This window comes from Prosopis cineraria, unplaced genomic scaffold (assembly GCF_029017545.1).
Source record: "Prosopis cineraria cultivar Desert tree isolate PC_DT_omini unplaced genomic scaffold, ASM2901754v1 PC12, whole genome shotgun sequence".
In the NCBI taxonomy this organism is placed as follows: domain Eukaryota; kingdom Viridiplantae; phylum Streptophyta; class Magnoliopsida; order Fabales; family Fabaceae; genus Prosopis; species Prosopis cineraria.
In genome coordinates, this window is record NW_026555343.1 from 42,012,122 (window position 1) to 42,156,300 (window position 144,179).

The following is a 144,179-nucleotide window of genomic DNA, read 5'->3' on the forward strand; positions in this document are numbered from 1 at the left end:
AAAAGATTTGTATAATCAAATCTTGGATAGTTATGTTGCACAAGAATATTTGAGAAGATCATCCACTTCTGATTTTTCTTCTTTAACATTATATTCTACTTAATAATACATGATAGGATGTGATCTTCTGGTACGATTCATCACAAAACTATCAGATAATGATATCTAATAATGAATAAAACAAACGATGCCATATCAGTTTCGGAAAAAACAAAACAGTATGCTCGATCGCTCTTTATTAAACATTCAACAGACTTATATGATATACACATAAACTATGTGAATGTTGCCCCCTGTCCTTTTTAATTAATTTGGGCGCTTTCAGTTAATTTAAGATACATCAATTGGCCGATACATTTATCAATCATTGCTGCATGAATCCCTTAAGAAAGTTTCCGAGGAGCTAGTTCGGTGGGTTTTAACTAGAAGTAACTAGCAACGATAATTAGAGCCGGTGATTCGAGCGGGTCAGGCTTATTTGAATCGGACTCAATTCGGGCTGGGCTTATTCGGATCGGGCTTAAAGAATCCTACTCTTTCTAAAAAACCCATATAGCCAAGCCCGACCCTAACGTCTTCGGGTTTCAGGCTTATTCGGGCTGGCCCGAATACTCAAAACTTTTTTTAAAATATTTTTTTTATTTTTAATCAATTTTAATTTTTAAATAATTTTATTAAGCATAACATATTATTTTAACTTAAAAGGAATAAAAAAATAATAACTTATTAACTTTATAGTTAAGTATTTAAGTAGCTTTGTTACTGTTTTATTGTATTATGTGCAATTTATTCATGAATATTTCCTTTACTTGTAAATTAATGTCTTATTTATTTAAATATTGCCCTTATCATAGTTATATAAAAATATTTATACATTTTAATTGAATCATATTATTTTAATTATGATCAAGTTAATCTCAATTCAACTACGGTTAAACCATTAATTAAAAATTATTGTTCTGATTAGTTCAAAGTTTTTAATAACTATTGGATAAACTATATTTTTTTATTTTTAAGAATATAAAAAAAATAGTGGTCATTATATTATATAAAACAAAATTATTTAATTATGAGCAAAATACTATTTTTTTTGAATTTTTTTTCTTTAAATATTTTACATTGTTTAAGTCCTATATACAAAAAGTATTTACTTTAGTTCATTCTTAATTTTTAACTAAGTTTGGCGTGGATAATAATTAAATAATTATTTAAAAATATTATTTTATTTATTATGTTTGTTTAGTAGTAGAGCCAAAAATTCATACATGTCCAAATTTTATTTTTAAAATTATTTTTAATTTAAAATTAATTATCTTATTTTATAAAAAATATAAAATATAATTTTTTGGACAAGAAAATGTTTTATATGACTCAATTTTTTTCAAAAAAAAATTGAGTCTTAAAATATAAAAATTAATATTAAAATATATTTTAATTATTATTATGAGATATTTTATTTGATTAAAAATAATAAAAATAGAAAAATATAAATATTTTTATTTTTTTAAAATAACTATAGTAATACACTCAAATATATGGTATTTTAAAATAAAATGATATAAAACTTAAAAAAAATTAATATCTATTATATTATATATTTTTTAAAAAAATTATTTTTTTTCCTATTCGGGTATTCGGGCCAAGCCCAAACCCGATCAAGCTTGGCCTGAATTTTCTCGGGCCTATTCAGGCCGCTCGAATAGGCCCGAATAATAAAAAAATATTTTTTTGGGTTCGGGCCTAAATTTTTCGGGCGGGTTCGGGCTGGCTCATCGAGCTTGGCCTAAATTACCGACTCTAACGACAATTGCAGTGAATAATATTGGAAGAATGACATTAAAGTCCCAAACCATTGAATTTATTATAGTTAAGTTCTTAATAAATTTTTTTGAAAAATTAATGATAAATATTATTGATTTAGATAATCATAATTTTTGAAGTTTTAACTACAAATAAAATATTTAAATTTTAAATACAATTCTTAATTTATAGTTAAAATTCTAATTTGCAATTTTTTGAATTAATATTTATAATTCATTTTTAAAAAATTAATGGTTATAATTTCAAGTTTTGCAATTTTATTGTAACTCTCCCAATAATATATGATATATATGATATATATATAAAACAAAGCGTCCAATAACACCTGAATTGATTAATTGTCAATCAAGACCTTAACTTAAAGGTGTTGGTGTGGATATATGTATACACATACATATCACATACTTTGCGATTGGGATTAAGAAAAGAGCCGCGTTTAAACCATGCTAAAGCTTGAAATTAAATTTGTTGCTTCTATACTTGAAAACGCTTATAAAATCTTTAAAGGATACAAACTATTCTACAGTGTCGTTCAGGAAATTTTTTACGACAATACACTTCCAACCAAAATTCACCAAAAAAAAAATGAAATGTCTTTTTCCTTCTTATCCTAAACCCTTTTTTTTTTTTATGAAAATGGATAATAAGTGTTTGGGGTCATGTTTCTTATGTTCACATTAATTAATATCCGAGTAAATTTAAAAAGAAAAAAGAAAACAACTTAAATAAATTATTTCTTTATTCTTCCATATCGAGGCCATGTTGATGAGATGCGAAGTATGTACTAGTTAATTCATTAAATCAATGTGTCGGGGACAGGTCTAGGACATAAGGTATGGGAGCCAAAATGAAAAAAATTATGGAAATGGAGGCCAAAATTATTTTTTTTCATTTTTCCAAGGTAAAAATGAAGATAAATCATAAAAAATGGGGAAGCACCCCTGCTTGCCCCCCACATGAACAATTAATTAAAAAAACATATGAGAGAGAGAGAGAGAGAAATTGTTTATGGAAAAAAAAAAGAGGATAAAAAAAAATTAGTACACTTATTGACCATGATGCAGTCGGAGCCATGGACATGGTTTTTTCAAGCTTGTAGTATTTTCTCAGCCCTGAGGAAAAAATAAAAGAAAAATAAACAAATTAACCTTTAAATTATAAGTTTAAAAACCTACATATTCTAAACTTATATTTTACTATATATAATATTTCTCTTCAACTTTAAAAAGTATAATTTAATCTCTACTATTAATAAAATTTATGTTTAACTGTTAATGGACTGAAAAATTACAAAAAAATTGCAAGAAATGACAAAAAGAATAGTCCTTTTCGATAATTTTTTGGGATTTTTGTATGAAATTTGTTGATAAAATTTTTAAGGTCCTTGTATTTAATTTTCTCATTTGTCCAAAAATAAATTATGTGCAAAAAGATTTTAGGAAAAATGAAAATTAAGAACCTCATAAAATATTAATTACAATTATAGAAGTTAAATTATTGAAATCTCAATAATAAATTATAATTTTCACTTGCAATTAAAAAATATAAATAATAAATTAAAAAATTAATAAAATACACTTATGATTATTTATAATTTTATTTAAAAATTTATAAGAGTCGATTGTAAATCTTGATTTTTTTATGTTAACATATAGATAAACCACTTAAGAAATCAATAAAATACACTTAAAATTATTTGTAACATTAGTTGAAAATTTATGAAAATTAGTTGTGAATCACAAACAATTATATGTAATTTTTTATTATCAATATATAAATATATAAATTACTTGAAAAATATATAAAATACACTTGAGATTGTTTGTAACTTTAAAAATTTATGAGAATTAGTTATGAATTACAAGTCAATCACTTGCCATCTTTTACTGTCAATATATAGATAAATCATTAGAAAAATTAGCAAAAAATACTTAAAAATTCTTGCAGCGTTAATTGAGAATTTACAAAAGTGTGAATCTCAAGTTAATCAAAAAAAATAATTTATTCTAAGTAATGACCATGGTTTATTATTAAGATTTTAACAGTTCAAAAACTATAATTGTAATTAATGTTCTAATGGGTCTCAAATTGTCATTTTCCAAAGACTTTATTTAAATAATGTAATCTTTTTTAAAACTCAATTTTCTTGCCGGCCGAAATGTTTCTAATTCAATTTACGTGTGTTTTTTGCCTGACAATTTGCTTATATTTCAACTAATCAATTCTCCCAACAAACTTAGCGATTAGAGAATCTGAAAATTTTATTTTTTGTTGCATTGTTCCATCTTTTTTATTAGTCAAGAGGATGCAAAGCAAATGTCGGTCTTAATTTCTTTCTTTCTTTGTTTTTTTTGAAGTTTTCAAATAAACACAGAAACACTGCTTGCAAGTTGCAACCACCATACATACCAGACAATGTGAAATGCTAGATAGGGGTAAAATTTGAATTGTTTTGAATGATTCAATAATAGAATATAAATATATGTTGTGTATACTGCAAAGTCATACTTTTCTTATGTTGTGTATACTGCAAAGTCATACTTTTCTTATGTTGTGTATACTGCAAAGTAATCATTATCAATATACTAAGGGCAAAATTAATTATTTGATTCATATAATGTTGGCTCAGTCTCTAAATTTTAATTTGTCATTACTAAGTTCTTAAAAATTTAACTTAATTATAACTTAATTTTTAAACTTTAACTCAGTACAATTCAGTCCCTATAATTTTAATATTTAAAATACTACTCCTATATTTTAGACAATAAAACTAGACAGATTAAATCTTCATAATCTTTGTCAAATTAAAAATTTTAGTATTTTAAAATTAGTCCCCAAATGTTAACATAATTTTAATATTTAGAATTTTATATATTTTAAATATATAAGGACCAACATTTTAAATGGTTCAAACAGTGGAATTGAATTGCAATGAGTCAAGATATAAAAATTGAGTTACAACTAAGTGAAAACTACAAGACCAAGCTACAGTAAGTCAAAGTTTGATGATCAAGTTATGACTAAGTTAAAACTATAAGGATTAAATAATTAATTTTTTCATACTAAAATATAAAATTGAGCAAGAGCTACTACATTATTTTGAAGGAGTGCAGCTAAAGAAGTTAGGTCATACGAGTTGTAAGGTTGTCTTCACAAATCCACACTTAAAGTCCATAACCAAAATAATATGGTATTAACACCAAAAGGATTACCATAATAATATAACATCATCTCAATTTTCAAAAGTCAAAAACCATTAAAAATGGGTTTCAAGTTTTCACATTTTAAAAAGACTATTATGTAACTCTAATAAACCAAAATCAAAGTAAAATATATTTACAGAAACATGAAATATTGAATTGTAGTAAAGCATTTGCATTTTAGTTGAAAGATAACATTTTAGCACAAGAACACAAAGGTGTGTCACAACATGTCTCTCATGCACCATGGCATGATTCTCTTTGTACCATGCACCGTGGTGCATTATATAAAATTGATAGCTCTATTGTTGTCATTTGACAATAGTAAAGGTGAACTTTTAATGCGTCTCATGTCTTTATTTAATGTTCGATTGAGATGATATGGAGTTTATAAAAAGTTCTATCAGAGTTTTAACTAATGGTACTAGTTTCACACACAGATCATTTTTCAATTAAAAGTTAGACATTCAAATGCAAAGTCACTCCTTTATGGTTTTAAAATCATAACCAAGTGTCATAAGCTCACAACCATCCCTAAATTACACTCAATAAACTAAATATAATTGTGTAACACACCACGACATTCCAATAACATATATATATATATATATATATATCATATTTTCAATGTCCAATTTCTTAATTTCAGAATTAGAAGGTGCGATCTCAATCATGTAACTTCACAGGTAATTCATCATCATTCACAAGAGTACCCACTCCTTAGTTGTACTAGTATTTTGGCTCTATTTAGATTCTATATCTAAATCATACCTTAAGTTATTTAATATGATGGAAAAATTGATGGGGATTTTACATATAGGATACAAGTTGGGTGGTTTAATTAAAAAAAATTAAAGAAATTATTTACAATTGAAAGATATCTAATAAAATTAAAGGAAAGTTTTATCAAACTGGCATAAGATTAACTTTGTTACATGGTAGTAAATGTTGGGCTTTAATAGGACAGTAAAAGCATCAAGTTAGAGTAGTGTAGATGAAAATGTTGAAATGAATGTGTAGGCATACATAAAAAGATAAAATATAAAACATGCATATGTGAGAAAAAGTGTGCATAACATCTATTATGAGAAAAATGGTAGAAAGTTGTTTAAAATGATTTAGACAAGTATAAAAAAGACTGTGAGAGGTACCAATGAGAAGAGTGAAACAGATAATTTTGAACCCTGTTAAAATAGTAGAGGAAAGCCAAAGAGAACATTTATGAAAGTTGTTGAATGAGACCTCTATGTTAACAACATTTTTAAAAGTTTGGCAAATGATAAAGTATAATGACATCATGCAATCCATATAGTTGACTTCATTTAGTTGAATAAAACTAGTTATTGTTATTTGTTGTGGTTTATGTAAAATATAAAATCGAAATGAAATTTTACTCCTAATAAAATATAAAATGCCTCATCTAAGACTTCATATATTTTATTTTATTTTATTTTAAATATTGCGTCAACGAAATAGAAATGTTAATATCTAATACATCACCAAACATTTGGATCAACAAATTAGGAGCTTGATCTAACTCAATTAGAAATATTGAATTCAAGCTCTTGATATGTAATAACAATCAAAATTTGAATTAGAAGAATGCTTTTTAAAAAATATTTACAAATTATTGACCAAATTAATTGAGAAAATGATAATAAAATCCCCCTAATTTATATAAATGATAATATGATCTCTCAAAATGTCATAATTTTATTGAAATTTTTAGAGACTTTTGTGTTAATAAATTTTAAATTTAAAAAATTACTTTACCCTTATTGAAAATAACAAGCATCAATCATATGTTTTACTTGAAAAAAGCAACTATTGTTCTGTGAATTATAAGAGTTAAATAAGAAATTATAATTTATCAAGTGTAATTTTTATTATTAAAAAATAAGTTTCAATTACAAAATTTGTTTAAAAAATAATAAATTTTATTTTGTGAATCACAAGAGTCAGACAACAAATTTATTACAAAAAAATAACTTTTGACAGCAACAATTTAAAGTTGCTGCCAAAAATCTACTTTTGGCGATGACAATATGTTGCCCCCAAAAGTAATCACTAAAAATATATTTTTAGTAGTGACTTTTAAATGCAACCACCAAAAGTCTATTTTAATTGTTGCTGCCAAATATAACTATTTGTCATCGTTAAAAGTATTTTTATAAATAAATAATTTAAAAATTAAAAATAATTTGTATAACTATTTTAGGTAATAACATTTGTCTTCACTAAAAGTATTTTAAAAAATTAAAAATAAATTTAAATTATATGAAATAATCTATAAAATTATTATTTAAATTATTAAACAATTTCTTATGAATTATTTTAAAATTTAATAAAATCATTCAAAAGATATTTATAAAATCAAATTTCTAATTTTATATACAAAATTAAAAGTAAATGATATGTAGGATAGTGAGACAAAGAAAATAATGGTGAAGATGTGTTAAGTACAATTATAAAATCATTTTTTCAATTTTATATTATTCATAATATTTTTTAGACATATATAGCTTATATTTTTTTAATAATTATGTTATTAAGCTAGTATTTTAATTAATAAGTTATTATTTTTAATTATATTTAGGTTAAGTTATATATAAACTATTATTTACATACAAATATATAAATTGCATTAGAATGTCAAAGTTGTTTAGATGTTGCAAAATGCAAATGACATTATAGACTAATGGACATATTGCACACTTTATACTTAACTTAATATACACACGGTACCTATTTCTTCTGTTAATCTTTAATAATGGCTTTTGGATAAGGATTTTATGTGATTCTTCCTATCGTATTTAGATTTTCATTGTTATAAAAAAAGATGTTCCTAATAAGATTTTTATAACTAATTACTACTAAGACTAATATGAAAAATTATTCAAATTTACCTTGCTATCAGGTAGAAAATGATTAGATGTTAGCTAGATTAATCACATATGAGATTCTTGTGATTATCTTGTATTGTAAAAGTTCTTAGTATTTATTAAAAATTTAAAATTATTTAAAATGACTACTGAAAAAAATTTATGTGGTTAAAATTAATTCGTTATTAACATACTTTTTTAAGATATGAAAAGAGTATAGATAAAATATATTTTTAATAAAAGGGGAGGAAACATTTGACCACTTTGAGAGAAGATAAAAATTAAATAATTTAATTTATTAGTTTTTGAGAAAAATATGGAGAAGATAAAAGTAAAAAATATTTAACATAAACTAATGTAATACATATTTGTAAATAAATTATATACTTAATAATTTTCACTTAAAAAATAAATTTAAAAATTAGTTACAATGATTATAAGAAAATTATTTAATATTTAAAAATTTTTTTAAGTTCATTTTCTGAGAAAACATAATATTTACTAGTAAAAAATAATATTTTATTAAAAATATCATAAAAATATTTCATCCTATTAATAATTGAAAATAGAATATATATATATATATATATTTTAGTAATATATTATTTGATATACGTGTATGTAGTTAAATAATATAAATTTAATTTTACATATAATAATTGTATGTGTATTTCAATTCAATTGGTAAAGAAAGAAGATTTGATATTTGGAGATGGGAGGTCAAAGGGTTTAAATCTTATATTTGGCATATTTTGTAATAAATATGTGAAGTAGCCACATGGTTTGAGGAGTCGCACACGTGACAGGTAATATGGTATAAGATGGTGGGGTGGCATGGCATTATTTGTAGAACACATAGTGTGTGATGTGATGTGAGGTGGAATCATGTAATACACATATAATAGAGTGATGTGATATAAAATAACTCATTATTTTAAAAAAGTTTTAGTGTGGCAAAAACTAAACTTTAGGTAGCAACACTAAAAGTATACTTACATTGTCACTGCAAATAATTATTAGCAACGAAAGTTATGATAACAATCCTTCAGTAATGACTTTTGAACTTTTATTCGTAACTTATTATTGTTGTCAAAAGTCTTTTAGTAATTACAACTTATCAAGTATAATTTTTTGTTATTATAAAATAAATTCTCAATATAATAAATCATAATCATAAATTTTATTTAAAAAATAATAATTTTTATTAAAAAAATTATAAAAATTGAACAAGAAATCACAGTTTATTAATTAAAAATAAAATAGTTTTTTTACTTTAAAATTTATTAACACAAAAATTTTAAATTTTTTTAATAAAGTTATAATATTTTAATATATTAAATTATTATTTATATAATTTGAGAAAGTTTATTGTCATTTTCCCAAATTAACTTGGATGAAAGACTCAGCGTACCTGACGGGGAAGAAATTGTAGAATGGGAAGACAAACGAGATTAAATTGAATTGATTGCATGATGGGGGTACACCGCATATGTCAATCTAAAATGGTACGAGCGTCTCAAGGATCGTGCGGTCACGAGGGACATTTGAAGATTCGGATGCCTGGAGAGAAAGAGATCAACGGACAGGGAACGATGATAGTGGGGCCGGAGAATCGAAGGCCTTGAGCCAGGTACAAACAAGGGAGGAGTGGGTCCCGCATCATCGACACGTTGTGGTGCGACCGTAGCATGGTATTGGAGACCCATGTGTGGTGGTCCGGTTGTGAAAAGACAGGAAGTATAGCCCTCGGAGAAGGGTGAGGTAAGTAATTACGAGGCTGGCTTCGGGCAGTGGAGGGCGGGAGAGGGGTCGAGTTGTCAGAGTCAGGGGAGACACGTGGCGGGTGAAGGTAGAAGGATGCATGGTAGCAACGATAGGGATAGAAGGCATTGAATAAGGGAAATCGATCGAAAAGCAAGGAGGGTGAAGGAGAGCCATAAAGCGCATGGGCCAAGGCCTCTCCCTCTCACTGTGTGATTCAGACAATGTCGTGCCACACGCACCCCACGTGTCAGACAATCCAACCTGAAATTTACTGCTCCCACGTTAGTTTGTCTTCGTTGATGCCATATCCCATGAAATAAAGGACAAAACAAATGAGAGAAGGACAAAACAAATATGTCAAGAAATTTGTAAGTAAAGAATATGTCAAGAAATACTAAATCATTTTTACTGTTTCTGGTATTGAATTCTCACCCGCTTCTGCAGGAGGTAGGAGGAAAGTTCAGGCCTTTGTCTGAAATCACTGGCGTGTGCCCTCGCTGTAAAGAACAGATCGATTGGAAACGCCGTTATGGCAAGTACAAGCCCCTTGTCGAACCTGCCAAATGGTATTTCCTCCCTCCCTCCCTCCTTTTTCTTTTTAAATTTTCTTTCCATGTTCCTGTTTTGCTGTCGTTCCTCTATTATCTTTTAGCATTACAGTATTTGGTTAGTTGAGTGGCCTTCTCCAATGTCTAATGTTGCAGCCAGAGATGCTCTAAACGTGCCGTTCGTCAAGCTTACCATAACCTGTGTTCTGGTTAGTTTTGCTTTGTCCTTTTGCAGTGTTTTTGCTTCTAAGATTTGTTTTAGTTTGTATAAACAATTTTTTTTTCCCGTGGATTTTGTCTTTGCCTGATTGGTTTTGGTGATAATGTAGGTTGTGCCAAAGAGCACCGGGTTTGCGCTAAGTGTTGTTGCGCTGTGGATCGTATAGTTGGAAGGTCATCTTAACATTTTGATGGATAATTCTGTTTCTGTTTTATTTGTTTTGTCCTTTGTGAAATGTGACCATTAAGCAAATTTAATTTGAAAGATGGTTGGAGTAAGAGAAATATGTCAAGAAATGAGAGAGATGGCTGAAAAATAAAAATAACAAATGAGGTTTTTTTATTAAGGCAGGAGGCTAAGGGTGATTTTGTAAATAAAATAATTATATTACATCACTCCATTCTTAAGCCCTAAATTTTGGAGGACAAAAAAATTGATTTGTGGATGGCAAAGAAGGGCTCTACAAGCCTTCATTGCCATTCCATCATTCTTTAAAATAAAAACTCACAAACAATGGTTTAGACTTTTTAGTCATTTCACTTCATTTCATTTCTTCCTAAAACAAATCTCTCAAACATAGTGTTAATGTATCAATGGAGGTACTATTTTAAATTGTTACATTAGTTTAATTTAATCTCAACAATGATCTAGAAAATATTGAAATATATAATTAATTGTTATGAATATAAGAATCATGTGAATGTCCATCTCCATTGTCTCTTCATCTTTATCTTTTTTCATGAAACTCCCACCATCGTGAGTGTTGATTATGCTTTATATGCCATTATTAAATGTGTAACCTTTAATATAAGTCCATGCCTATAAATAAGACATGTCATTTATGTTGTAAACATGAAAGAGAATATAAGAGATATTATCCTCATTTTTATTGTCTCTATCCTCTCTCCTCCTTCTCATCTTCTTATTTTCTTTCCCTCTGTAATTTACTCATAACACGTTATCAACATGAATCTCTACCAGATGAGTCTAACGTATTGTTCTAGAAATTTCTTATCGATCGTTGGTCATTACATAGAGATAGTTTGATCCAAATGATGTGGAAGAGTTTTCCAATTTGTCTAGAGGAATTAATAACCTTGCAATTTCAAATAATGTATATGGATGGTTGGAGATTCATATTCATCATATTGAGATACGAGAATTTTATTTTCTATATTCTTGTTTCATAATTAATTTTATGATTCATTTTGTTGTGTGATATGACTATGATTGTTAGTTTGATATAAATTAATTTTTCTTGAAAAACAATATTGAATTATTGTTATTCTTAATACTATTGATCATATGATTAGATGATTAGAAGCCACGTTAGACTATTCTGTGGTTTCAATAGATGACATGATAAGAAAAATACGTGACATTTTGATTATCTGAGTACACTTAAAATATTACAGCCTTGAAGGTTAATTATTCAAGCATCAAAAGATGTCAAAGAGTTTGTGTAAATTTGAAAGACTCTTGCTATAGTCTTGAAGACTAATTTTCATGAAATCGATTATGTGTTGTTGAAAGCATGGACAAATATCTATGAAAGTGATAAAGATCATGATTCAAAAATATCATGAGTGATAATATCTATGGTCACAGAGCGTTATTGTGATTAAACAATTGAAAGCCAACAATATTTTGTCTTGGCTACTAATTTTATTAAAAGGAATAATTGTCTTCCCATAGCTGTTGAAAAATAAAGTTTTATGGGCATTGAAATAAAAATTATGAGGTAATGTTACAATATGGCTAGAAGCCATATAGACAAATACGTATGAGCAATTCATTAAAATTAAATATCCAAATTGATTATGAAGACAAAAGGGTAATGAAATATTGATGAATGTAGAAAGTAATTATAAAATGATCAAAGCCACATGTTGTAATCAAAGAAAATGCATGGAAAAGTTTTTGTAAGGAAAAAAAAAATAATGACAAGGTCTGAAGGTTACATGATGATACTGAAATTTAAAATTAAAGGATACGTTATGTTTAAGTCTAGAAGGCTATATTTGAAAGTCTACATAGTGTTCAATTGTTGTTAATATTTAAACTTATTGTCATTAATTTAGTGAATAATTATTATAATAAATATTTGATATTGATTTAATCTTGATATAATTTTAAAGGAATTATCAAAAATCATTGCAATATGTATAAAATTGTATTTATATTTCTAATTTATTATATTGAGTATATAATTTATAAATTAATCTACATTAAAATATGTCAATTAAAATTGATTAGCTATTTCAAAACTAAAATATATGTCTCTCATTATGTGGTTGGAAAAGGATAAGTGATGAAAGACAAGGCCATAGATATCAAAGATTGATTTGTCAAGGACTTGAATGCATTAGCTCAATCAAATTAAAACCCATAGTTTTGTTTGAGTTGAGAAGCATTTGGGTTTTTAAATGAAAAGTAGGTTATTGTTCTACTATGCATAGTTCATTGTCTACAAAATGCAATAATAGAAAAATTATGTTTATGTAATTCTCACTTGAGGGAGAGATTGTAGGGGCACAAGTATGAACTAATACGTGACTGAGTATCACTCATATACTTGTTCTAAAAGTTCAATAGGTCCCAGATGCATATTAATATCATAAATCAATTATATGTTATGCAAAATGAAAAGTTTACACTGAATTTTTGTTACAATCAACTTGTAGTTTACTAATCCACTACATATTATTGGTATAACTTGTTTGATCATTTCAATGTATATAATGCAAATGGTTATTGAAAATATGCATTAACATCATTGAAGAACTAGAAGATTTTTTATGGAAAAAAAAAACATGTTATATACTTTAAGATTTTATATGTGCTGCTTGTTCTCAAAGAAAAATATGAGATATTCACTAGTTATGATTGAGAATAGATCTATCCATTTCTAAAAATATAACAAATTCAAATATATGAGCACATTAGATAGTATGTGAATAGTGTAAATATTCAATAAATTTGATAGATGCACCTATCATATATTTTTGCAACATGAAAGTTGCAAGATTATATGCATAAATTATATATAAAAGCATACTATTTCTAGACTATGTGATCTAGACAAATTTAGTTAGAAATGCTAGTAAATTTATACTTTAGACTTTGAAAAAGCCTATTTAAAAGGTGGTCTAACAAAATCATTTGTTAAAGCCTCTTTTACAAATAGCTGATCAATGGTTAGAAAAAAAATATTTTTATTGTTGACTTAAAATACTTGATGTTATGAACTATAGAACAATATGCATTAAATCAATGAGGTATTGTAAATTTCCCTTTTTGAAAATTGGCTATTAGTTAGAAGCCAAGTATATGCCATCTTAGAATTTTTAAATGTGTAATGTTTATTATTATTGTTCCACCATGTTACACATAGATGATTATTCATGAAAAGTTGAAATAAATGTTGGATGAAAACTTTCTCCTTCTTGTTCGTCTCTGAATAAAACAAATAGATTTAGGAGACTTATACGGCATGATTAGCTAGTTGTCATCATTTGACAAAGTTTTCCCAACATGAGGGGGAGAAAATGAATAGTTAGAAAAGAAAATACATGTAATACATTATCACTATATCTTATTTGAATCTTCACATATAAAAGTATGAACTAGGAGTTCATCAAATGTTGTATTCTTAAAATATCACAAAAGAATCTTCCAGATACAATCATTGACTTATATGAGAATTACTAAATTTCTTGTTCTAGCTAAAAATGCTCCAATTAGAATATATGAAAATAAATCATGCTTGAAGCATTAAAGACTAATTGGTTCCTAATACAAAATCATATTGAAGAGGCAGACACTTTATAAGAGAGTCACGACATAACTAATTGTAAAATTCAAGAAGAGATTCAGGTACCTAAAAGTAATAAAGAGGGATCTTAATCGGTTATGTCACACTTGGAAAAATGGAATTAAAAATATAAAGTTATTGATAAGAATTTTAATGATAATATCACGTGATTAAATAAGGATTTTGTAAACAAATTTTTCATGAAAAGTAGACAAGAGATGGTTGGCCAAAGAGAAAAGGATTAAGGGTTACTTTTATCCCTAAAGTGTACACAAAAGGTCACAAATGCTCTTAAACTCAACTATGAGTTAATTCTATCTCTCAATTTTAAATATTCTCTCTATTATTACCTTGACATTAAAAAAAACACTTAACATCCATTAGTTATTAATGAGTCTCACTATTTTTAAAATATTTTTATTAGGTTAAGGGTTATTTTTGCCTCTCAACTTCTATTTGAAGGGTCATTTTTTCCCCTCAATTTAAATATTTTTCAATAAAAAAATATAATATGGGGCTCACTAACAATTAGAAAATGATAAGGTAATAAGAAAAACTCTGCCTATGTTTATAGCCGGTCCCAAGCCCGGGTAAAGGAGGAGGGTTGTGTTAGGCCATCAACAGCCAATGTAAAAATTTGTTGAATCTATCATGAACATGGACAATAGACGTTATAATGTTAATGCTAGGTCGTTGCCCGTAAGTAACGCGCTGCATGGCTCGAGTACAGTGATAAGTGAGTTAGAGCCGCTGCATCGGCGCCCGGATGTAGTGTTAAATGAGCAAGGACTACCGCGTCATTCTGGACGCACGCGGCTAAAGAAGTTAGTCCATAAAAGCAAAATTAGATTTGGTACTTGGAATGTTGGGACATTAAATTGTAAATCTGTAGAGGTTGTAGGGGTTATGATTCAAAGGAAAATCAATATCCTTTGCTTGCAAGAAACAAAATGGCGTGGAGAAGGAGCTAAGGATATTCAAGGTTTCAAACTTTGGTATACAGGAAAAGTAAGTGCACGCAATGGAGTAGGCATCATTATAGATAAGGAGTGGAAGAAGAACGTTGTAGAAGTTAGCAGAATTGGAGACAGAATTATTTCTTTAAAAATGATAATTGGACGTGAGACTGTTAATATTGTTAGCGCTTATGCGCCGCAAGTCGGGACAGAAGCCAGTCTTAAGGAATTATTTTGGGAGGATCTGGAGGGGTTGATTCGACACATACCACAGAGTGAAAAGATTTTTATTGGAGGAGACTTTAATGGGCATGTCGGGAGGGAAGCTGGTCAGTATGCGAGGGTGCATGGTGGTTTTGGTTTTGGAGAGCTAAACAATGAAGGGCAAACTCTTCTTGATTTCTCATTGGCGTATGATTTTAAGATTGCCAACACTTGTTTCAAGAAGAGAGATGAGCATCTCATCACTTACAAAAGTGGAGCCTCAAGGTCGCAGATTGATTTTCTTTTGGTTAGGAACACAGATAGAAAACTTTGTAAAAATTGTAAGGTGATCCCTGGAGATGCTGTAACGACACAACATAGGGTCCTAGTCCTTGATGTGTGTATTATGAGTAAAATCCAAAAACGTCGACAAGTAGTAACACCAAAGATTAGGTGGTGGCAATTAAAAGGTGAGAAGCAAGATATTTTCAAGCGAAATCTTTTGGATAAAGGAATTTGGAATTCTCAGGGAAGTGCTAACATCATATGGGAGGATATGGCTAAAAAGATACGGGAGGTTGCAAAAGTAGTTTTGGGAGAATCGAAAGGTTCTGGTCCGAGAGATAAGGAGTCTTGGTGGTGGAATAATAGTGTACAGGACAAAATCAAGTATAAGAAGAACTGTTTTAAAGCCATACATTTGTGTAACAATGAGGAAAATTGGGAGAGGTACCGTATGGCTAAGAAGGAAACTAAGAGAGCTGTGGGTGAAGCTCGTTCCAAAGCTTTTGAAGAATTTTATAAGAACCTTGAGACGAAGGAAGGAGAGCAAAATATTTATAAGATTGCCAAGAGTAGGGAAAGAAAATCAAGAGATCTAGAACAGGTAAGGTGTATTAAGGATGAAGAGGGAAGAATTTTAGTTACAGATGATGAAATTAAAAATAGATGGGAGACTTATTTTTCTACACTTTTCAATGATGGAGAGGATTCATCTAGTAACTTGGAGGATTTAGTAACTGGTGAAGGAGAACAAAATTTGTCATTCTATCGAAAAATACGTGATAAGGAGGTAAAGGAAGCTCTTAAGAAAATGGCAAATGGTAGAGCTAACGGACCTGATTGTATATCTATCGAAGCGTGGAAATGTTTAGGTGAAGAAGGGGTGAGATGGTTAACTAAATTATTTAATGTGATTTTACGGTCCAAGAAAATGCCTGATGAGTGGAGGAGAAGTACATTAATTCCTATTTATAAAAATAAAGGAGATATTCAGAATTGTACTAACTATAGAGGGATTAAACTCATGAGCCACACAATGAAATTGTGGGAGAAAGTAATTGAGCACAGGTTGAGATTGGAGACAAGTATTTCTGAGAATCAATTTGGTTTTATGCCAGGTAGATCAACTACAGAGGCAATTTATCTACTAAGGGGATTAATGGAAAAGTATCGTTGTAAAGATAAAGATCTACACATGGTTTTTATTGATTTGGAAAAAGCTTATGACCGTATACCAAGAGAAGTGCTTTGGAAAGCGTTGGAAAAAAAGGGAGTACGGATTGCTTATATTAAAGCCATACAAGATATGTATGAGGGGGTAAAAACTAGTATAAGAACGCCTTGTGGTCAAACAAAGGATTTTCCTATAAAGATTGGACTACATCAGGGATCATCTCTGAGTCCTTATTTGTTCAACTTGATTTTAAATGTTTTGACGGAACATATTCAAGAGGAAATCCCGAAATGTATGCTCTTCGCGGATGATATAGTTCTTATAGCAGAGACAAGAGAAGAGGTTAATTGCAAACTTGAGTTATGGAGGAGGACATTGGAGTCGAAAGGTTTTCGTCTGAGTAGAAGTAAGACGGAATATTTATATTGTAAATTTGGTAAAAGACTATTCGAAAATAATTTGGAAGTGAAATTGGGAGATCAAATCATACCTCAAGTGGAAAAGTTTAGATATTTGGGAGCCATTATTCAAAATGATGGCGAAATCAGTGGAGATATTTCACATAGAATTCAAGCTGGGTGGTTTAATTGGAGAAAAGCTAAAGGAGTTATTTGTGACCGTAAGGTGCCTAATAAACTTAAAGGAAAGTTTTATCGTACTGCTATCAGACCGGCAATGTTATATAGTAGTGAATGCTGGGCTCTAACGGGACAACAAGAGCATAAAGTTGGAGTAGCAGAGATGAGAATGTTACGATGGATGTGCGGACATACACGTAAAGATAAAATTCGAAATGAGCACATACGTGAAAAAGTGAGGGTGGCACCTATTGAGGAAAAAATGGTAGAAAATCGGTTGAGGTGGTTTGGGCATGTACAAAGAAGACCAAGGGAGGCACCAGTGAGAAGAGTGGAACATATAACTTTGAGTCCGATTAAGAGAGGTAGAGGAAGGCCTAAGAGAACACTCTTGGAAGTTGTTGAATGTGATCTCTTAATTAATAATATTTCTAAAAGCTTAATAAATGATAGAGCACAATGGCGTCTTGCAATCCATGTAGCCGACCCCACCTAGTGGGATAAAGGCTTGTTGTTGTTGTTGTTGTAAGGTAATAAGAAAGAAGATATTTAAAGTTAAGGGATAAAATTGACCTTTAGTTAAGTTTAAGGACATTTGTAACTTTTTGTGTATAGTTGAGGATAAAAATGACTATTAACCTAATGGAAAAAGGCAAAGGAAAAGACAAAATATGAGTAGAATTATATTAATTTTTAATATGTAAAAATCATGGACATGCATTACAAATACTTGAAATGTAAATGTTATTACAAGATAAATGAACATTTACATGAAAATAAAGATCACAAAGGTCTAATAATAGTCAAGTATATTATCTTGTAGTGAATTTTTGTATATATATTATTACTCTGATCGTATATTGAATTGACATATGATGCATCTATTGAATATTATTATAGCATTTTACATGACAATCTTTGAAGAAGTTAAAATGCTAGAAGCATGAAAAATTCTCAAGAATATTTAACATATATACATATGTAAGTTGTTAAGCTTGTGTGAATTGTTGTTATTCAAGTGTATGTTTATATATATATATATATATATTGTCTTTACAAATGTGTATTGAAAACAAGTTTTGATCAAAATAATGTGAGAATGAAATTTTGATATCTATTTTACATTCAACTTGTTGATTGAGTATTTAATACTCAATGATTATAAAATTATTATGTTATGTTTATTTTGTCAGTAAGACTATACTGAATTGATTAGTCTTGATTAGTCTTGAAGTATCACATATTTATTGATATTTATACATTTGGCTAATATTATATATGATACAACTTTGTTAGCAAATTTAAGTTTTTGGTGAACTAACAAATACTCCTCTAGTCCTATTTATAGGGTAGAGAGAGAAGAAGAAAAATTTGATCCTATTTATAGAACACGTGTCAATTCCCAATGCTCCTCTTCACATTTTTGCCTTTATTAGATGCTTTGAATAAAAATATTAATAATAAGATTTAAGAACATTTATTAGGAATAAGTGTGGAAACTTGTTAAATTTTAAAACAAAGTTAGAGATTTAAGGTTTTCCTTAGTTTTAATGAAACATGCGGGAAGTGATTTATAAATAGGATCAAAGGGAGTATTAAAAAAGAGATATGATAATATGAGAAAAGTATTATGTTCTAAAAATATATCTTCTAAATATGACAACACATCTAGCATGGTTTGACCAGGAGTAAGATCTACTTGAAAAAATATTGACAACAGTCACATTTGAGAAATTAGTATGTTATCTTGAAGTGCAATAATGTAAAAGTGTTGTTGTAATTAGGGGAAGTAAATACATGCTGTACTCTTTTTTCCTTAATCAAGGTTTTGTTCCATTGGATTCTCCTGGTAAGGTTTTTAATAAAGTAACATTGGATATCGTACAATTGAATGTTATACTCTTTTCTTCTGTTAGGTTTTTGTCCCATAAGATTTTTTCTAATCAAAATTTTTAACGAGGCACATTTTTATACAATAGACATTTAAGAAAAAGTGTTATAAATATTAAGAATCATGTGAATGTTCATCTCTCTTATCTCTTCATTTTTATCTTCTCCTATAAAACTCTTACTATCATGAGTATTGATTTTGCTTTATTTGCCATTATCATTTGTGCAACCTTTTGATATAAGTCCATGCTTATAAATATGACATGTCATTTGTATTGTAAACATGAAAAATAATATAAGAGATGTTATCCTCATTTCTATTGCCTCTATTCTTTGTCCTCCTCCTCCTCATCTTCTCATTTTCATTCTCTCTATATTTTATTCATAACATTAATATAATTTTTAACTATAATATTATTTTTTTGATTATTTATAGATATCTTTCTATTGAAGATAATTCTATTCCATACATAGTTGGGTATTAAATGTAGACATTTAACTGTAATTTTAATTTTTATTTAAACTTTGACTGGATACTTGAAATAAAATAGTCATGTAGCAATAACTAAACGATGATAGAATTTCTGGGGCTCATAACCAAACAACTTGAATTTTGAATTGAGGCAAGGTTTACAATTTTCTAAGAGTCGCAGTATAAGTTTTTTTGTTTTTTTGTTTTTAATACTGTCCCAGTATAATTTTTTAGAGTAATAAACAATACCATTCATATTACTCTATCCAGCATTTATTATTTAAGCATTGCTAGACACAATTGGGTCAAAGGATTTGAAGTAAAAGGGCATCATCATCAAGGACTTGAAGGCATGCATTGAGGGCATATGGACTTGAAAAAATTCAAAAGAAGGAAGGAAAAAAAAAAAAAGAAAAAGAAAGAGACACAAGTGGGTCAGCTTTTACAAATGTGTGTGTGTGTTTTTTAAATATTCATACAAGTTTAAACTCAATACCTTGTACTTAAGCTTGTCTATTAAGACTAATGCCTATTAATCCTATCTAGTTTTTGCAGGTGACGATAACATAGAGAGGGACATCAGCACTCTTATAAGAGAATGGTTTGTCTGTTCGGGAAAAAAAATCTATCTAGTTTTCATGGCAAGAATCCATTAACAACTTTATGTAAATGAAACATTAAAGAATTAAATTAAAACTCAAATAATATTTTTAAAAATTTAAAATTACTTTAAAAAAGTTCATTAATTAGACCATGATGACTAATTAGTTATGAAGTTATTTAGTTGGTTTCAAAAAATAAAAGAAAATAATACTCCAAAGCGAAATAATGTCAACTTTTAGTCGGATTAAACTGCTAATTTGAACTTCAAATTTTTTTCAGTCCATTGTTTGGCCTCAATTCAAGGGGTAACATATGTTAAAAGCGAAATAATGTCATCCCTCCAATAAAAGTCAATAAAATTACTATAAAGGCATACAAAATTATAAATAAGTATTCTTTAGAAAATAGTATAAATTAAATCACTTAAATTATAAAATAAATAACAATAAATTAATATTATTTTTTATCCACGCAGGATATCAAAATATCACTAACAAGACACTGTGATTGGCTTTGTTGGAAATAATATTGGTAAGTGCCTAAAAAATATTGTATTTATTTTAATAGTTTTTTAGTAAAATATTAATACTTTAATATTATTTTTATTTATAAATCTTCACTTGTCAACTTTTAAAATTTACAAATTCTCAATTTATTATTTAATTAGTCTATTTGTAATTTATAAGGAAATAAAGGGACAAGGACTTTACGTACTTATGGTAGGATGGTAAGAGTTAATAGCCGAGGAAACAATCAGATATATTAGCGTATAGCATAAAATTTATAATAATTTGTAGGATGCCTTGTAAAAGGTGTTCCTAGATGATTAAAGGAAAAATAATAATAATAATTTTTTAAAATATATAAATAATAATTTGATTCTTTAAAATGTCATAATTTTTTAAAGTTTTCAGGAATTTTTCTGTTATTAATAAATTTATTTAAATTAACAAATTTTCTTTGTTAAAAATAAATGAGTCACAAGTTTTGTTTAAATATTTATAGTTTTCTTCTTATATTTGCAATAAAGCAAAAGTAAATCACAACTTTACATGTTAAATTCCTTATTTGTTGTTGCATTATTGCGAATATAAAAAGAAAAATTGTGAATATTTAAATAAAATTTATAAATTATTTATTTGGTAATTTAAATAAATTCATTAATGATAGAAAAGCCCATAAGAACTTCAGAGAAATTATGATATTTTAAGAAATTAAATTATTATTTATATATTTTTAAAAAAATTATTGTTATTTTTTCATTTACAAACTAAAAAAGAAAAAAAGAAAAGTAAAGAAAAGGAAAGAAAAAATAGAAGATGTGGAGGCTGGACAAAGAGGGGAGGCAGACAGGTGGTGACCATTTGTCCCGACGGAGCAGCATCCTTCTTCGGAGACGTCGTCGTCCACCCCTGACGGCGAATCTCTTCAAAAAGACCTGTCGGGTTGAGTTCGGCATTGACCCTGATGATCGCCGCCGCCGCCTACCTCCGAGCACGGCCGACTCAGAACACTAAACGGTTTGGGATGTAATTGATCCGGTTCCCAAAGAAAAAATTGCAATAAATCTAATAGTATAGTGAATTTAATACTTCTTACTATTACTAAATCAAACAATTTCAATTTGAGATTGTCATAGTATAGTGAATAAAAATATATTTACAAAAAATTGAAATTAGTCTATACGTAAGACGATAAAAATAAAATGAGGATGGTTCAAGAAAAAGATATGTCCCCCAACCCCCCCCCCCAAAAAAAAAGTTTAAGAAAAGGATTAACATAAGAAAGTATGAGAAGCAAATTTCTTCCGCTGGTCCGTGGTAAAACTCTCCTGATTAAACTTGTTTATATGTCATATTAATATATCAATGATATTGATATTTGTCTATGGATGATGGCCAAACGGTACGGACCAACTGAGCTCGTGTTTAAACTTTAAACTCTCCTTGCTGTCCAAGCTTCCTATTTTACTCATAAAAGTTTTAAAGTCTTATTTTTATTACAATTATTTTATTATTGTTTCTCGCGTTGTCTTGAAACTTTTGAGTCTTTCTTTATTGATGTATAATTAATAAGAAAGAACAATATAAAAAAATAAAATTGGGCATAAAATCTCTCTGCTGTTTTATATTAATTATTTATTTAATAAAGGGCCGTTTTCACTACTATTAGTTATCCAAGAAAGAATAATAAAAATTAAAATGGAGTAAATCTGAATATGAGTATAAATATAAGCTCATTTATGCGCGGTTGCTCTCCATATTAATCTTAACAATAATCATGACCAAAATGCTTAGTTCCTATCTTAAAAAATATAAGTAATTTTTTGAAGAGTTAAATATTAAAAAATATAAAATATTTTTAGTCGTGGTAATGATTGTCTTTTTTTAAAATATTTTTATTGAATAAATTACTTTATATTTATTTTAAAATAAAATATTTATTAAAATAGAGATAAATATAATAAAATATAATTAATTTAAATATAAATAACATGGGTTGAGTTTCGCATAAAAATGCCAATATTTTTCTGCTGAGGAAGTATTCTTTAAGCTGCCTTCACTGCAGTCTCCTTTCTCCCTATATAAACCCAAGCAACCTTCATTCCACTCACCTCCCTCAATCCACCACCTCTCACTCTCGCTCTTGCTCACATACCTCCTCCTCCTCCGCCGACGGCATGACCACCCACATTGACACCCTCTGGCTCTTCCTCTTACCCTCCAAATGCACCCACGATAACCTCCCCTGCACCCTCCTCCTCCTCCTCCTCCTCTTCCTTGTCGTCTCCTTCTTCCACTGGTCTCACCCCGGCGGTCCTGCTTGGGGCAGGTACTACTCCTGGATTCGAAAGACAACCCCCGTGATTCCTGGTCCCAGAGGCCTCCCTCTCTTGGGCAGCATCCCTCTCATGTCCTCCTCCCTCGCCCACCGCCGCATCGCCGCCGCCGCCTCCGCATGCAACGCCAGCCGCCTCATGGCCTACAGCCTCGGCCACACGCGAGTCATCGTGTCTTGCCACCCCGACGTCTCCAGGGAGATCTTGAACAGCCCCGTCTTCGCTGATCGACCCATCAAGGAGTCCGCTTACAGCTTGATGTTCAATCGAGCAATTGGTTTTGCTCCTTATGGACTCTACTGGCGCACCCTGAGGAGAATCGCTGCCAATCATCTCTTCTCTCCCAAGCAGATAAAAGCGTCCGAGTCTTACAGGTCCGAAATCGCTGCTCAAATGGTGGGAGTGTTTGGAAGCGAGATTGACGATTATAAAGGCTTTCCGGTTCGGCATGTTCTCAAGAAGGCGTCTCTGAGCCACATGATGTGCTCCGTGTTCGGCAAGTGTTATAGGGTGGACGAGTCAAACTGGGAAATGGAGGAGCTGAGCCGGTTAGTAGAGGAAGGGTACGACTTGCTGGGTACCCTTAACTTGGGGGACCATCTCCCTTGGCTTTCGGATTTGGATGCTCAGAGAATCCGGCTCAGGTGCTCCAAACTGGTCCCCAAAGTGAACCGGTTCGTTGGTAAGATACTGGCCGACCATCGAGCCGAAAACGACCGAACGAACCGGGATTTTGTTGACGTCTTGCTCTCCCTCCATGAACCCGATAAACTATCCGACTCCGACATGGTCGCCGTACTTTGGGTAAATATAAACTGCTTCTTCGAATTTATTTATCTTGCTAGAATTATATTTTTCAACTGTACCTTTTTATTTTTTGTGCAGCGAAGAAGAATATTAAAAATGTGGAAGTGCAGCTAAATGGATATATTTTTGCAGGAAATGATATTCAGGGGCACTGACACGGTGGCGATTCTGATTGAGTGGATATTGGCGAGGATGGTGCTTCATCCTGACGTGCAGTCAAAGGTTCAAGCGGAGCTTGACCGAGTGGTAGGGAAGTCACGGGCCGTCACGGAGGCGGATGTGGTGGCGATGGTGTACTTGCCGGCGGTGGTGAAGGAGGTGTTGAGGCTGCACCCCCCGGGCCCACTGCTATCGTGGGCTCGCTTGGCCAACACCGATACCAGCATTGATGGGCATCACGTGCCGAAGGGGACCACGGCCATGGTGAACATGTGGGCCATAGCCCGGGACCCAATAGTGTGGAGGGACCCGCTGAAATTTATACCCGAGAGGTTCGTTTCCAGCGAAGGGGACGGGGAATTTTCAGTATTCGGTTCGGATCTCAGGCTGGCACCATTCGGGTCGGGCAGAAGAACGTGCCCGGGCAAGTCATTGGGCTTCGCCACAGTGACCTTTTGGGTGGCTTCACTTTTGCATGAGTTTCAGTGGCTACCGTCGGGTGAGAACGAGGTGGATCTATCGGAAGTGCTGAGGCTATCAAGCGAAATGGCCAATCCTCTCATGGTCAAAGCGTGCCCTAGGCGTGGTGGGTTAGGTTAAAATTAAGATATCATATAAAGGGCGAAAAAAAAATATGAGGTAGAGTGTGGAAGAAAAATATCTTTAAGAAAAGAAAATGATGGATTGAAATAGTTATGAATAAGCATATCATAAATATGTGTATACGGCGTGTCTTACATAATTTTATGTTTATTCGTAATTAGTTTAATCTAAGAATGTTTCTAGGCTGAATCTATGTAGACTTGGCACTTATCTAGCATGCATGTTTGAGGGGGTTGATGCGAGCTGGAGATAACAAACAGTACCATGAACATGTGGGGAAGACGATGTTTGGATCAGCATTTATGTAGTCATATGGGTCTTCAATTTTTTCTTTCAGTGTTCTGTTTTTTTTTATGTAATTTAACAGTAGAGTATCAAGTTGTTTTAATATTAGAAAAGGATTAATCTGTTGTCATTGTATATACTGCTAAGTTAATACAAGTGTCTACTTAGTTTATGTATTTGCATCACTCTCATGCATGCCCTTGGAAAAAAGAAACATATACAAAGCATATATATTCTTTTGTGGTTTTACGCTATATGCAGACGGCAAAAACATTAAGCAATACAAAAAAGGAAAAAGAAAAACACTAGTATCAACATGTTATCATCGGATTCACCGGATACCGATTTTAAGTAGGGAAAATTATTAAGAGCGTTTCTTAAATTTTGACAATCAGCTTTTCCACTTCCTTCAATTCTCCATTTATTTTCAAGCACACGCACTTGAGGTGTAAGGTATATGTCAACTCAGGCTGGTTAGAAAAGTGGTCGGGGGCTGACATCATGGTCCTTATGTATGTATAGTATGAGTATCAAATCATAATCCTTGTATATGTAATAATCTCGTTTGTCACTGGTGAAGAAAGGGGGTGAGATCTTAAGGAAATGAGAGTGAAAGTTAGTACAAAGTGTGGAAGGATGCATGCGTGAGGGAAGAGGAGTTGCCTGAAGAAAGGGTCAAGAATATGATGCTGAAGTGTCTTTGTTTGCAAGTTGACGTGGTTCTTTATCTAAAGGAGAGGTCAATTTAAAAATATATTTTGAAATTGAATGATCTTTGGGAATAACTTGGCTCTATGTATATGGGGATCGAGACACAGACAGCAACCTTGCCCTCATCTTCATCTCGCAAAATGTTCATTGTTTCGTTTAGCCATACACACGCACGCACGCACATATGCTACTCATCTCTCACTGCTCGACGTTAAATACATCTCCCTCACTGTTTCTATGTGGGCCACCACCACAAGATCCTTCTTCCTCACGTATGACCTCCTTCTAATTCATAAATTCAAAGAATTTAATTCATTGAAGATACGTCGCATTAAGTTATTCAAATATAAGTGAACTAAAAATAATGTGAAAAATTAATAAAATTAAACTTAATAATTAATATATAATAAAAAATAAGGATTTACAAAATTGAGTCTTGAGAATTTGAGTTAAAATGTGACATCTTTTCTTTACTCTTACCTATTTTATCTCTCCTCCAATCTAGGGTGATCCCTCCTCGTTCCAAACAAGCCACTCTTAACAAGTACTTGACGTTTCATTCAAGTTGATTTTTGACCGCCTGATTTAATTAGACACGAGTTATCTTTATTATATTTATTGTATTGAGTCGTGTGTCCATGGCTACTCCATGGTCTCTGATTTACGCGGCGTTTATTTGATTTCATTTTTTCCCTTAATTTTGTGTTCATGTCAAAATTTAAGGATATCCTTGGATAAACAAACTAACGAGTAACCGCTCTTTCATTATGAACATAAAACCTATAGTAATTTTTCACTTTTAATAAACTATATCTAGTGCAATTCATTTATTAAACTTCACGCAATTTATAGATGTCTTGCTTTTATTTAAAAACATAGTTATTTAAATATTTGTTCATGTAAATAAGAAATTGACTTAATTATAGAATTGTAGTAGTAGTGATCAGGAAAGCAGTACTAGACATTATATGGTGCCATATGGTGGCTTTCACTCCTGGGTCAAATATCTCTTGTGATTTGTACACGTGTTAAAATTTTCTTTAAAAAAAAAAAACAAAATATACCTCAACATTTTTCCTTATCTCTGTCGAATAAAGATTGGACCACTAACAACGTAATTTTGGAAGACTCAAAAGCGAGTGAAGCATATGGTAGTGATGAATTCAAGGACATCTTTTGTTTGCACACTCTTACTCAAAAATTGAGCATAAAGAAGGGAATGTTCTCTATTTATTACTAAACTTACTCTGAATCTTCCATTTCTGTTTTTGGGCAATTTGAAATAATTCCATCCAAACTAAGTTTGCTCTCATTTCTACGTCAATGGTTAGCATCATTATGAAAGGTAAGATAAGGTATAAATGATGACTCTGCATGCAAAGGACAGGCTAAGCAACAAGAAGCTTTTTTCCAGGCCAGACCAGAAATTAATATTCAACAATATATGTGTATATATATATAGTTTAGTTATTTCAAAATACTTGCCCTAATGATAAACACGCTTATGATCCTAAAAGACTACAATTAAAATAGGTGCAGCCATGCTCACCTGAAAACGTATTAAATATATCATGTTTCAACATTTCTGGAAAACAATATTAATATTGCAGTGGACAGCTTTATTATTCAGAATCATATGGAGGACAATGATACAGTTATAGGTGCTTCTGTCTGCTGTTTAGATTTGGTCCTTAATTAATTTCTCTGTCTCTCTCGTTCTATGTCTTTTGCTAGTGAGTTACTGTTTAGGTTTCAGAGGACGCACAGTTTATCATTTTAGTTGTTATAAGAAGAAAATATCAGACGAAAATTTTATTTCGCCTCTGAAAAAATTGCGTGCTATGATTTGATACATGAAAGAAATATTTTGCAGTATTTTGAAACACAATTTGTTTCAAAATAATTTACACTGTTTGATGATAAAAATTAAATGCTTAGTCAATCATTGCTGTCTACAATTGTAAATCAGAAATATAATATCCATCAAGGCATTTTGATGTTTGGTTAACAAATCCTCTGAAGAAGTGGCTCAAAGCTAGTTCGAGAAAGGACTATTTCAGTTTAAACACGTCACTGTTACACTGCCAAACAAGCAAGGATTCGCCGATAACATAAATATAAATTATTGTAGAAATTTTAAAAGATTACAATTCAAGATTTTAAGCTTTAAAAATGTTTTTTTTTTATGATTTATAACAATTTGAACTTTAATTTTTATCGTGGCAACATTATTCTACTTTGATTGTTACAAAAATATAACTTTGAATTTTTTTAGTACAAATATATTCAATTTGGGATATTAAATTGTAATATTGACAAACTGTCACTTCGATTTCTTGAACCTAGGTATAGTTTAAAAAGATTGCTAGCTAGATCACTAGATCAGCAGTAACACTGTCATGATATCAATCAAATAGCTGAAAACTATATACTTACGTATAGACACACACATATGTATCTATGCAGGAAGACTAACATAATTAATTGTACTCTTCATGAGTAATTACTGTTTCTGTGGAACACATGTCCACATTAGTTGTGTATGAATAAATTTTTTATTAAAGGAACATTTTTTCCCTTTACATATGCTGCTAGTTGCACAAAATAACAGAGAATCCCTCTTACTTTGCGCCCATAGTTTCCATCACGGACTCACTGATTTGAAACTTGTGGCCGGTTTGAAGGAAATAGGAACATCTAATTAAGCGACTAGTTAGTGGCGGATAATTGACAAGTTTAAACCCTGATCAGGCGGTATTAAAAAAGTGGATCACCATCCGATTGGTTTAATTAATGATTCCTATTGCGCTGGCTAACGTTGGCAGAGTTTAGGGTCTATTAAATTTGGTAAGCGCTGGCACAGAGCAGGTAGGCCTTACGTGTACAACGCCTACAAGTTGTTTTTGCCCCTTTGGCTCATGTTATTAAGGAGACGGTTGAAGGAACACATGGAACCCAAGACAATGATATAACAAACAATTCTGACTTTTCTGTTAATTAATTGCTTAATTTTGACAAAGACTTGCCAACAATTGATTAAGCTAATAAACTATGCCATTAAATATATACCATCAACGTTAAGCTTGGTTATCAAGGCTTGCCCTCTATCTCACTACGCGCAGACACTGACCCTTTGGCAATTATCCGAGCGGAAGCAACCAAGAAAGATGGCTTGAGTGGCTCCCCATGTTCAGATAAAGGGATAAAAAACCAAGAGTCCCTTCAAATATTCGGTCGATTTCTAAGTTCATTTCGATCTTAATTAATCGTGCATGTTACTCTTGCATTTGCATGTATTAGCCATGTTGATAACTATGTGTGTAGTAGCTGCTTTGTTTTGCTTTCGTGATAACGAGCTTGAAAAGTATGTACTACAAAAAAATTGATTTTTTATCGTCACTGAAAATTCAAAAGTTACCGTTAAAAGTTTTTAAATATTGCTGCAAAAGCTCTTGTCGTTAATTCTATTTGTAATGATAATAAAAGTTACCACTAAAAATATTTAATAAGTGGCAACAAGTATTGTCATAGAAAAGAAAAGTTATTGACAAATAAAGATAGTCACCGTTAAAAACTGAGGATTGACAACAACATACACATTACATTAATGGCGACCATTTAGTTGCTGTTGAATGTTGAGCATGTTGCCACAAAAATTACCAATTAGTGGCGACCTTTTTGTTGCCACTAAAAAGTGATACTAGTTCACTTAACATGTGGTACCATATCACCCTCATACTCCCACATGGCGCCTAGTCACCTATCACATGTTTCTACATCATCCTCCATGTGTCACCCCCACCTCACATTATGTGTCACCGTATCATCAATTTATATTTTCATTTCACAAATTGCTTTGTATAATAACTCCTTTACTAAACACTATTAACAATTCAATTCAGTGGTAATCAAGAGATTAACCTTTAAAGAGAAAACTAAGTTATAGTCTTCAAAATAAAAGAATCCCAAATTTTCATAAGTTGAAATGAGTTCAAACCATTCATTAACTCTCTAATCAAAGAAAAATAAGTTATAAAAGTATGAAATATCTCAGAGGAATAAAAGAAATTAAAAATAGTTAGAAAACATCAAATTTGCTGAAAAATATAGCAATGCATTATGGCTCATTGTTCTCTGTGCCACGCATCGCGGCTCAAGCGCCAATACGCCATGGCATGTTGCACGTTTGACAGCAGATTCCACTGTCATTGATAGCAAAATTAGGAAACTCCTGGTATGTCCTAAATCCCCATCCGGCGTCCAAATGATATAATCTAAGTGTTTGCAGAAAGCTTTTTTCATAATCCAGCTAATGGCAGGAGTTTTACTTTCAAAAGAAGTCACACGAGGAAGTTGAACACCCAAACCTATTTTTACCACTTTTCACAAACAAGGATTGTCCAAAACCCAAAACAAATGCCAAAAGCCATTGTTGACACCCAGACCATATCCATTAGAGCTAGGACTATCAGTACAACATGTCACACGTAGTCAAATACTAGTGTAACATAAAATCACTCTTCAATCCCTTGATACCAAAAATAAAATGGGGAGATAATTTCATTGCATTGCATTAACAATCAATCATATCAAGTTCAAAACGACCATATTATACTTACACTAGTATTTTGACTCGATGAACATTTATGAATTATCACAATAACTACTCAAAGCCCAAAGTACAACCCAATTGTTTTAAGCAACCATATAGTGCAAGTATAAACCCAAAATGCATCCTAGAATTGGTAATGAAATTCTATTACACAAAATAAACAACACTTAAAGGCCTACTCTAGGAATGTATGAATTTCTAAGCCTCAGGAGTTTTATCCCTCTCAGTACTAAAGCTAGAGCTTGTAAAATGTTAAATAAAAAGGGTGAGTTTAGCTATTAGTAACTAAGGTAAAACCTACCCTATACATTTATATATCAATTATAATTAAAGCATATGCATATGAAATAAAGTTCTCAAAACATGCTTGAACACATATCATAACTTATCACTTCAATTAACGCATTCTCATCTTATAAAGACTAGGTACATTATATTGTCACAAGATACTAAGACATGTGACCATGACCCGATATATATCAACGTGACTTGCCATAACTTAAACATGTGACACGTCATATAATTACATAGGTAATGATTAACCCACCTTATATCCTCCTTATTTCTTCCAACTAAAATCATGGGCTACAACATTAAATAAGGCCCTATTTGTGTGATTGGACTACTCAATTTCACCAATTATGAGGTGAGACTCAATCAAAGATCATATGACTCATTTTTAGAATACGGTTTTTCCCACTCTTGAATCTCTGCGATGTCGTATACTCTAGATTATTCTCCTCAATAAACTAGTAAAAAAAAGCTAGATTCGAGTCTTTCGATAAACTGTGGGATAAGGTTATACTCCTGTGTATTGGAATGCAGTCTCAATATCATATGAATTTTTCTCTTCTCCCAATCCCTAGGTAAACTCTCGTTCACTGATCATGTCATGTTTGATGCTCACTATTTTTATAACCTCATTATTTCATTATTATAAATCAATACATTGAGCTCACGATCGTGCGCTACCTAAGTGAGCATCCATTCTCATTTCATATAAACACATTCCCATCATTTTCAATCTCACATACTTATCTTTATCAAGCTCATCATTAATTACTCATTTTAAACCACATTGTAAAATGCAATTTATTGAGAACATCACTTTTGCAACTTTAAAACTCATTTCGCAATCACTTTCGCATGTTTAATACATATCAAAGCACTTACATAATCACAAAATTTTATTACATGTTACACACATTCACAAGTCATAATTCACATGTTAAATGTATAATTAATATCATGTTGCAATTAACATACAATTACTCAAAGTAAGGTTCCCCCAATTACCTCAAACCTTTGAGAGGTCAAAGATTTACCCCTCAATATTCTAAGCTTCTAAGCTTGATTTTCAAAGTCGCAATGGTGTCCAAGAGCTTAATTTATAATTAACCAAGTTATCTTTCATTAACATTGTCAAGAGCACACTATCAACTCACACTTTTACTTTTCTATTTTTCTAACAATATCAATTTTACCATTTGGGCTTACCCATTAGGTTTACTAACTCTTTTTAGTTCCTAATAACATTAAGAAGATATTAAACTCCTATTAATGGCATTATAACTCTTCCAACCACCCTCATTAATGTCATTTTTAGATATTAATTAGGTCCAACTACCAAAAGACCCAAAACCTGTTATGTTTAGGTTTAGATACTCCATTCTGTTCCCATTAACGCTATTTGAGACAATGAATTTAAATCCTTAACCTATATGGATAAAAAATTATCTCCAACTATTAAATCTTAACCAAAGACTTTATAAATGTGGAAGAGATTAGAATAGAGTTTAAGGCACTTATTTTAAGTGTTTCTAGCTTCAAAATGCTTCCAATGTCATCTAAGAATAAACCATAGTAGAGCATAAATTGTCCTCTTTGTTTCCTCCTTTCTCTTCTTTCTATTTCTGCCTCAGTTTGTGAGTTATAATCTGCAGAAAATGACTAAGCACCATAATAGATGCTAAATGTGCTATGGCACATGGCATAAAGAGGTCCCTTTCTCACTTTAGTTATGTCTATGCATCGTGGTGGACGTATTTTACGCCGCGGCATGTGGCATAGAAACACTCCTTCCTTGTTTTCTTCTCTTTTCGATGCTCAAATAGCCCAACTTTTCATTGAACCCACAATTAGGGCTAAAACACAATCAAAACTAGTCATTAGACCTCCCTAACCACACACCATGTTAATTTACTTAATTATCATTATTAAGTTTAGTTAATCAAGGATTAAAGTTTGAGATGTTACATCTTGTCCATGATTTAAACTCACGACGTTCTTTTTTTTTGTGTCCCACCATTTTACCATTGAGTTGAAATGAACCTGCAATCCATTATTGTATAATTAAATATATATTATTAAACTAAACAAACATACATATATTTTAAATATTAAATATTATAAAATATTATTACTATCATTAAATATTCTCATTTAATTCTTTCAATTTATTAAAATTGTGAATTATATTATTTATTTTATCTAAACTAAACTATAAATATAATTGATACCATATCCTTTATATTATTTATTTTAATTTTTCACTCCTCGAGGTTATTATGTTATTTATTTTGATATTCATATTTATAATTATAATATAAAAAATATCTAAGAATCAATAATAAAAATATAGATGATTATACATTAGATCATAATTATTTAATTATTGGCTAGTTTTAATTAAAATTTTATTTTTACTTTTAATAAAAAAATAACCATTCAGTAATGTAATTGGCTTGTTTTATATTACATTTTACTTTTTTAATTAGTTTCTATTTTTAAATTGTAATTTTGTAAGAAAATTATACACTCTATTATCTAATTTTTCTATATTTATGTTGCAAGATAGCATCAAATATATAAAAAAAATCATATTATATCACATACATAGTATAATTTTAGAATATCTCATTTCTCTTCTTTTCGTCTTCCTCTCTTCCTCTTCCCTATTATTAACCATCGAATTGAGAACATCTAAATTAACATTAAACTTTAAAGTTATCAATATTAAATGTAGAATTTGAATTGAAAAATTAGATTAGATTAAATATAATTATATGAATGAATAAATTTGACTATCACATATTTAATTATTATAAACAAGTAGTGTTATTGTTTAAAATATCAATTGAATCATAAAACATTTAAAAATAAAGACGTATTATCACATTATATGCATTCCAAATTAAAATATCAAACAATAAGTTCTTGAATGAATTCATTACTTCACATAAGGACATGCATTGGTCAATTCAGTTCAATTCGATATTAATTAACCAAAATCAATGAATCAAACTAGCTTAAATAGTTGGACCGAATTAAATCATCCATTACTTGATAACAATAATGGACAAGAAATAACTCGGTTAGGCTTGATTCTTTAATTTGACTCATGAGCATTAAATAATAGCTACTATAAAATATATTAAATGAAAACTCATTATGTTATTTTATATACTCATCATAAAATTACAATAATACAACAAAGTTATATCTTAAAATGTTAAATATTAAATTAATTAAAAAATTATGATGATGATATATAATTACAATTAATTATTATTAAGGTCAAACTTTGAGCAACAACTTTTATGATATTGTTTATTTTTAACAATGGCTTTTTAAAATTTTCCTAAAGTGATTGCTGAAAGTTTTTTTTTCTTTTAATGTAATGGTGTCCACGAAACATGTAAAATATTTTGTGCCTCCACGAGAATCAAATAATTTATGGTTGTTTCTCTGGCTAGGTTTCTGTTGAGGCTAACGATACTGCGTAATGGGATCTGTTGGATTAATTATGTCAAGCTCTTTTGGTGGTTAGCGAAGTACGAAAAAGAGCCACATGGATTCGCGTCTCTGGCAGCGAGGAAAAAACAAGTATTTTCTTTGAAGAATGCTAACCTGTAGCCGATTACCTTGTGATTTGGTTCGAATATAAAGCTTGCAAAATTTTTCATTTCTGAGTTATAATATTGTGCTACTCAACTCTCTTTGTACTTTATAATGTATCTTAGCGTTGCAATTCTCACGTATATTTTCGGCCTTAATTTTAAGACACGTGTGTGTGTGGATAAGTTGACTATTCATGGGCTAAATTATATTTTACTTCTTCAAGTTATTCATAATTATTAGTATGCTCGATCTTACAAGCACCTCCAAATTTAAACATCCTTGGAATCTTCAAAATATCAGTGAAATACATTCATTTAATCATGAATCTATAGCTCAACTAGGCCAAAAAAATTCAAAAAAAAAAACATAACTTCATATCCCTATATTTTACTCTAGTTTTATTATAGGTCTCCTCATTTTTTTAAAATCCTCATGCTTTTATTTTTCGGTGTTTCAGGCCCATATAACATTGCTTGTAAAAAGGCTTAAAATATTAAAAATAAAAGTATAAGAATCTAATATATCGAAAAGAAAGTGTAAAAACTTATAATAAAATTTAAATATAGTAGAAAGATTTGAAATTATATTTTTAAAAAAAAATACATGTATAACATTACGTGATTATTGTTCAACTTCAAATAGTATATCGTTGCCGCTGGGTGTGGTTAAGCAATGATAAGACAAAACCACACACAAGAGCTACATATATATACATATACATATACATATATATATATATATATATATTAAATGAAACAATTGAAATCAAAGAAAAGGCCTAACTACTTATTACTAGTAGAGGTGTTTAAAATAGTAATTTAGCCCTTGAGTTAAAAGTCAACACTAAAACAGTGTGATTGGTGCGTTTTGGGAGCGGATTCGCAAATAATGCAGAGTTTTGATCATTCACGCACCATGCAGCAGCGTACTAGTGCTTTAACAGTGTCGAAAAAGAACTGAAGCAAACATTAATGTCTTCAACCTAATCTGACAGATTAATTATCATAAATGTTCATTTACTGATATTGACAGCAACGTGCATTCATTGCCCAAGTTCCACCATTTTTTAATATTGTAGTTGTTTGGTCAGATAAGGCCTCCAACCAAAACAATTAGCGTGGCATCCCCGAAATTAGTGAAGACAAACCAAAATTTCTTTTGGGGTTCCTTTGATCTTGCAGTAATAATTTGAGCTTGACACACCCTATCTTGATATTTTTAAATAAAATTATACATATTAATAAATTTTATTAAATATATTTGATAATTTTTTAAGAATAAAGGGGTAAAAATATCCATAAAGTAATCAGCCACAGGCACCCAGTATCCTAAAGTGACAAAAAGGATAAAAATACCTATAACATTACATGGATGGGTGTAAAAGTAACCAGACCGTCAACTTTGACCTAACACTGTTAACTTTGACCGTTAAATACTGACTGTACATGCCATGTGTCAGTTTTTGCTGACATGGACTAAAAAGGGACAAAAATAACCACGAAATCATAGGCCAGGAGCAAAAATACTCATAACGTTACTAAAGTTAGTGCAAAAGTGATCAATCTATCTAATTTCTTAAATGTTGATCGTTTAGTTGACACCTAAGCACAAGTTGACTATTTTTTTATCGATGTAGATAAAAAATATTACTAGATGAAATTTTTTAGAAGTTAATCAGTTATTGTATAAATATCATGTAAGAAAATGTCATTTTGATTGAATATCAAATTAAATCGCTTGTTTCTTTACAGTAGTGGCAAAAATCATTTAAAAATTTTGAATCTATCGTGAATGCAATTGCTTAAGGTTGTGACAATACTCTTAAGCTAGATGTGCTCAATGTTAATATTTGATTTTGAATAACCTATCTCACTATGTCAAATCTCAGGTTTTGCAGACAAAAAATGAGTGAAGAGAGAGAAAGGAAGGGGGCAAGATATGTGGTGATGAAAAGAAACCATATGGTTGACGGATTGGTCACTATTACACCTATTAAAGTAATATTATAGGTACTCATACAATGATCAATTAACATCTATAAAAATTCATCTTGAAATATTTTTTGTTTACATCAGCAAAAAATAGTTAACTTTTGCTTAGGCATCACCTAACAATCCACATTTAAGAGATTGAATATATTGGTCACTTTTGCACCAACTTTAATAACATTATGGGTATTTTTGCTCTTGACCAATGACTTTATAGGTATTTTTATCCCTTTTTCAGTCCACGTCAGCAAAGACTGACACGTGGTATGCACATTCAGCATTTAACGGTCAAAGTTGACGGTCTGGTTACTTTTGCACTCATTCATATAATGGTTATGGGTATTTTTGTCCTTTTTTTACTTTAAAATACTGGGTGCTCGTGGTTGACTACTTTGTGAGTATTTTTGCCCCTTTATCCTTTTTTTAAACAAAAATATAAACTTATAAAAATATTTTTTATTTAATACTCCATTTATAAAATAATATTAAAGAGAGAAAATATAATGGGAAAGGTAATATTGAAAAGTATCATTAATAAAATATTATTTTTGTTAAAGTATTTTATATTTTGGAATAATAAATCTCTTTCAAAAGTGTCTTATAATTTAAAACAAAAAAAAGTACCATTCTGGTTTTTATTATTGGAAAAGCATCATTAATAAAATATTATTTTTTATCAAAATATCTTATATTTTAAGGCGAAGAATTTTTCTAAAAGGTACCTTATAAGAGAGACCAAAGGGAGTATGTTTAAGTCATTAATTTTTAATTTTATCTATATTTAAATGAAATTTTGCCATATTTGTACATTAAATAAAAGTAATATTGTTATGGCCAAAAAATAGGAGTAATATTAAAAAAATTAATTAACACTCTAGTAAGGGACTTATAACAAAGGTTATATTTATTTCTTTTAAAAAGTGTCTCATACTAAATGACATGAATGATATTCTACCTCCTCACCCTCTGGTATATATTAGCAATAGTACCACCATAGTTTCCCTACCAAGCAGAGACACACTTGAGTTGTCTTTTTCCATGTTCAGTGTTATGCATATTTATGTGATTAGAATTATTAGCGCTCATTAATATTACATTAATGTGCCGTTGAAATTTTCAAACTACTTCAATTATTATCTTCTTGATAATTAACATACCCGACATCATGCAGCAATATAAAAGTCTTGCTTCTTTCCTCCCTCCTTCCTTAATTCCTTTCTTTTGAAGAATACAAACAACTCAAGCAAAGCAACACACACACACACACACACACACACATTTCATCAGATCCTACCTTAAGGACTAGACTGAAAAATTAGAGGAGAGGAATACAAACCCAAATATGAATAGTCTTAAGATTACTCATGGTATCATTGGCAAGAATATTCACACACTTATTCGCTTCGCAAGAGATAGATGCATATACTGCGTACTTATCTGATCTCTGAATTTCTTCTCATCAACCTCTATTAATTCAGAATGTGCGCATTGTTAGAGTTGTTCTTATTTGCCTCTACTACAAGATTTTGAGAATCCAGTTCAAGATATAAATTCTTCCTTTCTATTAAAAAATTTTCTCTTATTTAAAAATGGTTCGATTACATCACTCTCCATGCTATAATAAGAGTTTACAATTGCCTCACCAGTTGAATGAGAAGCCTTTCGTAAACTATATGTATCCCTTCACCACATGATCACTACTCTCGATGACATTTTCTTTTACTAATTAATTATATGATCGTAACAAGTAATATATAGTAGTTAATGATTTAGCCCAAAAGCAATTTATCTACTAACAAAGTGTTATATGCAACCTGCGTCATATTCCTTGATCACTTAGCCTTCGTTATTATACACTTTTAATCTTAATCTTAATCTTAATTACAATAATCCTATGAGAGTTCGAATGATGGAAGTTAATTTATTGTTCAAAAATATGTCTCCCTTGTGCGTTGAATTTTAATAATTTTTTAATGTCGATATTATATTGCTAGGATTAAGTAGATATTTTAAAATTACACTATGCTGACAAGATGCTGACAGCACAGTGAAAATTCAAAATGCACCAGGGATATCATATAATCGAAATAGACATAGAACTACAAATTAAAATAGTTTATCATCTCAATATGACAATATCTATGTGATTGTTTTTGTTTGAGTAAGAATTTAAAGTACCACAGGAAATTACGTATTGAACACATCACCGAAGTGTTGACTACACTTTAAACTATGTATGGAGAATAGCTGCTTTTGAATCAAACTATGCAGAAAAAATATAATCTATTATTTCCTCTGATGTTAGCATCAGCCAAGGAACAAAGACTCTTCTAGTGTGTGGAAGCTATGTCGATAATGAATCAATTTATAGAGGGATTATAATTAATTGGTCAAAAGTTGAAAAATTAAATTGTTCAATTTCTAATTAGGAAACCCTAATAAAAAATGATGGACTTTTTAACGATAATATACAAGTATTTTCCCAAAATAATATCCGATACAAAAATGATAGATTTTTATTGTGATAAATTTTTTTGAGAGGACTTTAAATGTCATTTTCAGGTTATTATATATAACACAAACTGTACGCTTATTATTGTGCATTTCTGTGTCAATCTACAGTCATGATCACCATCTATCATTATAATTTTTGCTCCGTAAAAAATAATGTCGTGTCTCATCTTAATCTCTTGATTTACCCCTAACATCACGCTTTTTTTTTTCCATGTTCCTTTTTATAAATAAAATATATTTTTCTTCCTCTTCCTCTCGTTCTTCTTGGGACATGTATGGGCAGCGATATCCATTTCTCCTACATTTTAATCAACATTTGATTATCTAATTGAGATTGTTAGAGAAATTAATTAAAACAGGATAATTTCAATCTATCTATGCCTACACTGTTCATCAGCAGAGAAATCTAGTGAATGCTAAAAGAAGTAACGGTATTTTAAGATAAAGAACTACTATTCATGCTTGCAACATATATATTATATATTGATAAAATCAGTATTGCATATGGGATCAAAGATCTGGTTCAGATACATATATTATTAGACTCTTTCAATGGTTTGATTCTTTGAGATATTGTCACTTTCAGCACATGTTCCAATAGTAACTTAATGTTGTGTCCATGAATTAGCAAGGTCTAAGGATTTTATTATTGGAATTTTTACTAACAAATCATTTGAATATAAGTGATCGATAGGCAATATCCATCAAATTCAAAATTTCAAAGAAGTCCAGTCTAAGGGGAATATTAGATAGCGTTTGGATTATTGGATTTGTATTTGAATATTAAATTTAAAATCATGCATTTTAAATTTCACATTTAAAATTTATCTATTTAAAATTTTTTATTTAAATAGTTTAAAAAAAGGGGTCAAGGGTCAAAAATATCCCTAAAGCATATGCAAAATGTATAGATACCTCTAAACTCAACTATGAATCATTTATATCTCTCAACCTTAAATGTTTTTATGTTATCACCTCATTGATTTATCTGTTTATTTTTCATTTGTGGGGCCCAGTTTTAAATTTTTTATTATAAAATATTATTTATAGGCCCCATGCTATTTTTTAAATATTTTTTATCCTCCCTCCTCTTCTCTCTCTCCCTCCTGCTCGATCTCATCATCTTCTCGTCCACACTCTCTTATCTCGTCTCCTTCTTTGCTTTGTCTCCTTCGTCTCCCATCTCCCGTCTCCCTCTATGCTCCATCTCCCTCTATGCTTCGTCTCTTTATCTTTCAAACTCCCATTTCTCCCCCCTTCGTATCTCTCTCTCTCTCCCCTCCCTACTTTCTCTCTTAGCCTCCCATCTCCCGTCTCCCGTCTCCCCCTCTACTTCGCTTCTTAAGGACAGCATCGGGCTTCAACTCTAACATCCATGGGATCCCAATGCTGCTTAAGGACAGCTTAACAAGACAACAACGATGAACCTTAGAGCGTTCACCGCACTTGGTGAAAGATGACCAAAGAGAGAAGGTAGAGAGAGAGGAGTGTCGCGAGCTATGCACGTATGTATGCATGAAGCTTTTGACTGATGGTTGTGTGGCCCAAATGAACATGACTCCAATGTAATGCTTAGCGGTGATATTCTATGAAGAGAAAGTTGCTCTATTTCTATAGAAAGAAACAGAGCAAGGCTGCTCAAAATGATGATGACTTGCATGAGAGGGATCAGCTGCTCGTTGCACAAGAGAAACGGATGTTGTAAGGGAAGTTACTAAGGCGGGCTACTTTGTATTTTTTTTATGAGGACAGACACATCCTAGGCTAGTAAGCCTATATAATCAACTAAATACAGCAAATCCTTCTCCAGTACAGTGTGTAACTTCGCAAGGGCGTTAGTGAAAATACTAAGCCCAAGCAAACTATCTAGTCCAATCTTTGCAAGCACGTCTGCTGCATTGTTCTTTTTCTTATTTATCTTCTTGAGGCACACATCCCAATTCATTAAGCCCAACTACTTGCCCTGTTTCAGAATCCATAGAGGTGATAAAGAGTGCAAGACATAGCCTCTTTGTCTTAGGGCAATATCCTACTAGAGTTCATTCGATCAGGGACGGAGCAGCCCAACATCACCACGTTTAGGGGGTTCAACTGGAGGTCCCCACCATTGACTTTAGCAACCCTGACGAGGAGGAGCTAGTGTCTCAAATCATGGGTGCCAGTAGCAATTGGGAGAGAGGAGAGGAGAGGAGAGAATTTTTTATTTTAAAAATAATATTTTATAATAAAAATATTAAAAAAATTTGAATATGGCTCTCATTAACAGAAAAAATGGATAGATAATGATAGGGTAACAGAACAAAAAATATTTGAGGTTGAGCAATATAAATTATCTGTAGTTGAGCTTAGGGTCACTTGTCACCCTTCATATACACTTCAAAGATAAAAATGACTTTTAACTCTTTAAAAAAATTAAATAAAAAAGAGATGAATTGAGATTCAAGTGAAAATGAAAAATTGAAAGTGATAAATTTAAAAAGAATATAAAAGATGTCAGATACATTAATAGTAAAAATATGAAGAAAAAAAAAACAAAAGGTTTGAAATAATTGAAATTTTAAACAACTAGTATAGAGGGAATTTAAAATTATAAAAAAATTATATTAAAAATATATTTGTGTTAATTCTTGTATACCGAAACGTGGGATTCGATCTAAATCCAAATTCAAATCTAAATCTTTATGGATCCAAACACACTATTAAGATAGATGAAGACTTCAAAATGAATTTTCTCAGCTTTTATTTATTTTTTCAAATTTCGTTATCATCTCAAAGATGCATCATGCTGACTATCTCAGCATAACAACAGAGATAATGGTACTTATTTTAATCAAAAGATATATATATATATATATATATTACTCGTGTGACATTAACACGTATTTTGAAAATGTGTTTGGTTGATATAAAATTGTAATTTTTAAATAAACGAGAATAAACTAAAGTTGGGGTTTCTACATAAAATAAATAACATCAACACAAATTTAAATATTTTTCTTTGCAAATTAAATTATACTTTAACAAAAGAATACAATTATCAGTTTGTGTATAGTTTGATCACCTTTAGTTGTAAGAAATTTTGTGTATCTTATAATAGATAGATAGATAAATGGATTAGATAGACGTACGTGTGCAATATTGACGTCTCTCTCAAGTAAAATTAATGATGTACGGTTAGTATATATGAAAAGGCGATTCTCAAACCTCTGTGTGTGTGTGTGTCTGTATGTATGTATGTATAATCATTAAGTGAATTATTTGGTCCCTGAATTTTTTTTTATTATTGACTTCATTTTGTCATTAAATTTTTATGTTTAATAAATTAAGCCCTTAAAATTTTGAAATTATATACAACTAGTTTTTATAGTTTGAAGACGGATAACCCTAATCACATATGCGTCGTAGAGTGAATGACAACAACTTTATAGATTGCAAAAACAAATGTTAGTCGGATAAGATGAAATAAGAAAATGAAATTGTGTATGAAATTTTAGAGATCTGATTGATAAAACTTAAATTTCAGGAGAAGGATAAAAAATTCATTACAAAGGATCCAAAGTGAGTGAGTGATTGAATTGCAAGCGATATAAAGGATGGAGAAGGTCAAACATTTCAAGGCTGGAGTGGGAACTTATACGTGCGCGAAGAAAGTGGGGCAAACAGGATGTAGAATTTGACTTCAAAAAAGTGTTCCTAAATGCTTGAAGGGAAGAGGGACCAGCGATGCCCAGACCTGAATGTCACCTTTATCCATGGATATATGATATGAGGAGGGGACCAGAACCTCGACCTTTTCACATTTGCATACTGCTTCCACGACGCTCCTTTGCTGGGGGACCAGGCTATGGCATTGGTTCACAAATAACATGTCCACTACGTAGCGATTTACTTTCGTTGGATTCTTCTGTTTTCTAATTAATAACTTGGTCAGCATGACACTCTCTGCCGCGGAGCTAGGGTGCCGGTGGAGGTTGACCGTTGTTAGTGTCTTGTCCTTTTGATCTAATATGGCTGTCAAAATCTATTGTGAGCAGTTTAGATTTTGCCCGGTTTCTATAGGGTTGTCACTTGGCAGAGGAAAGCCCACGTGGTCCTCACCTCTATGTCTCTTTCTATCTTCCCCATCTAGCTTAGCCTGGCCCTTGGAGCCAGGTGCAAATTGAATGCATGCATCATGCATGAATACACTTGTAAACCTGTTTTGTAAGCTATTCACTCCTGTCTTAAATAAAAGGTTCATTTGAGAGTTTAGATTTGGTCCTAAATAATATACAAGATCTCATTCTCTTTTATTTTCTATTTTAATTTTTCCCGATATATTATCTCCATTTATTGGGGGCATTTTTATCTCCGTGCATTAAATTTTAATTCATTAGATTAAATGGTAAGCGTATTTTTGAAAAGTGTCATGAATTCTTTACAAATTAATTACAAATAACCAACTTACCTGCTTTATTTATTTATTTTTTTATTTATTTTGTTTGAGACTCTATGCATTAGTTAAAAATATCTCATATCTAGAACTGACGAAGTAACAATCTATATCTCATATCTGAAACTGACGAAGCAACAATCTCTTTTATGTTTTTGTGTCAAAAGGACCTCTCCTCGCTGAGTGGAACCGGTAGTTCCGTCGTTGCAACTTGCATGGTAGGCTCTGAAGATCTTTTGGTTATTGGGCTCATTAATTCATTGGGCTGCCCCATTTTCTCATAGTATAGGCTTTATTGTCAATTGGACTTGTTGGGCCAGGCCCATCAAGTCAATGGTTCATCAGATAATTGCTAGTCTCCATAGATAACTCGAAGAGGGGAAAGCCATTGATCCCGCAGGAAAACGACTTGACCAAAAACAGAGAGAGAGGCTTTGATGAACGAGTGATAAGAACGAATGGTGAATGAACGACGACCCAAAATATTGTCAAAATTCCAAATGAAATGTCATGAGAAGCAGAGAATTGAGAATTGAGAGTTGAGACAACCACAATTCAAGTCAAAGTAATTAAATTCAACACTACAAATTGAGAGGTATCAGACAACACAATCACATGCTTTGTTCATAAAATACACCAGCAAAAATTAACCTGATCAATACACGTCCTTACATTATGAAAAATAAAATATAAGTACAACTGCAGATTACCAGCACACTCCAGAGGACAGATTAACCACTGGTGCCTGCAAAAAAGAAGCAGGGGGATCCTCACATCAATAAAATATTGCAAATGCAGCAGAGAAGAAAAGTAATTAATGTGGCCAACAAAATGAGACGCAGGTCTTGAGTCAAAGTATGTTGTTTTTGCTTGGCCTCGTATAATTGGAGCAATTGCTAACAAAATTACATAATGCAAAATAAATAGTTGTTTTCACAAATAAATATTAAAGCGCAATCATGTAAAGTGAGTTTTGCTTCGCAGGTTGATTACCATATGATTGTTTGGTTTGGCATTCTTAGTTGGATTTTTCAGTTGTTTTTGGTGGAAGGGGACCCGCACAGACGATAAATGATTATTACTACCACATGGAAAGTGACGATTGGATTGGATTTGGTTTATGATCATTTTGAATCTGTCTTCCATAAAACTGTAACACACTGAATATCATGCAAACATCCTCGGTAACAACTTATTTCTTGTATAAACAATGATCTTTCTTTGTTCAATGCACCAACATCCCTGTCTGCACTCAAGTCACAAACAAATGAAGAACGTCTCAAGCATGCGTTGCATGATTTCTTCGTTCAGATCAGAGTCAAGTAGATGAAAGGACAGTCAAATTTGTTAGACTGGATATAGAGAAACTTCCGAGGAGAAAATAGTGGGGTAGGATAAAAAAAAGAATAATAATAATGTTATGCCAATCTGAGTGAACATGAGTCAATCTAAGAAGTTTCAAGTTGGATACGGTTGATTCAATTCCTAATACAAAATAACTAGAAAGAACCTATAAACTCTATCTTTGAGGGTTTAAAAAAAGAAAATCACAATAAAGGCCACTGATTAAACAAAATTTGGTTCAGCTGCCGCACCTTCAATCTTTTGATTCTCGCAGATTTCACTTGCACTAGGTTTCTGGTCTTCTGATTTTTTATTCTTGACATCCACCTCAGGATGGATTTTCTTCTTTATCATCTTCTTCATCAGCTGCAATATTTAAAACCAAAACGAAAACAAAATCAAGTCAAACAAGTAGATTCATGCAAGTTCTTGGTTAATTATTTGGTACTATACAAGCTTGTTCATAGTGAGGTTGTGCGAACGAGAAGCTTAATGACTTACTTTTCGTATATTGTTTATTGGGTGTGGATTGTCCTTATTGACGCCAGAAATGAGCTTCTTGGCGAATGTGGGCTGTCCACGTTTGGCTTTCAGGCTTTGTTTATCATCACCAGGCTGGTCATCAAGCAACACTTTTGCAGCGTCATGTTTCATTATTTTCTCAGAATCAGCCAAGAACAGGTCAGCCAGGGTGATTCTTTCACTTTTCTTCTCCTTCTGCTCAGTCCCCACATGGATACATTCTGTGACATCATCAGAAACCAAAACTGGTGTCAGAGCCACAAGAGCTTCCACTTTGGCAGCATTGGCACGACTGGGTTTTTCATTCACTACATCTTCAAAGTTATTCTCAAACTTGGTGTGAATAAGTGGTTTCATTTCCTCGTACTCAGGTTCCCAATACTTGTTTTCTTCCTCAACACCACCATCTGTGCAATAATTCTCCTCTTCCTCATGTTTCTCTGCTTCATCTTCATCACTTTCCAGAGCCAAGTAATCTTTGTGTTGGCTGGAGGTCTTGAAGGGACCATAACAGCCTAGAGTGCCAATGGTTAGAATGCCATCTTTCCAACCACTAACGAGAGCAACTTCTTTCAGTGAAGCTTGATCATCCCGTTTGATTGCTTCAGGCTCAGCCTTTCTCACGTCTGATTCAAACCCATCTGTTAAAAACAAAGCATACGTACAATATAAACATTGTGCAGAGTTATTTGAACACGTTAGAGATATATGTATCTGTCAAACCCTTCAGAGCACTATGAAGGAACGTCCTATGCACCCAGTTGAAGATCTGTAACAAATTAACAACACTGAAAACTTAGAGATCCCATTTGATCACAATGAAAAATGATTACTAAATATGAATGAGAAGCAAAGTGGATATAGATGCATGCATGATTTGCCATCACCTTCATTTTTTCCCGCTTTCCAAACAATGGTTACAGATGCAGAGTAAGGGACGGGGGCCTAACCATTATGAGGATCAGGAATGAAACGCTCATGGTGGACCAACCTGGTGGCCCAATCGAGTTGAGCCACGTGTTCCCCAAGAGTGTGGCCTACAGGTGGGCTCTCACATACAGTGGAATTAATGTTATAATGTGGTTTGGTCTCTTAACTCAAATTTCAATGACCATATTTCAAGACTAAACTCATTCAATGATGGCTTACGTGTCAGTTTTCTACAGGAGAAACCTGTAAAGCGATGAATCTGCATTATACGATCAAATGGGAACCCGTCAATTGATCTCAAAGAATCTGTTTAGAAGTTCAGAAAAGGAAAGAATAATCAAAGAAAAGGAGAGCTCGAAAAAGGAAAGGAAAATGATGCTTGAACTTATTTTTTGCCCTTTTTGTTTGAAGTTTTTGTCTCCAAATTCTGTAAGTTGGGGGAAAAAAATAAATGAACAATTTAAAAATGGAAAGATAAAAATGTGTCATAAGCTTGGTTAAAAATATTATTTCTAGCTCCACTTCACAAGACTTCATTTGTACTCCTGGTTAAAAGAGTTTGTGAGTGGCTCATTCCAAAAGTCTGCCTCTTGTAGAGCACTTCTTAAATTCATAAATCCTACTTTTCTTATAAGGTTTTCACTGTGGGGAATGATATATAAGAAGTAAATATGCAAGTGTAAGATTGTGAAAATAAAATATTCCAAGGATTTTCTTCTCCAAAAGGTAACACATGACTGATATTTTAATAGATATAGACTTGATTTCATTAAAATTCTTTAAAAGAGGATATGGCTCAAAATTCTAGTAAAAAAATAAAAACTACAAAAGATATTGGTAGTCAATTATGTGACTCATTTAGAACTTGCAAAACTCCTCTGGTCATCAAAGACAGCACCTTCACTCGCTCCCTGAGAAAATAAAAAGTTACAGTAGTTAGAATGTTTAAACAGCGTGACCAAAAACACTAAACATGGGAATCTAAACATTCCATGAATTTTGTCTTGACGTCGCAATCAAAGCTGAAGAGGGAAACAAATGAAGTGAGCCTCATAGCATTTACCGATCTGTACTGTGTTGCTGCAATATTGAAACAGCAAGGATCAAGCAGCTTAGATATTTCATGTGCTGATTCTCTTGCAAATTACTACAGAACAAAAAGAATGCCGTCAATGCTCCTTTTTATGATTAATATATACTGTGGAATAATTTATATGCAATAAAATAAGAAGTATTTCCCAAAAATACGAAAAGTTTCTTTGAACTTAGAACCATAGATTTCGCCTGACACACTTGAGAACTCAAAACTTAAAGTTTCCAGTTCATGAGATTGACCTAGTGTAATACTTTGTTTCATTTAATTTTTTTTTTATTCCGTTAATCCATAAATTACAATCAAGAAGGCAAAAATGCTATTTACGTACAGCACAGCGCCTACAGTAGCTAGGTCTGAATATTCATGCAAAGTCAAAAAATATCTGACCATGTGATGCTGCTGGTTGTTGGATCGATATAGTCACATTGAAGGAACTACTTGCTATTGTTATCTTCTCCTCTATCACAATCTGAATAAAATTTTAATCTGTGTCCTTTGACTGGGGCTTCTTACAGCTGCACGGAATCTTATTTTGTGTATGCATACATTGACTAGGGTTTCAAAACTTTGGTTTTCACTAGACCAGGAGAAGATATTTTTACTTTCATGACTGAAGTGAATTATCTTTCCTTAAGAATCTTCAGTCTCAGACATCCATCTCATAGCTTGTAATTCATCAAGCTAGTATTTGAGCTTGTGACATGCAAATAAACTGAAGCTTATCTGCATCTGTAGTTATTAACTTGTTACATGCCCATGAATGAAGAATCGAGTCATGTAAATTGTAATGTCTATAAAAGATCAAAAGGGAGGTGCATTTTATTGATTACGGGCATGAAATGTTGATCTCACGAGAAGAATTAATGTTGTATGAAAGTGAAAGCTGAACTGGAAACAGGTCTCTCCAAGAGGGCATGGCCAAGCAGAAAACAGTGGCAGAGAAAAATTAGATACAATTCCAATCATAGTACTCTCGGTCTCTGACACCTAGCTTTTTGTCTGATTGCTAGTTCTATTTGTTGCCTTCAAAGCCAGGAAAATGCTTTGGATTCTTCTTATATATGTGCCTGTGGGTCACACTGAGTGCTTCCACACCATAAGCTTACAAATTTGTGTCACAGCTAAAGCAAACTTTCAAGGAAGGAAAATGACCTTTTAACAGCGATAACTTCTGAAGCTGATGCTAGCGAGTGTTAGAAACTACAGAGTGTGTATATATATATATATATATATATAGCGCACATATTGTCCTTTTTAAGACCCTGTATTGAGGGATGCTTCAACTTTTAGTTTTCTTCATCTGGAAGAAAAACAAAAATTTCATGGTAATAGTATACCAAACACATCAAACTAGATGCTTCCACACAAATATCTTAGATACAGAACAAAGTAAAAACAAGTTCCAGAGAGAGTTGATGAGGAAATTAACTTTAATGTCTGTCTCTTGAGCAAATCAAACGAAGACCTCTGAAATTGATCGATAAGGCTCAGCCTTCTGGGTGAAGTCATCTTCTCGAGCTAGCCAACAAGTGATCAGTCGTGATTATTCTTTTTGTTTTCCGCATGTTGCTTCCATAAATGTTTATATGATCCATTACAATAATTATGCCTAATAGCTTGTTAAAAATTAAAAATCAAAGTGGCAACAGTGGGTTTCCTAAGGTGGAGATAACAGTCAAAAGATTGAGCACACATTCACATACACAAAAAAATCGCAATCAGTACGAACACCTCGTGACCACACAGTCATAGTTCAAGTCTTCTAATATTATTCATTCAGAATTAGCCCCAAGCCTTAGACTCGTCTTTTAGCACTGATCATGTATGCATTTTTTCATATTTCTTGAAGCTTCGATTTGCCTGCTCCTAAGCTTTTTGTCCAGCATTATTAACAAATTCTAGTGCGTTTATTTAATGTAATTGTCCTTCTGGCCAATATATATGTGTGTGTGTGTGTGTGTGTGCGCGGGTGCGTGTCATCCTTGGCTCAATAGTTGCTTTGTCGCGCATGAAAGTTCAGCTCAGTTGCAACTTTTCCATTGTTAATAGACATTATAATTTTTGCAAATTCATAAATTTCGGAAACATCTATCTAGGATCTCGGATTAGTAAAAGCATAATTAACTGAAGTCAAACAAGTTTTGGAGCAGTTTCTCCACCAGTGCATGATGTGTGAGGCAAGAGTACGGAAGAATTATCCTTAAAAAGAAGTAGAAATGAAACACACCCACATGCGTCTGGGTAAAACTCGTGTTCTTTAGTCGATATTATTTAAGGTTAGCTAAAGGAATATGATAGTGGCCCCCTGATTGCACCAAAAAACAGAGAGAATATGATGTACATAACTGACCATGCGCATGAGTTTGCATGAATAAATAATTTCTTTTTTAGCACAACTAACTCAAAATTTCAAAGCTCATAGTTTATGGGTCCTTTTGTTTTATTTTATATTAGCTGTTAAACCCAACTTTATTTAATATGAGACTTTTTACATCAACTCAAGTTCATTTACATTTAGACAACCTAATAAATCTTGTTGTCTTTACATTCAACTTCAAATAGCAGAATTTTTTTTTAATACATGGTCACGATGAACTATATATGAAGAAGAAATTAAGTTAAGTCTAAACTCGTAAGGATTTGATACCCTAAGGTAGATCATCAAAAATCAAAATATTAAGGTTGTCACTTGAAAAATTTAATAAGCAAGCCAATCTGCATATTTGTTGGCTTCTATAAACATATGGTTGAAATTGCAAATTAGGTTCCTCACTTACTAATTAACTAACTATGCTCTTGCTTATCATCCTTTCATAATATCTCAATTCTTTCATATGTTTCGTTCTATTAAAAAAATACAACATTTATGGTCCGTTTAGTTCAAAGAATCAAAGAGAATGTAATGTAATGTAATCTAAGGAAAAAAACAAAGAATTAAGGTTAAAGGGCAAATCAACCTCGAACTATTTCTTTAGGTGCAATTGGTATCTTTAAGCATTTTAAGTATTTTAAATTGTAGCAACCCAGACCTGACCTAACGGATTAAGGACGTTGATCATGAAGTTCTTGAGTTTGACCATTTCTTGCTTTGCTAGATTTCCATGTGGCTTTTGAAATGACTATGTGAACCCTTACTCTCGTTTATTGTCCTTAACCCTTGCTCGACATTTACCTTAGGGATTTTTTTTACAGCTAAACAATTGTACTTTGAAGTATACCAAAAGACTCAAAACAGAGGTTTAACTTAGGTTAGCTTCAAACAAAAGGTGACTATGCAAGGGAGGAACCTTTGAGGTCGACGATGGAACAATAAAGCTGAAAAGCACATTAATTGTGAAGGTGAGTACTCAAATCCTTGACGAAGTGTCTTGTTTAATTACATAATAGTGAAATCCCATTGTAGCCCTCGATTGTCTGTTTGTATGCTTTTTGTCTAGTTTCATGATCATAAAGAGTGAAAGGGCTTTTGATGGGCCCTATGATAAGATTGAGGTAGTAAGTGAGAGTAATAATAGAAGGGCATTAACTAGAGAATATGGTAGGCACCTTGATTGTGACAGTATCGTGAATCTCTTCACTAAGTTTAAATGAAGAAAGAAGGAGTGACAAGAAACGCGTCATAGATTAAAGGGTAGGTATCTGACTATAGCTAATGAAATATTAAACTATGTGCCTCCCTCTATCCAATATGAGGAGCCAACCTATATCACACCCCTTATAAAGATGAGTTAAGGATATTGAAAGGATGGACAAGGATAATGTTGAGAATAGTCATGAAGAGTCTAAAAAAGAGTTGGGTAGCGGAGTTAGGAAGAGTAATATTGAGTTTGAGGGAGAAGGAGTTGAAACAATTGAGGTTCAGCCCATTAGACATGGCAATGAGGAGAATGATTAGGTGTCAATCAATGATATTGAAGATAGTGGAAGTGATGACTCAGATGATGAAAATTTCTCAAATAAGCTTAAAGAATCCAATGATGATATGGATGAGGAGTCTAATTTGGAAGAGGAAGATAACATTAATAATCTTGGATCGGGCCTGAAAGATGGTGGTGGGCCTGTGAAGGAAGTGAGGAGACTTAAAGACTTTAATGCACTGAACAGCAGGCCCTTCTTTAATTGGGTATGACATTTGCCTCAAAGGATGAGTTTATGAAAGCCCTTGTCACATGCAATTAGAAATGAAGTGACATTCAAACTAATTGAAAGTAAACCACGAAGAATTAAGGCCATATGCGTAAAAGGGTGTCTATTTGAGATATATGCCTCAAAGGATAGGACCAACCTAAGTATAAAAGTGAAAACTCTCTATTTTAAGTATTACTATCTTAGGGCTTTCAAGAATCCAAGGAAAACTTTGAAGTGGTGTCTATTTTAAGAACAAGGTCCAAGAAAGGCCTTAATATAAGGTTAGTGACATGAAGAAAGATGTACAAGACAAACTAAAACTATATGTAAACATCTATAAGTATAAGAAGGCCAAAAAAATGATTATAGAGGAGATGTAAGGCAGTTACAAGGATGAGTTTAGGTAATTGGAGGCATATTGCAATGAGTTGAGGACTTCAAATTCAAGTTCAAATGTCACTATTGAGCTTAGAAAAGAAGCCTTAGAGAAAGGTAGAAGAATGTTTAGTAAGATGTATGTCTGCTTTAATGCATCTAAGGTATTGCAATGCCTTGTTTTGTTGTTTTATGTTTATATTTTTTTTAGATTTGTATTGTATTACATTCTTTTTAATTGTGCTACATGGTTAATAGGTTAGTTGGAAAGCATGTTAGACCTTTCATTGGTCTAGATAGGACATTCTTAAAAGGCAATGTAAGAGGGGTTTTACTCACTGTAATAGGCATAGATGCTAATAACTCAGTCTACTTGATAGCAATTGCCCTAACCTAGTAAGAGAACACAATGAATTAGAGATGATTTATTTTATGGCTGTAGAAATCATTAAACCAAGATGATGGTTCAAGAGTAACAATGATGTCGAACATGCAAAAGGTAACACTTTTAACTATTAAGGGTTAAAAAAATTAAGGATTTTTGTGTATATTGTGTAGGGATTTATGCAAGCTATATGTGAGGTGTTGCTAAAAGTAGAACATAGACTTTGTGCAAGGCATATATATGCCAACTGAAGTGTAAGGTAGAGGTAGAGAATTAAAGAAAAAAAATTTTACCTGTGCCTTAAGTACTTATAAGGAGCAATTCAATGACAATCTGAAGGCCTTTAGGGGTCTTAGCAAGGGGCAGTCAGGACTATATTGACTTATCCTCCTTAAGGTTGGGTTAAAGCATACTTCAAGAGAACTTGTCTTTAATGGATTGTGGATAACAATATGAGTGAGAGTTTTAATGCCTAGATAAATGACTATAGGTTTCTTCCTATAATTTGCATGTTTGATGGGATTAGAGTAAAAATGATGATGAAATAGCTGAGAGTGAAAATAGTTTATAAAAATGGAATGGGAACTTTAGTCCTAAATGTGTAAAGCTTCTTAAGGCAAATAGGGATCTTGCTTCGAATTATAAGGTGTACTTCAATGGGGACGAGGCTTATAAAGTACTGGAAGGGGAAGATAGGCATACAATATATATTACTAGGAAGGTTTGTACTTGTAAGGCATGGGATTTAATTGAAATCCCATGTCAACATGCAATCTGTACATTTTACCATGCTAAAATCTATCCCACAACCCAGATTTCAAGGTATTATCATAGGGACTCTTATTTGGCAAGCTACAGAGATAAATTATAGCCTGTGAGAGGGAAGTCATTGTAGAATGTATTTAAGATTGATCCACTAGAGCCCCTACTAGTGTTGAAGCTGCTAGAAAAACCTAAAATGAAGAGGTAATAAATTAAGGAGGCCATGAAGAGGAGGAAGAAAAGAAAGGCATAACAAATGTGTCAAGATATGCTAGAAGTCCTTATACATCCATTTAACTTGCCCCCAATATGGCCAAAAAGGTTAAGCAAGATTGGTTCAGCTCAAACTTGCAGCATATGTAAAAAAAAGAAGACACGGCAAATCAACTTGCAAGCATGTGAAAATTTCTTAATTTAATTATGTACTTTAATTAGAGGCCATCTTCATCTAAAAAATATAAAAGCAGAGGTAGGAAGAAGGCATCAGCTACAAAACAACCCACTCAAAAATCTTAGACAAGGCAACCCTCTTCCTCAAGGTATGCTACTTGTGTGCATAGGCCACTATTTGAGTCTGGATTTGGCATTAGAGTGGATTTATAGATAGGCAGGACAATGATGGATGTGAGTCAATAATTACTTGATTTTCTTGTATTTACTTTATTCGTTTGATGTACTTACTTTAATTTATGTGTACTTATGAAGCCTAGCATGAGCTCAAAAGTTATGCTTGAAAAGGGCAATGCAACTAAGTATACATGACATTATGCAGACTTAGAGACACATTTCCCTATTCTAAATGAGAAGCAAATAAGGCATACAAGAAGGCAAAAACACCAAGGTAATGGTACACCAGAGGCTTGAGAAGAATCAATTTCAATAGAAATGGTTCTTCAGTTAGTAAACCAACTAAACTTCCCTTTAGCTCACTTAGACTAATATGGAAAAGGCAACCAAGTTGCACAGCCTCGAGTCTTAAAGCAAAAAGGGAGAGAAGGATCAAATAGCTTAAGAGAAATGCAAGATCTTAGCTTATTTTGTGATGAAGACCTACTGTTAGTGATTGTCTTAATTATTTTGTGAATGATGGGTGTTCTAACCCATTATTATTGTGCATTTTCCAATTGGTACTTTTTTAAAATAGTTTATGCTTTTGTTTTATATTTAGGCGCACCATATTATGATTGCTAACTTATGTAGGGATTAGTATCATAGGACTTGTTATGCTAGTAATGCATATGATGGTTTATTTTCAAGCAAAGAATAAGCCTTTCAATGTTATATATGACATGCTTTATGCTTTTTTCTTATCTATGAGATAGTGAATATTGGTCACAATAATAAGATGGTACAACACTTTAATAATGAAATGGAACGAGATTTGAAAAAATTTAACCCAAAAATATACCAAAAATTCATTTTATTTTTCACGCTTTTACATGTAGCAAAATAAAGGAAGATATATTTCCTCCTTGTAGCACAACACTGACTCAAACATTTAAGAATATGATGATGAAAAAATAAATTCAAAAGACTACAAGCATTGCTATTGTTATCTTCAACCTCTTCCTCCTATCTTCCTTTTCAATCTTCTTTTGCAAACTTTCCACCTTCCTCAATTCATTCAAAATCAAATCAAGCTCAAACCAGAAACCTTCCCTGTCAAGTTGTCTTCTTAGGCCAATGATCTTATGAATCAACTTATCTATCTAGCCTATGAGCTTGTTAATCATCATCTTTTCCCTTTCATCAACTTCCCTGTTATGCCATAAAAAATACCCACACCCTCCCTAGTTATAATTTCCATAATTAGAAAACCTTCTACTTAGGTTGCTCTAGATCTTTGAGGCCCACCGGGGACCAATAAATGATAGTGATAATAGCTTGTTGGTCCTTCGCTAACATCCTTACCTCAGAACCAAAGGCCTCATTTTTATTATTCGCAATAGATAACATCAGCGATTCCTCCTCCTTCGCTAACCATTGCTTCCACTCTCATCTACAAACATCTTCATGGCTTACCAAATGTGATATTTAATAATGAATCATAAATCTCCCAACTGATAAAAAAACCACATGGTAAATGTCGGACAAGGGTCAAGGACAATAAAGAAGAGTGAGGGTTCACATTATCATTTCAAAAGCCATGTAAAAATATAGCAAAGCAGGAGATGGTCAAACTTGGGAACTCCACGATCAATTTGCTCAGTCCGTTAGGTTAGGTTTGGATTGCTATAGTTTAATTACATCAGAAAGAACATTACTCTTTAAAATACTTAAGAATACCAATTTCACCTAAAGAAATATTTTGAGGGTAGATTTGCCCATTAACCCAAAGAATTATAAAATAAATTTTTTTATCCTTAATCATAAAAGGAAAAAAAACTTTCCCTTTCTCCTTTTCCATCAATGGCTTTCCAACGAAATCAAATCAATTATTAACTCCTCTTGCAAGCATAAAACACATTCAATAACATAATCAAACTAAAAAAAACTACTAATTTGGAAAATAAGTTTGAAGATAAGGATTGGAGGAAGATCTAAATGAGAATATGAGATCTACAAAATAAGTTTGAAGATCAGAATGAGAAGTTTACAACTATGAGAAGAATGACAATGGTGTAAGGAGGGGTAGAAGATAGGTATAAGCAATAATGGATGCCCATACAAAACAATAGTGGTGGGAGGAGATAATCCATTATAGAGAAATTGAAATCCAGTTCCCTAACTAGGATTCATTCACTCATCCACCAAAACACCTATGATGAAAGAGAAAACTCAAACTTCAACTATTAAAAAGTCTCTACATACCCCTACCGCTTAAACACTAACGATCATAGAACTCATCATTAACATAGAAGGTGGGGAGACCAATAGAGAATATGAAAAGAGAGGGTAAGGAGGAGAAGGATGAGGAGGGGTATTTTGGAAAATAGGTAGTTGTAATGGGGATTAAATAGGTTTATTGATGTAATCTTCATTACAATGTATGATGCAATCTCCTTTACCTAACGTAATCCCTTTTACCTTTTCGTATACCAACCAAATAGCTAGAATCCTAAGATGCATCAGGATTACAGGTAATCCCCTTATACTGCATCAAATTAAATGGGTCATTGGTCTCTAAACTTGTTCTATTCAATTATTGAACTTTGATTCAAGATAACTCAATCTTAAGAATTTATAAATTTAGAAAAACTCAATATTTATAGTCCTTTTTACTCGATACAATTCAATACATAATTTCTCAATTTAATAAATTAAGGATTGAATTATCTGCTAAGTCAAAATTTAAAAATGGGATAAATAATTAAGAAAAAAATTTACGGACTTAAAAGTTACATTATCACTTTTTTTATATCAAGTTTAAATCTCTTTTTGCCAAACCAAGAAAGCCATCAACTTACTTAGACATGGTAATTAATCCCAAATTTTAGTATTGCGCAGCAAAAATACCAAAATCTAACCTCAAAAAAAAAAAAAAAAAACAAACAAATTAACTTACACTGGAAACTATATCGGTGACCTGGCATTTGTATGCATGCGTGTGAGGGATCAAGCCGAAGGAAGATTGTAGTTGAGTTGAGCACATGTTCTTAGCTTTTCAAAATAGATTGCGATATAATTGCTTCGATATACATTTTTTTTAAAACATTTTTTATATAATTATCTTATTTAGTCAAATTTAAGTGGTTCGGTTGAAAGTGGCCCCCTCAAAATTTAGGCCCTGTTTGGTACAGTTGATTCTTAAAGATGGAAATGGAATTGGATAGAATCTTAACAAAGAGATGTTTGGTACATATGAATTAGAACTCCCATGAATCCTAATTCCATGAAAAAAACCTGAATTGGATTCCCTACTTAAAGTTATGAAATCTGGACCAATTCCATAGAATCCTATTTTTCAAGACAATTTTATCCTCATAAAAAATTGAATTCACAACTTTGCCCTGTAAATCATGAGTGTGAGCCTTGTGTGCATCAGAAGCTTCCGGTCTTCAAAATGTGGTGGTTGACTTCAACAAAAAAAAAAATAACAATGGCTAAATTTGTTTCGTTAGCTTTTTTTCTTTTCTAGCTACTTTTTTTTTTTGTTCTTTATTTTGGTGTTACTATGGGCATAAAGTCTTTATATAAATTATATAATATATATATATAATATAGTATTATATATATTTGTATATTTATAATATATATTTGTATTATATATATTTACCATTATATATAATATTTTATTTATATACTAAATACATGAGGAAATTAAAGCACAATCAAGCTTTTAATATATATTTATTTTAATTTTAATTTTAATTTTTAGCGGTATTTTTGTCTTTTATGTATAATTCTATTTTCATGTCTTACATGCCAAATAAAAATAATGTACGGATTCCATCTACTTTTTCTAACATACCAAACACATTTTTAAAACTCAATTTTATTTTAATTTTGATTCTGATTCCAATTCCAATTTTAATTTTGATTCCATCAAAAAATTTTCTATCATACCAAATGAGGCTTAGGATGACATTTGGTTGAAAAGAGTTTGAGGCTTGGGAGGCAGGCAATGCAAGTTTCAGCCTAATTAAAGAATTCGGCCCAAATCTGTTTTATAAGTGAATATGCAACCAAAAATTCAAACCCAAAAACAATTTGGAGCTTCCCGTGAAAGGCCCATCTAAGCCCAAGGTTGATTGGGTTGAATGAAGATAATGCGTTGTCGTCCCTAACAGTGGCAAGCCGAGGCTCGGGAGAAGACGACACAAGTTACAAGAAACAAAGCACTAGAGCATGAACTCCTATTCCTATCTCTATCGTCGATATCCTGGCAAATCAGTGGCGCTTCTGGGAGAAGTAGAAAGCCCTACACGGCATGTATGCATCCCTACCCAACATATCACCACAGCAGATTGAATTTCTTCCTGTGAAAATGATGAATCAGTGGCCCAAGAGGATGTCTTGAGTCACATTCCCTCCTCATCAGGTGTAAACCCTCCATTTAGCTCAATTCACTCAGTCTTCTTAATGAAAATAATTTGATCCTTCTTCAATATTTATGTTGGGATACATGTATCTATTTGGGCTGGTGACTCTCAAATAAATTTAGATCCATAGTACTCAACATCAGTTGACTTTTTAAAATTTTTGTATTTTATATCATCATCATCATTATTATTATTAATTTCAATATGCATCTTCGACAAGTAAATGAGCTCAATTCACTTTGGATTTCTTTGATAATCTTTCATTTTAACCAGAAACTTTGGTGACCTTTATTAACTATATATATAAACAAATCATATTAAGCACTGTTAAGTATTAACTAGTCCAAATTTAAATCAACCAGTTCTAATTCTTATTACAAAAAATCTCTAAAATGACATGTATTAAACCTTTAAAATGGTTTTCAAACTGATAAAACTCAATTAAATAAGTAAATGACAATGATCGTTACGAAGGTTTTAACAAAATATAATTCTGATTCCAAATTCATTTTTATTCTTCAAATGGTAGCTGTGGACTGTGTAGAATTATTCACTTGTCACGACCAAAAGTAAAATAGGGCGCAATAATCAGAACCGATTTCCCCATTTTGCCCCCACTCTTAACCTTTATTTTCTAATGCACACCGTGATCCAGTAATCCTCAGTCAAAACACACAAAACAAGCATGGCCAACACATCGTGGAATCAATCGTGTCTGTCATTGCCGACCTTCTTAAGATGAAATCCTCCGCTCTCGAGTGGCTTCCTCGTGAGAGAAACGCGAAGTCCTGGATCGTGATGGCTGCAGGAGGCATTGTACAGGAGGGAATTGTTCATGCACTGTACATTGCTATTCATGAATGCAGCCATCGGATGCGATGATTTTGTTCTTCTGTTGCTTTTATTCTCCTTCTTCTTCACATTACCTTCATCACTGCTCGAGCCCCCTGATTCGGCATTCTCACTTTTGTAAAGATGATTGGGTTTGTCTCCGAATTCGTGTTTCTTCGGCGATTGAATCAACTCAATGTATGCTCCTCTGTTTTCGCCAGCAATAGTTATAATTTTCATCCTGGAATCCTCAGAGCCCCAAGACTTTCGGTGATTACCGTTCTGTTTCTCATTATGGTTCTTTTGGGTTGCTGAATTGCCATTTTGCCACTGCTTAGGCTTCTCAATGGTCTTCTGAAGTATCACATTCTTGGGCTCTGCTTCCTCCGGGATATTAGGCTCAGCCTCAGAGTTAGCTTTCAACTGTGCAGGTGGAAGAGTCAGAGGAGAAGGCGGCGGCGGGGTGGGTTTGGCCTTGGGTGACTGCATTACCGTCCGAACCACCTGTTTCTCGGAGGGACTGGACACACGAGCCATGGTCTCACCTTTGACTGGGGAAGAAGCAGATTGTGGTGGAGGTGAGCTGGTGCTGTTAGTGGTCTGGACCAGAGGAGGACGAGGGTCTTGTGGAGGAGCAGCCACAGAGCGTAAAGAGGTTAAGCGAAACCACGGGCGGCTTGGGGGTTGGCTAGCCATAATGGAAATGGCAGTGGTGAAGCGAAAACGAAAGCAACCGAGAAGGAGATTTGATATGAGCACAAGAGCTATAACATTGACGAGGCCATCAAGTGTTATTTATAGATTGAAAAAAGGGAATTGACATTGTTAGTCCATGAGAAGTATGCCCTGCGAGGAAAAATTACAAAAGAGAGAGAAGAATAGGGCAAAGCATCGGATTCAATTGGCACCTCCAGCTGACACAAGCTCACAGCACAAGATTGGCATCAGCTAAGAAAGATTCATTTGCTGATGCCTCTTTGATAATCAAATTTTGTCAGGTAACTCTTCCTGAAAATTTACTGATAACGTTGTTCTACTTGCTTGTATTCTTTTTGGGTAAATGCAATCACCATAGCAGCACTGTACTCAGAATTAAAGCTGGTGTTTGATCCAAAATTGTGCTGTGACATTGTCGTCGTTTTATGCCATACATCTCTGTGTGTGTGTGTGTGTGTGTGATTTTTACATTTAGTTTATACAGTGAGAGTAGATAATGCATGCTTACATCTGAGAAATGGCATCAGTTCTTAATCCAAGTTGTGTTTTGTAGTAAATTCGGGTTGATGAGAATGGGGTGGACTGTAAAAGAGAAGGAAGCGATATCAGGCCTCCCCAAAATCTTCTTCTCAATCGTGCATGAATGTGCTTGCCAGTCGTCAAAATTCCAGCACGCGGCAACAAAACCCAAAAGAAATACCATTTTTCTTGGTTCTGACTTTGCTGGCTGAGGTGGTTTTCCACGTGGCTTCGTTTTGTTCGTGTGAAGTTAATTCAAAGGGACTTTCCCTTTAAGAGTACCTGAAATGATATCAAAGCCCAAAGCCATAACGTATCCTATTTCAACGATGCGTAAGAAAGAAGCAAAAAACCAAGGATAGTGCTGTGCTCGTTTTAGAGATAACCAACATATATTTAGTACGAAAGACTTGAGAGAGAATAACTTGAAAAGTTTGTTGCAATTTGTATTCATAGGTGTAATGCTAAAACTTTTTACTCATGAAAGGCATCGATGTGATCATGAGTGGAAGCGGTTACATCAATGAAAACGATTTTGAGCCGTGAAAATGTAGTTTCTGCATCAACAGAGTCGCAGAAGTGCATGTTATTCTTTATTCTCGCATCACTTTCTCCTTCTTGTTATAATTAATTATTAATACAACGTTAAGCAGATCAATCACACTTTAAAGAATGGGTTGATTTGATGGAAGTTGAGAACATTATGAATCGAAAATAACGAGGCTAGAGTACTTTCTCCATCACCATATTCTAAAACCAATAATAATAATAATAATAATAATAATAATAATAATGTGGCTGCAATGTGTTGTTGAGAGACATGACATCCCTAATATTCCTGAGACTTGAGACTCCCACCGTTGGGTTGTGATTGTGAGTCTTTCTCCCTAATTTCTATTAATGGTTGCTTTCTAGTATGTACTCTCTTCCATTTCTCATTCATCACAGATCAGTGCTTTCTTATGACGTACCTTCTCATTTCTACTCTTTTTTATGATTTCACGTACTATAACGATCCCAAGTCTTTAATATATATATATATATATATATAATTTGCCAAAGTCTTCAAGATATTATACTTTATCTTTTCTACAAAGTAGAAACCATTATCTATAAATATGGACCATCTACACCCTAACGTACACAAGGAATAAATCCCCAAAAAATATATATGATTAAAGACTTTGCTGATTAAATAAAAATCATATCAAGAGATCTTATAGATCATCATTATCTCAATTGGGAATAAAAATACAATCAGGGTTGAAAAGGCATTATAATTTCTTAAAGAAAGTCATGTCAATTTGTTATTGAAACACAATATGTGTTGCGTTTTAAAACAATTTTGATAGTAATCTTTTTAAATTTTCATTGTAACTTTCACACATCATGCATAATGCATCACTAGATCAAAATAGTAGATTTTTGTCCTTGAGAAAATTTATAATCGTTAAGATCCTTTAGTGAATCTTTTGCCCAATTTGGATGTTATTTTGCTCCTAGGAAATAAAACAATAAAGAGAAGGCAGCCAAGTTGGGAGAGAAATTATAATCGTACGTCCTGTTACAACACATAATATAATTTAAAGTTACCGAAGAAAAGTCAAAATATAATGCATGTGGGAGATTATTATTTTTTATAATTGTATTCAAATAGATCATCTACAAATAAATACAAAAGGGCATGCTCTAAAAAGACCCTAACTGGTATTCCATTTTTTTGACCAAAAGTATTCTTCTATATGTCGACGGTTTGTAATTTTTTTGCCGTTTTTTTTTTTTTTTTTGGGTTCAACATGCTTAAGGTTTATGATTATAAGTGGAATCTAGCCCACGCATGCACAAAGCAAGCAAGGGAAGGTCCAAGTTAGGGATTATCAAAATGCAACAGAATAAATGTTGGTTTTTTCTACCAATATTTGTTGAAAATTGAAGTTAATGGCAGCACTATTATATTATCAGTATTTTTTTAGCATTAAGAGTGCGTTTATGATTGAATGGAAAGGAATGATTATTAATAAAATGGAATGAAATAAAATATAATGGAGCAAAGCAAAGCAGAATATAACAAAATTTTTCATTGTTTGAAAATTTTATGATAAAAAAATAATTTTACATGACCATTATTTGAGAATTATTGTAAAATAAATGGAATGAAACAAATTAAAACTTTTTTCTTTTAATATTATCCATAGGGCTAAATTTAAATGAAATAATAATGCTCATTAAATAATTATAACATTTGTCCAACAAAAAATTAATAATTATTGTTATAATTAATGGTCAAACTAAATACCCAAGAATTAAGAATAAAAAAAGAAAATAAATAACAAAGCAACTCAAGCAAACATACCTATTGCATAGGAGGAAAATACAACAAAATTGCAGTGTTGAAAGGCGAGATATATATATATATATATATATAGCAAAAAGTAAGGCTATGTACTATGTATAAATGCTCAATTAAACTTGCCCTGCTCGAAACATTCAGGCACATCGAGCCCAGCATTGGCAGGCGTCAAACCTAGTCCTAGCTAAACATATGCAAGTTTTTTAAAAAAAATTGTGAATAATATTTATTATATGACATTATTTTTTGTTGAAAATTATCATAAATTATATTATTTTTATGATCTTTTAGACAATTTTTTAAATCTCTTTCAAAATTTAAAATTTATTTTTAACTTATTATTATGAAAAAATAATTGGCAATTGTTATTCATTTGAACTTTTAAAAAATTACTTTTGATTATAATATTAGTTTTATGAAAAATATATTTTAAATAATAATAATATTTTTAAAGGAAAACTTTTTTAACATATTTGTTAAAAAATACTTGTAAAAATATTTTCTGATCAATCGGGCCAGCTTTGTGCCCTACTACACATTGGGCTGGGCACCGGGCAGGGGTGATGCCCCACTCAACCTTACCCATATGCAGCCCTAGCAAGAGACAAGGTAGATAATTAGAGAATGAAAATAATAGTTGAGTTCTTTTATTAAGATAGGAGGTTAGGGATAATTTTATAAATAAAATAACTATATTATGTAACTCCATTCTTAACCCCCTAATCTGGGGGACAAAAAAATTATGTTGTGGATAGCAAATGAGAACTATAAAAGTCCTTCTTTGTCATTCCATCACTCTTTAAAAAAAAAATTACAAACAATAATTTAAAACTTTTTAACTATCTCACTCCATTATATTCCCTCCAAAAGAATCCCTCAAACATGGTGTAAGAGCGTGTTTCCTTTTTTTTTTTTTTTTGGGAAATCACTGACACATCTCGCACGGATTTGTCTTCTGTGAATGTTATATGAAAATTTTTTGTGTGTAATATTTTTAGTATAATTTGTTATATGAAAATTCATTCAACATGTGAGCCCGCCATCTAGTTTCCAATAACATTGAGTCAAACAAGGCATCATTGTCACATGGGAAGAAAATAAGTTATGGTTGACCTCTTTCTGGGCCCATATTTGATCCTATTTAAAAAAACAAATCTTGGGATTTAAACAATAAGCGGTTTAAACGTGGTCCGAGAATTATTGGGCTCAGTCGAATCCCATTTCATAAGAATGGACCGCAAGGTTTGTGATTATCAAGGACCCCATATGATCAGCATTGCGTAAGATTGCAAGAGTTTGTGATACTCTTCTTAGTGTGTGTGAATGCCACGTGTTTTATTTTTTCTGCTTTTATATTTCCTCCATATCTAAGGTGCCAAAATAAAGTTAGCTTAAAAAATTGTAGAAAATTTTAATTTCAGATCCTAAGATCTCCCAATCCCTCTCCTCTGATGTAGATGCAGGATTCACCACCTCCAGCAAGTGATCGTTAATGGAGGTTAAGCCACACAATTTTTAAATAGTAACTTAGCATTATTACTCAAAGATGCCGAACAATTTCGACAACACTCAAATATGATTCACTCGGATAGACATAAAAAAAATACTACACAATTTATAGATTCAAAAAGTGGAATTAGTAAATTAATGAATTAATTGGGAAGAAAAAGACACCTAAATTGTATTTGTTCGATGGTATAACGAATAATGACAAGAAGTGAATACTAACTAATTAATAAGCCGTTATTTATGGGTTGTGAGAAGTGTGACTTAATTTCCAGCAATTCATAATACAATTCTTAGAAGTATTATTATTTGTGAAGATAGAATTACCACACGCAACAGCAAAGAAAGGGCTAAAAGCCGAAAGCAAAAGCCAAATTGAAAATGACCCTCTATGCGTCAGTCAAGCTTAATGTCCTACTAAGAAAGTAGAAATGATCTGTGTGCGCACAATGATAAGTAGAACATATTCATTATCATAATAAATCAAAAAAAAACTATGGAATACAAGAAAAGCATATAATTTAATTTGCATCAAACTTGGGATCAAACATGGAATTAATAGTCTAGAAAATATTCATATCCTAGTTGTGGCCTTTTCTTTGTGGCTGAAACATGATCGTGTGGGCATATGTTCCAATTGATTAAAAGAAAAACACAACGAGAAATCAAAGCTTAGGTTAAAAAAATTGGCACCACCCATTTATTCTAGGTGATGGATGATGTAGGAGAATGGACATTTAAAGCGTGCAGATGAGAAAGGATATCATAAGAAAATCATATTAATATTTTCATATAAAGGTGACTCGTCTATGTGGTCAGCGCCATGCATGAGACATATAATATATGAAGAGACAAATTAAAGCTAAACAATTAAGAAAACGAATGGATCACGATCTCCATTCCTTTTTGATGTAAAAAGAGTTAGAGATGATACAATGAAGAGATAAAAACAAGGCCAAGATAATCACAGACGTCATAGTCATCAGTGATGAAGAGGAGTTAAGTTAATGGAAAGTGGAAAGTACATGATGTGCGAAGGGGAGATCATGATAAATGAAGATGAGAAACTTTAAATAAATTTTCCAAGTCTGCGGATTGCTCTTTCAAAAATACATGGAAAGTTGGAATCTCTCGGGTTAAGGGTCTCTAATGTGTCCTTCTCTAATACCCCTTATAATGCTCCAACTTTTTAATTTTATTTTTTATTTTTCTTTAAATCATTAACTTTTACATAAAATAAGAGACATTTGGATATCTTGATGTTCTAAAATGGTAAAGATTTGTATTTTTTATGATTTTTTAAAGAAAAATATCACAAATGCATCCTTTTATTTTTGAAAAATCATAAAAAATATAAATTTTCACAATTTTAGAACATTAAAATATCTAAATGTCTCTTGTTTTATGTAGAAATTAATTATTCAAAAAAAAATAAAAAATGAAATTGAAATGTTGGAGCATTATAAGAGACATTAGAGAATGGTATATTAGAGACCCTTAACCCGAATTTCTCTCTCTCTATACACACAAATTCCATGTATGCATGCCGGTTAAAAGCAGTTATAACCTGTAAGGTGAGGAATTCTCGTAGGCCAAATGGTTCAAATTGTGTAACAAGGATTGGCAATTAAGGATCAGCGAAAGTAACACGTTGGATGTAACAGGGAAAGCAAAGTGAACAACAAAGAATATTCGGATATAATATATACATACATACATATATATATATCTCTATATATATATAGGGTCATTTATCTTGGTTCCGACTCCGGACCACTTGTCTAAATCTGTGCTTTTCACTTGCGTTCAATGCTGGCTACACGATTGATTTTTGTCAAGGCTGTTCAAGTTCAAGCTCAAATATGTCAGGACAAGTTTAAATAATGACAAATTGATATTATTCTTCTAGTGGCTAAAAGAAATTGATTTGAGATTCTTAGGCTAGGCCCATAAAACAATTTTTAATATTCTGTGATCGAGGACATGAGAGACATTTTTTTTTTTTAAAACAATATCACCTTGTTATTCCTTTTTTCTTAATAAAACTACTTACACATTAGAATATGTATACATGATAAACATATATCGAAATGTGCGTGGGTTCAAAGAGAAAGCACTTGACGACATAAAATTATTTCTCTGTGTTTCAATGAGATTATCTTTGTCAAGATTAATGTTGCACCAGTTTGCCCGAATAAGATTTTAACTGCCAAGGTATACCTCAACTCTGAGTTTTAGATGTGTCATTAATTTCTGATCATTTTCAAAGTTTTAAATGTCTCAAGTTTTGGCAATATTAGAATTGAATGTAGGTGAGCAAATGTTGTTGAACGAGTTAGTATTAAAGCGACGTCTTTTATTTATATAAAAAGTCAATAATTTCTAAGTGACCCGACATTGTTTATAAATAGAAAATAACGTAATTCGATTTAATAATCAGACATTGGTTAGTGCATAAAGTGGTTAAAAAATCGTTAAATAATAAAAAAATGAACAATTATTATCAAATACTAAAACTAAATAAATAAATATTAATATATTATATTAAAAAAAATTATTTTCATGATGCTGAAAGAACAATAAATTTTTAAACTTGATTTCAGGCAAACATCTTCTACTAATTTTCCTACTTTGCCTCGTTAGTTGTAAGTTTGTTATTTTGGATTAAAAAATGACCACATGCATCAATTTTCATATCTTATAAATTATTTTAATTAACTTGCTTCCTTTTTTTTGTTGGGCCAAAATTTAATTTGCTTCTAACTATGGCTTTTTCGATGTGACACACACATTATGGTAAATAATAATGGCTCTCACGGGATTGTTTGATTGGAGGGAAAAGTGACATTTTACTCCCTTTTCTTGTTTGGTTTTAAAAATTAAAGAGTTCCCTTCAAATTGGAAGGATTGAGAGGGAAAGGATAAAAATTTTTATACCCTAACTAATATATTCTTTATAATAAATTTAAAAAATGTAGATATATTTTTTTAATATTCTAACACTAATAAAATAAAAATAAATTATTTATTATTTTTTCTCTCCTCACCTAAACTAAATAAGGAGACATCAAATTTTTTCTCTCTCTCTCTTATTAAAATTTCTCTCCTTACCCGAATCAAACACACCCAATGACTTACAATGTGAAATACGCACTTACAGACTACAGTCTCGCGTGCAAGAGACCCAATCAGAAGAATCCTGAATCTTTTTTTTTTTTTTTTTGCCAGAGAAGAATCCTGAATCTTAAAACATATAATATTTTAATTCATTCAATAGTAATTGATCAACAAATAATTATAGTGGAAGTTCCAGTCAAACAAAAAGTTTTAAAAAATCAAATCTTAAATTCATTCATGTATCTGATGGCCAAAAAAAGTCTTTGTTGATTTATCTTAAATAATTGTCAAATAAATAAATAATGTTTCACATGGTTGTGATTTTATGCTTTTCTGTTGTGACTTGGCAACTCCACCTTAAAACATCGATGTTTTTGTTATAAATTTTTAGTACTGAAGCAATGAATATCAAATTTCGCATATACATGCTGCTTTTCAAATCAGAATCACTGACCGTCCTCTTCTATCTTTCCTTAAACAGTTAAACCTCACTTCCTTCCCCCCTCGAATCCCAATCCGACACAAATTCAACCTCTCTTCTCTGTGGTTTCATAGTCCGTTCCTTCCATTTTTTCGCCAATCAACAATTCCTTAACTCCATCTTCTTCAGTTTTGGCACTGGCATCTCCTGTTCCTCCCAGAATCCCAGTATGAATATTTTCCCTCACAAGAAAAAAATCGATACCTTCAGCTGCAATTAAAACTCAGGCTTTGGTGTATTCTGTTTTGTAATTTGTTGTCTATCTTAAATTATCACCATGATTCTCCACAACTCATTTTTCCTATTCATCCTTATCATGTTTTTGTTGTATATAACTCGTGTGGCTTTGTTTAAAACTGGATTGATGTACACCGTAAAGAAATGCTGGAGAATCATTGAAGATAGTTTTTATGTCTACCAGTGCTTCAGAGTCCCAGAACTCTATGAAGACATGCTGGAGAATCCGCTTTACAGGAAGGTCTCTCTTTATCTGCATTCTCTACCTTCCCTTGAAGACTCTGATTTTACCAATTTGATCACCCGGAAGAAGAACAATGATATCGTTCTCTGCCTTGACCCCAAACAAACCATCGAGGACGATTTTCTCGGAGCCAGAGTTTTCTGGCTCAATGAAGGAGACGAAAAGTCCGTGTCAAGCCGTAACAGAGCGTTCATCCTGAAGATTAGGAAGGCCGACAAACGCCGAATTCTCCGTCCTTATCTTCAGCACATCCACACCATCGCTGACGAAATCGAGCAACAGGAAAAACGTGATTTGAGGCTGTTTATGATCACGGACCCTATTGGCGGCGGGAAAGGACGGTGGAGATCCGTCCCGTTCACGCACCCCTCAACTTTCGACACCATTGCCATGGAATGCGACCTCAAGAACAGGGTGAAATCCGACCTCGAATCGTTCCTGAAGGCGAAGCAGTACTACAACCGACTCGGTCGCGTATGGAAGCGTAGCTTCCTCCTGTACGGCCCTTCTGGCACCGGAAAATCGAGCTTTGTCGCCGCAATGGCCAATTTTCTCTGCTACGACGTATATGACATGGATCTCTCGAAAGTCCCAAGCGATTCAGACCTGAAATCCATGCTGCTCCAGACGACCGCGAAATCAATCATCGTCGTGGAAGACCTCGATCGTTTCCTTATCGAGAAATCAAAGGCGGTGAGCTTATCGGGGATTCTGAACTTCATGGACGGGATTTTGAGCTCGTGCTGTGCCGAGGAGATGGTCATGGTATTCACGATGAACAGCAAAGAGCACGTGGATCCGGATATGCTCCGTCCGGGTCGGGTCGATGTCCACATCCAGTTTTGCCTGTGTGATTTCCTGGCGTTTAAGACACTAGCAAGCAGCTATTTGGGGTTGAAGGAACACAAGCTATTCCCTCAAGTGGAGGAGATGTTTCAGAAGGGAGCGAGTCTGAGCGCGGCGGAAATTGGCGAGTTGATGATCGCGAATCGCAACTCGCCGAGTCGGGCAATTAAATCGGTCATCGGTGCCTTGCGGACGGACGGCGATGGGAGAGGGCGCGGCGGGAAGATAGGACGGCAGTTAGTGGACCGCAGCGTGGACGTAATGGACGAACCAGATGGCGTGCTGTGCGGTGATGGTTTCCATACGGTTAAGGATTTGCGAAAACTGTACGGTTTCTTTAGATCAAAGAACCACAAAAAATCTCAGCCGTTATTGCTAAGGCGATGATGATGGATGGGATATATTAATTGGCGGACCGACGTCAGTTACCTTTAGGATTTGAAGCATGAGCTGGTTGGGGAATTGTGGGGTTAGTGTAATTATGGAGGAATTAGGAAAGCAAAGGCAAAGAAGGCGATTTCTTTTATTATTAAATTACATTTATTGGTTGGATATAAATTGATCCTCCATTGTATGTTTTGTTAAAGGCACAATAAATCATAATTCATGCTTAAGCATATACGTCTCATTTTGATTTGTCATGAGTGAGTGAAGTCACTTTTACTATATTTCATTGAAATAAAAAAAATTTTAAAATTTATTAATTCTATTTAAAAACTCAAAGAAATCTTGAATTTACTCTTATTAGATTTGACATGCTTTAGTAACACACTCATTTTTTATAAGTGATTGTTTAGGGTTAATTAATTTACATATCTTAAAAAAATTAATTAAACTATTAATTTTTTAAAAAAATTCTACCCATCTTTTCAATCATGCTCTTTAATGTAATAAACACTATAACAATTGTTTTATTTAAAATACTCTTGTTAATTACTCAATAAAGTAAATATGTAAATAAATATATATATATATATATATAACACTTGCCTAATTATTTTTAGTGTTTTTTCTACAGGTGTGCTAGAGGAGCTAGTCCTCAAAAGTTATAATAATTTTGACTTATAAAATTAAATGGTGAGTTTAGAATCTTTTATAAAAATTTCCCTTACTACAGGTGCTTAAAAATGAAAGGAATGGAGAAACATGTAAAACTTACATGATGAGAGCAATCATAATATTGATAATGATAAAAAAAATTATAAGAAATAAAAGATGAAAAATTAAAAGAAAAAGTGTTGGAGCATTGTTATTACTGTTTTGCTAGAAACTAACACTCTACTGATTGTTGAAAAATTCACTACTCTTTATTGAATTCGTGATGTGTTAAGAGCGTTGTGTTGAATTTGCTAAAAAATTTAAAAAAAATCACACAAAGCAAAGTAAAGGATGATGCAGAGTCAAAGTTTTTGCATTAGGTAAATAGATTTTGAAGTGTTTGGAGAGATTACTAAAAGATGTGTATAATGTCAAAGAGTCGAAGAGGTTTGTATGTGTGTAGATGCTTCTTTTTTATAAACACAATGTGACAATTTTTTTTATGACTTTATATTCTTTTAGAGTTACTAGCTATAACTTTTTTTATAACTTTCTCCACTTTTTGTCATATCAAAAGTGGTGTGTCGGCTAATTTTTATAGCAAGTAACAATTTTTTTTATAAAACAATTCACGTTAACTTAAGCTAAAATTGCTAGTTTTGATTCAAATGGTTGAGCTTGGAACAAAAATTATATTTATCTCAATTATTAATATCCTATATTTTGAACCTAGTAAAGCTTATAAAAAATGACTAATATTGTGATCAAAAAGGAATACTTTCTTTTGTCAAAATTTAATGGAGAATAAAAAAAAATTTATGGTAAATATTTAATTATGTTACTTATAAACAGGATGAAAAATATATATTTTTTATACTGGAAGGAGTATGCGGGAAAACCAAGATTGGATCTTTGTGTGGAATATTTCCTCCCTCTGATTCGATTTCTAGCTTTCCTTTTTAAATCTAAATATAAATCTGGGTACAGATACTTGGATGTAGTCAATGTATAAGACCAAAAATATCCATGATACAGAATCTGAATTATTTTCCCACTTGATGACCGGACACTCTCTTTGATTTCATGGTTTGGAGCATGCGGAACTTTCTATTGGAACTTAATATTAAGAGCCTGTTTGGGTATTTTTTTAGAATTAATTCTAGATTTAAAATTATGATTTTAAAAAATTTTATCCAAACACCCAAATTTTTTCAAACTCTATTTAGTTTTCAAAACTCCATTTGGAATAAGCTGAAATTTATTTCATTTTAAAAAATTAATATCATAATCAATTCTTAAAATTTTATCCAAACACCATTAAATTCTAATAATTAATTTTTTTCTTAATCAATTTGTTTCAATTAAAATCCAAACACACCCTAAGAAGCAGTGAACTTATACTTACAGGCCTATTGTTTCAGTTTTTTTAAAAAAAAATTATGATATTTGTTTAAGTTTTTGAAAATAATTAAAATTTAAAAATAAATTTTTCATTATTTTAAGAGTGTAGCTTCTGAAAATAAATTAGTGTAGTGGATAATAAAGAACATTTTAAAAAGGCAGTGTTTACGTGAAGATATAATCAAATTTTAAATTAATTAGATAATAAATTATTTTTATATAACAAAAATAAAAAAAGATATTATAAATTTTAAAAATAACTAATTAATAATTATTTGTTATTATTATATAAAAACATAAAATATGTCTGTTTTTTCTAAAATTTTTACAAAATAAACCTCTTTTTATAATATTTTTAAATTATCTAAATATGATTTATTTTTTAATATTAAACAAATGCGCCTTACTTTTCCCGGAGAAGGATCCTCACCTTTTCCTTTCTGGTCCTCTTCTGCTAGTTTTTAATTTGGGAGAGGATCCTCTCCTTTTTCCTTCCCTCCTTTTTAACTCCTCTTCTTATTTTTTAACCATTATATGAAGATTTAGCTGGTTTATATCTGATCTCTTATAAATATTTTATGTTGTTTTATTTTTACTTTATTTTTAATTATTCAGATAGTAATTTGAATTTTATTATTTATATTTTTTTTAATTTGACATTTTAATAACTAGTATGCTGCCTGCGTGATACACAGGTTTTGTTACTTAGAATAAAATATTTTTAGAATATTAACTAATATAAATGAAAAAAGTTTACATACAAAATTATAATATTAACTCACAGATAAGTGCATAATTATGAAAATAAAGACTAAAGAACTTATCATGAATCCCCAAATGCACCCCACAACTATTCAGAAGGTTGCAAGCCAGCTCCACCTCTATTATGGTCTGTTTTCTTTGTAAACCATAATATAATTTTTTATTTTTATTGTGCTGATTTTGCAATTTTACATCTTTTCTTTATCATTTGCAGGTTCATCTAATAATTAAATAATTTATAATATTTTTCTCACAAACAATCCATAAAAAATTAAGATTATAAGATAAATATAAAAGCCGCATGGCGTTGTCTTTTCAATTAAATCATGCAAGGGTAGATAAATTTATGAAGTGCTATAATTTTATTAATGATTTGTAAATATTAGTAATCAACAAATAAACATATTAATATATCTTGAAAACTTAATTTTTAAGTGAAACATCAATATTTTCAAATCTTATAGTTGAATATCAAATACTAAAACACAAATTTGATGATTGAGTCGTCATCTTCAAATACAAATTATATATAAATTTAAAATTTAAAATTCATTTAATGTCTGTAATTTGAATAAAAATTAAATATTAAATGAATATCATTAAAACATATTACTTGAGATTAAGAAATTTGGATCATGTACAGTATATGATATGAGTAAATTATTATGAGCCTTCTATTCAAAATAAAATTTTACAAAGAGATGCTCAAGATATATGAGTAAATTATTATCATGATTTTAAAACTCTTGCTATTTCTTTTTAACTTTTACAGTTATTCGTTGTAATGATAGTTAAATTTAAATATCAAAACAGAGAGCTTGTTTAGCAGTTTATTCTGAAAATAGTTTTCTGTTGTCTAAAAAAATAAAAAAATAGTTGGTAACATATTTTTAAAAGTGTTTTGAAAAAAAATCAAATATTGTTATGTGGAACAGAAAAATAGAAACATGTATTTGTTGATCTGAAATTATTGTTCTGAAAAAAAAGAGAAAATGATAAAAATATCTATTTTTATTCTTTTTTATTCTCAAAATATATTTCACAAAATACCAATTCTCATAATAATAAAATAAAAAATAATTTCAAATAAGCCCATAATTATTACATTATCCATTCAAAGGGAACTAAAATTTATCGCATGTCGTTAACATTATAAGAGAAATCAACAAGTCAACCATATTGACATATAATTAAAGAATTTAAAGAAAGTGAAAATATGTTCAATTAGTTACCTCCTTTTAGATAATTCTTTTGAGAGAAAATCATTCATATATAATGTGGACTATTAAAATATGTCCATATGGTCAGGATTATAGGAAAATAATCTTTTAAACACAACAATGGTTTTTTGAACTATTAGTCATCAAGGCTACAGTAGTTAAAACAATCAAATTAATTATCAAGATACCTATCAAAATTTTACAAAACTTAAATCAATCATTAAGGTCATAAAATTATTTTTTACAAAATAGTAATGATCAAAACTGAAACAGCTTCTTCTAGCCATATAATAGCAGGACCAATCATGGCTTTTGGCCATGTAATCATGAAATCAATTCCAGTCATTTAATCATAAAATCAAACGTAGTTTTTAACTATATAATAAAAAAATAAAATTTAACTTCTGGTTATACATTAACAAAATTAAATATAACTTCTAGTTATATAATTTATTAAGACTATAAATAAAAATAATATAAATTTAAAGTGAATTGGCTTTAGGCCATCTAGTAACATAATCAAAATAATATGACTATTATTCATCTTATTGAAAAAATATTGAAGTAAATTAAAGAAAAAAAAACATGATTATATTTGTTTTAGAGTGGGGAGGCAACGATCACATTGGACATGGTTGTTCCTAAAAGCAACGGGTTATAATATATATATATATATATATATATATATATATATATATTTCCTTCAATTTTTTTATTAGACATCTTTTAAAAGTAATTTTTAATTCAAAATATAAGACATATTAAAATAATTAAACAACTTTTTTCAATTTTACTCCTTTTCGATTAATGTGAAGATTTTTAATATAGTTGTATTATTATTTAAAAACAGGAATGAAAATGAAAAATACCTCTCACTTTTTTATAATATAAAAAACTAATTTTTTTAATATATATGAATAATTAAAAGTGTCCTATAATAAGAATAAAAATGAGTGTGTGTGTGTGTGTGTGAAACAACGTTATATATTATAATTATAAAAAATGTAAATAATTTTTAACTGAATGTTATCTTCCAATAAAATAGTTATTTATCTTTAAATTAATCTTAATTTTTTATATTTATCTTTATTTAATAGGAGCATTTATCCTAAAATAAATATAAAAGTAATTTATTTAATATGGGAACTTTTGAGAAAAAATTAATGATCACACCTTAAAAAATTAAAAATACTTTATATTTTTAAACATTAATTCTCTCAAAAAATGCTTTATACTTTTGGACGAAAGGAGTATATATAAGAAATTGAGAAGAACCAGTCGTACATATTATTAACATTGGTAATTTCATATTATTATATAATTAGAAGTATATAATTGAGATATGATTAAAATAAATGAAATAAATAAATCGAGATATAGTAATTATGAAGTAAACAAAAATATCAATTAAATTAAATAAAAAATACAAGATAATAATAATTAAAAGATATTGTGATAATAAAAAATTTGGAGAATTTAAAGATATGGCCATTCACCAAATCTCTTAATATTCTAACATTAACTAATATTATAGTGTCATGAAAAGTACTGCAGAAGGAGGGCAGGGCATAGATTTCTTTTGAATGCAGCATGACATGCATGCAGTTTAATGAAAATGGCCCCTCAAAATAATGTTAAATTATAGCGTAATTTGATATCAAATTACATATTTGATCCAAAAAGTAATTTCGCATGTAAATGGGTAGTTCCTCAGTTTTATATTCATGATTTGTCATAGTAAAGGAGCCCCAAATTAACCAACTAAAATGCAACAGCTTTAAGAATACAATAACATGAAAGCAGACTATTATTATTATTTTCTTTTCATCCCCTATCCAGAGTCTTTAACCCAAACTAATTTGACTGTTTAACTTGCGTGCATCTCTTTTAAAAGTGTTATATTAACTTTAGTTTTTTAAATAATAATTATTGTATTTTATTAAATATTATTGTGCGTATATATTATATAATACATACTCTTTCCTTTTAATATTTTAAAATACTTTTAATTAATTTATATTTTTCATAAGTTAGTTGATACGCCTTTTATTTAAAAATGTAAAGCATTTGTTGAGAGGTTTAATATTAAAAAATATAAGATATTTGTAGTTTTTTAAGATATAATTATTATCTTCTTTTTAAGTACTCCCATTGAATAAATTATTTTATATTTATTTTAGGATAAAATATCCTATTAAATAAAGATAAATATAAAAATATATAGTTAGTTTGAAGGCAATAAACTACTTTATTGAGGTAAAATTTGGTTAAAAATGCTTTATATTTTCAAATGGAGGGAATAATATTTAAAATTACATATTTTTTATATTTTCTTTTATTTAATAGTTTGTCTTAATTAAAAAAATTTATTAACTACACTTCTAATTAAAATTATTTTTTAAAAATTATATTTTAAAAGATTTAAAAGATTTTATATTTTTTTAATAAAATATTTTTTCAAAAAAATATCTTATAGTTCAAAACGCAGAGAATATGCTAAACAAATCTTTGTAATGCTAATTTTAGCAATGCAAGGGACAAGGGTCGTAGTATATGCTGCATGATACGTACTCCCTCCGTTTTTTATATATAATTTTTTTATTTAAATTTTATATATCAATAAAAGTTTATTATTTAATTAAACTCATAAAATAATTTTTCAGTTTTATCCTTAATAATATCATAATGATGATAAGAAAAATATATAATTAATGATCTATTTTATTTTTTAAGATAAAGATAAAATTATCTAATTATTCAAAAGTATCATTATCATTCTTTATATTTAAAAATAAAATAATAAAGTTTTAAAAAACACTCTCTCCATTCCAAATTATAGGGCACTTTTGAAGGAGTTTTTTCATCTCAAAATATAAGACACTTTGGATAAACTAAAGCTTTATTAAATGTATCAATTTTAATATTACTCTTTCTCTTTTTATAATTAATTTTCATCACTTCTCTTTTCAATACATTAAATGATGGATATTTTGAAAAAGTTATATTTTTGTTTTGAAAATATAAGGTTGTTAAGTGTATTTAATGAGATAATTGATATATAAAATTTTATTTAAAATTATTTTATAATTTAAAATAGATGAAGTACTTTATATACAGAGATAAAGGGAGAGTTAGAAAAATGGGCCGGGCTGACCCTATAGGGCTAACCCTTGAAAGGTTAGGGCCTAAAAGAGTCAATCCATTTAAGCTTTGAGTTTTCACTGGAGGGTTTATATCTCAAGTCAGACCCTAAATATAATAGGCTTAGGGTCAGCTCTGTTGGCTTCAAGCCCTTTTACTTTTTTTTTCTTCATTTTTAAATTTAATTTACTTTTTTTTTTCTTCATTTTTAAATTAAAAATAATTCATTCATGCCATGACAATATAAAATATTATTTCAATGTTAAATCACATAGACCACATCTTAATTTTTAATATCAACAATATATTGATTATGCAAAAATTCCCTTGCTTCAAATAATGAAACATTAAAATTTATAAATTTTTAACTCGAGTCATACAATAGAAAATTATATAAATATAAAAAAATCTATTATTAAAAATATAATTTAAAAATATTAACACACATACGTAACATGAATCAAATTATTGTCTAAAATCTAAATTAAATCAAACAATTACTTTTTTGTATAAATGTATCATTGCCTAGAATTAAAACATACCAAACTTTATCCAAAAAATATTAAACAAATTAAAATATTATGTAAATTTTAATTTCAAAAAACCTACTATAACAACTAAATATTTAAAATATTATCAAAAATATTAATAATATTATCATAATAAATAATACTTTAAAATATAAATAAATAAATGAGTTTAAATGGGTTGGTCCTTGATCTTACATGACCAACCTATTTAGATCCTCAACCTATTAAGATTGGTCTTTATAAATTTATATTTTATTTTAAAGTTTTAAAATTTAGGCTCAGTTTTAATAATTATCGAACTTATTTAAATGAATTGACTTTATGAGCTCGGCTCATTTTTCCAATTGTAAAAGGGCGTAGTGTGAATTGATTTGAGTTTAGATTAAATGGCCTGTCTACGGCCTGACACGAATGAGACCGGAATCTCAAATTTCTATGAGGAGCACTCCACACACACAGACTATTTATTTCGATTGTGAAAGAAAGCAATCGTGCCGCTGACTTGTCTGGCTATTACCAACTTAGCTTCTGCAACATTGCAAGTGGGAGTATTCAACTTAATACTCTTCCCAATGTGTTCTAATTATGTCCGAATTGGTCTTTCCCAATCATACCTTTGGGCCAAAATGACGAATTCAAGTAAAGACTCGGGTTCCTGTATTTATACATACATATATATACATATAATTTTTTGTGAAAATATAATTTTAAATCTATGTATTTTTTTATATTTTATTATTAATTTCTGTATTTTTTTTCTATATATTAGGTTTCTATACTTTTATTTTTCATTAATTTAGGTTCATTTATAAATAAAGTATAAAGATCTTGAAGAAACATAAAATAATAAAAAATAAAAGTTTAGGGACCTAAATTATTAAAAAAAATATGCAAAAATAATATAAAAATGTAAACAAAATATAGGGATCTAAAGTTATGTTTTTTAATTATATATCATTATCATTGGTTTTTGTTGAGATTTTTTTATTTATGTTTATCATCCCCTTTCAACTATGATCAATGTTTCAGCAACTCCATCCAAATAAGAGCAGTAGAAAAGATGAATGTTCGCTATCAGATTATGGAACCTGTAAACATTGGCAGTAGAGTTGGGAAACGAGCGGCTTAGCTCGTATGCTTATTTTCTTTTTTAAAAAATAAAAAATTTAATTTTAAAAATAAAATAACTAACTAGCTAAATGAGCTACAGAATCAAAATCATGATTGGGAGCCACAAATTCAGGGCCAGAAATAACTAACAAAAAAAACCAAAAATTCAGAATTAAAACAAAACATTTGAGGCTTTTAAGAGTTTGAGATTCAAAACAGGATATTCAACATTGAGGACATCGTCATAGAGTCAAAGAGGCCAAGATTCAATATCACAAAATCAAAGCGAAAAAAAATAGCAACTAAAAGCATTTGGCTCATATGGATTCATTATCAGCCTTTGAAGATTTATCCAAATCTGAAATGAGTTCTTTTGAATGAGGAGCTCAACGGATGACATAGTAAGTTTGTTTAATGAACTTGAAATCTTAGTCTTAAAGACACTCCATTAAGGACATAGCTTTGTTCATGGAGACACATAGACAGGGACCTTGAAATCAGGGATGTTGAGTACAGGAACAAAGAACATAGGTTAGATCAAGATCCAGAGGCACTGTGACAAAGGTGGGATGGAGATGACGGTTGATGGTGCCATTACGTCATGATGGAGGCGAGATCATGATTAAGAGGTCAAGAGTGACTGAGCAAGATCGAGAGGTTGAGAGTGACTGATCATTTGATGAGGACACAGGTGAGGTTGTTCATATCAAGAGGCATCAAAGGAGAAGAGAGGGAGACTGAGGAGAGGAGTAAGGGATAAGATTGATTAGGGTTTGGGATTTGTTTTTCCCTCAGTGGCTTAAGCTGTGTGTTTTGACCTTAGTAGATAAAAAAAAAAAGAAGAAGAGGAAACGAGTTTGGAAGGTTGCCTGAGCCCAAACCCATTTTTTAAGGCTTATCAAGATTAGGCTTCTAAGCTCGATTTCTTAAAAAAATTGTCAATTTTTCAAACCCGAACCTTGATAAAAATGAGCTTAAATAGGCAGCCTTGCAAGTTTAGTTTTTATTCCTAACTCTAATTGGCAGTAGCCCATTCTTTTGATTTCTTAGGACATGGTTACTATGCAAAAAGGCTTTATATATATATATATATAATACAAGATCATGGAAAAAATTGTGTAAAAGTTACAAAAATTAGGTTATGCTGAATTTTAAGAGGATTCTACATCTTATAGGCAGTTGATTAATAATAATAAAATCTAAATTGTCTTGAGATGATTAATGTGTTAGCATATTAATACATTTATTAGCTTATCTGAAATCATGATAAAAAAGATTATCCAATCTTTCATTGCAAACTTTTTTTTTAAAATATTTTTTGATAGATGATGACTATTAAAAATGTTATGCTGGATGAGTGAAAAGATTTCAATAGAGCCACAAGCTGCCAGAGCATTATAGCTTATTAAACAATGTCATATCTTTTAAATATTATATAACTCTTCATGTATTGCCTCTTATGAATTTCATGGGAAGAGAGGGAGTGGCCTTGGAAAGTTCAAATCGCTTTTAGCCTTTTAGTTAGAAAATAATTACATTCCACGTATGTTACAATATAAAATCTCAAGTTATCTATATTTGTTACTTTCTATATTAATTATGTAATTTAATATTTTAATAAAATTGCTATACAAGTCTCTTTTCTATATTGTTTGCTTTATTAGGATGGCTTGGTCTCATCTTTATTCCTAATAGAATAGGATGACTGTCAAGACAAGATAAGAGATAAAAATTTAATTCATATTATTTTTTGAGACGAGACTCTTGATCACATCTCACCTCATAAGCACTTCTAATTACCATATCCTTATTACATGCTTTTAAACTTACTTCTTTGGACATGTTAGATACACAAATAGAATCAATTCTAAATTTAAAATCATGATTTTGAAATTTTTTATCAAAACACTTCAAATGTTTTCAAACTCTATTTGCTTTCTGAAATTCCATTTAGCAAAAGTTATTTTTTCTCCATTTAATATTTGACTCTTAGCATTTGAACATTTTTTTTTTCTCTAATCTTTATAATTGATTTTGAAAAGTTATGCAAATATCTTCAATTATCAAAATTAATATAAAAAAATTATTTAAATATACTCCCGTTTTGTTAATCACTTTTTTATAATCAATTTTTGCTAATTAAAATCTAAATACACCCCTCATGTCTTGTTAGCTGACTTTCAATTTCGCTTTTACTGAAATTTAAAAAACTTTAAAACTATTGAAATTTAATAATTTTTTATTTTTATTTTTATTAAATATATATATTTTTTAATAATAAAATACTCCACATGTTGGGCAGCTAGCGCAGGCACAATCAATAATCATGCCAATCATGTTGTCTGGGAACGTGGATACACAAGTGATCAGAGCTTTATAAAATGAGCAATTACCTGCTGCGTGTAATCATGCCACTCACCAATAATGGACTTCTTGTCCACATATCCAAGACAAGCATCATCACGATGTCTAGGAGCGTCTGTGCAAAATAGTAGTAAACCAGATTTCACTGCAGTGTTTGAAATGTCCAATTACCTAATCAATCAGTTAATCAGGGCCTAACCCATCATTGTATTTCGGATTTTGTCACATTTGGAGGATGAAGATATTTACTTCTTCCATCTTTAGATATAAAAAATCTTTTAATTTTTTTTTACTTCTAATTATAAAAAATTATTAACATATTTTTTAATGAATGAATCATTATATTTTTATTAAATTTTAAAAAAATAAAAATATTTTTATTAATTTATTTTAAAAGAGAAATTTATTTTTATGTAGAATAATTAACAATAAAATTAAAATATTGATGTATTTTTAATTAAATAATTAATTTTTATTAATTTACATGATTTAATTAAAAATATTTTATATATAAAGATTGAAGGAGTAATAAAGTGTTTGTCCAACAAAAGCCTTCGTTGACGGCCAAACAAAGCAAATCCAAATGGAAGGTTCAAACTCATCACCCATATAGTATTTGATTTGATTTGATTGTGATGTTGCACATGTATATTGAGTTTGTGCAGCCCAGCGTATTCTTGGGGTTGCGGATTATGGAGGTTTCAACTCGGCAACTTGAAATGCTTTTAGTTGCACGAAATTCCTTTGACATCCACTTATGTAAATTAGCTTTATAATTTTATTACTTTTTATTTAAAAATATAAAGTATTTTTTTTGAAGTGAGATACTAAAAAATATAAAGCATTTTAAAATTTTCAAAGTATAATTAATGATATTTTTTTAAATATACCTTAATTAATGGTTGTAATTAATAATTTTTTAAAATTGAGACATCCTATCAAATTACAGTAAATATGAAAAGAATGTATTATTTTAAAGATAATTAACTAATATATTAAAAGCATAATCCAATTAAAAGTGTTTTATAATATTGAAGTGAGGGAATATTTCTATAGAACGTGTTAGTGGTTCCGCTTCCAATTCCATGGTTTTGTTTTTCCAAATGGAATATATAGTGAATGCGTTCAAAGAATACAAATAAACTAATTAAAATACTGGTCTATCTGAGTTTAAAGTTAAGGCAAGAATATATGTCGTGGGGGCAAAGATTCTTGTCGCCAAAGTTGGCTGGCGAACAAGTGAAAACAGTCCAATTGCTAAAACATGTCTCTCAAGTGCGTGATGATATCAAGCGACTACCTTTGGGTTTTGTTGGACAAATGGATTAGTACTCGTAATTGTGCCAATTAAAATTAGATGATTCATTTTTTATGCTTTTTTTAATATTATTTTATGTTAAAAAATGTTTGATACCAACTCATCTTGGTATAAATAACAAGTAAATAAGCAGGTGAATACACAGATCCCTACTTCTATATATACAACAAAATAATTGGAAGAGGTATACTTCTACCCCATCAAAAGTATCAAGATAGTGTATGTCACCGCCATGACTCTAATGTAGACACTAGACATGGTCTATTGTATCGTCCTGGGCGTTCAGCTCTTTCTCTTCCACTTTCCCCTCCCTACACCAACAGAGCAATCGTTTTTGCGGTTGGAGTGGTTGAACTCTCCTAGTCTCTCCTCCTGAACTGCCTTCATAGATGCATTTGATACACTTGCTTCCCCAAAATTTCTTTTCCCCCGGCACCCTTCAGTTTGCAAATCCAGATAACGAATCGAATTGACTCCAAACTCGCAACTTTTCTTCTCAGTTCCTTCTTCAGACTGCGCCACAAACGACCATGTATATTCCCTGCGACCAAAACTGAACGCAGTCGTTGAACATACGTTTTTGTCAGCGGCTCCTGCACTTGAATTTTTTGAAAATCAAAAACTTTGAATCGGAATTCCGTTGCCGGGAATCGAACCCGGGTCTCTCGGGTGAGAGCCGAGTATCCTAACCAACTAGACTACAACGGATTGCTGATGAAAGAGGCGGTTATTTTTAACTATAGAATAAATAAAAATGTCCCAAACCCCACTCTTACTTTCCACCTCAAGAACTTCAATTTCTTTTTTTCTTGTTCATCAGTCAAAGTTCAAATTCGATACGTCGGAATAGGATTGGATGGGGTTGCTTGCTTTTCAGTTTCCATGCGGGGGGCGTGGGTGTATATTTTATATATATATATATATATATATATTATAATATAATACTCCTCTCTCTCCGGAGAAATATATGCAGCTTATATTCTTTTTTTAGATTTAAAACCTACCATTACCAATTCTAATTTGATTGGATTTTTATTTTTTGGAAAAAAGAGCGGATGCATATCATTAGAGAATAGGAGTATATGCAAAAGACTGAAATTAGTGGGGCTTAGTAACGCTGTGTATAATGTCGGTAAAAAAAAAAAGTAATGCTATGGATATTTCAAAACATCCAAATCCCCCGTTGGTTGACTTCCCTCTGAAAAGGTGGAAGTTAGTATTGGTTTGGTATGGGAATTCCCAATCAACACGGTATTAAGTTTGAAGGAAAAAAAATTAATTATTTAGTTACTACAGTTTTGATTTTGAATTTAATCACTGAATAATAATTTTGAATTAATGCAACTCTATCTTATAGTTCATTTGAAATTTATTTTTGAGTGTTGACTCAATGCAATTCATTTTATATAGTTTTAACCATTTGACATATTGATTTCTATATATCTTTTAAAAATTTATAAAAATAAATTTATTGTTTAAAATTTAGGGACTATTGTTTTAAAGTGATAAAAATAACTATAAAAACTAAGTTGTATTGCTTAGGGGTGCTTTGTTTAACTTATGTAAGAAATCGAATCAATTTATTTAATAAAGATTTGGCTGCATAAAACTCATTCTCCCTCATTTCTGAAAACAGCTTAGCCCATATTATTTCTTTAATTAATCAATTCATATTATTGTGTAATTAACGATTTTTTTTTTTTTAAAATGCTGATTGTGACCAGGACTAAAAAGAAATGCTAATGTTTCAGGACGACGGCCTCTGGCGCGTGCGCGTAGACGCTGACTTTTGTTTTGACGAGCGGAAAGAAGTAAACGTAGAAATATGGTTCTATGGCTCTTTCTCTGTTTCTGCTCTTTCAGCTTAAAGCAACTTCATGAGGCCATTTTGCTCCGATAGCTTAGAGTAAGTTTCTGCCCAGCAGCTCTCCAGGAAATTCCATTGTGAAGAAGGGTTCTTAAACTTTCACGCCAAAAGTCTTCAGGTTTCTTTTCTCCTCGCTCTCTCCAAGTCTCCGAACATGTCAATGGGATTACCCATATTTGCAGTTATGACCCTTATACATTAGCAAGAAAGCTTTATTGATATCCCATTTAGCTTCAATAACTTGAACTTAGACGTTATGCATAGTTAATTTCCTTGTAGGTGGTAGCTCTCTATGCTTTTTCACGAATTGTATAGTTTTCCTGAAAAAAAGCATGGTAAGATGGGCAAATTGTAATACATTAAGCACCCAAAAATCAAAACCCTAGTTTCTTTTTCACCGGCCCAGAAATTTATGCATCCTCAAATTTAAGTGTGGTTTCTTCGTCTGCAATATCATCATTCAACTGTGACTAATGAAGACTATTTTTTTTTTAATAACAGTTTTCGATATGAGCTTCTCATTAGAGTCCAAAAATTCTGAATCTAACAAACTTATTTCGGATTAGCTTCAGATTTTGAGTCTGTAACATTTGAGAATGAACTGAAAAGGGTATGGACGGATCCCTTAACCAGAAGCTGTGAAAAATTTCTACAGTCCTAGCACAAGATGATGGCTACATCAGAAGCCGTTTCTCATATTATAAATATTATTGCTGAGTTAGTAGTTTGTGCTAGTGATGTCCTTATGAAGAAGGATAGTTTTAAGGAACTTGCAGCTTACTTGGAAAGTATTGTGCCAATCTTGAAAGAATTGATGACAAAAAAAGTCAGCAATTCTGAGGCGTTTATCAATACCATTGATGTTCTGAATCGTGAAATTAGAGATGCAAAGCAATTGACTCTAGAATGCCGCCAGAGGAGCAAGGTTTACCTCCTAGTGAACTGCATGTCAATCAATAAACGTTTACAGAAGACAATACGTGAGATCAGCTGGGCAATTGGTCTTCTTCCTTTGGCCACATCAGATCTTTCTTCTAGAACAATTGAAGAAATTGGAAAGCTCAGTGAAAATATGCAGCAAGCTGAGTTTAAGGCAACTGTAGCGCAAGAGGAGATTTTGGAGAAAATTGAGTCAGGGATACTGGAAAATAACGTTGATCACTCTTATGCCGATAATTTGTTGATCCACATTGCAGAGGCGGTTGGGGCTACTACTGAGAGGTCAACGTTGAAGAAGGAACTTGTAGAATTCAAGATTGAAATAGAAAATTGCCGCCTTAGGAAAGACCAAGAAGAAGCTATGTATATGGATCAGATCATTGCTTTGTTGGAAAGAGCTGATGCAGCCTCATCACCTAGGGAAAGGGAATTAAAGTACCTTTCCAAGCGCAACTCTTTGGGTAGTCAAACATTGGAGCCTCTCCAATCATTTCATTGCCCCATAACCCAGGAAGTTATGGAGGACCCTGTAGAAACTTCTACAGGGAAGACATTTGAGAGAAGTGCCATAGAAAAATGGTTTGCTGAAGGAAATAAGCTATGTCCTCTGACGATGACTCCTTTAGACACATCAATTTTACGATCTAACAGAATCTTGAAACAGTCAATAAAAGAATGGAAGGATAGAAATACGATGATAACAATTGTTTTGACTAAAGAAAAACTCCATTCTAAAGATGATGATGAAGTGCTACATTGTCTGGGAACTCTGCAGGATCTGTGTGAACAAAGTGGTCAACACAGGGAATGGCTGATGCTGGAGAATTACATACCAGTTCTCATCCAGATTCTTGGTGCTAAAAACCATGATGTAAGGAACCGTGCGCTAGCCATCCTTAACATTTTGGCAAAGGATAATGATGATGCTAAGGTACGCAATGATTTTGTTTTTTGTTTTTTTTTTAGGGGTTATCTTTTCATTTCCTTAATGCTTTTTTTCTATTCGTATAATGTAAAGAGGAACCTAGCCTCACTCAAAATTTAGCTTTCCAGAAACATTTTGATGAATTGAAGCAATAGTTTATGAGCCTCTCTTGGTCCAACGAATTAATTGTGTTCTAGACATTTTTGCTGAAAATGAAACATGCTCCCATGGCATGAATGTGTAATTAATTTTCCATTTAAGCAGAAAACAAATCAGGAATAAGAAAAGAACCAAAAGGAAAAGTGATTCAAAATTGACACGATACAGTCCATCTTAAATCTATGGACAACCCTGATGCAAAAATTTACTGGGTATCATAGATTCTTTAAGCAAGAATAAGCTACAAATCAATAGTATAGCACCAAATTAGCATGATTAAGCCTATGTCTATTCATGGACAGAACCAACTCTGGAATTCATAAAACTGAGATTCACCTCTAAAAAATGTGCCCTAAATACATCCTTCTTTCCTAAGAAAGTACCCATTATTTTCACATAATTTCTCTCAGATGATTGCCTATGAAAGAAGTGTATGTCACCTCAATGCTTAATGCATTAGAAATAAATACCCCTCTGTAAAAGATTAAAAAGAGATTGCTTCAGGCCTTTTCCATCCATTCACTTAGAGAAACTTAGCCTAATCAATATGCTTATGAACTTAGAACATTACCAAAATATTTTCACACATAACTTAGTGCATAATCAGATTATCAAATTGCTTGCATTGTTGCTTTGTTTTTATCTATAACTGCCTGCATTTCACATGTCTTTTCTTCTAACATTAAATACTTTTCAGGAAAGAATTGCCAATATTGATAATGCAGTCGTATCTATTGTTCATTCACTTGGACGCCGGGCGGGGGAAAGGAAGCTGGCAGTGGCATTACTGCTGGAATTATCCAAATATGATTTGGTGCGAGAAGAAATTGGAAAGGTTCAAGGTTGCATACTTCTATTGGTGACTATGTCCAGCAGTGATGATAATGAAGCTGCAGGAAATGCGAAGGAGCTACTGGAGAATCTTTCATACTCTAATAACAATGTTTTAAAGATGGCAAGGGCAAATTATTTCCAGCATCTTCTGCACCGTCTTTCCACTGGTTTACTCTTCATTCCACATGATTTGAGTCAATGTGTTAATGTTTTTTTGGTTTCTTTTATTGTCTTCTCTTTCTCCTGGAAGATGTGCGTCAATATAATTTTAAAGCAGTCTCTCTGGACTCTGATTAAACATTTGGTTCCTTAAAACAAAATCAATTGTTGAGTTGCCACTATTACATGTGATTTCTTCTTTAATGGTAAAACTATGCACATCATTTTCAGCAATTCATCTTTTTTCGGATATGGTAACTGATTTCTTTAATGATTTGATTTATTAGTTATAGCAATCCTGGTCATTTCACTATGATACTTTCCCCTTTTTATATGGCCTCCCGCATAAGTTTTATCCATGAAGCATCAAATCTTCGCATGTTAAATCATGCTCAAATTTTCATCCATGTAGGAAATTGCTGATACGTTGGCTTGGTTTTATATTTGGTGGCAGACCTTGCAGCTTTGTTCTGCAATGATTGATAGAAGCACTATCATTTATTAAAATTTTCTTCTTATGGATTTTGTCATCTTATAAACAAGATAAGTAGGGTTTCTGACCTTAATTACAGCTATTGGATCTTTGATACAAATTTGAACATAAACCAGCTAAACTAAGTGATGGAATATGGGATAATAGTTAATTAGGATTTATTTAAGATATTAGGATTATCTATTAGGAATGTTTAAATGAGGATATTTATCCATTAGAATTAGGATTTATTATTTTATTTTATCATTATCTTAGATTTATTTATGTTCAATAAAATAGGATATTGTTATCCTATCAGCATCTTTTTAAATTAGATTTAGGATTTAGATTTAGATATATTATTTTGTTATTATTTTATCATTTTAAAGCTTTATAAATAAAGTTAGGGTTTTCATTTATATATAATATAGCTTTGATTATTATTAAATAGAATTTTTGGGAGTTTTGGTCTTTTCCCTCCTTTTCTCCCCTCCTTCTTTCTCTTTCTCTCTCTTTCCTTTTCCCTTCTCATTTCACATCAATTGCTACTAAAGCTAGGTTCCACCTCCCTTCCTTGTGTCACTTTTCTTTGAGATGCATTAGAAATATCAAACCTAAATTTTAACACCAACTTTTGTGTTCATGATTTTATATGGGATATTACAGTAAATGGCCATGTAAGGAGTGCCAAAATTATAACATCATCCCACTTCAACATGTTGGGCATCTGCAATATTGCGAAGGCTACTAGAGGAAAATAATCGAAGAACGATGCTAGTATTGGTATGTATATGACCAATGGTGTGGCTATGAAGCACGTTATAGGGCTGAATATGCTGGGAAGATTGCTAAGGGTGAAAGTTTTGGTGCCGAATTTGAAAGGCATTAGTTGAAGTCAATCACAGCAATGCTGAATCCAGCATTGAATTGGAACGTCAAATTCAAGAAGATGCACATTTAACTGACAAATAAGTATGTTCCAATAAATTACAAAGTCACTGAGTGACCAAAATCTGGCTAATGAGCAGATAGACATTGAAACTCTGACGCTAGAATCAGAGGAGTCCATTATAACTTTTTTGAAGCCCAATTATGAGAGTGGTTTATCCATCCCAGCTCCTTTACCACCACAGGCTCCTAGATTTGGAAATCTTTTCCAATAAGTGAGGTAGTGATGAATTGCATGATATGGAGAACAACATTGATTATTTGGAATCTCTGAAAAACCTTTTCAATAAGATAAGATACTATTGAAGCTTCCTATTAAGTGATAGAACATTCTTGGCAGATGCAGCTTGTAGATGAGGTGAACCTATAGTAAAGCGAGGTTGATTTTGGCTGATTACAACTTGGGAAGGTGCCAATTGTAGAGCAAGTAAGGGAACTTTTGTTGTAATTTCTAACGGAGCTTATGGTGGTAAAGGTGCTTGGGTGGACAAACCACTCTCATGATTAGGCTCCACAAGAGTTATAGTGGACTCTTTTGATTCTAGTGTTGAAGTATCATATCTATCTGCTCATTAGCTAGATTTTGATTATTTAGCAACTCTATAATCTGTTAGAACATTCTTTATTTTTTTAGTTAGACGTGCACCTTCTTGAATTTAACGTTCCAATTCAACGTTGGATTTAGCATTGTGGCATTTGACTTCAACTAATGCCTTTCAAATTTAGCACCAAAACTTTCACCCTTAGCAATCTTCCCTGCATATTCAGCCTTATAACGTGCTTCACAGCGGTACTATAGGTTATATGTATACTAGCACTGGCATCATTCTTCGATTATTTTCCTTTGGTAGCCTTTGCGATATTGCGAATGCCCAATACGTCGAGGTAGGGTGCTGTAATAATTTCGACACTCCTTGCATGGGCATTTATTGTAATATCCCATATAGAATTATGAGTGTAAAAGTCAGTGTTAAAATTTGGGTTGGATATTTCTGATGGATCTCAAAGAAAAGAGATACAAGGAAGGGAGGTAGAACCAAGCTCTGATAACCAATTGATGTGAAATGGGAAGAAGAAAAGATTTAAGTCTCAAGTTCAGTATCACTATTGGAGTTTTCAAGTGGGGGAGAAATGATGAAATATAGCTGAGATTCAATTAGTTTTATTTTAGATATTTAGGATTATTTTATTATGATTATTTGAATAAGGATTGAATATCCATTAGATTATTTACAGTTTAATTATATGTTCTTATTAGTATCTTTCTTATGATCATTTTAGATTTTCTTTATTTTTAATAAATAGGATATCTAGATATATAAAATAGATTATCCTTGTTATCTTTTAGGATTAGGTTAAGATTTGATTTATCATTATTTTTAATATTTCTAGGACTCTATATTCTCAATTGTATTCAAATTAGTTTTCAATAAATTGAGTTGAATATTGAATTGTTTTCTTCCTCTAAGTTTCTCCTTTCTTCCTAATTCTCTCTTATCTACTATCTTTCTATCTCTTTTCTCCCTCCCCCCTTCTTATTTTACATCACTAAGCTTCCTATTGTTTTCCTTATTTAAAAATTACAGCTAAAAAGTCTTACAAATCTAAATTACGTAGGTGTAAATCAAGCAGTAATGATGCTTAAAATTATGTGAATCTCTGCTTCCTAGTGTATCAAAGTCTTCAAAATTTGTCAAAATGGCAAAGAGGGGATGCAATCCTTGGTTTGAAAATCAAGCCTTTGCCTTAACCCATCTCTTGATTTATGTAGGACCAGATGACGTGAAAATGATTATGGCAACAGCTCTAGCGGAAATGGAGTTGACCAACCTCAATAAAGCATCTTTGTTTGAAGGTGGTGTACTGGGTCCTCTTCTCCATTTGGTCTCACATGCTGATATTCTAGTGAAAACAGTGGCCATTAGGTCTTTACGGAACCTATCCAGTTTAAAGAAAAATGGACTGGAGATGATTCGACAAGGTGCAGTACGCCCTATATTTGACCTTCTGTTCCAGCCTGGCTTGCTATCCTTAAGTTTAAAGGAGCACATAACAGCCGTAATTATGCAACTTGCGGCTTCAACCATCTCTACAGATGGCCAGGCACCGGATTTGTTGTTAGAATCTGATGAAGATATTTTAAAACTCTTCTCTTTAATTAGTTTCACAAGGTCCGATGTGCAGCAGAACATTTTACAAACCTTCTATGCATTGTGTCAGTCCCCGTCAGCCTCATTTATCAGGAACAAGCTAAGACAGGTATGATCTTTTTGAAACTAAATGAAACTGCCCATAGCCAATTGAATTACTAGTTCCTAAGTAGGTAAGGCAGGCTACATCTTATATAGGAGGCAAGTCTGATGATATTAGCAGCCATGACCAATTGAGTTCTGTAAGGTCCATGATACTGCATAGCGCATCTCATGTGAGAGACAAAGAAAAGTGAAAAACATCTTGCGTTTGGTAAAGCATCCTTTGATTTATTCTATAATATTAATTCAAGTACTTTAGTCTATTGTTACTTCTGGCTTGTTCATGTGACATTTCATGCATACGAAGAGAACTACAACCCCACTTAAAGTGTATGCTCAAACCAGCAAATATTTTGTGGTTTCAAGTGCAGAAATTGTACCACTTTGGGCAACAGTAAGAGAAAACAAACTTGCCGCTCATATTTTCCTAAACTCCTATATCATCAGTGTGATATTACTTATGTCTAACGATTGATAATGTATTCAAGCGGTAGCTGATTGAATATATTTCCTGCTGCTTCTTCAAGGGAAATAGAACCCAACGGTTGGGTTTTGGAACCACCATTTCCTCTAGCTAGTGCTCTGTGCTTGGAATCCAGCCATGGGGATGACAGTCCTCCTTCGCCGTCTAGGATTTCTGAGGATAGAGAAGGCATTGGCTGGCCTTGCATTTGTCTTGATATTTTGTTTTTCGGGTGGCCCCCTTTGTATCTCTTAGGGCCTATGCTGTTTCATCAATTTTCCCGAACTTTGTATTTTGAAACTTGGAAACGAATATGATCCATTTTTTTCCCAAAACAAAAACGATTAATACTGTATTTAACTTATCTTGCGGAGAACTATATTAATAAATGTGCAATTTCCGTCTATCATTTCATTTGTATCTAAGTTTTTTAAAATTATTTAACTCGTGTGCAGGGTTCAGTTTTTGAAGTTTTGGTCCAGCTTTGTGAGCAGGAAAATCTAAACCTACGGGCGAGTGCTGTAAAGCTGTTTGCTTGCTTAGTATGCGATGAAGCCAGGATCCTGGAAAACGTAAATCAGAAATGCGTTGAAGCTATGCTCCAGATCCTGAGAACTTCTTCAGATGAAGAGGAAATTTCTTCTGCTCTGGGCATAGTACGCTATCTTCCAAAAGTTCACCAGATCACGCAGTGGCTTCTGGATGCTGGTGCACTTCCAATCATAAATAATCATCTCCAAGATCGGAAGGACAAAGATTGCCAAAAGAGCAAGTTACTAGAGAATGCCATTGGTGCCTTGAGTCATTTCACTGTTTCAACAAACCTAGAATGGCAAAAGAGTGCTGCTGAAATTGGTGTCATATCTGTTCTAGTGCAGTTGCTTGAATGTGGAACCACTTCAACAAAACAACAAGCGGCATCATCTCTAGCTCAATTTTCAAAGAGCTCACTTGAGCTGAGCAGGCCAGTATCCAAGCCCAAGGGCCTTTGGTGCTTCTCAGCTCCAACACGAATCAGCTGCTTGGTTCATGGAGGAATGTGTACTGTCAAGTCATCATTTTGCCTTGTTGAGGCTGATGCAGTGAGGCCATTAGTGAGGACACTCGGAGAATCTGATCCAGGAGTTTCTGAGGCTTCTTTAGATGCTCTATTGACATTAGTTGAAGGGGAAAGACTACAAAATGGTAGTAAAGTGCTCGCAGTAGCAAATGCCATACCAGTAATAATAAAATGTCTAAATTCTCCATCCCCTGGACTACAGGAGAAATCTCTACATGCTTTGGAAAGGATTTTTCGGCTATGGGAGTTCAAACAATTGTATGGAGCCTCAGCTCATATGCCTCTGGTTGATTTAACTCAACGAGGTACTGATCGTGTGAGATCTCTGGCAGCTAGAGTATTGGCACATTTAAATGTGCTCCATTATCAGTCTTCTTATTTCTAAAGAAAACTGATGCTTCTGAATCTGGTAAACTTTCTAATGATGTTGCGCCTTTTCATGTAAAAAATCACACACACACATACAGATATCGACCCTGTACTAAATATGGTGAACTTTTCATCCTATTTGAGCCGTTGGCCTTTGGGAGTAGCAGCACCATGAACTGATGGAGTAGGGATTTGCTTGGGGCTTATATGGAACGCCCTAAATAGCTTGTACATTATTGTGTTGTCTAGTTACTTGTCTAAAAGAAAGAAACTATAGTGCTCTGACTTCAACTTTCTATCATTTACTCCTTGGTGCTTCCCTTTTTTTTATTTATTTAATGATTATCAAAACAGACGGAGCCATCTCCGAGATCAGTCTTAAAAGTTATCTCATGGTAAGTGGACTTGACTGTTTTTTCTTAAGGATTGGAAGGGTGTCTATTGTTCTGGTTTGGGGTTCAATTCTTCTGTCAGCAAGCTTGAGAACCGGATAGGATTCAAAGGATGAATTTGAATCACAGCCAATTAAACATTATGAACTAACCGAAGCAAATTCTGATTGACTTCCTCATAAAAATTGGAAATGACGTAAGATGGTGCCAAAATCTTCATTGTGAACGTTGATGGGGCCTTCTCGCCAAGACTCAACGGAGATGGCTGTGGAGGTGTAATACGAGACAGTAGTGGACGACTGATAGAAGGTTTCATGCATGGCCATGTGGAAGGAGGCAGCTTGACGGCGGAGCTATGGGCGATTCTAGTTGGTCTTAAAGCTGTATGGGATTCAGGAAAGAGGAGAATAATTGTGGAATGGGACTTGTTGGAGGCTTTGAATGCTGTGGAAGGTGAAGTTATCCAACAACACCATGAATATTCCCTGATAGAGGAGATCAAATGCATGTTGGGACGCGATTGGGAAGTGAACATATGCCATATTAATCGAGAAGGCAATTCGGTTGCAGATTATCTTGCAAAGGAAGCTCTCCGAGGATGGCCTGGCTTGTTTGGAATTCTGAACTCATCCTTTGAGTTGACAAGGTATTTTTTAGTTGATTTGAATAATTTGCCCAGCAGTTAAGCTGAGCTTGCTGTTTTGTTATAAAAAAATAAATCTTCATTGTGAAAACTGGAGCCCCAGGCACCTGTGGAGGGAATGTTTGGGTGAATAGTAGTAAATGCTGAGTCTCATTTTATAGGGCAATAAAAAATTTAAAATCTTATTTGGTCTCTGTAGATAGCAGTGTCTTATTTTTTAGTACAATTTTCTTAATTGATTAACATGAGTTTTCTGATCTTTAGAACCAAGCCAAAACCTACACAATATTTAATTACAGCTGTTCTAATTATAGCTACAGTAAAGGTTAACTGAGCAAACTTTGTTCTCATATTTGCATTTAAACTAGAACGCAATGTTGCATTTAATGAAAATCGTGGTCAAGAATAAGACCTTCTCGATGAATGTAATTTAACTATAACTTCCTCAGCCATACAACGAAAACCTTTAACAACGAAGTTTTTAACCGTTGCCAGCCCGTGCATAGCAGAAATTGGACAATTCATCGAACGAATAGTAAGAAAATTGCATAAGTGTTCTGAATTCTGATCCTTTGGAACAGCAAAATCATAATTTTTTTTTTAATAGTAAATATAGCAGAAAGCTTAAGTTTAAAGCCTCTGAAACAGAAATACGAACAGCCCCGACTCCTTACCACACGTACCAAATTAAGCTCACCAAAGTGATCACCATATAAGGGTATTAGCAAGGAATATCTGACATGAGTTAGGTTGTTTTGGAGGAACATTTTACAGAAAAATGTTAACTTACGAAAGGAGGGAATTCAAATGAAATAAAATTTAATAAAACGGAGGACTGTTTCATCTTCATCATCAAGGTTTAAAGTTGGAATGATCATATTACAAGACTTACAATTGATTGACAAAAGAGCGTCTTAACTTAAGATTGAGACTTGGCGAGTTCTTGGTCAAGTGCTTTTTCAAGCCAAGCTTCAGCATCCTGCATCATCCCAGGGCTAAGCCTCACCATCAGAATACAAAACTCAGTTTGATTAAGCTTCCCATCTCCGTCAAGATCTCCTTGCCTTATCATCTCCTCCGCTTCTTCCCTGTTCATCCCTTCCATCCCCAGAAGTGCAGAGTTCCTCCTCAGACTCTCGCCGGTGATCAGACCCGTTTCTGGGTCCGATAGAAGCTTGAACCCTGCACACAGTTCTGAAACAAAGGCCTCCACGTCCAGCTTCTCCGCCATAACTGGAAGCAAGTCCTCGAATTCGGAGTCCCCGGAGGACAGGTGATTCTTTGCAGCTTCTCTGCTTGCCATTATTGAAGAAGAAGAAAAAGAAGAGTGGTGTTGTGGAAAGGAGCGAACGCGGAATTAGTGAGGAAGGAAGATGGAGTTTATAATAGAAACGTCAAAGGTTCGTCTTCGATGGCTTTTGGAAGAGATGATAATGGTAGCGTTTTCGTACCCTGCGCCTTGTCCAATTCACAAGCTCGTTTTTCTCATCTCTACCGTCTGTCTCGGAGATTCATATTCTTCACGGGCCCTACCTGTTTATCGATCATTTTGGCTGCGAACACATTGCCGAAGAACATCAATTAATCAATTAGTCGATATAATCCGTATAAAGTTTATAAAATCCATGACAAAGTATACGGTCTTCAGAGGGACTTTCAGCTTATCCAGCGGGATTTTCATGTCCGTTTGTGGATTTCAGTTGAATTTAATTAATTATAATTAATATAATTAATTTTATTATAATTGATTGTGTTATAATTCAATTTGTTTGGATATTAAAATTAATTTTAGCTTTACAAAATTAAATTAAATTTTTGATAAAATTGTATTTAATATTATTAAATTTATTAAATTTTATTTAAGAAGTAAAATATATTATTTAACAATAGATTTAAATCTATAAGCAACTTTTCAAAATTTATTTCAAAATATAATTCTAACTTAATAATTAATTATTAATTGTGGTGGCTGTTTGGATAAATTTTACAAAAATTGATTATTTCAGCTCAATAAGCGATTTTTGGCTGAATCCAGACAGGCTGTTCGGCAACCACGTTGATAGCAATGTCAAGATGTCCTCGACACCCTTGCTATAAGGTGTAGAAAATTTTGCTCTTTCAGATGCCTTGGTTTCTTGCTTTTAGGCACGAATTCTTTCCTAGCCTTGTATTAAAAAAAAGGGGAATTCTTATGCAAATGTTTCAAGTAGCTCTGCAAAAAGAATGGATTAAGAAAATGTTTGTTGCATTTTATTATAGAAATCAATAAAAATATTATAAAAGTGGATGTTAAAGAAAAGACAATACGTATAAGGAACATATACAGACAAAAAATAGGTGTGATATATATTGAAGGAAATATGGTAAAAAATCATTTGAGATAGGTAAAAGAAAACTGTGAGATGCCTTAACAAGCAAAGTAAAATAGATAATCTGAGTCCTATGAAGAGGAATAAAAGAAAATCAAAGAAAATACTCAAAGATGTTTTAATTTGTTGCTTTTCTTTATGATTTTTTTTTCCATGGCCATTTATACCAAAAAAAAAAAGGAGGGATTTTTTAGGCAAATGTTCCAATTATCTTTGGAGAAAAGAATGAATTAATAAAATGTTTTGAGTTTGTAAAAACGTTCAGTCGACAAGGTGAGGAGTGAAAGAGTGAATGGTATAATTGGTGAGGTATTATTGTTGCTGTGGAGATATATTGAAGTATTGAGGGGGAATGGAGATTGGATATAGATGGGAATGGAGGGGGGTTTCTAGGAAGGTGCGTTTGGTGGTGGGGGAAGATGGGAAAGGAATATTCTGTCAAATAATTTGGCTCTCCACCCGGGAACCTTCCTCTTGTTATAAAATTCTGTCTTGGTCCCTAAGTCCCCATCAATGGATCATCTCATACATTATTCTATTTCTTGTCTTCTCTCGCCTCCAATTTTATGCCCTATTGCCACTCTCCCTTCCTCCATCCTTTTCAAACATTAATGTTTTTATTTGGTAGCATGGAAATGGAATTAAGATTGGAGAAGCGAAAGTAAACTTAAAAAAAATAGATTGTTTAACAATAATGTTTTAAAAATTAAATCTGATGATAAGTTTGGTTAGACTATCAGCTATATAGTATAATGGCCTGGTAAAAAACTATTTAGAGAGTTGAGTTAAGTTGAAATGGGTAAAGAATCAAGACCAATCGGATTGAATTGGGTTGATTTTTTTTTTTTAAGAAACAAATGAATCCAAATTCTAAAATTAAATGATAATGCTCAGTGGGTTGAATCTAAACACAAAATTGCAAAATCCTCAATCAATATATTTTTTTGGTAATTCATATGGCAGGTGCTAATTCTTTTTTGCACATTTTTAAACAATTTTATATTTATTTTTTATATTTATATTGTTATATATTTGTATAATATTATTTTTTATTTAATTATTGCGTTATCGGTTTGACATCGGTTTAACCAGTTAGACTATGAACTACAAACTACTAATCTATTCAGTTTGCAGTTTGGTTTGATTTATAAAACAATGTTTAATACAATAGATTTTACTTATTTAAAGAATACAATTCTATCAAAATTAGTGGAATTTACTTTTATTTTTTTATACATGAACTTCAGTTATTATAATGTAATTCATATGCGAGCACTTTTTCTTTAAAAGCCAGTTTTGCAAGAAAGCAGCGAATAAAAGTTTAGTTTGAAATCAAAAGCAAGACAAAATAACTCCAGACTTGATTATGATTTTGGGACCAAAAGCCATTTGAGCTTACTTTTTTCCAAACCAGAAAAACAAGTCTCCAACTGGCTTTTGCACTGCTAACCAATGTTTTAATCTTCCAAACGGTAAACTAAACAAGCACTAAGATATATCATATTCAATCACACTTCCTCCTTAGCTCACCTTTTCCTTTCTAGCTCATTATAGTTTAAAATATAGGATACTTTCCATGTTTTAGTGCTGGTACAAAATATGATATACTTTGCAAGGAGTCAATAATATTAAATTAGTTTTTCATAAATATCCTTATTAGTTTTTATTGTAAAGATAAATTATATAAAAAATTAAATATACTTAAGCTAAACTGATTGTGATTGAAGGGCAATCTTAAGAAGTATCGATATTTTTATTATTCTAATAATATAATCTATTTTAAACTATTTTTTTAATTCATACAAAAGTATTACATATTTTGCAGTGGAAGGTGAATCATTTTTCTCTCATTACAAGATTCGGATCTTTTCACATCTTTTTTCTTCCTCCATTATTCCAAGAGCCACTTGCAGATCGTTTTCACATCTATCTAAAAAATAAAAAAGATCACGGACAAAGAAAATATATTTAAAAAAAAAACACATTAGATCATGTCTCCTGCATTAGACTGAGTTCTTAAGAGCAGGCTAGCAATCCGTATGGTTCTGCTCTCTTTCCTCCCCCATGCATGATAGACCCGATAATTTAAACGGGCCAAATTCAATTTAAATTAGTTTATTTAAATTAATTTTAAAATATTTTATTTTTTAAAAAATTTATATAATTAATTTGATTTTTTTTAAGTAGGTTTGGGTTAGTCTATCGAGTTTGATTGAATTACTGGTTTTAATGAATAGCAAGATGATGCAGCCAAATAAATCAACAAATAACAATATTAATAATGTAAAATTCACCAGTGGATGAGGGTATCTTCCAAAATTTATTATACATTTACTTGCTGATCTTGATGTGCCATGTTTACAAATCTAATACGGATTACTGCTCACCAACATTTTTTCTGCTAGTTTTAAAATTACTAATTACTTGTAATTAATGCGTAAAATTTCGAGTTCTTTTTTGGGTGAAATTTTACGTTTTTAAAATTTGAAATTCCTAATGTTGACGTCATCTTGTGCATCACTTCCTTCTGATAAGTAATAACGTCCCGTTAATAGCTGACAAAGTCCAAATGGACGGGAAAATCATCCACCGCAAAGTCCTGCCACTATAAGACAAGTCCTTCTTGCAATCATTACCACCATACTAATCATCATCATCATCATCATCATTATAGCTAAACCCAATAAAAGGTCGGAGAGGGATGGCTATAATTGAATATTTGACCCTCCCTTCAAATCGGAGCCAAAGTTTTGGGAGGAAATCACAATCGCGGAATTGTCACGGGTCCAATTTCAATTTTTTATTTCATGTCAGCTTTTTGACTGTTAAAAATTCTACATCTGATTCTTGCCATGACAATGATGTCTGATAAATTGTCGATCTGGAAATACGTATGTAGAAGTAGAACAATCCCAAGTCAGCTTCTTGCCATAGTAATCATGCTTAACAGGTTTTCTTATTAATTGATTATCGAGTAACTAAATCAAGTACTGCCTGAGATGTCCTATAAGTAAGGAACAGGAGAGTGTTTTTCATCAGACCCAGAATGCTGACAACTAATAACTGACATTATTTAATTAGAACGAATCAGGTAAAATAGAACATGGCAAGCAGAATCACACCACATTGCAAGTTACAAGATTTTGTTTAGTACCTTTCCTGGATTTCATCATAAAGGCCCAGCCTGTACTCATCTGTCAAGTAGCAACATAATTGTTTAGGCTTAAAATGATGTGTCAGCCCAAAATCGCAGAGGGAAATAAAAACTAAAATGATGGACTCAAGTAACAAGGCTCGGTACATTATCAAAATGGGTCATGCCATACACATTCTCAGTATAACCCTTAAAACTCAAAGCAACTGAATATGAGAGATCATTGAATGAATACAAGAATGTCATTGGAAGTGCCACGACTATTGCGGGGCTGTGTTGAGTGATCACGTATATTTTACACACAGATTCCAGATTCTTTAAGCACAACAATCTTAAGCGAACAATTATAAAAAGGGAATTGCAATCATCGCAAAAGGCATCACCATCATCACCATCAAAGCTTATACTAAATTACCATATATTTCATACTTAGACTTGAATTTATTTTCAATTCATAAATTATAATCACTGCGATCTCATACCTTATTTTTCCAATAATCAAGAATACTTTTTTTTTACATCATTCTTTTAGCATCTTTACATCTATGTGAACTGAGATAACAGAGCTTGAGAATTATTTTTATATCTTTGAGTCTCAACATTTTTAATATGTCTAGTTTTTGTTATTCAATCACAATATCCAACTTGTGAGGAATAATAATCTTTACACAAGTCTCAGATTTTCAATTCATCATCATCCAGACAGAGAGTCTCATAACATCTGATTATTGCTACTGACTATGTGAAAGCGGTGAACAAGATTGATTTTCAAACATTATGGCTTGATGCTGGTTGAGAATTTTAACGGTCCATTTAGACTAATTAAATTATACATAAAGAACATGTATTATTCATTCAATTATGCATCAAATAAGTACTCCAAGCTGAATTAATTAAACGTGTCCGCAATTTTTTCAGACCCTCGGGGCACAATGAATCTGCACATTTTTTATCAATATTCTTTTGAGCAGATCCAACTTTGTCATTTTGTACCTTTTACATCCACTCACGTGTCTTCTTTTTGTAGCACTAGGTAATCAATAAGATGCTCCCTCCAGACAAAAGAAATGGATAATCACATCTAAGCAACCTTAAGCAATAAAATTATAGATAAGGCCCAATGTAATTTGAATATTCGCTACAGACTAGAAGGAAGGATTGAACCGAAAACAATTTCAAACTTCAAATGATGAAAGTTTCCTTAATCAGTTGGAAGCAAATACAACATTAGCATAGATATTGACAAGTAAAAATTTACACATTAACAAGTAAAAATTCAATAATTGAAAAATAAAAGTTTAAATTTTAATAAGTAACCATTTATATATTTACAAGTGAAGGTTTAGATGTTAACAAGTAAATGTTCAAATATTACTCAATAAATAAATGTTCATAGTTTGACAAGTAAAATTTTATATATTAATAAATAATTGTTCAGATTTTGATAAGTAAATCTCTTCTTCTCACATGTGTTGAATTTTTTTATCCAAGTTATCCAAACAAAAAAATCAACTAAAAGGTCCATGAATTGACAAGCTGACCAAGTAAAAATATGGTTATCACGTGTACTTGATCAAGCGTTGTATTTACTTCACAAACATTTATTTATCAATAATTAAAATTTTATTCATAATATTTAAATAGAAAAAAATTTATATACTTTATCTTTTAATATCCTTGTTTTCAATTAAATTAAGACATTTGTGTCTTTTATGAATTATATATTTTATAATAAATTATTGTTATTAATTTTAAGGTAAGGCTTATGTATTTACTTTTATATGCTTAAGATACTTATATCCAATCAAATCATAATAAGTAGATCTTAATATGATAATAAAATTAATATCAAGAATTTATTATAAAATAAATAATATATAAAATATCCACATATCTTGATTTAATTAAAAATAAACATATTAAATATATAAGGTTAATTATATAAGTTTTTTCCTTAATTTTATTAACACATTAAGATCCATTAGTCATGATTTAATTAGATATTAGTATACTAAGCATACAAATATTTTTACTTGTTAATATTCATTTTAACTTTATTATTTTTTATTTCACTCATTAAGGTACTTTCATTATTTGAATTTTAAAATAATTTTCATTTCAGCTCTTCCAGCCTATAAAGAATATTCATTTTGCATTTGGCCTCATCTATAATTTTGTTATTTGAGGGGGCAATGGATGAGATTCTTCCAAAAAAAAAATCATTTTACATATTTAACACCTGCTTTAGATGATGGCTTGTGTCACAAAATTAAATCATCATCAAGTCCTTCCATTTTTTACCCTTCCATTTTTGAAAGAGGTGGTTGTGATTATTTGACACTTGTTTAGGATAAAGCATTAATATTTGAAAACACACGCACACACACGTATATATATATTCCCTCCATTAAAAAATGTAAGACATTTTTAATTAAATATTATTTTTTAATAAAGTAGTTACTTACTTTTTAACTAACATCATCTTTTGATATTTATCTCTATTAAACACTCTACAATAAATATAAAGTCATTATCAATAGGGAACTTTTAAAAAAAGGATAATGATTACATCTTAAAAAACTAAAAATATTTTATATTTTTTAATATCTAACTTCTTAAAGAAGTTTTATATTTTTTAACTGAAGAAGTATATTTTAATTCCATCCTTATAAAATGTTAAACTACTAGTGACATCATTTTGTAAGAAATAAAAATATTGCAGATTATTTTTTGCAACTGATTTGGAGATAGATAAAATGATAATACTGCTCCCGTTTGAAATATACTGTTTTTTTAAAAAATTATATTTCAATATGTAAGAAATATTAAAAAATAGTAATCATTAATTATTTTTTTAATAGTCAGTAAGTTATTTTGATATACTCCTCTTAAAATTTTAAGTAAAAAAGATATTAATTACTTTTGTAATTCTATAATTTTTTTAATATTGAAACATAGGACTTTCCGGAAAAAAATTAATAGTTGACTCAATTAATATTAATAAATTATAAATATCTCTTTAGGAGAGAGCCAATCAGTCAATAATAATAATAATAAGAGAGCCTATTATTTATATCTTGTTCATTGTACGTAAGAGATTATGCTCATTGATTTGTTCATCAAATGTAGAAATGTGCTCACAAAAAAAATAAAAAAGGGTGCATTGGCACGTGGGTGCACATTATTATTATTTTTTTCCCTCCCGGTTCAGAAAAGGAGAAGACCTAATTAACATTTGTTATCACATTATTAGTCTTTTTCTTTATTGGAGTAATTATTTAGATGCATCTCATTTCACTTATATACATGAATCGTCTTTATTTGGTGAGACAATAATCCTACTATTAATCCATGGACAATTTTTTTTTTTTTTTTTTGCTCTCAGTCCATGAACATGAAGTCGTTCAATGAATAAACCAACAAATTTTAATTTCCGGCCAAAAGAAAGAACCAGCAAACTTTTTAAGTTGTAAATCAAGTAACATTCCCTCGCTAAACTTCCAAAATTTCACAATTTGTCCAAATTATACCTATAAGAATGGATCTCTCGGATTCTTTTCAGTCAATGAACGTGTCACTAGTCACTAGGATTAAACCTTGTGAATTTATTTTTTAGCAATATCCAGGCATTTGCTCCAACACTCTTAAAACATATTTACAAAGTTCGCAAATACAATAGATTCTCTATAATCATTCACCATGAATCTTTTTTTTTTAGTGAATTATTTCACTCATTCAAAATTTTAAGGCATTTTTAAATAAAAATTTGTCCTAAGAAAATAACCGACATCATTATAAACTACTTACTTTTTTCATGTATAACCTTGTTTAATTGTGTAATTTAATCACAAATAAATATAAAATTGTCATTGATTTTGAATATTCATTAAGGGATTAAAAAAAAACTCATTAAATACTCCTAGAAAACATTAAAATGTCTTGTATTTTTAAATGAGATATCTCCAAAAATAGTTTATAATTTTGAACATAGGAAGTAAATAATAGGGAACTCACTTTTTTGATACAATCATCTAACATCCAATATTATTATATCATAGAGCATTACAGTATCTTCAAGCTTACTTGGGAGTAGTTTGTAATATAATTCATGTATAAGATTTAACTCCATAAACCTGTACAAGAAAATCACATTTCTTCCACTTGACTGATCAACGACACGATGGCATGTAGAATCTCACTCTTGTTTTAAGTTATGAATAATATACATGAATTTCAGATTAAAAAAATAGTATACATGAATTATTTTTAATTTTTAATTTATATTGATATTGATATTTTGATTTCACCTACAAAAATAAGAACAAAATTCATTCAAAACAAGAAAATAATTCTACAAGAAGTGAAATGGGAAAAGCTACAATTTTTGCTTTTGAAAAAAAAAAAAAACTTGCATTTCAGATTTTCAAAACATTGGAAATGGGCTTAGTGAGGAACAGGCTTCCAAAAAAAAGAGCCTCATCCAACACATACACCATAAAAAGTTTGAAACGAAATACAACTTTAAACTATAAATTTCTTTCTAGAAGATCAAGAATCAGTGAGCGGCCAACTTTTTCTTGTTAGACCATCTCTTCCTGGTGGCTTCTAATGCTTCCAATTTCATCCTAGAAAGCTCCTCAAACCATTGCTGATACTGTGCCTCAATTGCATCAAGTTCCAGCTTTAGCTCAACATCAGTATCTTTTTCTGCCAAGGATAGAAGAGAACAGTTACTTGTCAAGCTCAAAATATTAGACGCCGGGCTAAACACTGGAGTTGCTGGCTTTGAGTTCTCTCTGAATTTATTCATCACTATGTCCTCTTCAACATTGGTACTGTGCTCGAAATGTGTATGTCCTGGCTCCAACTTTGAGGTGGATAGACATAAGCTTTGCACAGACGTGCTTTCCACAGCTATCTCGGAAGTTGCAGTTCCCAGTGATTGTTGATCTTCCAAGTTAGTCAAACCAAGAGAAGATGAAAAATAAGTCTGAAAATTGGCATTATCAACATTGTCATACAAAGTCTTTTGATCATTACGCCATCCAGAGGGAACACTATCTGGAATAGAATCCCATGGGCATGCTGTTATAGTTTGTCCATCCCTAAGTATCGGAGAACCCCCGCTGAGACTTACTCCTCCACTTGAGGAATAATCAGAAGAGGGCTTCCACCCTGGCATAAGTCTCATAATCAAATAATCAATAAGCTCAGCTATGAAGACAACATCATGATTTGCCAGCTCTAGTTGCTCAACCATCTCTGAGGCAACGGAGAGCGCAGTATCTGAATCAAGGTAAAAGAGAAAATGTATATTCCTCACCTGACCTGAAATCAATAAAACGTGTTAAGATCTAACTAAATTAAAATCTAGCATCGCCACACTGTCAAGGTACATAAAAGCATGCCAGAAAAATGGGAGGTGAAGAAAAGAGCATATTCTCACCATCTGAATCAGCAATACGCAATGTCAATGATATTGAGGTATCATCATTTTTGGTCCCTTTTAACCTAAATTCATTGTTCTTATATGTCCTCTGAAATTCTAGAACGGGACTACGAGGACTTCCAGAGTTACTATCTGTGTTTATACTCTTGAAAGTCTGTTTGTATTCAACATCTATGTCCATAGAGAGAGGATCAGAATTAGACATATCCATAGCTTTTGGGTTTTGACAAGGTAAATGCAGAGGATCCCGGATTGGTCCCCTTGGACTCTCAACTTGGAGAAATGGATCTTTGAGGAGCTCCTCTGCAGACAATCTCTGAGAGGCTGAAACAATGCATTTTTCAATGAACTCCTTAATTTGAGAGTCCTTCACTTTACTAAGCGAAGCAGGCTTGATGCCCTTAAAAGAATATACACAAGATATCAGTGCAATAATTACAACTATAAGCATGCCATTAATAGTATTGAATATGCTAATGATTGCTACTTACAGAAGTAACTTTTTTAAAGATCTGAGCTGGATTTTTACACTCAATATAGGGATACTCTAAATTAACCATCTCTAACATGCACATCCCAAAAGAATAGATGTCAACAAGTTCATTGTACTCTTCTTCATATAGCTCTGGAGCCATAAACTCGGGAGTGCCTTATAATTTACAAGAAAAGTCAGCAAGTAAAGGCAGAGTTCAGTACTTCACACTGGGTCAATATGCTGAAAACTAAACAAGGAAAGTAACATGTTACCAATGACACTGCGAGCTGTTGACTGCTTCAAGATAATTGCCAGGCCAAGGTCTCCTATTTTAACCTCTCCTTGGTTTCCATTCACAAAGATGTTGTCACATTTCAAGTCTCTGTGAATAATAGGAGGCTTGTGACCATGTAGATATGCTAAGCCTCGAAGAATCTGTCTAGCCCAATTCTTTATAGCTTTCATGTCAACAGATCTATGCCTCACACGGTATCTGTAAGCCAAAGAAAAATAATAGTTTGAATCTCATATTACAATCAAACAACATAAAACAAAGATTAAAATCCATCAAGAAGACATACTGCCTCAAATTTCCAGAGGTGAAGAGCTCAGTAATCATGTTAACAGTTTTCTTCTTGTCATCAATCCAGGAATTATAGAACTTAATGATATTTTCATGCTTTAAAGACTTCAAAAGATGAACTTCAGAATATAATTTTGATAAATCTTCTGCCGACTGCTGGAGATCATCAATCCTAATTCGGTTCCAAGCAACTTCTATCCCATTAACTTCATCAAATCCCCTATAACTGCCGAAATTTAAGATAATGAGTTTGAGTATTCTGCTGCAAAAGAGTATAGCATATTCTTTTCATATACATTAGTTGGAATGCAACTAAAATTATAAACAGAATCATAAAACTAAGAACAGATATGATTAACATAGACATTCAGCAGAAAATGGAATAAAATAAGAGATAAGTATCAGAATCATACACAGTCTTGAAGGCACCCTTGCCCAAGATTTCATTGTACTGTGGAAAAAACAAAGAGGACAAAATTAAAATAAACTTAGGAAAACATGAATTATAGATGTTAAGAAATCTGCTAAGAAGAGCTGAGCAGATTCTCTGTCCCTGGTTATGCTTTAGCAAAAGGTCTTTGAAGCTTTCCACCGAACATTATCTACATTCGTGTAGTAAATACCAAGAAGGCAAATCCCAAAGTTGATATAAATCCGAAATCACAAAGGAGCATTTCAAGCTCCATTTAGTTGACCCAATTCAGAACAACGGATATGAGATGTTTTACTGCAGTATCTACACTTACCAGAACCAGGAGAATTGATCACAGTCCAACTTATCTTCCTTGCATTAGAATCAATAGTTGCATTGCACAGGGGTAAAATAAGAATGGACAAGGCTCTGGCTCCAACGAGGTCAGTGGTTTTTACCAGTATATTTACTGTGAGGTTCTCACTCAGATTCTTTATGTTATTGATAAAATAAGAATCTCAACTGGTCCTAATAGTGAACAATGTGAGATTTAACAATGTGTCTGCTCTCTTGTTCAGATTGCTGAGTGTTCATCTTTAAACTAAAAGGTTATAAAGTCCCACACACGATATCACCCACCCATAATACCATCCAATCCATAATAAATCAATATCCAGTACCACCAGACTCAGAAGATAATGGAAGACAGAAAAACCGTAAATAAAACATTAAAAAAAAAAAACTCCATTTTCATAAAACATTACCCGAATATAGCGGCCAGTAGGATCTTTCTCTACAAAATCTTCCTCGTACTCGGGAGGCTTCCTTGCCCTATGTCCATTGTCTGCAGCATCCGGATTCATTCCGTGCTGAAAATCCAACGACTAAACAAAAAAGCCAATGATTTCTCTTTTGTTAGATGTAACTCAATAACGCTTGGGGTCAAAGCCCACGCTGATTATCAAACCCAGTCGGAATGAAAGAACAATCACTCTCAGAGAAAGCTTGGGATGCGGTGTTGAAGCTAAACGAATCGAATGCCGATCGCAATAGGCGTCGGCATCCGATGACAATATTTGGTGGCAGAGAATCTAAATCTAGAACTCCACCGTCCATATCATAACAATAATTCATTCTCAAACCAAACCCAACACGATTTTCTCACCAAAATCCATTTCCCTTCGAAATAGTCCAACTCCAGAAACCTCAGAAAGAGTCGAAATTGAGCGTACAGGATTTGAATGTAGTCTGCCAAGAAAATTTACCACGAAGGTACCAAAAAGTACGAATCAACAAGAAAGAAAAAATAGTAAATGAGTCTGCCGGTGGCTGACAAGAAAGAAAGCGAAGCCGTTGAGATTGAGAATATGAGAATTAGTCGGGGAGCGAGAGCGAAGGCTGGAACAGACACTTGTATTGAGTGCCGACGGTTTCTGCCAATATATAGAATCCCTAAAATCCAAATTGGATTTTGAGAACGGAAAAAATATTAAAAATTAAAGTTTCATAAAAATTTATGTTATATTTCGATACATATTAATTTTGATTTAAATTTAAACTTGAACTAAAATTATTATTTGAATAATTAAAAATAAATGGATTTGAGTTTGAGTTAAACTCAAATCTAAATTCTATCTCAATTTTTTTGTAATTTAAAATTCTTTTGCAAACTCTTATTATTTCAAATCCTAATTTAATTTTTTTTTGTAATTTAACCCAAATCCATAAAAGCTTAATCGACCTACTAACGGTAATTAGATCAGACTGCCAAAGTTTATGGAAACAAGTGGCCACCATTGATCGCGACTAGACAGTAAACTTTTGTCGAGATTAGACCGACGGCAAAAATCAGGACGGGACAGCTAACTTCTATCAGGACCGAATCGATGGTGATGATGAGGACCAGCTAGACAACTTCCACCCTCACCGGGCTGACGGTGATGATCGAGATGGGACTGCTAACTTCTACCGAGATTGGACTGACGATGACGACGAGGACCGACCGTTCAACTTCAAGCAGGACTGGACTAATGGCAATGATAGGGATCGAAAGGTTAACTTCCACCAGGATTAGACCAATGGGGATCAAATGACTGACTTCCATTGAGATCGGACTGATGACGATGATGGGGACCAACCGGTTGATTTCCACAGGGACTAAATTGACGGCAATCACCAAGACCGAATGTCCGACTTCTATCAAGATCGAATAGTCGATGATGATAGAGACTAAACAATCAACTTCCACCAGGACTAGATCGACGATGATGATGAGGACCAAATGACTAACTTTTACTAGGATTAGACCTATGATGATGGGGACTAGTCGACTGATTTCCATAGAGACCAAACTGACGATGACCATTGTGACTAAACGGCCAACTTCCACCGAGACTAGACCGATGGTGACGATGAAGACCAAATTGCCGACTTCTACTTAGTCCAGTTTCGATGAAAGTCTGTCATCGAATTTTGGTGGAAGTCAATCGTCCTATCTTGGTTGTTGTTGTCGGTCTGGTCCTATTAGATATTGTTAGTCATCAATCTTGATTTTGGTCCCATTGGACGTTGTTAGTCTAATCCCGATAGATTGATCGTCCAATCGCCATTGATTTAGTCCCCTATGGAAGTCAATTGTCTAATCCTAATAGTCGTCGTCGATCCAGTCACTATGGAAATCAGCCTATTGGTCCCTGTCATCACCATTGGTCTAGTCTCAGTGGAAGTCAGCCTTTCAATTCTCATCATTGCCGTCGATCAAGTCCCAATGAAAGTTGGTCTCCAGTCTTGGCCGTCGTCGATGCTACAATCCCATTCTGATGATACCAATCCCACTAGAAGACTTGCCCCCTGTGGTTGTTACTCTTAAGACTCCTCTATTCATATTTTACACGATTGCAAGGGATTTAGAAAGGTTTGAATGAAAGTGCTTGAGTATTCAAAACTAAACATTTTCTTCTCTTTCATTACAAGATTAGATATTATTGAATGTAAAGAATGATACGGGAGGTCTGAGTACATAACCTTTTGGCAAAAACTCTTTGCGCATGTCTACCAAAACATATAAAAAAAAGATGAAAAAAATCTATTCTAAAGAAGACATCCCTAATAGAGATATTGCTTTCTTAAGTATCTAAGATATTATCAACACTCTCAACCTTCAATTAAGACTCAATTTCTTTCAATGTGTTAGATTAGGAATTAGATGGTACCCCCCGAGTAGGATGGATTAGACTTGATACTAATGGATCAGTCAACAATAATGTTGCTGCTATTTTTGGTGGATTCATTAGAGACAATCAAAAAAATTGATAAAAGGATTCATGAAATTCCTTAGCCATTCCCTAATACTATTGTTGAACTCATGAGTATTTTTGAAGGTCTAAACATATGTTATAACAAATTCACTAAAGTCAACATTTATCCAGACTCTCTAAAAGCTCTTACGCTCATTAAGCATGAGTTCTTTGAGAACCATCCTCTTGCGAAAACTATCAAAAGAATCAGGGAACTCATCATGAGAGACTACACGACCACTTTTGTTCATGTGCGTGGATAAACTAATAGATGCACTAATTGTGTTGGAGTATCAAGCTTCCAATAATAATTTAGATATTAAGATTTTTCATATTCTGCCCTTAGGATGCAGAAATTTTTTGTGCCATGATATGACATGATTTTTTTTCCCTTACACAATTTATCTGTGGCTTTGTACTCAGAAAAAGAAAGAAACAATTTTTTTAATTATTTCCTCCTATATGTTTTATACCGCCTAAGCTAATTCTTTTTTCCCCACTCTTAGAGCCTATGGTAGTTTATCATCGACAAAATTATATAACAATGCGTTAAAGAGCAAAAATATGTAGTAACTTTTTATCCATAAGCACCATGTATCCTTAAGTGAACTAAGATACAAGAATACTCATGAACTTGTTATAATGAGTACTACAATCCCCATTTCATCAAATTTGACTAATTTCTATTAATGTTAACTGTTAAAAAAATGAAGCAAACATAATATGCAAAAATATCCAAAAACATCTTCTTTAGGAGCTTTTAGTATCCTTAAATTAACAATTGTGCAAAAATGTCCATTAACTTTACAAAATAGGCTAGCTTAACCCAAATAACTTGGGCTTGTTTGGGATGACTCGAATATTTGAGTTGTTAAATATTATATTATATTATTTTTATTTTTTAGTCAATTTCAATTTTTATCTTAAAAATTTAAGATTTTCAATTTTTATCTAATTTTAATTTTATTTTATTAATAATAAAAATTTTGAGTACTTAGGCTTAGCCCATTTAAATTTAGGCTTGGTTTGGATTTTTTTTGTCTTATTTGAGCGGCTTGTGGCATCTCAGTTTTTATTTAAGAAATAAATTGTGAAACTTAAGGTTTTATAGAGGATTTAAGACTATGATTGATATTTTTTTTGTTTTTTAATTAAGCAACAAATTTGTATTTGAAATTAATCACATGTTTAGGCATTTAATCATGGATTAAATTGGGCTTGGAAGTATATAATAGTAGTAATTAGGGTTCAAAATATGTATTGCGCCCAAAATTGTAGGCTTTGGCCATTTTGTGTTGTTCACACATAGAGGAGTATTACACAAGGCTCAACTACTTGTAGACAACGACAAAGGCGAAGGGTTGTCTAAAAGTTTGTTCATCATGTGCGAACGAAGCAAATATAATAGTTCTTTTTTCACGTACTATATTAAAATGTAATAGATGGAGATGAAAATTAGAAAGAGCTTCATTGTGGCTCTGTTAGGGCATGATTTTCCAGCATCTTGGAGCTAGTTTTAGGTCATGCAATGTAACACCCTCATATTTACAAACCGATTTTTCGCAAATTATTAATTCAACAAATCATTTTTTTTATTGAACCCTTATCATGGTAGAAAAATTTCTACCATGATACATCTAAGACAATATACCACAGGTCTTAAAATATCTCAAAAAAAGCAATTAGAACCATGAGAGACATACAGGATCCTCATGGCATGATATTTAAATCAGGTCATGAATCAAGAGGGACAAACATAATCCTCTTGGTTATATAATTGCATTTAATAAAAAGGATTAGAGTTTACATGTTGTCAAAATAAAAATGTCCTAGGTTGGCACAAGATACATTGCATAATACAAAATGAGAGGCAACGTAAAAGATGGTGTCTCATACACTAAAGTTACACCTCTGGTGCTTTCTCGACCGGACTCTCTCCTGTAAAAATATTAACCACGGGGAATGAGACTTAAAAGTCCCAGTAACCAAAAATTAATATGTAATAATGCATGCGGATGTAACTAATCATGTGATTGCTAAGTGGGCACACAAAAACATTTAATCGAACAATATTTCTAAACAAACTGAATAAGTATTTAATTGCATGACTGCACCTTATATCCTCCTTTCGCCATGCTCGGACGCCAAATCACCCAGCCAAAGTGAGTTGAACCAAGCGACACGCCACTCATTGGGTCCAATGAGGGCTTATCACGTGGTAATAATTAACCGAACAGAAATTCCCATTAATACCATACATTAAATACCCTGACAAGTCATGCATCATTCAAATATCTAAACAGGAATGTATCCAAACAATAATATCTCATCATGATAAACAAAAATAAATTTTTAACCCACTTGACAATAATTTCAAACAAGTATATACAGTATTTATTTTCAATAATTCATAATTTTTTCAAACAACAAAATAACACATAACCATTCACAAACACACCCATCACAACACATTAATAATGGTTACCTTGTGTCTTGAATAATAAGTTTCCCTTCACAACTCCTCTTTCATCACTATCTTTGTCAACACAATTTACATAGTTATTTCATAATACTATATATTAATTTTACATTAAAATACATAACTCTAATTTAAAGAGTTAGAAAGTCTTAGATCTATAATCCATATTAACACTAATTTAAGATTTATGCCTCATTTAACTTCCCAAATTCTTTTCTAAAATTCTCGTACCCTAATAAACTATTTTTAAGCCTCAAATTACTTCTAGTATCACAATTTCATCCTTCTATATTTTAAAAATTCGTCCAAAAATAAATTAAAAATTTCAAAATTATCCTGAAGCCTCAAATCACCTTTCTATAACCTCAAAAATACCTATTCATACTTAAATAAATATTTAATAATCAGAGGTTTATCCCTACATCTCAGATTCCACATAAATTCAACCATATAGATCTAGATTTTAACTCAAAAATTCTTAAACATGAGTTTCAACCTCAAGAAAATATTCTATAATATTTATTATATCCCTAAGAGTTTTAACCTATATTTTTAATCCATCATATCATCAGATTAACTATCCTATAGAAAAATTCTAATCAAAATATTTACTCTATCCTACAAAATAATCATATCACTAGAAAGCTAATATTATTTAGAAAATAACTATAAAATTAATTTTGTAATTAAATAAATTTTTAAATGCTAATCTAAACAGGAAAGTTAGAACATACCTGAAGAAAAAGAAAATAATCTCCCCTTGTGAGAAAACGCCGAGCAACGTGAGAGGAAGAGAGAAAAATAATATAAAAATGGGATTGTGAGTCCCAAAATTATATAAAAAAAAACTATAGGTCTGAATTTAATTATTCAAACTTTTGGGCCATAAGTTGCAATTTCCTCTAAATTGCATCTTAGCCTCTCATGCTTCCTAATGCACACACCCCCTCCTTTTTATACATAAAGGCACATCTTCTCTTTCCTCATCTAACTAATGTGGGACTTAGAAACAACAACTTTCCACCCTTCCTTTTTTTTTATTCCTTCTACCTTCTCTTTTTTTTAACACACACATAAAAAATTATTTATGTATTGTATCTTAACTAAATATTGCTTATGTGGTTATAAATTTAAATTTTTAAATTCATAATTAAACACCTAACCATAATATTATTTCTAAATAATCTCAAATAATATAAATTTCTATTATTATCATTTTTTTCCTCAAAACCTAAATTTCACAATTTTTTATTATATAAAAATCAGGATGTTACATGCAACCTCTTGAGGTGAGTTCCTAGCCTTCCCCTCTACCATTCTATATGGTTTTTTTTTAGATTTAGGGATGTTTTTCTGTTAGGATTTTTCCTATAGGTTAGGTAATCCAAACTTATGATGATTAAATATGATTGTTGAGGTTTTTGGAATAATAATAAAGGCTATTGAACATTATTTTAAGGTTGGTTTTTGAATTTAGAGATTGTAAGTTAAACCCTAAGCCTATGTTGTTGAGTTTGAGAATAAATCCAAATTTTCAGGATGTTTTCTCATAGTTAGATATCTACTTGGATATAGATAAATGTTTGTAAAGCTTTAGAATGGTAAGTTAAGGTTTGAGACCACACCTTTAGTTTGTGTTGTATTTTTGGATCAATTTAAAGAATGAGAAGGATTAAATTTTGATATTAAAACTGACTTGGGAGTTAATTATAGTTTATTGGTGTTTGAGGATTATAAAAAAGAGTGTTGGAAGTTTGGTTAATGTACCAACATTAGATTAGTGTTAATAATGGGTTTAGGGACTTAGACTCTCTAACTTTATAATTAGAGTTGATGATTTCAAGCTTTAAATTAATATTATGTATTATGAAAAATTTGTGTGGTGAAAATGGTATTGTGAAGGGAAACTTGTTGTTCAAATTATAAGGTAACTATTATTAATGTGTGATGGGGTATGTGTATGATTGACTATGTGTAGATTTCATTATGTTTGGAAAATTATATTGTGTTTGGAAAGAATATGTTTTTGTTTGATAAAATTACTTATCAAATAGGATGAAATTTATATGAATACCATATTTGATATAATTATTATTCAAAAATATGAAATTATTTGAATATGCTTTTATTTAAAAATGTTTGAAATATGCATGACTTGTTAGGTTTTAAATTATGTGTTATTGGAAATTTTGTCCAAAAATTACATATCACTTGGTAGACTCTTGTAACGACCTTGCAATTAACACATTAGTTAAACCACACCATCATAATAATTAAAGCTATTGTCCCAAGTTAGCCGTTATTATAGTAGAAAAAGACTTAACCACGATTGTAAGGAAAAAAAAAGTGAAAATTCCTGTAAAACAAGATCCTAATTAAAATTAATTTTAAAAAACTATTAAGCTTAAAACAAGAAATCAAAGTAATCAAACAAACAGAAACATGAGGTAACCTATTAATAGGGTTGTTTAACAGCAAAAGACATAATAATCATTTCACATAACTTAAGCGATCTATTATAGTTGAACTCCTAAGCCAAGAAGGCAATCATATGCACCTTGAGAATCAACACAACATTACAACCCATAATGTCAACCACAAACATCATCAACTTCAAGATTACAAGAATATTAATCACAATATTTTCTAGTTGTATCCTAAGCCCTAAAGGCTTAGGTTAAATATTCCGATTAGACCCATAATATTCAATAGTATCTCAAGTATAAGTTCTCACAATAAAATTAACTACCCATGTCACAAGTTATCAGGAGCTTAGTTCACCAAACTAGCTAAACAATCAACAAATCAGTCACAAATGCAATAATAATTATAACTTTAACACAATTTTAAATGCACACTATATTCGTGGGTTGGCAATACATAAATGTAATACAACACTTCTCTACACATACCAACTAAGAGGTATTATTAATATAATTACTACTTATTGCCTTTAGTTCTTTTCCCTTGCCACTTATCGAGTCTTTTCCTGTAAAATTTTAAACAAAAGATAAGATAAATATCTCAGTAACTAAGAAATCTCAACTTTTAACATGTACAAGCAGAAGCATTTAAGGGTTTATAAAGTGGCAATTTATAATCACATATCATTGTAACATATTTAAGTATTCATGATTAATTAATTTTCTCCCTTATCTCCTCCTCATCTTTTCTGATCGAGTCCATAGGTTGCAATTCATCATAGGACCTATTTGTGTGATTGAGCAAGCCTAAACTTTCCAATGTCAAAGGGAGGGATAACCTAGCCAAATGTCGTCGCTCTCCTAACTTGAACCATGTACTCCCCTATTAATTAAATTCCTGTAGTATGTCATATTTATTGTCAGTAACACATATCTACTTTCAAAGCGTGTATCATCGATTAAGTCAAAATCATACCAAACTCCTGTCGGAGCAGGTGCCACAACTATCTAACACTAAAAGTTACCAAGTGTTGTACAAACCGCATGGATTTACAATACAACCACCTCCCAACAAGGTTGAAACCCCCACCACTTTTATAATCATGAATGTTATCATATTCACAATTATATGCAAGTATAATAATGTATTTCCACAAGCCAATAATATCATATTTCTAACAATCATACTCAATTTCATCAATATTTTCATATTTTTCAAACTCAATTTTCATAGTTCTCAGATCATGCTCATAGCTTCCAATGTCACATGATATGTTCAATTTATCCATAATTTTCAACAATGTAACTCATATCCACTTTATATATTTTCTAAAACACAAAAGGAACATCATCATACACATACATGCTTTTCATACTTTCCAAGTTGCCAAAAATACTTAAGCAAAAATATGAGGAAATTTATGTTTTGCGATATCTCCACCTCTTGAGTCATTTAAAAGGGGCACTAGTGGATTGATACAATAATGCTCTTAGTTGCTCTAAGAGCTCAAGAAGTTTAGCCTACAATTAGACAATTCAAAATTATCAATCCACTATCAAAACCTAATTTTTCTAACTACTCATTCCTCTCAAAATCCCAAAATTTATTTTATTAGATAAGTTTACTATCTAATGATTTTATTAGCTTCATCAAACTCTAAAGAGTCTAACTAAATTCATTAACCACTTAATTATTCCACAATTTCCTCAATTTTGGATTCCTCTAACATGCTCAAAATCATAATTAAATTCAAACTGCAACTTTTAAAATGATTAAACTCCAATTCCAACCTATATAAAAATAATTGGAGGATTAAATTTAGATGTAAATGGTTAAAATATCATTCACCATCTCAAAACTCCCATTTTATCGCAAACCCTAACCTCAAATTCTCTAAATCAAATATTTGGACAAATCTAAACTAATTAAACATTTAACCCAACTTTATTAATATATTTGAGCTCAAATTAATTGGTTAAAACTACTTGAAATTTGAATATATAAAAAAAATACTAATTTGTCACTATCACAACTTCAAAAATAGAGTGGAAACAGCTATTTAGAAAAATATTTAGGAAATATGACTAGTCTTAAAAATCTTTAAATCACATTAAAAGTATCTTATAATGGAAACTAACCTTAAAAATTACTGTGACCAGCGACCATGCCATATCTCTTTGCGACTGTGTTGTAAGAAGAAGTAAATTAGAGTAAATTGGTGGGTTTAAATATTTGGTGAGTCACACACATTAAAACCTTGCCGTTGCCTTTTTTTTAAAAAAAAAAATAAATCACCACAACCCTCCCCAAATAGATATAATTATATTTCCTTTTTCTTATTTTTTTCATTTTCTTTATTGTTTTTTAATTTCTATATCTCTCTCTTTTCCTATAAACCCGTTCACCATTCTTTGTTTCTATTTTTCCTTTCTCTTCTTCTTTCCTTAAAATTCCATCCAATCTATATACATATTTATCAGACTCTCTAAAAATTTAAATGATTGAATTAAATTGAGGTATTGTTGCTCAAATAAAATTTTCATAATATCTAAATAGTTGTAATATCTTAAGTGAGAAATGATTCGCATAATTTATATAATCTTGCTTAATTTTATTAATTTTTTCTCCTTTTTCTAAATATAAAAGTTAACTCCTCTTGGATAAATTTTCGTTCCTCATAATTATTTGGTAAATTTTAATTACCATGAAATAATCACATTAAATTCAAAGATATTAATAAATATTTACTACTTTTAATTTTGTACTTCTTTTTCATTAAATAATAATTTGATGCTTTAAGAAATAATTATAATTAATTTATCTTGATCAGAATTTTTCTCAATTTCATATTCTATTTCATTAAATTATAATCCTATGTGTCTGTATATTTTGGACAGCATAAATTAAGTTACCCAAAACCTCAATTAACTTAATAAATCATATTCTAATGTTACTTGAACTTTAGGTGTAAAAATTAGGATGTTATAGCTCTCATTGAATCCAATAAATAGCTTGTAACTTGAACTAACTCACCTTTAGTCGAGTAACTTAGTTCTAGACATTATGTATGGAGAGATATAAGGTATAGACATGTAAAATATTTATTATTCGAATTGTTTGGATAACATGTGTTTGGAAAATAAACTTATATGCCCCATTAAACAATTGCATGGTGAGTTGCATCCCATGCATCATTGCATATTAATATTGAGTTTTGGAATCTTTATGTCTCATCGCCTATGGTTAATATGTTCACAGGAGTGGGTCCAGCTGTAGAAACACTAGAGGCCTAAACTTGTTGTAAGAGATACCAGTACTTTTGTTTTGCCTCTTTTGATTAAGTAATGTATATTTGCCAACTGAAGAATATTTTTGAATATAACCGAGCATGTAGATTTTATATTTTGGTTGACTCCACATGTGTTGTTGTGAGATTTATGTCTGTCCCTCATAGTTATGATTAGCTACTTTAAATGTTTATATTATGATTTAACATTGAGATGTTGATTGTAACACTTGCCCCGAGTGTTATCTAAAAATCACACAATTCAAATAAACTAAGTGTGGTTAAGGAATTAATCTTAAAACCAACTTAGGAAACAAACCATTTAAATCACTAAGCAAATACACAATTGCAAAGTAAATATTTAAAGCCTTTTAAAAAAAATTTATAGGTTTTACCTATAGCATGCGGAAGCAAGTTAGACGAAAGTGAAATAAAAAGATGCTGTCATGACAGCATTAAATTTGCTGTCATGACAGCCCTCCTCCTGAGCCAACTTTCAGAAAGCACCGTTTCATCATTCGACCTCCGATCGAAGTAATTTTAAAACTCACACGTCACATTCAAAGGGTACTATAAGTATACCAAATTTCAAAAAGATCCAACGGTTGGATTTAAAATTAGACATGTTAAAAATTTGATTATTTTTGCTGTCATGACAGCACTTCCGGACCAACTTCCGGAGTGCACCATTTCATCATCTGACCTCTGATCGGAGTGATTCCAAAGCCCAAATGTCACTTTTAAAGAATACTATTAGCATACTAAATTTGAAAAGATCCAACGGACAGATTAAATTTTGTGCAGGTTACAAAATCAACACTGTAGCTGTCATGACAGCAATTTAATGCTGTCATGACAGCACCTCCAGACCAAATTCCGGAGTGTTTCGTTTCTCCGTCTGATATCCGATAGATGTGATTCCAAAGCCCACACGAAGCTTATAAAAGGTTTTACTTGTGACCCAAATTTTAGAGAAATCCAACGGTCGGATTAAGATTTGGACACCCGGATGTAAAAGTGCAGCTTTTTGGTAAAAACCATTTTCAAAATTGTCCAAATTTTATCCTAATGGTCACAAACCTATGGGAATACTTTGGATACGTCAAATAAGACTAAAAACACCTAAAAGAACATTCAAATGATGGAAAACCCCCATACATAAAAATTTGACCGCCCGGGTGCCATTTCCCAAAATGGACCCTAAACCCCCAAAATGCACAAATCATACAAGAGTGGTTACAAATCAATCCAAATATCATGTATTTATATAAATACATATACTAAACACTTTCACTTGGCTCAGAGCTCCTTGTGGGGCCCACGCACCCACTCTCTCTATCCAAGGTGTATGTTTGCCCATAGCACACCATTTGTAATGCAACCACTTTGCATTTGCTTATAAAATCACATATATATCAAAATAAAGATCTGCTTGTAATAGAAACTTAGTCTACTAAGTAAATCCATCAAAACCACACATCATAACCAAGTTTCCTAGCCACAAGTCTGCAAACAGACAAAAATTTATACACAAGCACACAATCCACACATATTCACACACACACACACACACACATAATCATATCCTACTGGCACCCTAATTTTAAATACATTACAATATATTTGCTCAAAAGAAAGGGGTTGCAGTTCTTTACAAATCACAAGCAAACCCCTAGCTTTGCTCCTTTCCCCGTCCACCACTGGATCCTTCGCCTGGACCTAGAATATTGAAAAGAAAGGGGTGAGACAACCACAGTCTCAGTAACAGCGAAATCTACATTGATTATTACAAAGTAAGCCATAATCAAATAAACAAATAATAAATTCAACATAGTATACAATTTAGCCATTTAAAATGCATGAATGCATGACCTAGGCCGGTATGGCCTTTCATGACCAACAGAATGCCCCCTGGCACTCTTTAACTCGCAGGTAAACCTTATACCTACTTGTACCTCCACAGGCACAAAACATAATCTAAGGCATGATCTAATCCACCGAACCTCCTATGCCCCTTCGACGTGAATCCTAAGCAGTTGAAGCTAACTCCCTCCCAGAGCCAGCCCAACTTACTTTCCATGTGAGGGCTACCTTGGCCTAGGCACTCAACCTCACACTTCATATGTTGGATTTCCTCCCCCACTGAGAGGTGTCAAACACTCAATACACTAACCACTTTAGTGCACTGAGCCCACAATACGTAAGACAACACTGAGTACTGACAGTGTGCCATAGAATATCAAAAATCCACACCTTCTCATTGGTGAACTCTCATCGAGATCATGCCTTTTACTCTTGTCTACCTTTCCTGAGTATTGACCATTCAACACTCTAAAGTAGTATAATATTTATAAATCTCATTTTCATAAAAACATTGTTATTAAACAATTAGAAAACATATTTGCACTATGATCAAAGTAGTACCCCATAACCCCTTATAAAGCACATTTAATCTTTTAAAACATGTAATGCATGATAACTAGTAATATTTATTCAAAAATAGCTAAAACAAAGTAATAAAAAATATAAATTCCCCTGTTACCTCACCCCTTTGGTACCAAAAGGGTTCCCCTTATACAAAATAGGGCTCGGCTTGTTCCTTACTTCTCAATAAGTTCCACCAACAATTTTCTACAACATATAAGTGATCCACATCACTTATCATGACAAATAGCATTAATGAAGACTATAACTCATACCACACAACTTGAGTCTATGAGCCATAATCATCCCAATAGTCCATATATTAAACCAACCATTCACATAGTATCATTTAACCACCAAAACCATTTATTAGCCATCACTAGGCTAATTTTCAATTTATATAATTTTTTTATCAATTAAAAACCTTCACTTAGTGTCACCAACTTTCACCATTAGCCCTTATAATGAAAACCAAACCTTAATTTAAATCTTATTGGGCTCAAATAGCAAAATTATAACTAAATCAATAAGCTTAAACCATTGAAGAGCAAAAACCTAATTTCTCAAGGTTTATTTTGTGCCCAAAACACCTCTTTTCATCCAATTATCCACTCAAAATATTAGATCACTATATAGAAACTCAAAACATGCTCCCTAAGATCCAAAGAAACAAAAGCTTACAAGAATAAAGCCTTTGGGATCAAAATCCAAAAATTTCCTCTTCCAAAAATTGAAGAAAATCAAGAGAAAGAGAAGAGGATTGAAGTAGGGAGTTTACCTATCGTGTAGCCGAGCTCGCAACGGTCGCAAAGACTTCTAGATCCAAGCCTAACTCCCTCCCTTTCTCTTCTCTTCTTCCTTTCTCTCTCTCTCTCTCTCCTGTTTGTGCATTTCTTTCCTTGCTCATTTTCTATATGTTTCTGCATCAGTTTTGGCCTTTAAATTGCTGGTCAAAAAGTTTGGGAAAAATTACAAGAAAGGGCCCAACATTTTTTATTATTGCACAAAAGCCCAGGTCAACTTTGGTAATTTTTCTCATAGTTAAAAATCAAATAAAACTAAACTTTTGCTTAGTAAAATTCAAACTCTGAGCCTCTATTAAATTATTCTAAATTTTAATTTAATTATAGATATTTTATTTTATTTTTATTTATTTTTTTTAAATAAATTTGAGTCTTAAAATTTTTAGGATGTTACATTGATTATTTAGATATTATTATATAACTATATAGGGTGGTTGAAACCCAAATATAGCTTTACTTTATTCTTGTTTAGAATATGTTTGCTAAATGATGTTAGATGTGAATGTGTTCGGGTTAAGTGTCTGATTAGGTAATGTTAACGAATTGTGAAAAGAGTTGTTCAAGCCCACATTAAGTATTGATAATTAAATTATGTTCTCGTCTATCCGACCAAAGTTTGCTATAATTGTTTTGGATGGATACTTGTATCACCTTAAAGTTTAGTTATGAGCGATTAAAATGATATTTTGGGATTTAAACTACCCTTGCAAACCATTCTTCTCTTGTGTTTACAATTTTTAACAAATTGATAGATTTTAAAGACTTTTTTTAAATGGAACCCATTAGGTACATTTTATTTAACATTGCTTTCCATTAGTATCTATTTAATTAAATTATTTATTTCCTAAATTACTATGGTAATTCTGTTTTGATGTGTTCAATCTTTTCTACCATGGTATTTTATTTTGAGAAATATTTTATCATAAGAAATGATTTTTTTATTATGGTAAACTTTATAAAAATAATTTTAATTCATAATTACCATGATAGCCCCTTTTCTATCATGGTAAAGTTTGAAAATGATATTTTAAGTTTTTTTATCATGATAAATCTTTATTTACCATAACAATGTTTTACAAAAATAGGTTTTATTTTTTATGACCACAATAGATACTTTTTCTAACATGATAAATGTTTAATAATTAATGTTTGATTATAAAATTATATCTTCGCAAAAAAAAATCAGTATAAAATTTTAGAGTGTTATATGACTTGAATAAACTCGAAGTAAAGAAAATTTTCAAATCTCTCAAGTTCAATGCTAAGAATTTTCAGGCCTACTTATCAGCTCTAGCCTCTCACAATCCTTTAAAATAACATGATGTTGAATGTGAAGTTCTAAGAATAAAATTTAATGGATTTGGAAAGGTTGGCATATTTTATAAAATTAATAATGGATACCTATGTATCATTATTAATTTTAGAATATTAGAAGCTCCTAGAAAAAATATTTATGCACATTTTTGTATCATATATTTGTTTCTTTTTTTAATGGTTAATGTTAATGAATATTAGTCTAATTTAACGAAATGAGAACTACTACATTTATTATCACAAGTTCATAAGTATTCTTATATATATCTTTGTTCAATTACACTCTATTTGGTTTGGGGGAGGAAGTGAGAGGGATTTTAATATTTAATGTTACGTTGTTTCATTAAGTAGGGAGGGGAGGGAAAATAATTATATTATGAACAATTATACCCTTATTTTATAAAATTTCTCCTATTATTTATAAATAGTTAATAAAATATATACATGTTTGAACCAAAAATAAAATAAAATATACTCCCTCCATTCAAAAAATGTAAAGCATTTTTCACCGAATCTCACCCCTAATAAAGTTATTATTTATTTTTAAACTAACTCTATCTTTTCATATTTACCCTTATTAACTACCTTATAATAAATATAAAGTCACTATCAATAGGGACATTTTTTTTAAAAAAGTAATGATTACACCTCAAAAGATTAAAAATACTTTATATTTTTGAACATCTAACTTCGCAAAAAATACTTTATATTTTTAAACGAAGGAAGTATATGCGAAGTTTTAAAAAATACTGATAAAAAAAAATGTGGCTTGAGTTGCAGTTACAATATGTAACTATAATATCTTTTTATCCAAACAATGCTAGTATGTGATAATTGAATAAGACAATTTACATGAACCTACATTGAATTTCTCCATACCACAATCGCACATCGAACTCTTGTCTAGATAACATTACGGTAAAAGAAAAATACAATATTTGTAGAACAAACTACAAAAGCAAACAAGTTGCATTTCAGCATCCCGTATTAAGTTTAACCATTTAAAAACAATCACTAGTACAAATAAAATTTTTTTAAACTGGTTAAAAAAAACTTTCCAAATTGGTTATGAAATCAATTTAGAAAGTCTATCACTTTCTAAACCGGTTTAGAATTGATATTTTCTAAATTGGTTCTAAAATGGGTTTAGAAAAGGGTGCCATAAAAGAAAGAAAAAACCTTTTTTTTTTAAAAAAAATCACTTTCTAAACCAATTATAACCATTTTAGATAGTGTTATTTTTTTAAAAAAAATGGAGGTATTTTTTTGGATTGGAGGTAATTTCCAATCCCAAAAATACCCCTATTTAAAAAAAAAACAAATCCCCTTCAATCTAAAGAGATGCATTTACATTTAAATAACATAAAAAAAAATAAATATGAACATATTTTGAGATTTTATATTGAACAATATCATGATCAAATAACATTATCATAAAAAGAGACTCTAGGAACATATAATTTCATCTTCTCCTGAGCATTTACAAAACAATTATAAAATCATTTTGAATGAATGTATCCGAATAAACCTTTCACCATTCACTTACGATAAGTAAAACAAAACTCCTAAATTGCCAATACTTGTAACAATAGAATGCTGCAGAAATTATTAATCCTTGCAGCATAGAGTGAATTTCATGAGTGTATATCTTTTATCCCATAATTTGAAATGCACATACAGTTATCTTATAAGGAATATGCTATAGAATGTAAAACCATAATCATATGGGCCAAAGAAAAAAAAATTACAAAAATTTGCAAACGTCAGCTAGTTCAACAAATGTGATAGATGATTGACAATATGATAGATAATTCAGAAGCATTTTTCATACTAATATCTAGAATTCTAGGGAAATCCAGCACACTATGATTTAAATATATGATGAAGGTTTAAAATAAAAAGAAATAAAGATAATCAATGTTTTGAGATATTGATATATTTCACATGTGTGAGGTAGATTTATAGCCCCGTCCCTCTCCTGTTGCAACAGCATTGTTCACACCTATTTCTTTAATAATATTAATATGGAAGCAAATCTCTTTCAGTAGCCATTGAAAAATTAAACGAAGCTAAAACAAATTTTTATTTCAAATAACTTTCACAACCAAAACATGTTATCAACATATCCTTGAACATGTGTAAAGTTTTGTAGAATTATCCAGCAAGGCCCAGACCAAGAAACTGAGGTTTTCTAAGCATAAAAGATCTATACATAATGTTCATCAAACCATTCAAAAATAAAGATACCATTAATAACAATAGCATCCTCTAAAGAACTATTGAAGCTACGTATGTGATTATAGCAATATAGCTCATTTCTTCCATTAAAGTAAGAATTTCAAAGAGATAAGTAGGCATGCAAGCACTAGGAGTTAGGAACAGGAAATACTATTAGGAATGAAAACCGTAACGAGAACACTAGCTAAGAATTAAGAATATACCAGAAACTAGTAATACTCCTCTTATCTATTGTTCAATTTTTTTTTAAAAAATCCCAAATAAATAGAAAAATAAAAGTAAAATTACTATTGCATTACTAGCTAATACATGTAATCTGGCAATTACAAGAAAAAGAGAGAGAAATCACATGATAAAAACAACTTTCAAATGAGAACTCACATGAGAACCATTTAATGAGTATTTGTTTAAGTGCTTTCTGAGCTTCTTTGGACAACCCTGTAGGCTGCAACAAATCATGTTTCAACATTAAATCACAATTTTATCAATTTTGGAGACAAAGCCAGTTCAAGCCTAGGGAGGACTAAGATAAAACTGTTCATCTCTGCTTTCATATATAACTTCCTCAGGTGACACCTAAAATCAAATTCTCAAAGACAAATTAGCTAATTATACAAAATTAGAACTATTCACTCAAACTAGTAGCAAGAACAAGTACATAAAGAAAATATAATAAAACTTGAAAGATTAAAACTTGAAACTAATTTAAAGAAAGGACCATCATTCAATTGGATACTTAAAACTTGAAATTATAATGAGTGGAAATCAAAAACTCACCCCAAGCAAGAAACAACGATGATATTGAGGCAGGGAGTTTCACCAAAAATGAAACTAAAATTTTGGACAGGAATAGCATAAATGAAGAACTGATAATCTAATAAAATTGAAGGACCCAAAAATTAAAATGCTTAAGGTACGTCTGAAGTCACCGAAAGAACTCACTCTCTTATGATTCTCAACAGCTTCAACTAATGACAGGTGAAATTGACAGCAACAAAATCAAAAGAATGATACCAATAACAAATAATGACAAATGAAATTGCTAGGATGCCCAAAATGCTCAAAATTTCAAAACCCTAAGACTATCATAGCTTCCTCAAGAAATAAATGATTGAGAAGGTGGAGGCCACAAAAAGAGGGAAACCTATGTAGCACGGATACTTAAAAAAAGTAAATGTACTCGTATTTAATACGTATCCGATATGATACTTGTAGGGTACTCCTGCATACGTATCTCATGTTTTAACATTTGTGATATGATTTTTTTTTCAATATTTTTTTACTATGTCACTTAAAAACTTAAAAAAATATTTAATATTTTAGTTAATTACTATAAATATCCTTATATTACTTTAGAAATTCTTGTTTAAAAATCAAAATATCTATATTTATATCATAAAATGTTGAAATATACATTATAAATATTCCGTACTTGTATTCTAAAATTTTAAAAATTTGCCGTATCCTCATATCATCCGTATCGTATTGAATACTCATACCCGCATCTATGCAACCTAGAGGGAAACACATTGGAGAATGCTCAATGAAAAGACGACGATGAGATGAGCTAGGACGTGGGTGATTTGCTAAAGAAGAAGAGCACGAGTCGTTTGAGTGAGATCTGAGAAGAAGAAGATGAGGGTTGCTTGAAGAATGGAGTCGGGGAAGCACGTGATGATGATGGTGAAGAGGCTGCGATGGCAAGGCAGAGTGAGAGTGAGCGCATGAGCTAGAACACGAGAGCGAGAGTGAAAAGGGTTAGGCTTTTTTATTTTTATTTTTTTAAAATATTTTGTTTGCTTGTTTTCTTAAATATTATCTAAAATTTATCTAAACCGGTTGCCTGTAGAACTGGTTTGGAAAATATTATCTAAACCATATGTGTAAACAGTTTAGAAAATCAGCTCCCTCACCATTTATTTACAAAAATCCCATCATTTCTTTTTTCTAAACCACATGCGCAGCACCCCTCTTTTGCAGAAAAATTGTTTTTAAAAGTTACAAATCATTATCCAAACCAGTTACTATTAATAACCAGCTTAGATATCTCTTTAAAAAAATATATTAAAATATAAATATATATCTAAACCATTTATGATTTATAATGAGTTTAGATATCAATTTTTAAATTGACTCTTTTGTTATTTGGTTTAAAAATTATCCCACCTTCTTTTTTATTTACAAGAATGTCGCTGCCGCCTATTTTCAAATCATTGGTGCATTAGCCGGTTTAGATATGTGGGTTTAAAAAGCATATCTTGCTATAGTGAATTTCCATTTTCCAGGTTACATAAACTCCAATTATCATATGTCTTGAAACCTTCATAGATAGACAGATAAAATCGTTGACAAAAAAGGAAGCACCGATCTTCGAAAAGCAATGAAAATTTTGTAGAAGCTATCGTTCGTTTGCAAGCTTATGTATAGTATGGATAAAATATATTGAAGACATGAAATCTTTAATCTCTGTTCACCATCCATAAGTATATATAAACTATAAGGACTTGATTTAAACTTGAGTTGAATTATAAGAGCTTGTGTATTAAGTTTTGAGTTACCTGAGACATTTTCAAAGAGTTGTAATTAGTATTCTAATATTTTTAAAGATGCAAGGTAGCCTTGACATCTTTAAAACCACACAATTTTGCATTGGCCTAACGGTTTGACTATATTAACTATTAACTCTTGATCTTGACTGTTAAATGCCTAGCTGATAGGTCACGTGAAGGTTCATGCGTGAAAGTGAGACCCATTTTTAATATGTTTTATTCAATTCTTTTTTCTGCCTCCTTCCTTTTTCTTTGATTCTAACAACCATGAACAATCCTTGAATAATCTCATAAGTCTAGAGCCCAATTCTTACGTTGAATTAAACAAAGGCACTTTGATTGTAAGCTGCTTATTTTTGGTGGTTCGATAAAGGAAGAAAATATTGAAGAAGGAACATTTGTATGGAGAACGCAAAAGCAGCCATGAAACATAATAATACTTAGCAAAAGTAGCCAAGAAACATGAAACTTCTTCGACTCATGAACAATATCTCAAAGTAATTCCCTTGCCCCTTCCATATTTTAGTCAAAATCATTAGATCAAATAATAAAATCAATAAATTCTTGCTCAGAATCTAGAAACCCATAATCATCGCTGTCCAAGGTTATTTGAGATTGAACCCAAAAACTCAAAATCGAAAGTTCCAAAATACACACGAGCTTTTGTCACCATTATCTTCGCATGGTTGCCGTCCTCGTGAAGTTGTTTGAGATTAAATCTACAAAGAACTCTGTGAATCACATGCATATTTTTAAAAGTTCATTTCAAGAGTTCTACCTAAATCATATCAATATCTCTTAATTGCAAGTTAAAACGAAAACATAAATCCACATCAATTTTACCAAAACTGCATATTGCACAAATCCAAGGTCCAAAGCATAAATTTGAGAGAGGGATTTTCTGAAACCAAGAATCCAAACCACGAACTACTTGCATTAGTACATAAATAGCTTTATACGCCTTCTTTTAAACCTGTTAAAAAGTAATAGGTGTTAAAAGTAACTGTGGCGGCATTTTTATAAATAAGTTAAAGTTTTTGTTGATTTTTTTTTCTTGCTGCAGTTAAAACCGATCTTAAAAATATGGTCAGTGGTATTTTTATAAATAAATTGAAATTTTGATTGACTTTCAACCCCTCTTATGATTTTAACCGGTGTTAAAAAAAAAAAAAATCACATTAACCTAGCATGTTATAATTTCGACCCGACTCGCCTGCGTCCTCCCTTCCCTCTCTCTGTTCAGACACATAAGCGGTGTTGAGTCTCGTTCTGTATCGCCGCGTCGCCTTCTAGATTTTTCTCCTCGTCACTTGAAACGTCATCAGTTTCAAGACGCTGCTAGCTAGTGCCATTCTCTGTTCCTCGTCGTTCTCCGCTGCTCGTTCTCCAGTTCATCTTCGCTCCATTGCTCGCGTCGTTACTGCTTCTCCCTTCGCCATCAATTCTTCTACTCGTGCTTATTCTTATTCTGATCCTCTGCTGCAACTTATTTTTGTTGCTTGAGTTATTTCATATTATCATCTATCTTGGCATTCTATAGATTTTTTTGTTCATTTTCCAAGCCACGAATTCCACTAATTTGTTGTTGTTATTATATTTCTTGCTTTCGTTTGCAAAATAAAATGATAAAGCTATAAACTTATAAATCACAAATCTTGTTGTGCGACAAAAAAAAAAAAAAAAGGGCCTGCGGAGTATGCTTCTCGGGAGGTCATTTGTTGGCACTGGGATGTGATTTGGCCCTCCTATTGCTGCTCTTTATGTAACCGAGACATATGAGATGATAAAACAAGTATTATTTTTTACATTAGGGATCACATTATTTTCATTTGTAGGTTTCACCTCCAGTAGTAAGGGGTATTTTTGGGAGTTTAACTCCTAATAGTAAGGCTTTTTGTCCTTTATTGTTTTGGATTGATCAAGGCTACTTCTGTGGAGAGGATAATAATTCTTTGACTTTTTTCAGAGAGGAGAACGTGCTAAAGTTGAAGTTGAATTTGAGAAGCTGTAATATAACGGTCAAGTAAATTTAATTACACCTTCCATTCATTTTCACGAGTTAGGCTGTATCATTGGGCCTGGAAGTAATTGCACTGAACTCAAGTCTTTTTCCTTCTGCAATACATACATTTAGAGCATATGGCGCATTGGCGTGTGGATGTTAGAATGTCTACTGGAGTTCTTAATTCGAGACCAGAGGTATGATAAGCGATGGGCCAGTGCATTCACATGGGTGACTAAATGATGTTAAGAACCTTTTTGTTATTTACTCAATATTATAATTGATAAATGCATTGAATCTCTTCTGGGAAGTGACAAGCACGTTGATTAACTTATTTTTTGGATTTTTTTCAATAGATGTGATTCAATTATTGTCAGGAAAGCTGCAAAACCATGTCTTCTAAGTACTGAGTAGAGTTCTCAAGATGTCTTGTTAGGTTCAATAGCAAAGATGTAGCTACTATTTAGCTAATACGTTTGAAGAGAACTCTTGTTCCATAAAAAGTGTTAATGCTTGTTTTCTGTTTATAATTTTTCAAGATTTGTAATGAAGTAATAATTTACACTTGCATTGATTATTGTGATGTACCGATAGTTGAATTTCTGTTAACTGCAGAACACAACATTTGACATCTCATTAATTGTCCATGGAACCATAATATAGAAAATAATGATTTTTAGAAGGCAAGTTTGCATAATTTATACGAAATGTTAATTTATATGCAGTTATCCCTACTAGTTAACGATGGAAGAATACTCTTATTTTATCTTTAATATACTTGGCCCTTCTTGATTTTTCCGAGTACTTATTGGCCTCAAAATTTAAGTTGTCAGAATTGGAATTTGAAAGTTGGAATTAATTAATATGGCATGGAAATTATTTATTTTCTTGACAGGACAAAGCATCCTTTGATCTCAAGAATACCAATACTAGACTTGAAGACGCTAGGTAATTAACTGGATCTTTTTATTCAGCTTCGATCCGTTGAAACTTCTATAACGATATTGAAATAACTCTCTTGAAACATGTTTATATCATGAATATAATTTATAAAATTATTATTTGTTATAATATCTGTTAAAATGTATATAATGATAAAAAGAGGATTTTTTGGATTGATGATGGTTTAAATCACCTCCAATCCAAAATTAAATGCCCCTAACTAAAAAGACGCGATAAGCTTGACAAATTATTTGAGTGTGCAAATTAAAATGTTATACACACATTGTATTAGCTTGTGATTCTGCAGGGGAGAAAAAAGATTAGATTCTGAGCTATGGCGTGCATGTGCTGGTCTTCTATGTTTCTGCCACCTACTGCAAGTCGTGTGGTCTACTCCCAGGATCACAGTGAACAGATTAGTGAACAATTTTCATTTTATTAGTTGGGTGCTAAGGGAATGGGTTCTCTCCTGGTGAGAATCCATCCTGGTCCCTCCTGCTCTCACAATGTGGGGGTGGAGGCAGGAGAGACCAGGATGAACTCTCACCAGGAGAGAATCCTTGTCCTCTAACATGCTACTTTAATTGTTTTTTCAATGGATGTTTAATTAGAAATTTTATGCTTGTCCAAGAACACAAGAGGGCATGGAGATGATAAATAAGGTGTCAGAGAGTCACAATGAATAGGTCAATCATACTATTTCCACCTGCAAACTAGATTTTGGTACTCAAGATTTCAACTCTTCTTTTTTTTCCCCTGTAAATATATGGTAAGAGCTGTTATGTGTGGGCAAGCACATATATTAATATCAAGTTCATGGGATTTTTATGTGGGCATAAGAAAGAATCACAGTGAACCTGCCACAAGAGTAAGATTATCAGTTGACTTAGCTTCGTTGATATATGTGAGAGCTATTATTCTTAGCGGTGGGAGACCATCTACAGATGTGGAGCTGTAATCTTTAGTTGGATAATTTATAAGTGTAGAGGGAATAAAATTGATTGAAAAATGACCATTATTTCATTATAATAGTATAATCAACTTTTGTATGATTATCCTCTGTTATTATTACTTATATGTCATGTTGTCTTATATGTTATTGGACTTTGTATGACAATCAAGTTGCATTTGTTTTCCATGTTTTATATTATTATCTAGATGGACAAAAACTGTGACGGTCAACCATTTGCATTATCAAGGATGCCTGGTACTGATACCCCATTGCAATTTATCGCATGATGAAGTAGTAGCTTTCACTTACATTAATATAGTCCAATTATGTAGGAACATACTTCATGTATTTTGAATTTTGTAAATATTTTTATAATTATGTATCAAGCTTTCATTTGAATATTAATAAAGCATTTTTTTGCTTATTTTTATTGTTTTTTTTTAAGCAGGGGCATTTTTCTGGATTGTAAAATCACCTACAATCTGGAATAAAATGCTCTCTCTCTCAAAAAAAAAAAAAGGCACTTTTCACACTGGCTGTAACAAATAATAGGTGTGGTACAATTTTTGTACCGGTCGTGCCGACAACAGCGGTGAAAAGTGTGCCTTCCACGCCAATTGTTTATAGAACCAGTGTGAAAAGCGCATTGATTTTTTTTTTTTCAAGAAAAAAATTGACTTTTCACACTTGCTCCCCCTCACGCCAATTGTGTATAGAGCTTTTTCGTCACGTACAAGGAGAGTAGGTTGTGGGGGTGTGACCAAAGACAACACAGGTGCTTTGCTAGATGGGTTCATGTTTGGCTATGTTGGTGAAGATAGCCTTGCAACTGAATTATGGGCTTTAATAATAGGTTTGAAGGTTGCTTGGGACGGGGGACACAAAAGACTTGACATTGAGACGAACTCCTCAGAAGCAGTTGAGGCTGTGAGGGGGGAGGTTTCTTATGAATATCATGATCAAAATTTAATAGTGGAGATCCGAAGCATGCTTCAATGTGAGTGGGAGATAATCATACGGCACATCCTTAGGGAAGGAAATGTTGTGGCAAATCATCTGACTAAGCAAGCTAGAAACGGTTGGCCTAGACTACATCACATAATGGATTTGTCAGATAGATTAACTACTTTAATTTTATTAAACTGTAATAATACGCTTAAAGACGTGTTTGGTTGGGGGGGAGGGGAATGACTCCCTCCTCCTAACCAAAGGAGGGGAGGGGAGGAACTCCCCTCCTCCTAACGAGAGCCCCTCCCCTCCTCTCCAAAGCCTCCCCTTTAAATTGGGGGGAGCTCCCCTCCCTACCTCTCTCTCACCTCCCCTCTCCTTTCCTCCCCTTCTCTTGAACCAAACAAGCTTTAAGTGTTAAACTAAGTTCGTCTTTATTGTTAAAAAAAAAAAGAAGAGGAAGGGAAAGGGTGATTGGTTTGATTAGGATAAGAAAAGAACGAAGGAAGGAGAAGTTGCAGAAGACGAGAAATTGATTCATATCGAAGGGAGGAGAAGATCTATGTTGTGGATCTACTTGTCCACCCTCTTTACTAATCTCACAAGCCTAGAACCCTTTTCATCCTCCTCTATGTTTTATCATTATTTTTTTAATTTTTAAAACAGCCATGTCAAACATGGCAAGTGATGTGATACAGTATGCAGGTTAAACAATCAAAATTAACTATCAACATGGGCTTTCTATTATGGCAGGGTAAAACTGTTTCGATTGTAGAGAATATTGCGGCAATATTTTGTCTTTAAAAACTCAACAATACCAATTACATTTCTTAGAAAACGTATGGGATAGACTTGTTTGGTTATTAAAATAAAATAAAATAGATTGAAAAAATTAATATAAAAATAAATAAAATCATCAATATAATAAAATTTATTAATATATATTATAAATGTAAAAATTATCACATCCTTAAAAATATTATAAATTATGATTCTTAAATTTATAAATTAATTTTTGTATATAAAAATATTATGAATTATGATTTTTAAATTTATAAATTAATTTTCTTTATACGAATATAGTTTGCTATTTTTTTTAATTATCTTATTTTTATTTTTATTTTTTTAATTCATTTTATTTTATTTTTTCTCAGTGACTATGCGGAATCCTTAATTTTTTTTTGTGGGGTTGGGGGCCATGGCATCTGCTCCGTGTCACTGTGTCAAACATCCGATTGATCCAACGCTCCACAGTCTCTCACAGCGTGAAAGTACCCGACTCTCCTAGCCCCCTCGGTCGAAGAAATGACACGACCGTCGCCCCCCTGCCCTGCCTCGTCTGTGCTTGGTTTACATAATAATCAAGGAAAAATTGTTCCTTTATTTTGGGCGGCGCTCCTTTACTTTTCTGTTGGTTGGCGATAAATTTGTTTGCAACAGCGACGCGAATTTAAGCTCCAGTGGCTGAACAAGCGAGAGATCGTGGGTTTAGGTTCTGCAGAAACCACAATCTGAATTGTAATGGCGAATTTGCGAAGACTTGTGGTTTACGTTTCCAGGGTGCTCAATTCTGCGTCCACCCCTTATACGAGCTCTATCCAATCTGCTTCAAATCCCCTTGTCAGGTTCTTTTTAAACCATATATTTTTCCTATAAATTTCTACTCTGGCTGGTGTCTATTTTTTAATCGTTCTCTTATGGAAATGGGAGTTATTGTTTTTCTGTTCCTTTCTTTTTTCCAGGTCTCGTTATGGATATGCTTTTTCTTCTCCATTCACTTCCCAGAGTAACGACTCTCAATCGCTTGATATAGACATGTCCAACGAAGAAAGCAAAAGGCGCTTGTTTAATAGGTTCCCTTCGGAAATATTTCTGTCTCTTCCGCATTTCTTCACCTCTATATTGAATAGGTTCCTCCATTTTCCGTTTTTTATGACAGCTGACTTGTTGATTTACTTCTCGTTTCCATTTATGTGTAGATTATTGTATAGAAGCAAGCAACGAGGGTTCCTGGAACTCGACTTGGTCCTCGGCAAATGGGTAGAGGAGAATATCCATTCTTTGGATGAAAATCGGATTAAAGCTCTGATTCATGTTCTGGATATGGTATTTTCACAGTCATTTTTGTATGTTTTATCAATAAGATCATGGAAGAATTCATTTGGCTCTATCTGGCCTGATTTTTGTATTATCAGGGATCAAGTGTTTTTCACTATCTGCCGTTGCTCTTTTTTATGTGTCTCTCTCTTTGAATGATGTATGTCTGCAAAAGATTTAATTTTGCTACGAAGGATCATAATTGACTATGTTTTTGTCACTGGTATATATTGTCAAACATCATAAAGGTTGGAGAGAGTAGTTCAAGTTTGGAATCTGATTTGGAAGACAATCCAAATAGAACATGATATCTGGGATGATAGCAATACTTCTCTGAAATCTCAAATCTTTGTACCTTTGAGTCCGTTGCACTACAAACATCTAATTTCTGTTCTGCAGGAGAATCCTGATTTATGGAAATGGGTATCCGGGCAGGAGCAACCACCTGAATCAATCAGCTCAAATCCAGTGAGTTTTTAATGATGGAATTCCAATTCAGATTCACCCGTCCGCCTGTTTTTCCTTTGGGGTTGCGCGTCTTATGCCAACCATTTGTTGCTTTGTAGGTCTTTGCTGCTGTCCGGGAAGGAGTCAAGAAGAACCTTGATAGCCATGCCGCCCCCGAAACAAGAGCAACGCCTGGCCGACCATGGGTAAGAGGTTGGGATGATATCAAGAAAGGTCGGGATGGTCCTATTTCTGGGAATCAGTAGCTCTTTCTTGAATGTTTGAGGTCGGTTGAGTTTGTTTCTTTGTAAAAAGGAATTGAGTAAAATCTGGCCGGCCATTATTGTTGCAATTATTAAGAGCTGAGCAGCAACAATTTCTACGCTTGTATAAGCTGCTAGATACATGAAAAAAGGGGTGTAAACTAGAATATTATCACCTTGGGGTGACTTTTATATCCTCTATTTTCGTTCTATTTTGTTAAACTTGTCTTCCTAATCGTTTATTTATTGCTTAACATGCTTGATTCTTGATTTCTCTTTTCTCAACAGGAAAGTCAAGTCATTTTTTAAGGATGTGGTTGGTAGGACTAGGAGTGGATGTGTCATGGTTCATTCTCACTCTTCGTTTCCACTCTTGATAAACCATTCTGACTATTTCACCTATCACCTTTATTCCCTTTACACCCCCCAAGAAAAAAACAAATCTCCATGGTTTAATACTTTAATTCTCGAATCATGAAAATGATCTGACAGGAATCAGCTCGTGGCCAAACACTTGATGTCATTGGCGCATATATAGTTTTACTCTCAGAACCATCCAAAATTTATCCACATAATCACTTTGTGTAGTTATGAATTATGATTGTCGTGAGTAAAAATTAGCACTGAGAAACTTTATTTTAGGTTCCTTTACTCTTGTTTGGTTGCAGGGGAGGAAAAATTCATTAAAATTTTCCTCCCCTCCCTTTCAAAACCTCCCCCCAAGTTGGGAGGATTTTTCCCCTCCTCTTTTGATATATTGGTTGTATATTTTAATGTTTTGTATTAACTGAGCTAATGTTTTAAAATTTTAAATGAATTAGTTCGCTTCATATAGTCTTGTTAATATTTCTAAATCATGAAAAATTATCCTAGAAATCTCAAACTATTTTTTCATTAGAAAATTTTAATTAAGTGATATTCTTGACAACTATGACAGAAATACCTATTATTAGGTCAGTGTATTCATAAATGTTTTGTAGATCAAAAGATTGATGATGTTTTTCATTTTTCTTAAATTGAAAGGGCTATGCTGTTTTATAGAGGTTAATATTTTCCATTAATGTCTTGATTAATTACTTAGGTTAAAATTTTGGAGGTTAGTTTATTGAAAAAATGACAATTAAGGACCTTATAATATTATTAATTGCAATTAGGGACCTTAAATTATTAAAATTTCAATAATGAATTATAATCTTTACTTAAAATAAAAAAAAACACTACTAAAATGATTATTATGAGTTGGGGGTTATGGTTAATTTTAGTTGAAAAAAACCAAAAATTACACTTGAAAATGTATTGTTTTCAATTATAAAACTAAAATTCACTTGTAAATGTACGATACTCATTTAAAAATTTATCAAAATCACTTCTAAATATGAAGACAATTACTAGTGAATTTTTATGTTTGTTAATATATAGGTAAACCATTTAGAAAATTAAAAAAAATATTACTAAAATTATTATCATGTGTTGAAACTATTATTAATCTTAGTTGAAAAACTCAGGATTCTAAGTGTTATAGGTTAGGATTATTAAAATTATTATTATGGATTGAGATTATTATTAATTCTATTCCCAAGCACGGATCCTAGTTTTTTTAGTTGAAATTAACAATAGTCTCAATCTATAATAGTACTTTTAATAGTGTTTTTTTCATGATTTTAAACTCATATCTTTGTCAATTATTAAGATTTTAATAATTTAGGGCCCCTAATTGTAATTAATGATCTCATAGGATCCTTCAACAAATTACCATTAATATATTTATCTCTCAAACATCTTTGGGATCTTAATATCAATATTATTCTTTATTACTTCTATTAACTGTAAAGCCACGATTGCTCTTTAAAGTTAAGGATTGATAGAGCGTAGAGCTAATTGTAGTTAATAATGTAGATCATTACAGAGCACACTATGCTCATCACAAAGACAAGACAGCTGCGAGGGAACTTGGTATTAAAAAAACCAAGCTCTGTATACATGTTTGACATAACAAATTTTGAAACTTGATATTTATTAAATTTAGTTTTAGTTTATAGCATATTGGTAAATATTTTTGAAAACGTAGTACTTTGGTAAATATTTTGTCTTTTGTTTTGTTATAGCATGATGATGGAGTGTAAATTGCATTTTTCAATATCAATCCTATTCAAATTCATTGATCAACAAAGAATACAATGCAAATTTAAACATTTTTATTTAAATAGAAATAAAATTAATAATTTAATCATATTTTTTAATTTTAATAAGTTAGTTAGAAGTACTTGAGAGAGGAATGAATACATACATACATGTGTGTGTTGCATTATTCAGATACTTCTAATAAAGTTGGTTCGTTTTATTTCAGACTAATCATTGTTAGCCCAATTGACGGCGGGGAAGTGATCTTGCAACGAAGTTGAGGTCCGTGCCTCTATCCCTAGATGGTTGAAGAGGACCAGCCTTTCACATTCCAGTGAAGATTGACGAAGCATCTAGGCTGCAATGCCCCCTTTCATGTTTCTGCTCCTCGACAAGGTACTTGGTTTTCTTCTCAAACCGTCTTCTGCTTCACCTTCAGAGTTTCTTGATTCTTTTTGTGCTTCCGTCTGCTCGTCGTGCGAATTAACGCAAATTTGAGTGAAGATGAAGACGATGATGGATGTAATAAAAATAGCTAGATTTAGATGATTCATCAATTTCGCGGATTATTATTTGTACAGTGAACAGTTCATATGGGTAAGGAGTCGGATTCGAACGATTCCAATGGATGGAACCGTTCTCGGGGACTGGCGATGAAGACTCTGATACTTCTTGGAGGTGCACTTCTGGTGAAGCGACTGAGTAAGTCTACCACACGTTGGGACCATGCTCGTATTGTCTCTCAGTGCCTCGCCGGCGAAAAGGTTAATCATCTGCTCATATTTGCTCTCTTTACTACTACTTGTAGTTTGTTGTGTGAGTGGTAAATGATCTTCTTCTCTATTTTTGTGCTTAATTTTTGAAGACTTTTTGGTGTAGTATTCGAAAGAGCAAGCATCCAGAGATCCGGATAATTATTTCAATATTAGGTATGTTATTCTTTCCAATTTCTGGCATTGTTACCGTTTTCTGTCCTTTAGCAGCTTCTGTTTCGCCTAGTTTACTCCCTGGAGCTTCAGGTTATGATTAGCTTCAGCACCTTTGTAATACCAAAACATTTGACCGTTTCCGAAGCTCCATTCCGTGGTACCATAATTTCTTCACGATTCCCTCGGTGGAGTTTTCAGTTTGAGAAGGAGAACAGGAGGGTGTGGTGACTGAATTTATTTCATTAATTTCTTTGAAGGCATCCAATCATAAATGCATCATTGATCTCTAATTTTCGCAGAATGCTCACATGCCCTGCGGCAGAACTAGTGGATGGTTCAAAGGTCCTGTATTTTGAACAGGTGAATAAAATACAAGTCTATTTGCATCTCCATTGTGAATATTTTGCTGTCTTCTGGATCTAAATCTCGTAAGTTGTTCAACGAATATTTTCTTTGTTTATAGGCTTTTTGGAGGACTCCACAAAAGCCATTTCGGCAGGTAGCCCACATGTTTGATGTGAATTTCTGTTCAAATTTATTTTCTCTTTCTTCATACTTCAAATCTGAACATGAGCCAGTGGCTGAGAAAAACTGAACATGAGCAAGACTATTCCACAATGTTGATTCGTTAGACTTTCTCAGAATTTTGCCGCACTGCACCTTATTATTTTAGTTTTCCCTATGATGCACGATCTAAATTATCATCTATCATTTTCTTGCGGAGGTTCTTAATGGTGAAACCTTGTCCAAAAGAGTTGAAATGTGATGTTGAGGTTTGTATGCGACTGCTTTAAATATGTCCTTATTGTGGTTCTTTTAGCTGTTTGCATTTATCTGTATGGAACTTGGTATGGCTGCTATTTTAAGGTTATATGGTGCCCCCTCCCCCTCTTTTAATAATTGTGATGAGTTTATTCCGCAAAAGTTAGTTAAATTTTGCCACATTATCCTTGAGAATCACTTCTTTAAAGGGAATGAAGCTTTAGTTATCTAAGGAAAAATATTTAAAGAGAATTTCCTTTAGTCCTTTCTACAAGTTACTTTTAGCATGTTTCACTGAAACTGAGAAAAATTTTAAACCTTATTAACTTTGTCTTAAAATTTAATAAGTTTCCATCTCTATCCTCCGATAAAGACAAAAAGAATTATTTTAATAATTTTTCTTAGCATTTAATAAGAGCATAAAGGTAAAAATGAATGTGAAAATAGTGAAGTGCTCTATAGATGGAATCATAATTAACTTTCTCTCTCTTCCCTATAAATAGAACTGGAGGAGTATATGTTTTCATGCATTCTCCCCTACTCCCTTATTTTGGACTATTTATGCTCCCTTACCCAGAAGAATACCTCTCCTCTGGGCTTTTTTGACTTTTGAATGTTTCTGATTCATATGGCAACTAAAAGTAAGTGTCTAAAATGTAACTAGGTTTTGTTGAAGTTCTCTTGGTCGAGGAAGCTGAATACCTCCTCTTTAGAAGAAAATTGTATTCTTATTCTTGTTACTAATCAATGGACATTATATGTTGTTTTGAATTATTTCCTGAATGCTAGCTACCTTCTATTAATTGTAGTTAAGTACATATGCCATTAGAGACATGGAGGAGTACAAAAATTTTTGTGATCGCTCAAAGGGTCAACGTCCACAGCAAGAAGAAGTCATTGGGGTAAGTATTAAGTTATGTCTATACCAAGATCCTAGTTTAAGGGCATAAAGCCATATAAACTTTTCTGGACATTAGTTAATTGGGATTTTCAGCAACATGGTTTATATTTATTTCATACAATATTACAGTTTATATTTATTTCATACAATATAACTTAATTGAAACTTCATCACTGGCTTTCTAACCTCAAGTTGGTGTGTCCAAGCGACCACATGATAGAGAGAGGCAAATCAGATTGATGATGAAATGATCTTTGGATGTTTATAAAGGTGGCTAGTGAAAAAAATAAAAAAGAAAATGGAGAGTCTCGAGAGAAAAGAGATTGATTAGACAGATGAAAATCTTAGGATCTTAGTGAAACATTATAGAAGATGGCTTGATAAATGAAATTATGACACATGATATACTGTCAAAAGATTAAAAAGTTCTAGAATTTTAAATTGTAAAATAAATAAGTATGTTATGGAAGTGATTTTAGATATAAATGGTATCTGTTAACTGTGTAGGCATCGTTGTCTTCTGAGTAAGCGTAGCACGGTTTGCAGGACATTGCAGAGCATTTGACAGCAATACATCTTAAGCGTTGTCCACGTGGAAAACGCTGCTTATATGAAGGTTCAACCCCTCCTGGCGGGTTTCCTAATTCATGGGTAAATTATGGTTAAACTATTTCCTTGCAGTCCCCATCCCCAGTCTTTGCACCACTTTTCTGTGCACAAATTGGTTCGCTGGTGTTTTGTTGAGTCTGGTTTTAGTATCAATATATCAATATATTATATAGAATCCAAATTCCTTAGCACTACATTCCCTGTTGAACTTGGATTCTGAAATTTTGTCTTTTTTCTCGCAATTGTTTTTCTTTCCTTCCTTTCATTTTCAACGTGCAAACCCCCTTTCATTTTCAAGGGGGTTATTCCAACTCTGTATTATATCTTGTCCTTTGTTATTGCAGAATGGAGCATCCTACTGTACTACAGATCTTGCTGTCATGAAAAATAAGGAGATGCATACCTGGGATAGGGGTTATGATGATGATGGAAATCAAGTTAGTTTTGTTGCTGATTCTGCATTTTTTTAGCTAGTTTGTCAAAATATGTGACTGTAATGGCTACTTGTGAATAGGCATTTATCTGAGGGGGAAAAGGTTTGGCATTATTTATTTTCGTATCTGATTTCAGGTTTGGGGACCAAAGGAAGGACCTTATGAGTTCAAGCCTGCTCCAACCTCCAGTTTCAATGATATGTTTTCTCCCTTGAATTTCCCCCCTCTACCATCCATGGAGAGAAGAATAGAAGGTTCATTCATCTTGCAAGAATGAAAAAAATTCGTCATGAATTTATCTTGTTTCAGGATCTTTTTGAGAGGAAGTAACCATATTCCCCAACTGGTCTTGTTATACTTTGATGGAGCTGCTGTGAAGGCAACGGACTTAGGACATGGAGAGAACTGAAGAAAATGACCTTGAATCATTTTGGAGGGAAGGGACTCCAAATCGTGCCTTTCAGGAATTTGTATTTGTTATATTTTTACACCGTTGCAATACACTTTTTGGTAGGTCTCTAGTTAGTCCACAGTAATATCTTACTGTCAATAGTATAGCTCAATATTAAAAGCAATGGCCAACAAATAGCTCGCTGTTTTCTGAATCGGTAAGATTGCTTGAATTTTCTAGCATATCCTTGTAAAGTTATGTGTAGAGCTATGTTTCTCCATGTGTTTGCATCATCTGCTTCTTTCTGCTTTTTTATTGGCAAAAGAGGCAAGGGCCGAGATGATTAATTAAGAGCAGAGCGAGGTCTTTGAAAATAAATGTTCCATTTAAAGGGGAACCTTTGTCAACTGTATATAAAGCGAATAAATCTCAAGCTAGACTCCTCGATTCATCTGCATACAACTGAAGTAAACACACGGAAGTATTTTTTAAATGTCCGATGAAAGAAGCATCAAAAGCAAGGTATAACACGGAAACAAAACTCCATGATAGGTGCAAAAGGACATGTTATCAAATTATCAAAATGTACAATGAATATCGAAACCGGCATGTGAGTTACAACCGGCCACTATGGTCAGTTGGAGGATTAAGCAGGCAACATAAAGAATCCTAATAGCCTAAAAGAAAAAAGTGGTATAACCTCTAGCACGGTTTCAGGTCACCCACAGTTCAAAATCTTCTCCCCTGGTTTCAAGTCCATTTAGAACTTGATGGAAAGCATCTCATGGTTGAGGGAATAGCATAGCTTGCTTCATGGAAGGGTTTGCCTTAGTATTGCTTGTGGTGGGATGGAAGTGAGTATGCTATCCAACTTAGGGGCATCCTCTTCGTCAACAAATACACCAATCTCTTCCCATGGAATTGTATCACCAAATGGAGACAAACAAAACACAGCTCGTTTCATGTCCTCGTAATATGTGGTTGGACGCTCAGTGGAAATGTCAAGAAGTGGATTGTCCTTAAACTTCTCCCACACTGTTTGCCCTTGCACCTCTAAATTTTCAAGATATAATAGCTTTAACAGACTATATTATTGTAGTTGTTTTTGATTTAAATTATGAAAACATCCAAACATAGCACCAGACTTTAATCATATTGTTTCTTGATTTTTAAATGGAATCTCAAGAACCCACTTTAGATGGCCGAAGGACTAAGTTCCATTTTGATTGATTAGTTTTGGTAATTCAATCATGATAACGAAATGCATCAATAAAATTCTAGTTCCATTTTCAATTGCAGGGTGCAAGTTAGCATTCTTGGGCATATATGCTTTGAAAATAAATCCTACCTTGCATAGTAACCGCCTTCAGGTCATTCCCAACATTATAAAACTATGGAATAAAAGATAAAAATACCTTCGAATTTTTCCTCCAAGGATACTCAATGTTCTTAAATGAACAAAATGAATAAAAGTGTGAGGGCACCCATGAAATTGTTTTAATGGGTGCATCCATCCAAAAATCATTAACAAAGCGGAAATAAATTGATGTCATGATGGAATATATACTATTTAAATCATGAATATATACATTGATGGCTATAAAATAGTGTTAATCCCATTTCAAATTACACTATGGATAAGTCACTGGACAGTCGCCAATATTTCTCTTTTTAGTAACATCCAGTTACAAATTAGGATTTTTTTTTCCTTGGTTGAAATGCTTCATATTTTGAAATTTTGAAAGTATATATATAGTAGTACATGATGAACGCAGGCGGGTGATAATACATGAATTTGTCTAGAAATTTCTGTTAAATGCGGGATTCATGCGATAAATTACGCAGCGAGACATCGAATGAGATCTAGACCTTTTTTAGCTTTGCAGTATCTCTTTCTTTCACTTTTACTTCTTTTCTTTTCCTTTTCTTATCTTTGGAACAAAAACTATATTAATAAATCACATAGTTCTTATTTTAAATAACAGCATGAAAGCATGCATTTTTATGTAATTCCCTTAATATAGAATTTAATTATAATAAGCTGTATTTTTCATTAGACGTGAATAACGTGGATCAGTTTAAGCTTTGTACAGGGAAAACACGTCCATTATGATTCAAAAAAATTAAAGCATTCATTTATTATTTTTTATAATTTAAACTTGCAAAAAATAATAATTCTCTCCTTACTTGCTAGACAGTGAATTTTCATTTATTAAAAAATTTGTATTAATGATTATATAATTAAATTATTACAAAAATTGTAAAAAATGATTTTAAAAATTTAAAATTCTAACAAATAACATTTTTTTTGTACGAATTATAAACAATCCACTTCAGTTCATTTTGTGCCATTGTTTCTTTCTGAAACTTCCTGCGTAGATTCACACTAAATTTTTTTTTTTTTGGATCAACAAGATTCACACTAATTATATCTAAAATTTAATGGATTTTTTTGGCCAAAAAAATTTAATGGATAGAAAAAAAAATGAAAAGACTCTAGGTGGGATTGAGATACAAAGTATATGGGGAAAATAATAATTAGAGATTCCATAAAAATATTAATAACAATCACATATCTTAAATTATTAAAATTTTAATAATAGACCATAATCCTTACTTTTAATAAATTATTTTTTATTAATTAGCTTGAAATTCATAATAGACTTTAATAAATTTCTAACTAGTACTACAAAATTTTTTAATTATTTTTTGTTGACTTCCCTGGTGCTGATAAAAAATTATAAGTGATTGGTTTGCGATTTATAATTGATTTTTATAAATTTTCAACTAACGTTAAAAATAATTTAATTATATTTAGTATATTTTTTAAGTGATTTATTTAAGATAACAATGATTTTTAGTGTAATTGTTTTTTGCGATTCCAATTCACTTTGTCAGTTGTAACCTAATCCTAGCACCAAGCCATGAAATGTCCTTAGGAACCCTCAATCTCTTAACTTCTTCACTGCTCATGAGGCATCCCAGAGCAACATATATGAAATAACACATAGAGTCATGAAGTTTTCCATGATTTTATAATGTACCTAGGAGCAGTCATTTTCCAAAACCAGCACCACCCAATCTAACTTGTTATAAAAATAATATTCTTTGCAACATTTAATTTGAAACCTTTCCTCTACTGCTAATTTTATAAATACTCAATTTCTTCATTTCTCTTAACTTCCATTCAATTGCCACACATCACATCTAAGCTTCCTCCTTAAAGAACTAGTCAATAAGTGTAACACCCTCAAAAATACAAACCGATTTTTCGCAAATTATTAAAACCATTATCATGGTAGAAAATTTTCTTACCATGATACATCCAAGACAATATACTACAGGTCTTAAACAATTAGAACCATGAGGGACAGTCAGGATCCTCATGGCATGATATTTAAATTAGGTCATGAATCAAGAGAGACAAATATAATCCTCTTGGTCAAATAAATACTTTTAATAAAAAGGATTAGAGTTTACATGCTTCACAAAGAAGATATGTCCTAAGTTGGCACAAGATACATTGTATAATCCAAAATAAGAGGCAACGTAAAAGATGGTGTTTCATACACCATAGTTACACCTCTAGTGCTTTCTCGGCCGGACTCGCTCCTGTAAAAATATTAATCACGGGGAATGAGACTTAAAAGTTCCAGTAACCAAAAATTAATATGTAATGATGCATGCGATTGTAACTAATCATGCGATTGCTAAGTGGGCACACAAAACATTTAATCGAACAATATTTTCAAACAAACCGAACAAGTATTTAATTTGCATGACTACACCTTATATCCTCCTTTCGCCATGCTCGGACGCCAAATCACCCGGCCAAAGGTGAGTTAGACCAAGCGACACACCACTCATTGGGTCCAATGAGGGCTTACCACGTGGTAATAATTAACCGAACAGAAATTCCCATTAACACCATACATTAAAATACCCTGACAAGTCATGCATCGTTCAAATATCCAAACAGGAATATATCCGAACAATAATATCTCATCATGATAAATAAAAATAAAATTTTGACCCACTTGGCAATAATTTCAAACAAGTATATAACAGTATTTATTTTCAATAATTCATAGTTTTTCCAAACAACAAGTCAACACATAACCATTCACAAA

At 31.9% G+C, this 144,179-nt stretch overlaps 11 protein-coding genes, 1 long non-coding RNA gene and 1 other non-coding gene across 17 annotated transcripts; 8 read left to right on the plus strand and 5 right to left on the minus strand.

The window, feature by feature from the left end:
- The first annotated feature begins 9,405 nt into the window (after positions 1 to 9,405).
- On the plus strand, positions 9,406 to 10,679 carry LOC129289371 (uncharacterized). Its single transcript, XM_054926129.1, has 4 exons — positions 9,406 to 9,501; positions 10,112 to 10,233; positions 10,372 to 10,424; positions 10,545 to 10,679. The coding sequence occupies exons 1-4, from the start codon at positions 9,406 to 9,408 to the stop codon at positions 10,616 to 10,618; spliced, it is 345 nt and encodes a 114-aa protein (XP_054782104.1). The 3' UTR covers positions 10,619 to 10,679.
- Positions 10,680 to 23,007: 12,328 nt separating this feature from the next.
- On the plus strand, positions 23,008 to 25,273 carry LOC129288518 (cytochrome P450 78A3-like). The gene is made up of 2 exons (XM_054925134.1): positions 23,008 to 24,051; positions 24,187 to 25,273. Exons 1-2 carry the CDS (start codon positions 23,089 to 23,091, stop codon positions 24,811 to 24,813), a joined length of 1,590 nt encoding a protein of 529 aa, XP_054781109.1. The 5' UTR covers positions 23,008 to 23,088; the 3' UTR covers positions 24,814 to 25,273.
- Positions 25,274 to 43,846: 18,573 nt separating this feature from the next.
- Positions 43,847 to 46,198, minus strand: LOC129287681 (protein TILLER ANGLE CONTROL 1-like). Of its 2 annotated transcripts, none has more exons than XM_054923905.1 (5): positions 46,075 to 46,198; positions 45,848 to 45,893; positions 45,104 to 45,765; positions 44,854 to 44,968; positions 43,847 to 44,003 (listed from the first exon to the last, which is right to left on the minus strand). In XM_054923905.1, the coding sequence occupies exons 1-5, from the start codon at positions 46,102 to 46,104 to the stop codon at positions 43,990 to 43,992; spliced, it is 867 nt and encodes a 288-aa protein (XP_054779880.1). In that variant the 5' UTR covers positions 46,105 to 46,198; the 3' UTR covers positions 43,847 to 43,989. The 2 variants fall into 2 exon arrangements, with proteins under 2 accessions (XP_054779880.1, XP_054779881.1); XM_054923906.1 differs by lacking the exon at positions 46,075 to 46,198 and adding an exon at positions 46,012 to 46,024.
- Positions 46,199 to 58,487: 12,289 nt separating this feature from the next.
- Positions 58,488 to 59,309, minus strand: LOC129289372 (uncharacterized). The gene has a single exon (XM_054926130.1). It carries the CDS (start codon positions 59,307 to 59,309, stop codon positions 58,488 to 58,490), a length of 822 nt encoding a protein of 273 aa, XP_054782105.1.
- A 7,914-nt stretch (positions 59,310 to 67,223) lies between these two features.
- Positions 67,224 to 69,241, plus strand: LOC129288574 (AAA-ATPase At2g46620). Of its 2 annotated transcripts, XM_054925217.1 has the most exons (2): positions 67,225 to 67,470; positions 67,725 to 69,241. In XM_054925217.1, the coding sequence occupies exon 2, from the start codon at positions 67,755 to 67,757 to the stop codon at positions 69,015 to 69,017; it is 1,263 nt and encodes a 420-aa protein (XP_054781192.1). In that variant the 5' UTR covers positions 67,225 to 67,470; positions 67,725 to 67,754; the 3' UTR covers positions 69,018 to 69,241. The 2 variants fall into 2 exon arrangements, with proteins under 2 accessions (XP_054781191.1, XP_054781192.1); XM_054925216.1 differs by having other exon boundaries at positions 67,224 to 69,241.
- Positions 69,242 to 82,149: 12,908 nt separating this feature from the next.
- TRNAE-CUC (transfer RNA glutamic acid (anticodon CUC)) lies at positions 82,150 to 82,222 on the minus strand. Its single transcript has one exon. It is a non-coding gene; the product is annotated as a tRNA-Glu (tRNA).
- A 1,047-nt stretch (positions 82,223 to 83,269) lies between these two features.
- Positions 83,270 to 92,252, plus strand: LOC129288096 (U-box domain-containing protein 44-like). The gene is made up of 5 exons (XM_054924461.1): positions 83,270 to 83,499; positions 83,883 to 85,251; positions 86,102 to 86,405; positions 89,589 to 90,076; positions 90,988 to 92,252. The coding sequence occupies exons 2-5, from the start codon at positions 84,049 to 84,051 to the stop codon at positions 91,975 to 91,977; spliced, it is 2,985 nt and encodes a 994-aa protein (XP_054780436.1). The 5' UTR covers positions 83,270 to 83,499; positions 83,883 to 84,048; the 3' UTR covers positions 91,978 to 92,252.
- Positions 92,253 to 92,544: 292 nt separating this feature from the next.
- Positions 92,545 to 93,039, plus strand: LOC129289373 (uncharacterized). Its single transcript, XM_054926131.1, has 2 exons — positions 92,545 to 92,549; positions 92,604 to 93,039. The coding sequence occupies exons 1-2, from the start codon at positions 92,545 to 92,547 to the stop codon at positions 93,037 to 93,039; spliced, it is 441 nt and encodes a 146-aa protein (XP_054782106.1).
- Positions 93,040 to 93,795: 756 nt separating this feature from the next.
- Positions 93,796 to 94,560, minus strand: LOC129288097 (calcium-binding protein KIC). The gene has a single exon (XM_054924463.1). The coding sequence runs from the start codon at positions 94,297 to 94,299 to the stop codon at positions 93,916 to 93,918; it is 384 nt and encodes a 127-aa protein (XP_054780438.1). The 5' UTR covers positions 94,300 to 94,560; the 3' UTR covers positions 93,796 to 93,915.
- An 8,269-nt stretch (positions 94,561 to 102,829) lies between these two features.
- LOC129288446 (serine/threonine-protein kinase WNK8-like) lies at positions 102,830 to 106,837 on the minus strand. 2 transcript variants are annotated; one of them, XM_054925026.1, is made up of 7 exons: positions 106,203 to 106,837; positions 105,440 to 105,477; positions 105,025 to 105,252; positions 104,716 to 104,936; positions 104,460 to 104,617; positions 103,966 to 104,368; positions 102,830 to 103,847 (listed from the first exon to the last, which is right to left on the minus strand). In XM_054925026.1, the coding sequence occupies exons 1-7, from the start codon at positions 106,299 to 106,301 to the stop codon at positions 103,075 to 103,077; spliced, it is 1,920 nt and encodes a 639-aa protein (XP_054781001.1). In that variant the 5' UTR covers positions 106,302 to 106,837; the 3' UTR covers positions 102,830 to 103,074. The 2 variants fall into 2 exon arrangements, with proteins under 2 accessions (XP_054781001.1, XP_054781002.1); XM_054925027.1 differs by lacking the exon at positions 105,440 to 105,477.
- Positions 106,838 to 127,550: 20,713 nt separating this feature from the next.
- LOC129287578 (uncharacterized) lies at positions 127,551 to 130,406 on the plus strand. Its single transcript, XR_008587738.1, has 4 exons — positions 127,551 to 128,274; positions 128,386 to 128,450; positions 129,149 to 129,201; positions 129,503 to 130,406. It is a non-coding gene; the product is annotated as an uncharacterized LOC129287578 (long non-coding RNA).
- Positions 130,407 to 132,399: 1,993 nt separating this feature from the next.
- LOC129288385 (succinate dehydrogenase assembly factor 2, mitochondrial) lies at positions 132,400 to 134,124 on the plus strand. The gene is made up of 5 exons (XM_054924923.1): positions 132,400 to 132,720; positions 132,838 to 132,948; positions 133,075 to 133,201; positions 133,592 to 133,660; positions 133,759 to 134,124. The coding sequence occupies exons 1-5, from the start codon at positions 132,617 to 132,619 to the stop codon at positions 133,903 to 133,905; spliced, it is 558 nt and encodes a 185-aa protein (XP_054780898.1). The 5' UTR covers positions 132,400 to 132,616; the 3' UTR covers positions 133,906 to 134,124.
- A 1,801-nt stretch (positions 134,125 to 135,925) lies between these two features.
- LOC129288384 (chromophore lyase CRL, chloroplastic-like) lies at positions 135,926 to 140,329 on the plus strand. Of its 2 annotated transcripts, XM_054924920.1 has the most exons (10): positions 135,926 to 136,419; positions 136,605 to 136,787; positions 136,903 to 136,952; positions 137,252 to 137,312; positions 137,416 to 137,450; positions 137,674 to 137,725; positions 138,524 to 138,616; positions 139,162 to 139,266; positions 139,569 to 139,661; positions 139,795 to 140,329. In XM_054924920.1, the coding sequence occupies exons 2-10, from the start codon at positions 136,617 to 136,619 to the stop codon at positions 139,933 to 139,935; spliced, it is 801 nt and encodes a 266-aa protein (XP_054780895.1). In that variant the 5' UTR covers positions 135,926 to 136,419; positions 136,605 to 136,616; the 3' UTR covers positions 139,936 to 140,329. The 2 variants fall into 2 exon arrangements, with proteins under 2 accessions (XP_054780895.1, XP_054780896.1); XM_054924921.1 differs by lacking the exon at positions 137,674 to 137,725 and having other exon boundaries at positions 135,928 to 136,419; positions 137,416 to 137,451.
- The last annotated feature ends 3,850 nt before the right edge of the window (positions 140,330 to 144,179 follow it).

What these genes read in the sequence shown, in the direction of transcription:
- LOC129289371 (XM_054926129.1), top strand. Translation starts at nt 9,406, where the DNA reads ATGGTACGAGCGTCTCAAGGATCGTGCGGTCACGAGGGACATTTGAAG. An exon ending in CTTGTCGAACCTGCCAAATG is followed by an intron (nt 10,234 to 10,371) that starts GTATTTCCTCCC and finishes CTAATGTTGCAG; the next exon opens with CCAGAGATGCTCTAAACGTG. An exon ending in TTACCATAACCTGTGTTCTG is followed by an intron (nt 10,425 to 10,544) that starts GTTAGTTTTGCT and finishes GTGATAATGTAG; the next exon opens with GTTGTGCCAAAGAGCACCGG.
- LOC129288518 (XM_054925134.1), top strand. Translation starts at nt 23,089, where the DNA reads ATGACCACCCACATTGACACCCTCTGGCTCTTCCTCTTACCCTCCAAA. An exon ending in ACATGGTCGCCGTACTTTGG is followed by an intron (nt 24,052 to 24,186) that starts GTAAATATAAAC and finishes ATATTTTTGCAG; the next exon opens with GAAATGATATTCAGGGGCAC.
- LOC129287681 (XM_054923905.1), bottom strand. Translation starts at nt 46,104, where the DNA reads ATGAGCGTTTCATTCCTGATCCTCATAATG. An exon ending in CATTCCTGATCCTCATAATG is followed by an intron (nt 45,894 to 46,074) that starts GTTAGGCCCCCG and finishes AATTTGTTACAG; the next exon opens with ATCTTCAACTGGGTGCATAG. An exon ending in CAATAAACAATATACGAAAA is followed by an intron (nt 44,969 to 45,103) that starts GTAAGTCATTAA and finishes TAAATATTGCAG; the next exon opens with CTGATGAAGAAGATGATAAA.
- LOC129289372 (XM_054926130.1), bottom strand. Translation starts at nt 59,309, where the DNA reads ATGGCTAGCCAACCCCCAAGCCGCCCGTGGTTTCGCTTAACCTCTTTA.
- LOC129288574 (XM_054925216.1), top strand. Translation starts at nt 67,581, where the DNA reads ATGATTCTCCACAACTCATTTTTCCTATTCATCCTTATCATGTTTTTG.
- LOC129288096 (XM_054924461.1), top strand. Translation starts at nt 84,049, where the DNA reads ATGATGGCTACATCAGAAGCCGTTTCTCATATTATAAATATTATTGCT. An exon ending in AGGATAATGATGATGCTAAG is followed by an intron (nt 85,252 to 86,101) that starts GTACGCAATGAT and finishes AATACTTTTCAG; the next exon opens with GAAAGAATTGCCAATATTGA. An exon ending in TCTGCACCGTCTTTCCACTG is followed by an intron (nt 86,406 to 89,588) that starts GTTTACTCTTCA and finishes TGATTTATGTAG; the next exon opens with GACCAGATGACGTGAAAATG.
- LOC129288097 (XM_054924463.1), bottom strand. Translation starts at nt 94,299, where the DNA reads ATGGCAAGCAGAGAAGCTGCAAAGAATCACCTGTCCTCCGGGGACTCC.
- LOC129288446 (XM_054925026.1), bottom strand. Translation starts at nt 106,301, where the DNA reads ATGAATCCGGATGCTGCAGACAATGGACATAGGGCAAGGAAGCCTCCC. An exon ending in AAGGGTGCCTTCAAGACTGT is followed by an intron (nt 105,253 to 105,439) that starts GTATGATTCTGA and finishes AAATTTCGGCAG; the next exon opens with TTATAGGGGATTTGATGAAG. An exon ending in AACAGCTCGCAGTGTCATTG is followed by an intron (nt 104,618 to 104,715) that starts GTAACATGTTAC and finishes GTAAATTATAAG; the next exon opens with GCACTCCCGAGTTTATGGCT.
- LOC129288385 (XM_054924923.1), top strand. Translation starts at nt 132,617, where the DNA reads ATGGCGAATTTGCGAAGACTTGTGGTTTACGTTTCCAGGGTGCTCAAT. An exon ending in AAAAGGCGCTTGTTTAATAG is followed by an intron (nt 132,949 to 133,074) that starts GTTCCCTTCGGA and finishes ATTTATGTGTAG; the next exon opens with ATTATTGTATAGAAGCAAGC. An exon ending in TGATTCATGTTCTGGATATG is followed by an intron (nt 133,202 to 133,591) that starts GTATTTTCACAG and finishes TCTGTTCTGCAG; the next exon opens with GAGAATCCTGATTTATGGAA.
- LOC129288384 (XM_054924920.1), top strand. Translation starts at nt 136,617, where the DNA reads ATGGGTAAGGAGTCGGATTCGAACGATTCCAATGGATGGAACCGTTCT. An exon ending in AGTGCCTCGCCGGCGAAAAG is followed by an intron (nt 136,788 to 136,902) that starts GTTAATCATCTG and finishes TTTTTGGTGTAG; the next exon opens with TATTCGAAAGAGCAAGCATC. An exon ending in GCGGGTTTCCTAATTCATGG is followed by an intron (nt 139,267 to 139,568) that starts GTAAATTATGGT and finishes TTGTTATTGCAG; the next exon opens with AATGGAGCATCCTACTGTAC.